This window comes from Gorilla gorilla, chromosome 8, assembly GCF_029281585.2.
Source record: "Gorilla gorilla gorilla isolate KB3781 chromosome 8, NHGRI_mGorGor1-v2.1_pri, whole genome shotgun sequence".
Lineage (NCBI taxonomy): Eukaryota > Metazoa > Chordata > Mammalia > Primates > Hominidae > Gorilla > Gorilla gorilla.
Genome location: NC_073232.2, coordinates 33,973,404 through 34,100,086, shown reverse-complemented (window position 1 = coordinate 34,100,086; position 126,683 = coordinate 33,973,404). Strand labels below are relative to the sequence as shown.

General features: G+C 39.2%; 2 protein-coding genes across 8 annotated transcripts; one reads left to right on the top strand and one right to left on the bottom strand.

The window, feature by feature from the left end:
- Window positions 1–69,216: 69,216 nt before the first annotated feature.
- THNSL1 (threonine synthase like 1) lies at window positions 69,217–86,952 on the bottom strand. Of its 5 annotated transcripts, none has more exons than XR_010135161.1 (4): window positions 86,468–86,685; window positions 81,278–81,444; window positions 77,219–80,016; window positions 69,217–74,904 (listed from the first exon to the last, which is right to left on the bottom strand). XR_010135161.1 is itself a non-coding variant. In XM_004049178.5 (3 exons), the coding sequence occupies exon 3, from the start codon at window positions 79,966–79,968 to the stop codon at window positions 77,737–77,739; it is 2,232 nt and encodes a 743-aa protein (XP_004049226.2). In that variant the 5' UTR covers window positions 79,969–80,016; window positions 81,278–81,444; window positions 86,468–86,952; the 3' UTR covers window positions 75,900–77,736. The 5 variants fall into 5 exon arrangements, 3 of the variants coding, with proteins under 3 accessions (XP_004049226.2, XP_004049227.2, XP_063566027.1); XR_010135162.1 differs by having other exon boundaries at window positions 86,371–86,535; XM_004049178.5 differs by lacking the exon at window positions 69,217–74,904 and having other exon boundaries at window positions 75,900–80,016; window positions 86,468–86,952.
- Window positions 86,784–121,826, top strand: ENKUR (enkurin, TRPC channel interacting protein). Of its 3 annotated transcripts, none has more exons than XR_010135163.1 (6): window positions 86,784–87,300; window positions 103,625–103,770; window positions 107,295–107,518; window positions 112,563–112,709; window positions 119,353–119,910; window positions 121,484–121,826. XR_010135163.1 is itself a non-coding variant. In XM_019035313.4 (6 exons), the coding sequence occupies exons 1-6, from the start codon at window positions 87,224–87,226 to the stop codon at window positions 121,527–121,529; spliced, it is 810 nt and encodes a 269-aa protein (XP_018890858.2). In that variant the 5' UTR covers window positions 86,784–87,223; the 3' UTR covers window positions 121,530–121,826. The 3 variants fall into 3 exon arrangements, 2 of the variants coding, with proteins under 2 accessions (XP_018890858.2, XP_055207994.1); XM_019035313.4 differs by having other exon boundaries at window positions 119,353–119,522; XM_055352019.2 differs by lacking the exons at window positions 119,353–119,910; window positions 121,484–121,826 and adding an exon at window positions 114,127–114,274.
- Window positions 121,827–126,683: the final 4,857 nt, after the last annotated feature.

The following is a 126,683-nucleotide window of genomic DNA, read 5'->3' as shown; positions in this document are numbered from 1 at the left end:
CCCTCCCCCAGGCTCGTACAGAGCAGTGGGGTCTCTGGACATCCAACCAGGCACCCGTCCTTACCATGCCAGAGGTCAATTGCTGTCAATTGCTGCTCCATGTGCCTGTTTCTCCCACAAGACTATACATTCCCTTAGGACACAACCCTGCCACATTCATTGGCCTATATTATGGGATTGTTAAACATGTTTGATAAATCAATGGAAGAATGAATGGCTAAACTCTCAGGATAAACTATTATGAACTCTTTCAGATTAAAGTGAAAATTATCACTAGGGCCAAGCGATATGACTCCAGGGTATGTGCATTCTAAAAGCCTTTCACCTAAATGGTGAAAACAGGAGAATTTTAGGCACCAGGTAGTTGGGAAGGAGAGTTTAGGGGAAATCCAGTAGCCTCTCAAGGGCAGAAGAGCAACTGAAGCCCTCAGACCCAGATGATAAAAGGGAACATTGTCTGCAGAGAATTTCAAAGCAATGACATCTGACCAAAACCAGTTTGCATTTTATTATCATCTTTGTAAGTAATTTTAAACAATGTCAATGACAAAGTATCCCTCCCCACTAAAAAAATCTTTAGCTGGTTTAAATTCTGAGCAATTGCTGCACTTTATTGTTCAATATTAATAATATATGCAAATGTCAAATGACTTCATTTTAATAACTTATTCTTGAATACACATTGTATTCTATATGGAATTTAATTTGGAGAAATCCCAGTTACACAATTGGCCTCCAACACAGACACAGCTATACATGTTCCTTTGAAGAGTAAGTTTTTCCCTATTCAGAATCTTTCAAGCTTGTTTAGGATGAAGTTCATGTCGGCAATCCCTATGGCACCATATGTCTTTGCATTTAAACAGCAGATTCTAAATAAACAACAATAGCTCAATGATTATAAAGATGGATTTGAGTCTCAATTTTGGCGTTCAGTGTGACCACTAATAAAGTTGTTTTGTTTTTGTTTTTTTGGTTTTTTTAGGGACAGGGTCTCGCTCTGTCTCCCTGGCTAGAGTAAAGTCGAGCCATAATAGCTCACTGCAGCTTCCGATTCTGGGGCTCCAGCAATTCTTCTGCCTCGGCCTCCTGGGTAGCTGGGACTACAGGTGTGTGCCACCACACCTGGGTAATTTTTTAAATTTTCTATGGAGACGGGGATCTTGCTTTGGTGCCCAGGCTGGTCTCAGACTCCTTGCTTCAAGTGATCCTCCCACCTCAGCCTCCCAAAAGTGCTGAGATTATGGGAATGACTACCAGTTTTTTGTTATTTAATATTTAAATGTTAAAACACAAAGGACTAATATCCAGAATCTACAAGGAACTCAAATAAATCAGCAAGAAAAAGCAAACAAACAAATAATCCCATTAAAAAGTGGGCAAATGACATGAAAAGGTATTTCTCAAAAGAAGATAAACAAATGGCCAAAAAACGTGCTCCTCATCACTAATCATCAGGGAAATGCATATTAAAACCACCGTGAGATACCACCTTACCCCAGCCGGAATGGCCGTTACTAAAAAGTCAAAAAACAACAGATGCTGGTGCCAGTGCAGTGAAAAGGGAACACTTACATGCTGTTGCTAGGAATGTAAATTAGTGCAACTTTTATGGAGAACGGTATGAGATTTCTCAGAGAACTAAAAGTAGATCTACCCTTTGATCCAGCAATCCCACTACTGGGTATCTACCCAAAGGAAAATAAGTCATCATACAAAAAAGACAGCTGCTTGTGTGTGTGTATCACAGCACAATTCACAATTGCAAAGCTATGGAATCGACCTACTTGCCCATCAACCAATGAGCTAATAAAGAGAATGTGGTATTATATATACCATGAAATACTACTCAGCCATAAAAAAGAATAAAATCACGTCTTTTGCAGCAACTGGACAGGAGGCCATTATCCAATGTGAAATAACTCAGGAATGGAAACCCAAATACCACATGTTCTCACTTATGAGAGAGCTAAGCTATGGGTATGCAGGGGCATACAGAGCAGTGTAATGGACATTGGAGACTCAGAAGAGGGGAGAAAAGGAGTGGGGTGAGGGAGGGATGAAAAAGTACCTATTGGGTACAACATACACTGCTCAGGTGAGGGATACACTAAAAGCCCTGACTTCACCACTATATAGTTCATCTATGTAAACAGAAACCATTTGTACCCCTAAAGCTATTGAAATAAATTTTAAAAAATAAAATGAAAATAAATTTTAAAACAGTGAAGTACTGAGAACTGTAAGGTGAGTTGTAATTTATTTATTTTGGGGGGGGTTAGGTACAAACTTTATTTCATATATTATTTTACGGAATTTTCATAATATCTTTAACTTGAAATGTATTTATTTTATTTTATTTTATTTTATTTTTTTTTTGAGAGGGAGTCTCACTCTGTCACCAGGCTGGAGTGAAGTGGTGTGATCTCGGCTCACTGCAACCTCCACCTGCCAGGTTCAAGCGATTCTCCTGCCTCAGCCTCCCGAGTAGCTGGCACTACAGATAATTGTTTTAAAAGTAGAGAATGAGTTGAGAAAAAAATATTTGTGGTATGATTTCGTAGTTACCTAAATTATAATTTTTGCAGATCTTTCCACTTTATTAATATTTATCTAACAATTACTAAAAATTATTCATGAGATATTATATCAGACTAATTATATATTAGTTCAAATTGCTGTGTAGATATAAGATCTGTTGAAGTGCTGTACATTTTCTCTTTTATGTGTTGTAATGCTTATCTTAGGCTTTATTTTTAAAAACAATTTTTATTGGCCTAAATGTGTAAACAAAGTTCAAGAAAAGAAAAATCTTACTGCTTCTTTTCTGGTCTTTCTTTCTTTCTTTTTTTTTTTTTTTTTTTTGACAAGGTCTCACTCTATTGCCCAGGCTGGAGTGCAGTGGCACAATCATGACTCACTACAGCCTCAACCTCCCGGGCTTAATTGATCCTCCTGCCTTGGCCTCCCAAGTAGCTGGGACTACAGGCATGCACTACCATGCCCAGCTAATTTTTTAAACATATTTTTGTAGAAGTAGAATCTCCCTATATTGCCCAGACTGGTCTCGAACTTCTGGGCTCAAGCTATCCTCCTGCCTCAGCCTCCCAAAGTGCTGGGATCACAAGAATGAGCCACCACGCCCAGCCGTTTCCTGGTCATTCTTCTTTTACTATTATAATTCTTATTGAAAATACTTTTGCTGTGTACAGGAGGTGGTTGTTAAACTATGATTCATTCACTTCAGGTGTCAAATATGGCACTAATGACAATGGAAAATCTGGGGCACTCATATCTTACTGTATGACCTATGCCCCTACTCCAGGCCACCCCTGCCCCTATTGGTCACTGTCTACTTCTTTACTCTGTTTTACTTTCTACATAGCATATCTTAACTGTCTGAAATTCTCTCTCCTCCCGCTCCTCCTTTTCCTCCTTCTCTCTCTCTTCTCCAGAAGACAGTGTGTTTGTCTTTGTACTGTCCACAGAAGGTGCTTAAAGAACATTCATTGAATAAATTAAGCCACCCATACCGAAAACAAATTTTGATTCCAATCTGGAGATGTCGGCCCCCTGTATGGTACTTGGAGCCAGGGTGGGTTGACTTTCCCCTGAAGGCTGGCAAAGTTCCACAGAGCCATATCCTTTAATTAAGTTGCTATTTTTGCTTAGTGGTGCTATGATAGCTCAAGTCAAGTTGCTAAGGGCAACATACCTTTGCTTTTTCCATTTCTTCCACTCCCTTCAGAAAAAAAGTACAAAAAGATTTTTTTAAAGCCTCAGGTGAGAAAAGTCCCCAGAGGAAGAAAAATGCCCCCAAACTATACACTTACGTAATCCAGTCATAACCATGAACATCTTAGTTCAACAGTTTAAACAATTCTTTCAGCTAACACCATCACAGATTTTAAAGGTATTTGCTTCTTAGTAACTTTTACATTTTATGATAGTGTTTGGGGGGAAAAAAGAGGAAGAATCTTCAGGACATGAAGAAATTAAAAAGACAGAATTCCAAGGATGTGGAGAAGGAGGCAGAGCAAGATGGCAGAATAGAAGGCTCCACTGAATTGTCCCCCCGGCAAGGACATCGATATAACAGCTATCCACACACAGAAAGAACCAAAAATCAGGTAAGCACTCACAGTACCTGGTTTTAACTTCATATAACCTAAAGAGGAACTGAAGTGGTAGGAAAAACAGTCTTGAATTGCTGACACCACCCCTCCCCTAACCCCTGGCAGGGGCAGCATGGTACAGAGAATCTTTCAGTGCACTGGGGAGAGGGAGAGCACAGCAATTGTGAGGCACTGAACTCCGTGTTGCCCTATTATAACAGAAAACAAAACAGGACCAAACTCAGTTGACACCAGTGCATGGAGGGAGCATTTAAATCAGCCCTGGCCAGAGGGGAGTTGCGGATCCTTGTGATCAAAACTTGAGTTCCCACAGTCCTCGCCACCATAGGCTAAAGTGCTCTGGGGCCATAAATAAACTTGAAAGACAGTCTAGGCTACAAGGACTACAACTCCTAGGCTAGTCCTAGTGCTGAACTAGGCCCAAATACAGTAGACTGGGGCTGGCGGTGAGTTAGTGGGGTGGCGGGCAAATGACTAACTGAGACATCAGCTGGCATGGCTTTGGGAGTGGTGGTATCACCCCTCCCCTAAACCCAGACTGCACAGCTTGTGACTCCAAAAAAGACCCTTTCCTTCCACTTGAGGAGAGGACAGGGAAGAGTGGGAAGGACTTTGTCTTGTACCCTGAATACCAATTGGTAGGATAAGGCACTGGTTAAAGGCATGAGGCCCCCTTTCTAGACCCCAGCCCCTGAAGGACATTTCTAGACACACCCTGAGCCAAAAGAGACCCTGCTGCCTTGAAGGGAAGACCTGGTCCTGGCAGGATTTATTACTTGCTAACTGAAGACCCACTCTTGGGCCCTGAATAACCAGTAGCAATACTCAGATACTACATCAAAGGCCTTGGATGAGCCTCTGAGACTTGCTGGCTTTAGGTGACACTAGCACATTCCCAGCTATGGTGGCTATAGGGTGAGACTCTTTCAACTTGAGAAAAGCAGAGGGAAAAGTCTTTACTTTTCCTGGCACTTTAGGTACCAGCTTGGCCACAGAGGGGTAGAGCACCAAGCAGGCACTTGGAGTCCCTAGTTCCAAGACTTGGCTCCTAGATGGCATTCCTGTACCTGCCCTGGGCCAGAGGGGAACCCACTGCCCCAAAGGGTGAGTCCCAGGCCAGGGAGCATTCACCACAATTTGACTGAAGAGACCTTGGGTTTTAAGAGAACATCAGTGGTAGTCTGGCAGCACACCCATGGGCCTGTGGTGGTGGTGGCCATCAGGTGAGGCTCCTCTTCCTTTGGAAAGGGGAGGGAAGAGTGGAATGGACTGCATCTTGTGGTTTGAGCACCAGCCTAGCCACGGTATGATAGAACACCAGGTGGATTTCTAAGGTTTTTAACTCTAGTCCCTGGCTTCTCGAGGGCACCTCTGGAATCACTGGGGGCCTGGGGGAATGCATCACCTGTGTCCTGGGGAACACAGGCCTGGCTGGCTTTTCCATCTGTTGATTGTAGAGCCCCAGGGCCTTGAGCAAACACAAGCCATAGCCAGGGAGTAGTTACAGCATGCCTGGAGTGAAATCCAATGCTGTGCTAGCTTCAGGTCTGACCCAGCACAGTCCTAGTGGTGGTGGCCACAGAGGTGCTTGTATCACTCCACCCCAAGTTCCAGGAGGCTCAGAACAGAGAAAGAGACTCCAAATTTCAGGGATAAAGTAAGGGAAGAGGCAAGAGTCTCTGCCTAGTCATTCAGAGAATTCTCCTGGATCTTGACCAAGACCATCAAGGTGATACCTCTATGAGTCTGCAAGAACCACAGCATTACTGGACTTGGGGTGCCCCCTAAAGCAGACACAGCTTAGATCACAACACCCTAATCCTTTCAAATATATGGAAAGTCTTCCCAAGAAGAATGGCTAGAAACAAGTCCAGGCTTCAAATACTATGATAAATAGCTGACTCTTTAATGCTCAGATACAGATGAGCATCTACAAGTATCAAGATGATCCAGGAAAACATGACCTAAATAAGGTGCCAGGGACCAATGTTGGAGAAACTGAGATATGTGACCTTTCAGATAGAGAATTCAAAATAGTTGCTTTGAGGAAACCCAAAGAAATTCAAGATAACACAGAGAAGGAATTCAGAATTCTATCAGATAAACTTAACTTAGAGATTAAAACAGTAAAAAAGAGTCAAGCAGAAATTCTGGAGTTGAAAAATGCAATTGGCATACTGAAAAATGCATCAGAGTCTTTTAACAGCAGAAATGATCAAGGAGAAGAATTAGGGAGCTTGATTACAGACCATTTGAGAATACACAGTCAGAGGAGACAAAAGAAAAAGAAAAAGAATAAAAAATGACAAAGCACACCTATGGGATCTAGAAAATAGTCTCAAAAGGGAAAATCTAAAAGTTATTGACCTTAAGGAGAATGTATAGAAAGAGATAGGAGTAGAAAATTTATTCACAGAGATAATAACAATGAACAGCCCCAACCTAGAGAAAGGCATCAATATTTAAGTACAAGAAGGTTATAGAACACCACGCAGATTTAATCCAAAGAAGACTACCTGAAGGCATTCAATAATTAAACTTCCAAATGTCAAGGATAAAGAAAGGATTCTAAAAGCAGCAAGAGACAAAAAACAAATAACATGCAATGGAGCTTCAATACATCTGACAGCAGACCTTTCAGTGGAAACCTTACAGGTCAAGAGAGAGTAGCATGACATATTTAGAGTGCTGGAGAAAAAAAAATTTACCCTAGAATAGCATATCTAGAAAAAATATCCTTTAAACATGAAGGAGAAATAAAGACTTTCCAGACAAACAAAAGCTGAGGGATTTCATCAACACCAGATCCGTCCTGCAAGAAATGCTAAAGGGAGTTGAGTTATTCAATCTGAAAGAAGACAAGGATGCTAATGAGCAATAAGAAATTACCTGAAGATACAAAACTCACTAGTAATAGTAAGTACACAGAAAACCACAGGATATTATAACACTGTAATTGTGGTGTGTAAACTACTCTTATCTTAGGTAGAAAGACTAAACAATAAAGCAATAAAAAATAATAACTAAAACTTTTTAAGACAGCAGTACAATAAGATATCAATAGAAACAACAAAAAGTTTAAAAGCAGAGAACAAAGTTAAGTCAGAGAATCTTTATTAGTTTTCTTTTTTTGCTTGTTTGTTTGTTTATGCAAACAGTGTTAACTTGTTATCAGCTTAAAATAATGGGCTATAAGATAGTATTTGCAAGCCTCATGGATACAATGGACACACAGAAAATCAAAAGCAAGAAACTAAATCATATCACCAGAAAAAATCACCTTCACTAAAAGGAAAACAGGAAGAAAAGAAAGAAATAAGAGAAGATCACAAAATAACCAAAAAACACATAACAAAATGACAGGAGTAAGTTCTTACTTATCAATAATAACACTCAATATAAATGGACTAAACTTTCCAATCAAAAGACATAGAGTGGCCAACTGGATAAAACAAGAGCCGTTGATCAATTGCCTACAAGAAACACACTTCACCTATGAGGACACATATAGATTGAAAATAAATGGATAGAAAAAGATGTTCCATGCCAAATGAAGCCAAAAAAAAAAGAGCAGGAATAGCTATAAGAAGAGACAATGGGCTGGGTGCAGTAGCTTATGCGTGTAATCTCAGCAGTTTAGGAGGCTGAGACAGGTGGATTTCTTGAGCCCAGGGGTTTGAGACTAGCCTAAGCAACACGGTAAAACCTCATTTCTACACAAAATACAAACATTAGCCAAGCACAGTGGTGCATGTCTGTAGTTCCAGCTACTCAGGAGGCTGAGGAGGAAGGATACCTTGAGCCCAGGAGGTTGATGTTGCAGTGAGCCGAGATCATGTCACTGCCCTCCAGCCTGGGTGACAGAGAAAGATCCTGGCTTGAAAAAAAAAAAAAAAGAGAGACAAAGAAGGTCACTATATAATGATAAAGGGGTCAATTCAGCAAGAGGATATAACAATTTTAAATATATATGCACCCAACACCGTAGCACCCCAACATATAAAGCAAATATTATTAGAGGTAAATAGAGAAATAGGCCCCAATACAATAACACCTGGAGACTTCAACACCCCATTTTCAGCATTGGACATATTTTCCAGACAGAAAGTCAACAAAGAAACATCAAACTTCATTTACATTATAGGCCAAATGAACCTAATAGATATTTACAGAACATTTCATCCAATGGCTGCAGAATACACATTCCTTTCCTCAGTACATGGACCATTTCCAAAGATAGACCATATGTTAGGTCACAAAACAAGTCTCAAAATATTCAGAAAAGTTAAAATAATATCAAGCATCTTCTCTGATCATAATGGAATAAAACTAGAAATCAATAAAAAAGAAATTTGGAAACTATACAAATACATGGAAATTAAACAATATGTTCCTGAATGACCAGTGGGTTAACAAAAAAATCAAGAAGAAAATTGAAAAATTTCTTGAAACAAATGGTAATAGAAACACAACATAATAAAACCTATGGGATACAGCAAATGCACTACTAAGAGGGAATTTTATAGCTATAAACGCCTACATCAAAAAAGTAGAAAAACTTCAAATAAACAACCTGATGATACATCTTAAAGAACTAAAAAAGCAAGAGCAAAGCAAAACTAAAATTAATAGAAGAAAATAAATAATAAAGATCAGAGCAGAGATAAATGAAATTGAAATAAACAATACAAAGGATCAATGGAACAAAAAGCTGGTTTTATGAAAAGTTAAACAAAATTGATAAAACATTAGACAGACTAAGAAAAAAGAGAAAATATCCAAATAAATAAAATCAGAGATGAAAATGGAGACATATCTGATACTACAGAAATTCAAAGTACCATTAGTGGCTACTATGAGCAACTATATGTCAATAAACTGGAAAATCTAGAAGAAATGGAAAAATCCATAGACACAACCTACCAAGATTGAACCATGAAGAAATCCAAAATCTGTACAGACCAATAACAAATAATGAGAGCAAAGCTGTAATAAAAAGTCTCCCAGGAAAGAACACCTGGGGCCCTACAGTTTCACTGCTGAATCCTACATTTAAAGAACTCATACCAATCCTCTTCAAACTATTCCAAAAAATAGAGGAGGAGGGAATACCTCCAGCTCATTCTATGAGGCCAGTATTACCCTGATATCAAAACCAGAAAAAAAGACACATTGAAAAAAGAAAACTACAGACCAATATCTCTGATAAATATTAATGCAAAAATCATCAAAAAATACCATTATAGTAAACCAAATCCAACAGTATATTAAAAAGACCATCAGCTGGGTGCAGTAGCTCACACCTGTAATCCCAGCACTTTGGAAGGTTCATGTGGGAGGATCATTTGAGCTTAAGAGTTTGAGACCAGCCTGGGCAATATGAGGAAATCCCATCTCTACAAAAAATACAAAAATTAGCTGGGCATAGTGGCCCGCTCCTGTAGTCCCAGCTACTCAGCAGACTGAGGTGGCAGGGTCGCTTGAGCCCGGGAGGTTGAGGCTGCAGTGAGCTGTGATCACACCACTGCACTCCAGCCTGGGTGACAGAGCAAGACCTTGTGTCTCTCTCTCCATATAAATACATATATGTATATAAATGTTATATATTTAAGTATTTATTATATATTGTATAATATAATCATAATATATATATATATATATATATATATATTTCATCATGATCAAGTGGGATTTATCCCAGGGATTAGGGATGCAAGGATGGTTCAACATATGCAAATCAATCAACATGATACATCATATCAATAAAATGAAGGACAAAAAACATATGATCATTTTAATTGGTGCTGAAAAATTATTTGATAAAATTTAACATCCCTTCACAACAAAAACCTTCAAAACACTGGGTTAGAAGGAACATACCTCAACATAAAAAAGCCACATATGGCAGACCCACAGCTCATATCATACTGAATGGGGAAACACAGTATGATTTGGAACACAACAAGGATGTTCACTTTCACCACTGTTATTCACCACAGTACTGGAAGTCCTAGTTAGAACAATCAAACAAGATAAAGAAAGAAAGGGCATCCAAATTGGAAAGGAAGAATTCAAATTATGCTTATTTGTAGATGACATGATCTTATATTTGATAAAACCTAACGGCTCCACAATAAAACTATGAGAACTGATAAACAAATTCAGTAAAGTTTCAGGATAGAAAATTCCATCTACAATAGCTACAAATAAGATACCTAGGAATTAAACAAAGAAGTGAAAGATCTCTGTAATGAAAACTATAAAACACCGATGAAGGAAATGGAATAAGATCCCCCAAAATGGAAAAATAGTCCATCTTCATGGATTGGAAAAATCAATGTTGTTAAAATGTCCATACTACTACAGATTCAATGCAATCGCACCAAATGCCAACGACATTCTTCACAGAAATACAAAAAACAATTCTAAAATGTATTTGGAACCACAAAATACAAATAGAACAAAACTGGAGGAATCACATTACCTTACTTACAATTATACTGCAGAGCTATAGTATCTAAAACAGCATGGTACTCACATAAAAACAGACACATAGACCAATGGAACTCAATAGGGAACCCAGAAACAATCCACACACCTACAGTGAACTCATTTTCAATAAAGGCGCCAAGAAGATACATTGAGGAACAGATAGTTTCTTCAATAAATGATGCTGGAAAAACTGCATATCCACACGCAAAAAAAATGAAACTAGACCCCTCTCCCCCACCATATACCAAAATCAAACTAAAATAGATCAAAGAATGAAATCTATGACCTCAATCTATATATCTACTATAAGAAAGCATCAAAGAAACTCTCCAGAACATTGGTCTAGGCAAAAATTTTTTTAGTAATACCCCACAAGCACAGGCAACCAAAGCAAAAATGGATAAATGAGATCACATCAAGCTAAAATGCTTCTGCACTGCAAAGGAAACAATCAACAAAATTAAGACACAACCCACAGAATGGGAGAAAATATTTTCAAACTACTCATCCATCAAGGGGTTAGTAACCAGAATACATAAATAGCTCAAACAACTCTACAGGAAAAAATTTAATAACCTGATTAAAAATGGGCAAAATATTTGAACACACTTTTCTCAAAAGAAGACATACAAATGACAAACAGGCATTTGAAAAGATGTTCAACATCATTGATCATCAGAGAAATGCAAATCAAAACTACAATGAAATATCCTCTCACTTCAATCAAAATGGCTTATATCCAAAGACAGGCAATAACAAATGCTAGCAAGAATGTGAAGCAAAGGAAATTCTCATACACTGTTGGTGGGAATGTAAATTAGTACAACCACCATGGAGAACAGTTGGAGGTTCCTCAAAAAGCTAAAAATAGAGCTACTATGTGATCCAGCAATTCCCCTGCTGGTATATACCCAAAAGAAAGTAAATCAGTATATCGAGAAGATATATGCACTCCCATGTTTATTGCAGCACTGTTCACAATAGCCAAAATTTCAAAACAACCTAAGTGTCCATTAACAGATGAATGGATAAAGAAAATGAGGTACTTGGCTGGGCGTGGTGGCTCACGCCTGTAATCCCTGCACTTTGGGAGGCCGAGGTGGACGGACCACGAGGTCAAGGGGTTCGAGACCAGCCTGGCCAACATGGTGAAACCCCATCTGTACTAAAAATACAAAAATTAGCTGGGCATGGTGGTGGGTGCCTGTAATCCCAGCTACTCGGGAGGCTGAGGCAGAGAACTGCTTGAACCCAGGAGGTGGAGTTTGCAGTGAGCTGAGATCACGCCACTGCCCTCCAGCCTGGGCGACAGAGCAAGACCCTGTCTCAAAAAAAGAAAAAAAAAAGAAAAGAAAATGTGGCACTTATACACAATGAGGTACTATTCAGCCATAAAAAAAGAATGAGATCATGTCACTCACAACAACATGGATGAAACTGGAGGTCATTATGCTAAGTGAAACAAGCCAGGCACAGAAAGACAAACATTGCATGTTCTCACTTATTTGTGGGATCTAAAACTCAAAGCAATTGAAATGCAGATAAAGAGTTGAAGAATGGTTACTGGAGGCTGGAAAGGGTAGTGGGGCAGCGGGAGATGGAGATGGTTAATGGGTACAAAAAAACTGTTAGAAAGAATGAATAAGTCCTAGTATTTGATAGTACAACAAGATGACTTAAGTCAATAATAATTTATTTGCACATTTTAAAATAACAAAAAGAGTATAAGTGGATTGTTTATAACACAAAGGATAAATGCTTGAAGGGATGGATATCACATTTTACATTATGTGATTATTACTCTTTGCATGACTATATCAAAACACCTCATGAACTCCATAGATGTATATATATACATAGTAGATTATATATATATATACATCTACTATGTAACCACAAAAATTAAAAATAATAAAAAAAAGAATTCTGAGCATGTGATTTGCAATCCAAAGTACTTGGGGTGAAACGGGGTTTTGTTCTGTTGCCCAGGCTGGAGTGCAGTGGCACAATCATAGCTCACTGCAGCCTGGAACTCCCGGGCTCTAGCAATGCTCCTGCCTCAGCTTTCTGAGTAGCTGGGATTACAGGTGTGCACCACCACAACCAGCTGGTTTATTCTTAAGGTGAGGTTGGCCGTGGTATGTGGGGTTTGACAATCATCCAGTACTCCCTCTGCCTTATCCCTACATTCAATCAACCTCCAGTCCTTCCAGATAATAACTCTCAACTATTTCTCAAATCTAACCCTCCCTTTCCAAGTATCAATCAACAGCCTTCTGGTTTCCCTGCCTCCAGTATTATCCCCAATCCACTTTACCCAATTCCAACAGCCTAACCATGCCTCCTCACTGTATAACACATTTTAATAACTGCTCTTTGCCTAGAAAGGAAAGTCCAAGCTCCTTAATGAGCCGCAAAAGACTCTCTGGAAGAGTACCACCATTTCTCACCCCTCACCTTCCAATGAATGATTTACCGAACCAAGCTCTTGCACTTTTCCAAACATGCCCATGAGGTTTCTCAGTTTCTCACCTCAGTGTCTGTGTATAGGCTCACATTATGCCCAGATTCTTATGGCCATCCCTCTAGGCTCTGGCTGATTCCTACTCATCTTTGAAGACTCAGTGTAAGTGTCCTTTCCTCCAAGAAGCCTCCTCTGAAACACCCATCCACCCAATCAGAATTAGGTTCTTCTCTTTTATATTCCCAAAGAGCCCTCTATCACTCTGTGAATGTTGCCAAATTATAATTATGTGCCTACAGATCGATTAACCCTATTGGACTGTGGACTTCCTGAGGTCGATGACTGTATCTTATATCTACATTTACATCTTTTTTTTTTTTTTTAGATGGAGTCTCTCTCTGTTGCCCAGGCTGGAGTGCAGTGGCGCAATCTTGGCTCACTGCAAGTTCCGCCCCCACCAAGTTCAAGCGATTCTCCTGCCTCAGCCTCCCAAGTAGCTGAGACCACAGGCACATGCCACCACACTCGGCTAATTTTTGTATTTTTAGTAGAGACGGGGTTTCACCATGTTGGCCAAGCTTGTCTTGAACTCCTCACCTCAAGAGATCCACCTGCCTCGGCCTCCCAAAGTGCCTGGATGACAGGTGTGAGCCACCACGCCCAGCTGTATCTTACATCTTTATCTTAGTGCCTGGAACACTGTCTGGCATATAATTAACACATAAGTGCTGGCTGTATGGATGAAGTAAATGAATGAACATATGAATGATAAGGGTTTTTTTTATCTTAAGCATATGAAAATTCTTAGGAAATCCTAAAAGTAAAATACATTTAATTATATATTTGAAGAACTGCTTTTATGTAAGAAAAAAAAAAATTCCCCACCTCGCAATCCAGAGAAGTTTACCAACCAGCCAGTCCAATTCCTTCTTGCCTGGCTTTCTTAAGTCCCAGGAAGAGGACTCTTGCTTCATTTTGTGCATGGAGGGTGCTATTCTCCAGGGTTGCTAATTTAGCACTTCTCCTGGTTATTAAAATAACATGTTTATCACTGGGTCTAGATGTACCTTAGTTCAGGGCACAAACAGACATAATGAGCTGGAGGCAGGACATGTTTATTTGGAGATTTACTGAAACTATAGTCTTGATCTGCAAGCTTCCGGAGGTACCCAATTAGTTCTCCAAAATTAAATCTGTATTTTGGGGGAGAGATTTTTCAGCCTACACCCATCTTGTTTACTCCTTGAATCCCTTAAGTACCCAACCCCACTGCTACACTCACTTCGGACTCTGACAAGCTTTTATGGGTAGGAACATGTCTCTTCTTTTTGTTGTTATTGTTATTGTTGAGAGAGAGTCTCGCTCTGTCACCCAGGCTGGAGTGCAGTGGCATGATCTCGGCTCGTTGCAACCTCCACCTCCTGGGTTCAAGCGAAGCTCGTGATCCTCCTGCCTCAGCCTCCCGAGTAGCTGGGATTACAGATGTGCATGACATGCCAGGCTAATTTTTGTATTTTTATTAGAGACCCGGTTTCGCCATATTGGCTGGGCTGGTCTCGAACTCCTGGCCTCATGTGATTCACCCACCTTGGCCTCCCAAAGTGCTGGGATTACAGGCATCAGCCACCATACCCAGCCAGAATATATCTATTCTGATAAACCTTTCCAGTTACTCTAATATGTCCTCAGACCCATCTGGCCAAATACCACCCACCTGCACAACTGCTCCAACTTTTCCTTCACCAATGAAGTGCTTGGGTCAGAGCAAGAGCAGCAAGGTTTTTCTGGGACTAGACACCTCATTTTTCCTCTTATCAGAGTTCAGCTCCAGCATTTCTGTAGTGCCTTCCTAAAAGAACAATAAGAATCAGGAAGAAATCACATTCTAGGTCATTGGAAAGGACATATCAGATTCTAGATGAAAATGTAAATTAGAGAACTCCAGGGAGATGAGTACAAACAGATCTTCTGAAATTGCACAACCCAAAATAAGGTTTTTCTGGCCAAGACCATGCCAAGAGTGTGTTCTAGCAGTCACCAAACCTGCAGCCTTCTGATAAGAGCACACTTTTAACCCTTAATGAAGGTCCCCAAAGGCAGAAAGAAAAAATTAATAGGAAATAATGATAGTAACTGCCACCTTTACTCTTTTGAAACAGTTGGGATTAGAAGAAGATTGTGCAAATATCGTGATAGAACAAGATTATTGTAAGAAGATATTGTCCTCATAGCACTCCTAGTGCCTCTAGATATCTGGAAACTCAGCTATCAAGATATTCTAGGAATTTCTCAGACCTCTTGTGAAAAAAAATGTAAACACTTATTTATTAGTCATTTATTTATTTGATATTTATTGAGTTCCCCACATATGCCAAACACATGGCTAGGTCACAAACTAAAAGACTGTGTTCCTTTTGTTCACCACTGTGCTCCCAACACTTAGTATAGCACCTGACATATAGTAGATGCTCAATATAATGTTTGTTTGTTGGTTGGTTGGTTTGTTTGCTTTGAGACAGAGTCTAGCTCTGTCACCCAGACTGGAGCACAGTGGTGCAATCTTGGCTCACCGCAACCTCTGCTTCCCAGGTTCAAACAAATCTCCTGCCTCAGTCTCCCAAGTAGCTGGGAGTACAGGTGTCCACCACCACGCCCAGCTGATTTTTGTATTTTTAGTAGAGACAAGGTTTCACCATGTTGGCCAGGCTGGTCTTGAACTCCTAACCTCAGGTGATCCACCCGCCTCAGCTTCCCAAAATGCTGAGATTACAGGCGTGAGCCACCGTGCCCAGCCAGAATGTTTAAATATAATAAATTAATACAAAGATCAACGTCTGGCAGCACAATATGGGGAGCTCTGCAGGCCTGCTTCCCAGTGAAATCGGTGAAAATTATTTTTAAAACAACCACATAAAGCCTAAAGACATACAGCAAAAGAAGATACACCTATTCAAGAATATCTATGAAAATTTAGTAAGAAAAAGAAGAGTATGGTATTTGAGCCAAGACTATTCTCTTTCTGCCCCTTCCTAGCTCAGTGAGGCAGATGATACCAGTGGGCTGGGGACAGGGGAACACTTAACTAATATAGGCAGTCACTAAACAAATAAACAAGCAAAGAACAATAACAAGTTCTGGGGCAGGGCAGAGGAGAATCAGTACTCAGAGTTTACTACAATACGTCCAGTTTCCAAAAAAAATATTACAAGACATGCAAAGAAACAGATAAGTATGACCCATACACCAGACCGGTGATACAAACTGCCTGAGAGAACAAATCGATTATGGGATTAACAGAAAATGGCTTCAAAAAGGCCATTATAAATCTATTCAGAGAACTAAAGGAAGCCATGATTAAAGAATTAAAGAAAGGTGTGATGATGATGTCACATTAAATAGACACTATCAATGAAGAGATAGACATCAAATAAATGAATAAATAAATGAGTGGGTGAATGAATGAATGAATGAATGAATGAATATAGACTTTTAGCAGCATGCCCATCTCTAATATTTGCAAAGGCCAGGACAAGAGTAAAAATGGAGGCCTGTATTCCATATGTCTAAACAGGTGTGAAATCAAGCGAACAAACTTAAATAAATCATGTTCTGTCCTCATACTTTAAAAATGTACTTTAATAATGACTTAGATATAGAAGGTATAATTGTGAACAACCTACCTACCAGTTCAAGCTCTGTCTAGCTCTCAACTTTCCTGGGAGAGCTGCTTTTGGCCACTGGAAGCACATCTCTTCCAAGACCCAGGAAGGAGGCTGGTGCCAGCCCTCAAGGTGGGCAGAGCCCTTTGAATAGAGAATTCCTGGGTCTCAGGCATCCCAGAGCATGGTTTAGCTCAGAACAGTTCTGAAACTTGAGCAAGCATCAAAATCACCAACAGGGGTGTTAAAAAACTGACTACAGGAGCCATCCTTCAGAATTTTTGATTCAGGAGTTCTGAGTTGGGAGAAAAGAATGTGCATTTCTAGCAAATTCCTAGGTGATGTGATGCTACTGTTTGGAAGACCACATTCTGAGAACTACTGATCTAGAAAGAAGGGCTGCAGGCTCTGAGTGGGCAGTTTCATTGCCCTCTGGGGAGGGGATCAGCTGAAGGAGAGTCAGGGCAGGGTCTTCCAAAACACGCGGCCCAGCGCAGGGTTCTCACGTCCAGCCTGACTTGGCCGTGGCAGAATATATACCAGGTGGCCTGGGAGACAGCAGGGTCTGATGTACAGTGAGGTGTCTGCGCCTTTCAGTGTAGCCATTCTTCAACACTGGAGTCCAGTCATTTGATCAGGAGACACATACTCTCTAGCAACAGACCAGCAACTTTCCTCTGACCAAGTCCAAGTGCCAGGGGGCACAAGGATGCTCTCATTTCTTCTATCGCCAGTCATGGGATGACACAGCGGCAGGGTCAGCTGAGGTTCCAGAGAGAACAGGGATTACTTTGTTCCCTTTGAGAAATACTAAATTCATTAGAGCACAGAACCTTTTTTTCTGGGGTATCGTTTATTAACTTGCATCACATGCAAATATTTTGGGAACCGTATTACCGCCCTACTCTAACAGGGGTTCAGCCACCTCCCTCATCAAATTTTTAAAAAGGTAACCAGTGGTCAAATGAAAGATTTATTTTCTTACTTTCTCTAATTCAAGCTCAAAGATGTTAAATAAGTACACTGTAAACAGAACAGACTAAAACCAAAATGACATGGTTACATCACAGTGTTTATTGTCTGCACCTAAGCAGGCAGAAAGGTGATTCTGCAGGCGTTCCAATAAACTGAGCCTTGACTAATTGCAGTTTTGTCCAACAAACAAATTGTTTTTATTTTAAAATCTACTATAGTTATATTTTACAATGGGCATGCCAATGCAGTAGTAGTCTACTTTATTTCAAAAAAAATTCATGCATTCTTCCACTATGACTGAATGAAAATATCAAGTTTTTAAAAAAATACCAAGTCTTGAATGACGTGCAAATAAACTAGTCAGCGTCAACGCACCCTCATCCCTACTCAAAAAGACTTCCTCTTCTTCAACTGCTTTTTCTTCCCAATTCCACAGGTCCCCATCAGCCAGAGCAAGAGCCGTCACACTGAGGAAGTGACTTTCTCAAGACCATGCAAGTGAATCCTGCCCTCCCCACCCACTACCTAATCACCCATTTCTCCCAGGCCTCTGGAAGAGCAGCGTGTAGGTGGTATGTGCCAGGAAGTGAAGGGTTAATGCACAGTTTGGTCTTTTGAAATAAAACCCCCTGAATTCGCTCAAGGACGTCCTTTAAATTCCTTTCCTCCAGCACTTTGTTTGCAAGCCCACAAATAGCTCCTCTTCAAATACATACTGAAAGCCCAACCTAATAAAAGAGGTAAAACTGTTTCTGGGCTGAAGTGCTTATTGTATTTGCACAGGTCAGAGCTATAGTGTTCACTGTTATCTCAGTTTAAATAAAAGACAAAGGATTCATGTACAGCCATCCCATTCTTGAGATTCCCATAAAATGGGGGCATTTTTCTTCACCCATTGCAGCTGCACGTTAAGTACTAGAGGCTGTCTGTTCTTCAACAAGTACAGATTTGAAATGCTCGAATGCCCTGGTCAGAACAGCAATGGCACATTTAGAGGACACTTGAGCCAGGAATGAGAAAAAGGAAATGTTTCCTGCTCTGTTGACGGAACTTGCCTTAGGTCACAGGCAAACAGTGATGGTGGCAGGCAACAGTGGAAAGAAATCTTCCCTTAGGTGTCCTCTAAGAAGAGACTACATGTTATTTTTCATATGGACTTAGAACTAGAAGAGCTGTTTACATCTCATCTAATTCAACCCTGTAATTTTACAAATAAGAAAATCTAGACCCAGCGTTTCCAAGCAGTTTGCCCTAGGTAGGTAGATACGTAGGAGGTATAGGTCCACTGCCAGGAACCAGGTTGTATTATCTGGATTACCAAGACTTCGTTATAAGCACATGTAGAGACCAATAAACGATTTAGACAATTCATACATAGAAGCTTCCGAATTCCTTCTTAAAATGTCAGGATGGTTATCTGAGGTGATTGGATGAACTGTGAGAAAAACATATTATAGACCCTTTCGACATAGCATATGGCTTTCCAGTAATCCTTGTGCTGTGGCTTGAATGTGTCCCCAAAAAAAACATGTGTTGGAAACATAATCCCCAATGCAATAGTGTTGGGATGTGGGCCCTAATAGGAGATATTTAGGTCATGGTTCCAACTATAAAAGGACTTTGGGCTTCAAGTCTTCAAGTTGGCTCTTTTTCTCTGTCTCTCTCTCTCTCTCTCTCTCTCTCGTGCTCTTTTGTTCTTCCACCATGGGATGACAGAGCAAGAACAGCAAGAAGGCCCTCACCAGGTGCTGTCACCTTGATAGTGGACTTCCCAGCCTCCAGAACTGTAAGAAGTTAACCTCTGTTCTTTATAAATTACCCAGTCTATGGTACTCTATTATAGCAGCACAAAACAGATTAAGACAGCTTGTAACAGTCTCTTCTGTTTTTCTCTACATTCCTAATGAATTTTTTTAAAGCAAAAGAATGATTTTATGACTTTTTTCCAGTCCTTTATATGAGCATTCTCAGATTCATAGCTCGTTTCTTTTGGGTTCTGTTCATATTAGTAATGCCTCTTGCCTGTGGCATAAAGTAAATCTGGACATAACAAGTCTCTAACGCTAGTGAAAAAGAAACACAACTCTGTAGATTATTGAATTAATTGCTGCCCTGAAGGAAAAAAAAATCCCCTGATGTCTTGTGGCAGCAGTCGACACAGATGGCCCGCTAAAGACAAAAACTTCTGTGGACTGGGAAGAGTCTCCTTCAGAAACACAGCTTCCATTATTTCAAGAGGGCATTTAAGGACACTTACTCCTGGCTTCTGGACTTTGCCGGGCGGAATTATTGTTTGCCTAGTGGCGCTGTCCACTAGAGGGAGTCAGGGTCCTTCCACGGAACTCTACAGGGAAGAACTTCAAAAGAATGCAGCCATCTGAAATACAATGATGGGAGCAAGGAGGGGATAAGGGTTTCACTTCTACCTGGGACACATCTCACTTTGGAGAACACTTTATTCATGGATGTGTTTCTTCCTTTGACAGATCATCATTGAGGGGAGATACAGTGTATTAGACAATAGGGAACACTACATCAACACTCACAGAAGGGCCAGCCTTACTCTCATTCTGGAATAATGCATGGAAGATAGAAACTAGGAAGCCTGCAAACTCGGTTTACTAGTTGAAAACTGGTCAACTTTCATCTGACTTACCTAAGTGATAACCTAAGCAGGTGTCAACAGCAGTTGCTTGATATCTCTGGCTTCAAACATCCTCAAAAATAGCTAACATTTTCAACAAGCAAGCAAAGCAAGAGCCCCTTATCTCTTCAAAAGTATAACTGCTGCCTGTGGCCAATTCCTGCAGTTCAGTGTCAAAGAGACCCTTCTTTTTTCTCTTTTCCTCTAAGAAGAAAAGGATCTCACTATGTTGCCCAAACTGGACTCTGGACTTGAGCTCCTGGACTCACACAATCCTCGAGGCCTAATCTCATTCCCAAGTAGCTGGGACTATAGGCTCAATCCACTGTACCTAGCCACAAAGAGACATTTCTTGTGGTCTTCAAGAATCCCCTATTATGATAAAATGCCCTAGAGGTCCAGCATGGTGGCTTACGCCTGTAGTTCCAGCAATTTGTGAGCCTGAGGTGGGTGGATCACTTGAGCCCAGGAGCTCAAGACAAGCCTGAGCAACATGAAAAAACCCTATCTGTGGAAAAAATACAAAAATTAGCTGGGTGTGTTGGCATGTGCTTGTAGTCACAGCTACTCAGGAGGCTGAGGTGGGAGGACTGCGTGAGCCTGGGACGTAGAGGTTGTAGTGAGCTAAGATCACACCACTGTACTCCAGCCTGGGCAACAGAGCAAAACTCTATCTCAATAAAATAAAATAAAATGCCCCAGACATGTGGGGGAAAGTATTTGTTATAGTGTTATTTACAATAGCAAAATTGGAAAGGTCTATATCAAAGGAATGGTAGAGTAAATTATGATGAAGCCACATAATACAATATGATGAATCCTTTAAAATTGTGCTTCAATAATAACTTTAGTGACTTGGGAAATAATTATAAATTAGTGTCAAGTGAAAAATAGCATATTAAAGAACTGATGTACAAAATGATCTCAATTATTGTAATTTTTTTAAAGCAAAGGTACCAAAAGTCTAAGACAAATATCTCTGAAAGGTAGGATTACAGATGAATTTACATCATGCCTCCAATGTTTTTGTATTTAAAAACGCTATGAAAATAAATGTTTTTAAAATTTATAACTGGAAAGAAGTAATTTTGGATTTATATACCAATACTCCTGAAAAAATGGCAACAGACTTTTTTTGGTTCTCTATAAAGAAATTCCAATCCCTAACCAAGAACAAGGGATGGTTGATAGGAAAATGCACAGGCAGGCATGTGAAGAGGGGGTATGGAGTGAATAGAGGAAAGGGAAAAAAAGATTGAGGAAAGGGTGGTAAGAGGATACCAAGAACTCATTTCCCCTGCTTCCCTGGTAAGAAGGCAGCATTGGGCCCAGCCAGTCATCATTCTCCAGGATCAAAAATCACGAAACAAACAAACAAACAAAAATGATGACATTATTGAAGACATTACCCAGTGAAAACAAACACTTTCAGTAAGAGACCAATTGATATATGAACTTTTGAGATCTTTGCTTTGATGGCTTTGCAAGGCAGAAAATATAGAAAAATTGGTTACCATTTTGTCAAATTGTATTTTTATTCATGATTATATGTCATAACCAATTGACATTGATTAGGAATGACTCAAATAATCTTTTGTGTGTGTGTGTGTGTGTGTGTGTGTGTGTGTATTTTTAGTAGAGACAGGGTTTCACCATGTTGGCCAGGCTGGTCTCGAACTCCTAACCTTGCGATCCGCCTGCCTCGGCCTCCCAAAGTGCTGGGATTACAGGCATGAGCCACCATGCCCGGCCTCAAATAATGAGTTGTAAATGGTGTTTTCTACTTCGTATAATTAATTTGGTCATGTGCGAGTGTCTATGGATGTGTTTTGCATATAGAAAAATATTCTCATTAAATGCCATGGAGCAAATATTTGCCATGTGAGGAAAGGAACATTACTTGGTAAAGTGGTGTTAGCAGGAAATTACTACCTGGATGAATACATTATGATTCAAAAGAAGCTTAGAGGTGTCTACTCCAGGTACAGAACAAGTCCTTCTTTAATCTTAGACTCTTTCCAATACTCTTGCTAGGCTATAGCTGACCCACAGAGGCAGTGTCTGGGAGGAGAATGCTCTGGAAAGGAGGAGGCAAGAAAGCTAGAATGGTTGACTTAAATAATCATGCAAAGGAGCGCCCAGAATTTTGCTAGTGAGCTACAGGATTATACCAACTGCATTGTAACAGTCATTCTGGAACTCACCTAGAGATAGGCTGTACAGAAAGGGAAAAACTGCAGGTTACCAGGATCTGGAATAAGTTGAATCAGAAAGGAAAGGTTATAAAAATTTGGGGACGGGAGATGGGATTCATCAATAGGCAGATGTGTGTAAAGAAATTAAGTAAATCAAGATTACAAGAAATGGGCATAAAACCACTTGGACATAGGGAAAGTTGTAGAGGTGAAGACAGAGTGCTCTGTCTTAAGTAAATGTCAGGAGGGCCCACAGCTGAGTAAGAGCTTAGTGCCATGGAGAAATCCTGAAACCATTCTTGCTGTCATCCTCACATTGCCCTGAAGACACGACCCACACTGTGCACCGTGGGGGGAAATGGAAACCATGAAACTGACCACATCAGCCACGTAGACTAATCGCTAGACTTTGAACTTGTAAATGTTCCTATGATGCTCTCCAACTTTCTTATCTTTTTGTCATGGACCTTGTTTGCCTGCCTAGACTTAAAAATTGTAAATGATTAACTGGTGGAAATGAAATTCCTAGTCCTTTTGGTAGTTTCCCCAAACAGATACTTTCCCTTAACAGCCAATAGTGGGTTTTTGTGTGTGGTTTTTTTTTTGTTTGTTTTGTTTTGTTTTGTTTTGTTTTGTTTTTGAGAAACTTATCTTCCAAATTGCTAAAATTGATCCTTTTGGAAAAAGTATATATATTTATTTAGCTCAAGGAATTGTTGTTATTGCTTCAGGGCAACACAGAACGGCATAGTCACAGTTCCTCAGTGCAATTACCACAGTCTTATTTGGAGCCTGATTTAGCAACCAGCGTGGGAGCCAAGGCAAACAGAAAACCATGAGAAGATGCTTCCCCTTGGGGAAGAAAAAAAGGACACATTTTAGACGTTATGAGAGGGAGAGAGACACTGTCCTTCATATGCCCGGAAACCCTGGAGAACTGGAGCTATCACAATCATAGTGCACCAAGTGGGAACTGTCTGTATGACAGATTCTCTGAGGAGATAGCACAATGTTTTTGTAAATGTATGACAAGAAGCAGCAGCCCAAATAGAAGGGACATGTTGAATGTCCCTAATCTGAAAGTCCAAAATCTGAACTGCTCTAAAATTTGAAACTTTTTGAGCACCAATGTGACTCTACAAGTGGAAAATTATGCACCTGACATCATGTGATGAATTCTAGTCAAAAGTCAGTACTTTGTTTCATGCACAAATTGTTTAAAATATTGTATAAAACTACCTCCAGGTTATGATATAAGGTGAATATAAAACATAAATAAATGTTGTGTTTAGATTTGGGTCCCACCCTATTCCAAAATTTAAAAAAATCCAAAATCTGAAACACTTCAGCATTTCAAATAAGGGATTCTCAATCTGTGTTAAGCCATTTACTATGTCTCAATTAGGCTTAGTAAATTAGCCAAAACAGCCTCTTTGAAGCCACTGTTTAGAATATTACACCTTCCATAACTTGGAATTATTTGAATTCCAAGCCTTTAAATGTTGGGTTTTTTTTTTAATTAAGTACTTAATTAAGTACTTTGAATTAAGTACTGTAAGTACTTAATTTTTTACTTAAGTACTATACTATAATATACTTAATTCAAAAAAATTAAGTACCATAAGTACTTTGAATTAAGTATTAGAGCATAGAAAAACTTTCAACCATGCCCACTGTCTTAGCTCAGATTTCCTAGAAGCAGATCCTAAAATGAGGATTCTTATTCAGTGACTTATTGGCTTGTACCCTCAGAAAAGGCCGGGCACAGTGGCTCACGCCTATAATCCCAACAGTTTGGGAGGCCAAGGTGGGCAGATCACCTGAAGTCAGGACTTGAGACCAGCCTGGCCAACATGGTGAAACCCCATCTCTACTAAAAATACAAAAATTAGCCAGGCGTGGTGGCACACACCTGTAATCCCAGCTACTCGTGAGGCTGAAGTAGGAGATTCACTTGAACCCAGGAAGCAGAGGTTTTAGTGAACCGAGATCGCACCACTGCACTCCAGTCTGTGCGAAAGAGCAAGACTACATCTCAAAAAAGAAACAAAGAAAGGAGAATAAGAGAAAAGGGGAGGTTTGGGGTTGGGGAAGCTAAGCGAGAATGTAGTCTCCGATGGAGACCGCATGGGGACACCCTGGAGTACATTGCACCAGAGCTGCATCCTACCTTGAGGTGAAGGGGCTGGTTTGGACTTGTCCAACGTCGGCCAAGGCCTGTTAGGGTGGGTGGGTGGGTTATGCAAGGCTCCTAGGTCTGACAGGGGGAATGGGGGATTCTTTAGAATGGAGGCAGCTGTGAGTTGTTAGAAGATACAGGCTGATGAGCTGGCACGTGGAGAGAATGAAATTGGGGCAGCAACGGCCTCTATCCTATCAAGCAGCCATCACTACAAAAGCATCAGGCTGTAAACCAAAAAGTGTCTGAGACAGGTCTCAATCAGTTTACAAGTTTATTTTGCCAAAGTTAAGGATGCACTGGGGAGACAGGTCTGTCCCTTTCTCCAAAGATGATGTTGAGGGTTTTAGTTTTAAAGGGGAAAAGCAGGCTAGAGGAAAAGCGGGAGGCCGTGGTAATCTACAGGTTGCAAGAGAAAAGGAGCAGGTAGGGGAAGAGTCAGTGACACATCGCTCCTGCGCTCAGTAAATCGGCACTTCTCACAAGATAAGATGAACATAGAGTTGCTCCCTGTGGAGATAGTTAACCTTTTATCTGTAGCTGTCTACTTAGGAACAAAAGGGAAAGTAGCTTCTTGCATGACTCAGCTTTCAGCTTACTTTTTTTTCTTTTGGGAGCATGAATTGGGGTCCTGGGTTTTTATTTTTCTTTTATAAGGCTGTGCCCTGGTAGTAGCTTGGCAGAGCAGCAGCTGAACACGATAGGAAGCTACTGTAGACATTTGCTAAAACCCATTCCTATCTTACCAGAAAGTCCTTCCTGTCCTGGCAGTTTAGAAAATGAAGTTAAAGCCACAGGAAGATTCTCAGGGAGCGTGAGTCAGACAGCGGTAGAGAGGTGCTTGCTAGGCTCTTCCAAGCTTGGTAACATCAAAACAAGTTACTCACTTTCTCTTAGCCTCGATTTCTCATTTATAGATTAATAAATAGAAATACCTGTATTAGTAGAGATAATAACACTACCTTAGTATGTGGTAAGTATTAAGCAAGACCTTATATGTTAACGAGCTCAGCCCAGTACCTAGCACATAGTAAAGGCTCTATAATTAGGAGTTATTATTAATTTGGAAAGCAACATTTCCAATAATATTGGAATTATTGATTGATAATTGACCCAGGCCGGGCGTGGTAGCATGAGCCTGTAATCCCAGCTACTCAGGAGGCTGAGGCAGGAGAATTGCTTGAACCTGGGAGGTGGAGGCTGCAGTGAGCGGAGGTTGGAGGCGCCACTGCACTCCAGCCTGGACAACAGAGTGAGACTCTGTCTCAAAATAAATAAATAAAAAAGATAATTGATCCAAATTGAAAAGTGATGTCACATCAACAGGAACTCTAACAATGATACCAATACCTCCCATAGGTATCTCTGGTATGATTCAGATTAGCATGTGTTTTCGCATGCATAGTCCCATTGTCCCCATTTTACAGCTGAGAAAACAAAGACTCAACTGAGAAAGCCCATCAGGAAAAGCCTCTGGCACCACAACCACGTGGTAGAAGTCTCTTGAAGATCTCTCTTTCTTGCTGCTCACAAAGTTCCATCAACTCCAAGGTGACAGATTTATCAGTTTTTCCAAAAGGTTGAGTGACATCTAAATTTCTTGTTGGAAAGTACTACCCATACTTGGTATTTTATCCATCCTGAAATGAATGAATCACTGAATCACAAGGGAATGGCAATGTGTGATCATCACACATTGAATGGCTTCCCTGGGGTTGAAATATTGATTTATCTGTGTAGCGAGGGAGCCCAAGCTCATCTCCCATCCTTACTCACGTAAGCTTTGCACACGGACTGGAGAGAATTGTGTCTGTTAGTCTGAAAACCAGAACCCAAAAGCAGCAAGAAGCAGGAGGAGATTCAACCCAAATAACCTCTGCCTACTCTTTCAGCTCAGAAATTGGCCAACAAGTGCAAAAAAAAAAAAAAAAAAAAAAAAAACCTAAAAATGTGAGCACGCATTGCTTTGCAATGTGCCATCGAAGTCACAGCACAACCATTTGGAAAAAGTGAAATGGGTCCTCATTTTCTCTTTGTATGGCTAGTTCAAAAGCAAAAAAGTTTTCTTTTAATTTTTTTCTTTCTAAGACTACGTGAGAGTAAACAACAAATTTAGCTAACTTTTTTCCCCTACTGAAGTTTTGTGAGTGTCACATAATCATTTGTGTAGTCAAAGCACCCATTAGTCCACATAGGTGGGTAATTTTCTGGAAGTCACAACTTTCCTTTGCAATGTGTTCCTAAGCTCTACAGTTTTCTCTTCCAGGAATTTGTTCCTCATATTGGACCTAGACCATTTCTCTCAAAATACTCTCTATTTTGTTCTTAATAAAAGAAAGAACACTACATTACTAGATACAATAAAATAATATAATATACCTTCACCTGTGTGGAACATGCTGGTCTACTTCCTCAAACTTCTCCCATGTCATTCAAATAACCTCCAGTTCTGAACTTTCTCATCTCTTCCCTATACATTACATATAGGTCACCCTCCCTTTGCTTCCAAAGTTCCATATAGTTCTGAAATTGTGTGCTCCAGGACTGGTGTGGTCTTTCCAGGTTCTTTGTCAAAGATCCCCCACAGAGAGCCGGATTCAAGGCCACCTGGATAGGGCCATTCAAGATATTTGGGAGACACCAATCTCCTCTGAGTACAGTGGTTAAGATTGTGGTGAGGTGGGCGAACAGATCTGGGTTTAAATCTCATTGCCATTTACTAGTTGTTCCTACTTGGAACGTCTCCATGCTCATGAAATTGGGATAATAGTTGTGTCTATTTTATAAAATTGTTATGAAGGTGGAATGAGACAAAACTGTGAAATAATAGGCATTCAAGGCCGGGCGCGGTGGCTCACGTCTGTAATCTCAGCACTTAGGGATGTCGAGGCAGGCAGATCACCTGAGGTCAGGAGATCGAGACCAGCCTGGCCAACATGGTGAAATCCCATCTCTACTAAAAATGCAAAAATTAACCAGGCATGGTGGCAGGCACCTGTAGTCCCAGTTCTCAGGAGGCTGAGGCAGGAGAATCACTTGAACCCAGGAGACAGAGGTTGCAGTGAACCGAGATCGTGCCACTGCACTCCAGCCTGGGTGACAGAGCGAGACTGTTTCCAAAAAAAAAAAAAAAAAAGGCATTCAAACACTAATATTACTGATAAAGTAGTAAAGGTTAGTTATTTCTATTGCTATGACGTCATCTGCTGTTTGCCTGACTTCTATTGATGAATGAAATATTATAATATTTTGAGTTCATATATATTCCTTCCTAATCTTTCAATTTTCCCTCTTGAATGTGTTAATGTAATGAATGTCATTGACATTCTTGGGCTGAAAATATATGCTGTCTCCCCTGAGTCATTCAAAGAACCTTCTGGCTAGATCACACCCAGTCCGGAGCATCTGAGCAGCACACTGAGGCTTTAGGACAGGTAGGAGACAAAGTCAGTCTTTTGAGGAAGCCACTCTTCTAATAGCCTTGTAATTGATCCCTGGCTCATGCTCTGAAAGAAATCAAGAGTTCAGAGGGAAATTCAGCACAGAGCAGGTATTATTTCGATTTAGAATAATACAGTTCCCCAACGTTACTGGTAGAAGAAGTCTTAGAGTCCGTCTTTCAACCCAATGCACAAATTGACTTCACAGTGCCCTTGAAAAGTGATCATTCAGTTCAGCCAATTTTAGGTAGAATTTAGAAAGTTCTTCCATATTTTGAGCAAAATCATTCTTTACCATGACTTCTACTCATCAGTTCTCACTCCATCTTTAACATCATACATCTGCCTCACATCATCTCTCAGGATTAAATCCCTCTGCTATGAGATAAATCTTTCACACTGAAAGTATCCATCAGGTCCATTCTACACCCTCCTCATCACTCTCCAGATGACCATTTTTTCGAAGTAAATATCCCCAATTCTTGTGTTAAAATTAAAAAAAAAAAAACGCTTGCACTTAAAGTAATTGCTGTGAGTACATTGTCAGCAGAAAAGGGTTATTAAAAATCTAATTCTCTATACATAATACACACAAATACTTATTTATACATGATCATATATATGTACACACACAATTACACACACACACATGATTACACACACACACTTTTGGACCTGACCCCAACTACCATTTTGCAGCAAAGAGCCTATAGTTGTTTCCTTCCATAGTCCTTTTGCTTTCTTGCTTTCTTACCCAGAAATTTACTTATTGAAAGAGAACTCAGATATTTGAGGATGAGAAATATAACAGAATGCACCAAATATTGCCATTCTGTAGGTAACTTCCCATGAGTTGTGTCTCACATGGACAATAGCTTGTTTGGATATGCCCAAAATTTCCAGGGTCAATGGAAGTCACCATGCCATTGTCAAAGATCTCCCCTTCCCCACTCCAACCCCCTCCCCCAAACCCTGTTTAAAGCAAATAATCAAACAGGTAATTTAGGAGGCTAGTATGGTTTTCTACAATTACAGGAAGACATTTGGCTGTGTGCCTTCCTTAGCTTGACACATATTACTGGTTTCAGGGAGGAAATTATTCCATGGAAAGAAATGACTAATGTATCTACTTTAGATATTAGGATATCACATTAATATAGATAAGTATACTTCAGAAAAAAATAAAGAAAAAAGAATCTATTATAGCCATAGTGGGCATTAGTAACAGGACACAGACGGCAACAACAGAATGAAGTGTTTCTCAGTTGCAGTGCAGAGTTTCTTATGTAGCATTTACCTTAAAATATCTTTAAGGAAGAATAAATTAACTGGAAGGAACTAGGTGGCATGTATGGTCATTATCCTAGTATCTTGAATGGGCAGAGCATGTAATTCATACCCTGTAGAATAGAATGGTGATCAAACAGACCTAATTCGTTTTGGATATTTACACTGATCCATTTGGATCGTGTAAAGATACACTGATGTATTTCCCCCTAAAAGGTTGCACCATGTAGAATACCTACTTAAAGCTCAAGGCTAATTTGATTTCAGGGTTTAGGATAAGTGGTAAGTAATTCACATATTTGACTTTCTCATAGCTGCCACTATTTTATTCTCCTAAGATTGCTTAATTTAAGAAAATTCTAGACTCTTGAGCATTACCTCCAGGGAAGTTGTTATAAATTCAAAACTCTAACCTCAAAAAGAATTATAGGATCTTAAGGCAAATTTTCAGCCAGACCTTGACTATTAGGGTTTTCCTTCTTCTTCCTCCTTTTTTTTTTTTTTTTTTTATTTGACGGAGTCTTGCTGTGTCACCCAGGCTGGAGTGCAGGGGCACCGTCTCAGCTCACTACTACAGCCTCTGCCTCCCAGGTTCAAGCAATTCTCCTATCTTAGCCTCCTGAGTAGCTGGGATTACAGGCGTGCTCCACCACACCTGGCTAATGTTTGTATTTTTAGTAGAGACAAGGTTTCACCATGTTGGTTGGCCAGGCTGGTCTCAAACTCCTAACCTCAAGTGATCTGCCCACCTCGGCCTCCCAAAGTGCTGGGATGACCGACGTGAGCCACTGCGCCCTGCTTCCTCCTTCTTTATAAATAAGGAATTTTTTAAACAAGTCTATCCAATGCCAGAAAGGCAAGAATTGATACAATACAGTTTTTTTTTAAGCACATGCTGTTTCTCTGGTTAAAAACATTGTAAGCCTGACATCCCCCCAGGATTTCTTAAAATTATTTCATTAAAAAATCACAGTGACATAGAGTTGTGAGTGAGGCACCCTTGTAAGATTAATTTCAGTATCCAGCTGCTCAGATGCTTGATGTCATTTTATTCACTCTATTGTTGACACCACATATTAGAAAGGAAAAGAAAAATGGAATTTCAGTGTAACGAGATTGAGAATATTATTACCTTATCAACACTATACAACATGAAATATTTTAAGGAACCTAATGGAGTTTATTGTGAGCTTGTCCTAAGCACCATGCGGTGCATATTTTTCAAATAATAAAAGACCTGCAGAAACCCCATAATGGCTTGTTTTTGTCAGTGGGCCATGAAGCCGCTTAGTTATACATAGGCTTTTGCCAGGAATTTTAATCTCCTTAATGTGATCCACAAGATGTGACCAGTTGTCACATTCATCATGAAGAACAATAGCATACTTACAGTTTGTTAAAGCCAAGGAAAATTCTTAGGGTTAAATGTCAATAAACCCTGTCTCTAAATGGCCTCAAGTGAAGTCAAGATATAGCCAATGTTCTGTTCTTATGTCCAAGACAGAGAGCCAAATCAGATCATTATCAAATCAATTCAAATCTATCTTGCTTGGAAGTATCACATTTTAGCTGCCTATCTTGGTCTTCGTTCTACCTGGTGCTGAAAAGAGGCATCCATATTCTTAAAGCATAGCTTCCATTCTATCTCAGATCCTTACTCAACTGATACAGAGAAAAATCCATAAAGGGATGAAGAAAAAGTGTGTATAGGATATAAATACTTGGAGTTATCTGGTTATTTCCTAAGGTAATAGAAGCCTCTCTGTATTTCCAAAAAAGCCTCAGAAAAAAAATATATATTGCTAAATGTTTATTACAGTGCTGCCATTCTCTGATTTTTATAATAAAAATGGCAAGATCATTCTAGATGAGTAGATTAGATCTATTTTTTACCTACTCACAAAATAAAAAGTCTGTCTGCTTAGTGTAAAGGCCCCCTCTGTGTCCTGCACTGAGTGGAAAGGCTTGTTCCAGAGACAACATGGCTAGTTTCCTGGTTACATGGTCTAAAGACAGTTATGGCTTGCAAATATTCCCATTCAATCATCAATTGGCTACTGCAATTGGAAAAAGTAGTGTGGGCCTTGGATTTATTGGGGGTTTGACTATTCTCTGGAGGCTTTATAAAATTTTCTTAGCATTCAATGAATAACACTGTGAAGTTAGAGGTTTAGTTCAGCAGAAGATTTACCTGACTTTTGGTCTTAAAGCCGTTTTTTGTTTAAAGCCATTCTGGTTTTAAAACCAAAATGACCTCCTTGGCCATCCCTGTGTTTTCAGCAAGTAGACCTAAAATCCAACAATTTGATATGAATAATTTACAATTATCTCCATTTCCCAACAGCCAAGCAAAAGCCTCACAGATTATGTCATCTTATCAATAAAACTGCCTATAAGTACATATATAAGTAAGGGAACTGATCAAAAAGAGATACAGATCATTTGAAAACTAAAAAGCACATTTAGGAGAAGAGATAAGGATATTAAGACATAGAATCAACATGCAATAAAGCCCAAATGTTTATGGGAGACTGTTTCATAGCCCTTTATTTCTCATATGGAATTGTCACGCAATGTTAGAAATAGACAACACCTCCTAGGCAAATCTCTCATGGAGTGAGTGAATAAAATTCACCACGCTACTAACCTCTGCTGAAATAACTTTGGAGAAATACCGCTGAAGTATTCCTTTCCATTTTTTGGTAATCACAGAAGTGCTTCTATATATTAAGCAAAATTCTATCTGTAATTTCCAAATCGAACTCAGTTTTCTCCTCTTCCCCCCAACTACCATTCAACCATTGGGTAGGATGGTAACTCTCAAAGACCCCTCCCAGGGGGTCTCTGCATAAAGCTGTATATCCCCATCTAATTTATGCATTTATTCATTCATTCAATATTTCTTGAATATCTATTATATAGTAGGTACTGGGAACATAAAACAAACAAGGCATAATTCCTGCCCTCAAGGAGCTAACAGGTGGAGATTAACACATAAAAAGAAATTAGCCATAGAGTATGGTACATGCTTCCATAGAGGTTGGTCAGGCTTTGTGACAACACAGAGTAGGGACTTAAGGAGGTGACTAGAGAAACCTCTAAGAAAGGAAGACAGTTGAGATGAATTTTAATGATCAAGTGGAAGTTAACTAGGTGATTAATAATAAGAGCAAAAATGATCACATTTTTCCTGTGCAGGCACTAAGCTCCTTATAGACATAATCTCACTGCAGCCTCCACCTCCCAGGCTCAAGTGATCCTCCCACCTCAGCCTCCTGGGTAGCTGGGACCACAGGTGTGTGCCACCACAGCCAGGTAATTTTTCATTTTTTTGTAAAGACAGGATCTCCCTATGTTGCCCAGGCTGGTCTCAAACTCCTGGGCTCAAGCAATCCTCCTGCCTCGGCCTCTCAAAGTGCCGGGATTACAGGCCACTGTGCCTGGCCTTCTTGAAAGATCTTAAATTGTACAGGAGAAACTTGAGGATATTTATATGCTAAGGCTCTAGTTTATTTATCTTTGATTTTCTTTGAGACCTGGTGTTGCCAGTTTGACCATTCCATTGAACAGGGGACTAAACAGCAGTTAGTGACAGGTAGTCACTACTCACTAGGTTTCACCACTCATTAGCTGGTGAAAGCAAGACTTAATGAGCAGGCACAGAAACTCTCATTCACCTGTTGATGTCTAGTCCTGCTCTCTGATCCTGGACACTCTGGTAAGCACCTTGCACTGAAAATGCACATAAAAATGTACACTGCAATGGAATGCCACCATATTTTAAAGACAGGACAACAGAGTCCTACATACAGTATGAAAGGGGGGATGTAGGGGCCTCAGGAAGCATGGGGCTTTGTACCTGTAGTTTGTCTATGGGAGTATTGTCTTTGGCTTGCTGCATTCTTAAACCTTGTTCCAGCTGGGGTGGTGGGAAGCACACTCTTTCCAGTCAAAATCATCCCTTGAAAGCTACCATTCCACCAGGGAAATTTTTACTTCCACCATCTCTTATGCTAATGAACACACCCTTTGTGGGGTAGATTTCAATAACAATATTTGAAGTGCTAAGTAACCCCCTCCTAAGTGTGGATCCCTAATTAGGATGTTTCAAATGCTAACTAACAACTCTTGGAATGTGGATGTCTGATTAGGGTACTTCAAATACCTCCCCCTTCCTCCCTCCTCCTAGGGTGTCGATTGCAGCAAAGTATTTTAAAGTAAATCAGCACAGAGATGATGTCATCCCTACATAGGACTTGCTAGTGAAAACAAGAGAAAAAAGTGTCCGTTTGTGTGTGTGAGATACTCGTCACAAGGACAAGTAGAGACAAGCTTGGAGTGATGTGGCCCCAGTCATTTCCTCTTCCCGAATGGGTATGCAGATGATGAGTTAGTAAAGCATGAGTCTCTGTATCCCTTTGTCTGAAAACCCACATGACACATGCTGGCTCTACAAACACCACCATTATCCCTCATGACTTTTCCATAGCTGAGCAGTGCTGACGTAGAGGAGTCAAGGCGCAGACAGGCTGCCACCCTGAAAAATAAGAGCACTACCCGAAACAAAGGCCCCGGGTAGCATCATGATTTTATGTGGCTGGGCTTGAGACAGATGGCACATTCACTGGGCTCTTACTGGGAAAGGGTACTTATTCTGGGCTAAAGAGAAGACCCTGTCACCCTGGGCAAGCTGATGGAGCCGGGATGCCTCCCCCTGAGTGAGATGTGGCCTGTCTGTATTTTGTTTAAGTGTGACACTTTCAACTCAACATCACACTTCTGGGATAGCACAGAATCACTGAGGACCCTTAGGTGTCCCATGAAAGCTCTGGACCCAATATGCAGAAAAAAGAAAAAACGAAGAGCACATATGCATATACATACTTTTGTACATAATTTCAGGAGGATTACGAACTCCCTCATCCCTTTCTAAAATATGTGTTTTTGGAAATAGAGTCTCCCTCTCTTGCCCAGGCCGGAGTGCAATGACACAATCTTGGCTCATTGCAACCTCCGCCGATGGGTTCAAGTGATTCTCCTGCCTTAACCTCCAGAATAGCTGGAACTACAGGCGCTCGCCACCATGCCCGGCTAATTTTTGTATTTTTGTTAGTAGAGACAGGGTTTTACCATGTTGGCTAGGGTGGTCTTGAACTCCCGACCTCAAGTGATCTGCTTGCTTCAGCCTCCAAAAGTGCTGGGATTACAGGCATGAGCCACCATGCCTGGAGCTTTCTAAAATATTATGTGCCTTTCAGTGCAATCTAAAATTATTTTTTAGGGCAAAATATTGCAATAAAATAAATAAATTTTTCATAATGTCAATTCATTTCAAATTGGATTTTAGCTTAAAATAAAGAATTTTCTGGTCTTGGGAATGTCCAACAGTGGCCTAAATGGTCCTGATTTCCTTTGTTACTGAACCAACCTTGGGTCCACGCACTGGGCTCTGCAAAGCCAGTACTCACACCAGGATTGCAGCAAGAGAAAGTGGGAGATTTATTGCAGGATGCCCAGGAAGGAGAATTGACAGCATGTGGTTAAGATGTGAATTCCCTGACAGCTTACAGGTAAGGGACTTCAAAGGTGGGGAGCCAGAGGTGACAAGCAAAGCCATAAATCAATACATGAAGGCGACATATTGGTTTGACCTAAAAAGGGGGAACATCTCGAAGCAGGTATGCTGGGGTAATAGGTAGATTAGAAGATATTTTATTTTATTTTGAGACGAGTTTCACTCTTTTTGCCCAGACTGGAGTACAATGATGCGATCTTGGCTCACTGCAACCTCTGCCTCCTGGGTTCAAGTGAGTCTCCTACCTCAGCCTCCCAAGTAGCTGGGATAACAGAAGCACACCACCACGCCTGGCCACTTTTGTATTTTTAGTAGAAACGGGGTTTCACCATGTTGGCCAGGCTGGTCTCGAACTCCTGACCTCAGGTGATCCACCACCTTGGCCTCCCAAAGTGCTGGGATTACAGGCATGAGCCACCACGCCTGGCCAGATTAGAAGATTTTCTGATTTGAGATTGGTTAAGGAGCTGAAGCTTTCTCTAAAAATTTGGGGCCAGCAGAAAAGAATGTTAGCTCTGGCTCGTGGGTGTGACCTCCTCCAGGACCCCAGGAAGAAATTTAGATAAAGAATGGTGGTCAGAGTTCAGTCCTCAGCTTCCCCTTCTCTGAGGTCTACGTTCTACCAGATGGTATTTTCCATTCGGTGGCGTCTGGGTTTCTGAAAAACAGCTCAGGGACACATGTTAAGATGTCGTCTTTAGTTTCCATAGTTTCTATAGTCACAAAACATTTTGTGACTCTAACTTCCTTGGTGATTGTTTTAAGCTATTACCTTTTTAAATGTTTTGTATTGTTTTTTTCATGATGTTTTCTGACAGAGGGTTGATATAATCTTTTTTTTAAATTTTGAGTTCCCAGGTACACGTGCAGGATGTTCAGGTTTACATACTCAGCAAATCTTCTCGATTATAAAGTTCCTCATCTACTTCTCAAGGCTAGCTAGGTTCCTGGAACTTCCCTTGAATGAACTCTAAATTTTTCTTTCTTTCCATGCTTGGGAAGATTGTTGGGGTGACTGGCAGGCCCCTATGGGGGGTCCCTGCTCTGTCTAACCTTTTTCCTGGTAATGTTTGGCCGAGGTTGTTGCTGCCTGGCAGGGATGTTAAGGAAGAGATTCCTATACAGGGTGGGGACTGAAGAAGATGCCCTGCACATGGGCCTTTCAACTCTAAGAATCTATGAGCTTCCACTTTCAGGCACCCTTACAACCCCAGGGAAGGAGCGTGCTGGGTTCTGGAGTCATGACTCCATCTCCCCACGGGTGGGTCAAACTTTCTCTAAGGGTTAGGTCTGTACATTAGGATCAATTCCAACATCAAGTTCAGTAGCCTCTTCCTGTGGAGAGTACAGTAGGGACTTGTGGATGGAACTCAAGGGCAGAGAGAGCAGAACAAGGGCCTAGGGATCAAATTTCTTCCAGGACTAAGAAGACACAGATGCAAAACAAGGGGCAGTTGAGATTTCAAGCAGAAATACAGTTTTCCTGTGGAATTTGTTTCCTCCTTACTACCTGTATTAGTCTGTTTCTGTGTTACTATGAAGAAATATCTGAGATGGGGTAATTTATAAAGAAAAGAGGTTTAATTGGCTCACAGTCCTGCAGGCTGCACAGGAAGCATAACAGCTTCTGCTTCTGGGAAGGCCTCAGGAAGCTTCCAATAATGGTGGAAGGCAAAGGAGGAGTAAGTGTCCTACATGGAGGGAGCAGGAGTGAGAGAGGTGGGAGGGGCCACACACTTTAAGATCACCAAATCTCACGAGAACTCACTCACTGTTGCAAGGACAGTACCAAGGAGGATGGTGCTAAAGCATTCATGAGAAATTCACCCCATGAGCCAGTCACCTCCCACCAGGCCCAAACTTCAACACTGGGGATTACAATTCAACATGAGATTTGGGTGGGGACACAGATGCAAACCACATCACCGCCTCCTATACAAATCCCCAGCCCCAGACAGAGAGGAAGTCAGTGTAAAATGATTCTTACTTGAAGAATGAAAGGGCCAGGCACGGTGGCTAATGGCTGTAATCCCAGCACTTTCGGAGGCCGATGCGGATGGATCACCTGAGGTCAGGAGTTCAAGGCCAAATGGTAAAACCCCATCTCTACTAAAAATACAAAAATTAGCCAGGTGTGGTGACAGCTGCCAGTAATCCCAGCTACTTGGGAGGCTGAGTCACGAGAATTGCTTGAACTCGGGAGGCAGAGGTTGCAGTGAGCCATGATTGCACCACTGCACTCCAGCCTGGGTGACAGAGTGAGACACTGTCTCAAAAAGTAAAATAAAATAAAAATAAATCAAATATAATGGTAGCCTTCAGTGATTTAAAAAAAAAAAAGTCCCTTCTTTGCTTGGAGCTCTGTTTCTTTGGTCACCCTCTCTTTATCCTGGCAAAATTTTACCCTTCCCTCCTTCTTTGGGAGTTAGGAGAGGTTGCAACCAGTTATCTGGGCCACTCCTTCTATTTCTCTCCCTATGACAGCCTAGTCTAGTCCCCGTAGCCTGGTCTAGTCCCTGTAGCCTCCTGGCTGAACTACAACAAGAATCTCTTAACCATTCTCTGTCTCTGTTTCATCCTTCCCGCTGAGTTTCCATCATGCCACTCCATCTTGCCCCGTGAATCAACACCTCAATCTGAATCAAGAGCAATGATGGGTGCAGTGGCTCATACCTGTCATCCCAGCACTTTGGGAGGCTGTGGTGGGAGGATCTCTTGAGCCCAGGAGTTCAAGACCAGCCTAGGCAACACAGGGAGACCCCTTATCTCTACAAAAATAAAAAATAAAGTTCAAAAACACTTAAAGTGTTCTTAACTGCAAGTACTGATTTTCAGTCAAGCTGTTTCGAACATGAGCAAGTTCCTACAGAAAGAGCCAGGGAAATGACAAGCAGGAATTTCTTTATTTGAAAACATTGAGTGATTCTCCCCTTGCCACCACAGGTCTGCCATTGGTGATTCACATGTTCTCATTTCAGCCACGTTCTCTTTTGGACGAGGCTTTGTAGTCTACAGGAGTGGAGTCTATGTCTTCTACCCCTTTTGAGTCCTCCACTTCATTTCTTATAAAGCTGAGCACTGAGACAGGTACTTTATAAAATCTTATTGACACACGCACGGTGGCTGAGGAAATCAGCTACTCTTTCAATGGCGGTGTACCCTTCAAACAATAATCAGTGTTCTTGAAGGCCGGTGACAAGACCACTCCAATCACCAAATACATGGCAAGAATCTTTCTGGGAAGAGCAAATAGATTTTGAGGGGGCTTGAAGATGGAAAACACTCCAGAGTTACAGACTTTGCTCTCAAACCATCTGCGCACGTCCGACCTATTGAGCCGGTGTCACTTGTCCCTTGCAGAGTGTGTCTGCCTCATTCCACAATCTGCCCATGAAAATTTAGTGAGTGTCTGTTATTGGCAGCTCCTGGTTAGGTAAAGTGGGAACAAAGATGGACACGGGAGAGCCCCGGTCCTCAAGTAGTCCAAATCTGCTGGCAACTGAGACACATCAGAGCAACTATGACACAATTTAATAATTGTCTACAGAGTGTGGTTTTGCACAAAGGGCTTCTCAATTGCAAGGGGGAACAGGAGAAAGTCTCAAAGGGGAGAAAATATTTGAATGGGGCTTTGATGCACAAGGAAGACTAAACCAATACAGATTTGAGGGAGGAGCATTATAAGCACAGGGAATGACACGTAAAAACACAGGAGCCACGCATGCTGGCTCACACCTGTGATCCCATTGCTGTGGGAGGCTGAGATGGGAGGATGGCTTGAAGTCAGGAGTTTGAGACCAGCCTAGGCAACATAGTGAGACCCCATCTGTACAAAAATTTTTTTAAACACTTAGGCATGGTGAACACACCTGTAGTTCCAGCTATTCAGGAGGCTGAGGCAAGAGGATTTCTTGAGTCCAGGAGTTTGAGACTGCAGTGAGCTATGATGATGCCACTACACTCCAGCCTGGGCAGCAGAGTGAGACTCCTAAAAAAAAAAAAAAAAAGAACAGACACAGTGGCTCATGCCTGTAATCCCAGCACTTTGGGAGGCTGAGGCAGGAAGATCACAAGGTCAGGAGATCGAGACCATTCTGGCCAACGTGGTGAAACCCATCTCTACTAAAATACAAAAAAAATTAGCCACGTGTGGTGGTGCACATCTGTAGTCCCAGCTCCTTGGGAGGCTGAGCCAGGAGAATAGCTTGAACCCGGGAAGCGGAGGTTGCAGTGAGCCAAGATTGTGCCACTGCATTCCAGCCTGGGCAACAGAGCAAGACTCCATCTCAAAAAAAAAAAAACAAAAAACACAAAGGAGTGAGAAGCAAGTGCCTGTGGTGCAGGGGTGGAGCATGCAGTGGGAAGGGGAGGGAGGTGATGTGCAGGGGGATTTCCTTTCCTGGCCCTGCCTTTCCTGTCATTTTCGGGCAGCCCAGGTGACCAGGCCCTCTTCCACCACTGTGTGAGTCACCACCTGTCTCCTCCACCCAGGCCTGAGTGTGGCTGATCAAGGTACGTGCTGTTACTAACACGTTCCTCCGAACACAGCGTCAACAATTAGTAATGAATGAGGCCAGACCCGCTGTGTCACCAGCTGCCGGAAAGCCAGCTCCAGAGGTGCCATCAGCCCAGCTCATGGCCAGGGCTTCCTTCCCAGCCATGCCTGCAGACAGGCTCCTGCTCCAGGAAATAGGACCACATTCTTAGGAGGGACACACAGAGGGGAAAAACAGAAAGAAAAACTGCAGGAGGAGGCTGACCCGAGGCTGCCCAGACAGGGAGTGGCTGTGAAAAAGTCCAAGGTTTTCCTCAAACATTCCACAATCGTCTATAGACATTGAAAAGCAGGCATGTTTAACTTTTTCTCTCCCTTAAGAGAGAAACACTGGTGGAAAAGTGACAAGAGAGCAACAAGTCCTACTTGCTCAAGAAGAGAATGACTCAATAACGCAGGATTAGGCTTATAGGTAAGCAAGGAAGGAGTCGCTCCAAACAATGTCATGTGTGGGGTTCCAGGGAAATTTCTGTATAAAACCACGTTAAATATGAGGTCATCAAGCTGTTAGAAATGTCGAGATCCTGCTTTTAGACTGTGTAAAGTGACTAGTAAATGGCAGTTAGCTAGTAGTCGTTATCGTTACGTTATTTCTCTGTGCAAATACCCTCAAGAGTCTCGGCCAGTTGCACACTTTTGCAGTCTGACTCAGCAAATACGTATTGGGTGCCTTCCATGTGCCAGTAACTATCCTACATATAAAGAACATAGCAGTGAATCGCTGGGGTTTCTAACGCAGTCATTGATGATGCAGCAGTCACGCCTCAGACTAACTTCTCAGACTGAAGAGACAGAGATGAAGGGAGAGAAGAATGTGCAGGCCTAGGTCTGGGGAAGGTGGGAAGTGCCTCCAGCTGCTGGAAGTCACCCACTACTGGGATGTCAGGTGGAGAAGGGCAGCTTGCAGGTTGGAGAGAGATGAAGAAAGGGGTTGTTGGAAAATCTGAAGAGAAACATGTTGATTTTCCGATTTTGTTTGAGACTGGGTTTAGCCATAGCCAGCATTTGGAAAACCACCTAGCTGCTCTGGTTATCCTGCTCAAAGGAAAAGTCACCCAAAGCTTGTAGATCACCAAAGTTTTTTCCTTTTTTTCCTGAAAATAGAAATGGTGGTGGCGGGGGAGAACAGTAGGCTCAGGCAATGAGGAGCAGAAGGAAGAAGAGATTCAGTTTGTGTTGGGAGGTTCCACCTTGCCATCTGTGCACTGTTACTCCTCCTTCCAGAGCCCATGAAGCAAAATGGAACAGAAGGAGCTACACCCAACAGAGCAGGCAGCTGGAGGAGTGGCACAAGAAAGCCTGGGATAAAGTTGATTTTCCATATCTGGATGTGTCTGGCAGCATCAACCATATAGCTGCAAACCAGGGTCGATTTCAGAGCCCAGGGCCTGGCCACACGTGTCCGACACCTATGAACTTCTTATGGAGATTGTTCACCAAGGAGCATGAAGACAGAATGGGTGACTGGAGGTGGCTCCCCAGGTAATACTGACATTCTTGTGTTCACAGGTTTTGCATCTGGGCAGCCAGCCTAATAGGGGGCCTTAGAGATATCTTTGTCTCATCTAAAAAAACGTAAGGGCCAGGCCCAGTGGCTCTTGCCTGTAGTCCCAACACTTTGGGAGGCTGAGGTGGGAGGATCACTTAAGATCAGAAGTTCAAGACCAGCCTGGGAAACATGGTGAGATCTTGTCTCTAAAAAAAAAAAAACTTTTTAAATTAGCTGAACATAGTGGCACACACCTGTAGTCCTAGCTACTCAGGAGGCTGCGGCAGGAGGATCGCTTGAGCCTAGGAGTTCGAGGCTGCAGTGAGCTATGATTGTGCCACTGCACTCAAGCCTGGGCAACAGAGTAAGACCCTGCCTCTAAAAAAACAAAAACACGTGGGTTTTACATCATCTTTCCCTAGCACTGCTTGGGTGGGGTCTACCCTGCCAACAGAGTGAAGTCTCTAGCATTCAATTTAGGTTCAAGCCCCATTCAAACTTTATAATTGAAGATGACAGAAACTGGAAAAGTTCCCTCTTAGAAAATGGCATCGTATTTTCGGTGTATTTATGCTTATGTGGAGAGTATGTGGGGAGAGGATAATGTACTTCTTCAGTTTATTTGTAACTAAGGGACTTTCAAGTATTATTTTTCTTCAATAGACTTTACTTGTTGAGGATGAGAACTGTGTTTTCTGCTGCGGATCTATTTGAGAAATTAGAGCAGTGTGGACCAATTTCTGGTTGTGGTATTCTTTGGCTCCCTGTTGGAGTGTGTGTTATGAGAATGGAGACCAGCATTCCTCGTCCGGAGCCTGTTCCAGCCCAGCCAAATTACCCAGGAGCCTGGCACCCGGTCTGCTTGCACAACACATTTTTAGAGTCTGAGTCACTCTCGGGTTTTCTTCTTGTTATCACATTGAATTCGACTCCACAGCATCCTATTACCTTGGCCTCTCCTTGTACAGACAGGTCGGCTTCACAGACTTCCTAAGCACCCCGCCTTCAGGAAGCAGAGAAGCCCAGGCAGATAAAAGGGTTGCATATATTAGACACCCACTCACCTGGGACAACCAGGGATTAGGAACAGGGATTATCACTCATTATCACTCCCAACCCCACAGAACGCACACAAGGCTGCCCGAGGCAAAATGGTGAACCAACTCCAATTCATCCAGGACTTTTTAGCCTCTCCTTATGTCAATACCAGCTGGCATAGCCTCCTTCCATCCCCACTAAAATGTAATTTCTTTCCTTCTTTTTTTTTTTTTAAGAGACTGGTCTTGCACTGTCACCCAGGCTGGAATGCAGTGGCACTATCATAGCTCACTGCAGTTTCAAACTCCTGGGTTGTTCAAGCAATTTTCTCACCTTGGCCTCCCAAAGCTCCAGGATTACAGGCGTGAGCCACCATGCCTGGCCCTAAAATGTAATTTCATGCAACAAGTGCTTGTTAGCATTTTTTGGGGGGTGCCCAGTGGGGGTACCAGGCACTGGTCTGTGTGCTGGAGCTATGGTAATGAATGAAATAGATGGGTGGGTCTGCTCCCTCATGGAGGTGTTGAAAGCTGCCTTGATGTTTGTTATTTTTACCATATGAATTTTTTTATGTTATATACAGATCCCCATACATAGTATAATACTATACTAAGAAAATTAGGACAAGGCTGGGTGCAGTGGCTCACGCCTGTAATCCCAGCACTTTGGGAGGCTGAGGCGGGCAGATCACCTGAGGTCAGGAGTTGGAGACTAGCATGGAAGATATGGCGAAACCCTGTCTCTACTAAAAATGCAAAAATTAGATGGGTGTGGTGGCAGGCACCTGTAATCCCAGCTACTTGGAGGCTGAGGCAAGAGAATCGCTTGAACCTGGGAGGCAGAGGTTGCAGTGACCAGAGATTGCGCCATTGCACTCCAGCCTGGGTGACTAAGCGAGACTCCTTCTCAAAAAAAAAAAAAAAAGAAAGAAAAAGAATATTAGGGCAAAACAAACATCAGTGAAGTGCCCTCTTAGATAGAAAATTAGACTACAAAGGGGAAAACTACAATCTGAAGGTTGGGTGGGTGGGGAGGGAAGTGAGCACCTGCTTCTTGGAGCAATGGGTTTGTATCTGAGTTTCAGGTGGGCCCTGGGTCTCCCCCTCCTTACTTTTTTTTTTTTTTAAGATGGAATCTCACTCCGTCACCCAGGTTGGAGTGCAGTGGCACAATGTCAGCTCACTGCAACCTCTACCTCCTGTGTTCAAGCGATTCTCCTGCCTCAGCCTCCCGAGTAGCTGGGACTACAGGCATGAGCCACTACACCCGGCTAATTTTTGTATTGTTAGTAGAGACAGGGTTTCACCATGTTGGCCAGGCTGAGGTCAGGTCTCAAACTCCTGACCTCAGGTGATCAGCTCGCCTCCGCCTCCCAAAATGCTGGGATTACAGGCATGAGCCACTGCACCTGGCCTCCCCCTCCTTACTAATTGGCCAGCTATAGGTCTCTCTCTTGTTGGCTATCTCTGTGTCATGAATAAGCACTCTCATTTCTAATCAGTATGGGATAGATCAAGCGTGAGAACCAATTTTTGCTCTATTTAAAATTGAATGAGGCTGGACCCAAAGACTCATGCCTGTAATTCCAGTGCTTTGACAGTCCAAGGCAGAAGGATCACTTGAGGCCAGGAATTTCACACCAGTCTGAAAATCATAGTGAGATCCCCATATCTACAGAAAATAGAAAATTTAGTGAGCACAGTGGTGCATGCCTGTAGTCCCAGCTACTCGGGTGGCTGAGGCAGGAGGATGACTTGAACCCAGGAGTTCAAAGCTGCAGTGAGCTGTGATCATACCACTGTACTCCAGCATGGGTGACAGAGTGAGACTCTGTCTCAAACCAAGCCAAAACAACAACAACAAAAACACCAAAAATTGAGTGATAGAGGACAAGCAGAGGGAGGAAGGTGACAATAGCCATAAGACCTTCCTGAACCAGGAAGGAACAGATTACTCGTGGACTCTGGGCACGAAGTGTTTCAGCTGACAGGGGCTTTCTTCCTATCACCCTCACCTCCGTCCACTCTTGGGGTTTGGCATTACTGAGGATGAGATAACAGAAGAGAGGCTTTTGTGATGTAACCTAAGACACTGTTTTATCATGATGTTATTATATATATATATATATATATATATATATAAAATTACTTTTGCACCACCATGCCTACATACTTATATATGTAAACACTAGGTAAAGTTTGCGTTCTGAGATTTCCAGTGACCTGAAATAAATACCTAACTGCCCCTTCTCCAAGATTCCCTGGGCAGGATCACTCAAACACAGGTGCAGGCTGCCTCTTAAACAAAAATGCTGGTCAAAAGGGCAAGAGGAAGGGGGCACTAAAATTCAGCTACCAACACTATTGGGAGGCAATGCCCTTTTCTGTATGTGCTTGATTGTTGAGTAAGACCATTTCCTTATCCCACAGAGGTAGTGGTACAAGGGTGATAATTTTGATATGGCAGACTTAGCAGCAGCAGCCTGATACTGACTTTTCCGGAATCTAGGAGTCTGGAAACATTATGGAGCCAATTCATTCATTGAATAAAATGTTATTGCTTTTCAATAATGGGTCACCAAGCTAATACTAGTGTCCTTAATCTTCCCAGTATTCATAGACAAGAACTGAAGAGTGATTTAAGGACATTGTGTGTGTGTGTGTGTGTGTGTGTGTGTGTGTGTGTGTGTGTGTGTGTGTGTGTATGTACCAAAGTGCAGAGGGTTAAGCTGATTACATATCTTAGTCCCTCACAGAGTGTTAGCTGTAAACTATACAAGGCGTCACTGTTTTTTGATTCCTTCTATCTCATTACTTCACTCCCATTCCCCTTCCCTTTCCAGGCAGCCATTCTGATGACTGTAGTTTGTATCTTTGTGGATGTATACCATCTTGCAGAAATATGTATTACTTTGGACAAATCGATTCTAAATTTACATACATTTTGTATTATATAGCTCATTTTCTTTTTACTTTTTCTCACCAACTATTATTACTTGAGTCTTTAGAGGAGGAGGGATTTATTTCCAAGTAAAATGTGTCTTTCTGATCTTGGAGAAGAATGCTTTGACAGCGACTTTGGTCTGGAGAGCGATGAGACCAGTCCTGCTCTAGCTATGACATCTGTCTGCAGACATGTGCTCAGTAGGTTTTGATTCCAGAACCTACCTGGATCACTTCCATAATGGCCACTCTTGGCAACGTCCTAGCTGCAGGTGCCTGTCTCATTTAGACCAGGTCCTAGTGTTAAGTTTTGAGTTTTCAGCACTTTGCCATTAATACACAGAACAAATAGCCCCTCTATATTGACACCCCAATGATACGACACAGGCCACTAGCCTCTGGGGATGCCAGTCACTTCCTAAAAGTACATTAGGCACTAACGTTTCAGTATGTCTTGCAGTCTTTTGCTCTTGTTTTTATTAGAAGTCTAGCCCTTCCAAAAATTGACTGCTGGCTTTCCAGGTATATTTCCCTTGAAATAACACCCATCAATCACCTTATCTTCATACCTACTTACAATTTCTAAACGCTAAGTACGTTCTCCCAACTCAAGACTTAACAACTGTATGTTCTCTTTACCAAACGACTCCATAGTGATACCTGATGAAGTTCTACCTTTTTAAAGCCTTCTCAAATCCCTAATTTTCCCAAAATATGAATGCATCTTCCCCCATTCTCATAAGAGATGTTCCTAGTCCCTCTATAGAAATTTGCATGACTGACCTGCATTGGAATTGATTCTGCGTGTGCTGTTTCCTTCCCATTGAGCTGAGAACTTCTGGGGTATGAGGCAGGTATTGTCATCTCTGTATACAGCCTATAGTTCATGGCATATGAGTGACATAAGTGCTTCACAAAGGCACTGCTCATTGCAGAGCATGGGCTTTGATTTCCAACAGACCTGGATTCAAATTCCGACTCTATCACTAACGGGGTGAACTCAGGCTAGCTGATTAACCTTCCTGAGCCTCAGTTTTCTCATTTGTAAAGTGGAGATAACAATATCTTGAAGGAGATAAAGACAGTCAGGAATACAGTAGATACTCCAAATGGCCCTTATAATGACAATGATGGTGATGATCATGACAATGATAATGGTGCAACATTCTTACCAGCTTCTAAGTATAAGCAATACAGTGCAACCCATGCCAGCAGAAAACAACGACTGCAGAAGAATTTCATAGCCTTCTTCATACCTGGCAGGCTGGAGTTGCATCAGTTGCTGGCTTGAATTCCTCTAATGGAAAAGTAGATATTTGGTTGATGCTGCAGGGATAAACAGATGCATCATACCGTTTTGAGGGTCTTCAGTAAAAGTGTAAAGAGCAGCTGAAAAGATACACAACGGAGCTTCACCATGTCCTTCAGCCATCACTCATAAAGGAATAGAAGGTATCCCAAATTTTAAAAATCGAAGATAATTTTTTGATCATTGCCATTTCTGTAGAATCTTCTGACTGTTGAAGTTATCATTCCAACTTAGACCAAATTTAGAGAGTCATCTGATGGGCAGTCCCTTTTTTTTTTTTTTTTTTTTTTTGCCAATTTGTTTCATCCCTGAATGATGTATGAGAATTTCATGTCTGTGGAGAGAGATTATACTACAGGGAAGCAACTTGGCATGTTTGGGAAGTGTAGGCCTTTCACAGACCATTGAGTTAAGGCTATGCCTATGCCCAGAATGCAGGCCTTTAGCCAGGAGGGAAGGTGCGTAATACCAGTGAAGGCTGAAAACTAGGACCTTTTTTTTTTTTTAGAAGTGGCCTGTATGGTAAATCACCCTTTATTTCTTCTCCCTGCTCAACTTTTGCATGCAAGCAAAATCAATGTAAAATAAACTTGATACTTCGCATTTAAATTGAAATGAAGTCACAAGAGGGCAAGGAGAGAGGAGTGAGAAGGAAGGGCCATCCCTGATTCTTGGTGATCTTAATGGGGGGAAATGGTGGCATCATTGTAGGATATTTTAACAGAATGACCACAGAACTTGGAATTAAAAGATTTAGATGTGAGTTCTGGCTCCTTCACTTAATAGCCAAGGAACTTGAGATATTTACTCATCAATCAGAACCTCTCTTCCTCATCTCAAAAATGGGGAAAAAGAATAACCCAGCCAGGTGCAGTGGCTCACGCCTGTAATCTCAACACTTGGGGAAACCAAGGCAGGCAGATCTCTTGAGCTCAGGAGTTCGAGATCTGTTTGGCAATATGGCAAGACCCTGTCTCTACAAAAACACAAAAACTAGCCAGGCTTTGTGGCATGCACCTATGGTCCCAGCTATGAGGGGGGCTGAGGTGGGACCTGAGTCTAGTAGGTCAAGGCTGCAGTGAGCCATGATTGCACCACTGCACTCCAGCCTGGGTGACACAGTGAGACCCTGTGTCAGAAAAAAAAAAAAATTAATCACCCACATCATAGAAATGCTATGGAATTAAATGAGGTGAGAAATAAGAGAGCACCTTCTGTATGAAAAAGCACAAAAAGAAGAAAGAAAGGAAGAAAGAAAAGAAAGAAAGAAGAAAGAAAGAAAGGAAAGAAAGAAAGAAAGAGAAAGGAAGGAAGAAAGAAAGAAAGAAAGAAAGAAAGAAAGAAAGAAAGAAAGAAAGAAAGAAAGGAAAGAGAAAAAACACCATTCTATTTATTTGTTTATTTGAGACGGAGTTTCACTCTTGTTGCCCAAGCTGGAATGCAATGGCGTGATCTCCGCTCACTGCAACCTCCGCCTCATGGGTTCAAGTGATTCTCCTGCCTCAGCCTCCTAAATAGCTGAGATTACAGGCATCCACCAGCACGCCCAGGTAATTTTTTGTATTTTTAGTAGAGATGGGGTTTTACCATGTTGGCCAGGCTGGTCTCAAACTCCTGACCTCAAGTGATCCGCCCACCTCAGCCTCCCAAAGTGTTGGGATTATAGGCGTGCACCACCATGCCCGGCCAGCACCATTCAGTTTAAAGCAAGTTTTTATCCCCAACCTTTCTACAATGAGCATGCATTACGTTTGCAGTCAGGAAAAGTTATAGTCAGAAGTTGATATATGTGTGGCTTGGAGTTACCCAACCAGTAGTGACAATATAAAGGAATGCAGAATGATAAACACCGATGTCAGGAGATGACCACTGGTGTAAGAAAGCGGCTGAGATTGAGAAGGATGCTGGGGGGCTCCAACCATATTAGTGAAGTTTACTTTCTTAAGCTGGGTGGTAGGTGCATGAGTATTTTTAAAAAAATATTTTTTATGCCTTTTCATGTATCTTAAATATTTTATCATAAATTTAAAAAAAATCAGTGCTGGGTAAAAAGATGTATGTATAAGAATGCTCATTGCAGGGTTATTTACAGCATTCGAAATATTTCAAACTACCTGAGTGACCAAGAACAGAAAATTAATTGAATAAATTATGGTGCAGTAAAAAACCCGAAGGTAATATTGTTAATATTACTATTATTGTCCTATGAACCTGAAGTCACCTGCTTTCATTGAGCTAGCTGCTGCATCTAACTATTTATGATAGAAAATTAGTGCCCACAGAAAGACAAATAGGGCAGGGCCTGACTTATATGCAGAATCTAAAACAGTGAACTCCTAGGAGCAGAGTAGAATAATGATTACCGGAGGCTGGGAAGTGGGGGAAATGGGGAGATATTAGTCAAACGGTGCAGTTTCAGTTAGACAGGAGGAATACGTTTTTTGAGATCGATTGCATAGCTTGGAGACTATAGTTAATAACAATGTATTATATATTTCATTTGCTAAGAGAGTAAATTTCAAATGTTCTCACCACAAAAAGGGATAAGTATTTGGAGTGATGGATATGTTAATTAGCTTGATTTTACCATTCCACCTTGTATACATATATTGTAATGTCACTTTCTGCTGCATAAATATATACAATTATAATGTTGGTTTACAATAAAATTTAAAAAACGAAAAAAGGTGCCTAACTGAAAATTAGTTTCCTCCCATTTTATTTCCTCCAGTCCTTTTTTTTTTTTTTTTTTTTAAAGAGACAAGATGGGTGTGGTGGCTCACACCTGTAATCCCAGCACTTTGGGAGGCCGAGGTGGATGGATCACCTGAGGTCAGGAGTTCAAGACCAGCCCAACCAACATGGTGAAATCCTGTCTCTAGTAAAAATATAAAATTAGCCAGGCATGGTGGCGCATGCCTATAATCCTAGCTACTCGGGAGGCTGAGGCAGGAAAATCAGTTGAACCCAGGAGGCGGAGCTTGCAGTGAACTGAGATTGCATTCCAGCTTGGGTAACAAGAACGAAATTCCGTCTTAAAAAAAAAGAAAAAAGAAAAAAAAGAGAGAGAGTCTCACTCTGTAACTCAGGCTGGAGTGCAGTGGCGTGATCATAGCTCACTGCAGCCTCGAACTCCTGAGCTCAAAGCAATCCTCCTGCCTCAGCCTCCTGAGTAGCTGAGACTACAGGTTCTCAGAACCACACCCAGCTAAATTTTTAAAAAAAAAAATCTGTAGAGATGATGTCTCACTGTGTTTCCCAGGCTGGTCTCAAACTGCTGGCTTCAAGCGATTCTCCCACCTTGGCCTGCGATTACAGGCATGAGCCACTGAGCCCCGCCTCTAGTACTTTCTTAAATCCATGATTAGTGTAAATGTACTTACTAGGTGACTATTCCTGAGGATTTAGAAATGTCAGTCAACATTATATATCTTACCATAATATATAATAATATTTAATACTTAAACAAGAGTATGTTAATGAAGGAAAAATTTGAAAGGCCCGAATAAGGCCACCTCTTATCATGATCCATAAAATGCAGCCTTTAGCATACTGACCTCTTTACTTGCCAGACAGCCAGGGCTAGATTTAGGTTTATTTTTGTTTGCTTTGTCTTATCAAATTGCTCAAGTAAGGTAATCATTTCTCACTTATTAGACTCTCCCACAGATATTATACAGTGAGAGACCCAGCCTGTCCCTCCTCTTGGTACATTCTACCCAAGAATTCTAAGGAACATAACTTTCTAGTTAATGATAAATGACAACGGACTTTCTGCTCTATTCTTTGGTGCTTAAATTGTTATTTTTGCTGCCTAATGTGAATTTTTTTCTATTAAAACAATTGAAAAGAACATTATTTTATAAATGTATATGTTGCTGATGCAGATATGGCTACAAGCCACTAGGTATCCTAGCTACGAATTGCAGAATCATTTCACAGGAACAGGGGACAGGCTCTAAGCAGAATGGCGACCTAGTAGGGACAATGGATTTGTGGTCATTAGCCTCTGTACTCCTCGTTCTGCCTTGATTGCTTCCATGGCTTGGTGACTTCTCTCTCGAACCTTCAGAGAAAGGACCTGATATAGTTTGGACATTTGTCCCTGCCCAAATCTCCTCTTGAACTGTAATCCCCAGTACTGGAGGCGGAGCCTTGTGAGAGGTAATTGGGTCATGTGGGTGGATTGCTCATAAATGGTTTAGCACCATCTGCTTGGTGCTGTCCTTGTGATAGGGAGGTCTTGTAAGATCTGGTAGTTTAAAAGTGCGTGGCACCTCTCCTGTCCCTTGCTCCTGCCTTCACAGTGACATGCCTGCTCCCCCTTCACCCTCTGCTATGATTATAAGCTTCCAGAGGCCTTCCCACAAGCTGAGCAGATGCCAGCATCATGCTTCCTGTACAGCCTGCAGAACCATGAGCCAATTAAACCTCTCTTCTTATAAATTACCCAGTCTCAGGTATTTCTTTATAACAATGCAAGAACAGCCCAATAGGGACCCAACACAGCTTTGCAGGAATAGGAACATATGTACTGCTTCTCCAAGGAGGGTTTGCATTTCAAATGTTATCTCAAACTGTAGAAATGCTTATTCTCCATTAATAAACTGGTAGCAAGAAGAGGAGCTATATTTCAGGAGTGGGAAGAACTATAAAACCCTTAAATCATTCATCCTTTGGACAAGACTTGCAACTGCATTCAGTTTTATACAGTCGTTTATGTAGCTTTTGTGTACTGTTTTAAGTGTAGAAACTTGTAAGTTCCAAGGATACATAAAACACATAATTTTCAAAGTCTGTACCTATAAGGCATGCACGGGAAAATAAATCATCAGTAAAAAGTAAGTATGAAGTTTGGAATGAATTAGAAACAAATTTTTTATACCACATTTCATCAGCACAAACGTGACCCATGTTAATTTTAATAAGACAGCCCCCCTTTATCATAAAATGCCTTCACCTTTTTTGAAACTTAAGTAGGGTACGTATATATTGTTTGATAATCTGACTTAACTCCACTTATTAGTAGGTCTCATAGGCATTCCCTTGTTCTTTTTGACAGCATTACCACCTTTTAAGAAATTCTCCACAAACCGCAGCATCTAATCCTGGGTTTCACTGTCTCCTCTGCACATTTCTGTCACCCCAGCTCCTTGTCATTACAATAACATGTTTCTCAGGATGAAACATGATATGGTTTGGCCGAATCCCCACCCAAATCTCAAATTGTAGCTCCCATAGTTCCCACGAGTCGTAGAAGGGACCAGTGGGAGGTAACTGAATCATGGGGCAGGTCTTTCTCATGCTGTTCTCATGGTAGTGAATACGTCTCACGAAATCTAATGGTTTTATAAAGGGCAGTTCCCCTGCACATGCTTTCTTGCCTGCCACCATGCAAGGCGTGACTTTGCCCCTCCTTTGGCTTCTGCATGATTGTGAGGCCTCCCTAGCCATGTGGAACTGTGAGTCAATTAAATTTCTTTCCTTTATAAATTACCCAGTCTTGCGTATGTCTTTATTAGCAGCGTGAGAACAGACTAATACAAAATGGTTTCTCTTACTACTTGATATGGTTTGGATGCTTGTCCCCTCCAAATTTCATGTTGAAATTTGAAATATGATCCCCAGTGGTGGGAGGTGACTGGATCATAAGGGCAGATCCCTCCTGAGTGGTTTGGCACCATCCCCTTGGTGATGAGTGAGTTCTTGCTCAGTTAGTTCACACCAGATCTGGTTGTTTAAAAGCCTGGGACATCCCCCTGCCCTCTTGCTCCTGCTCTCATCATGTGACATGCCTCCTCCCCCTTCACCTTCCACCTTGATTGGAAGCTTCCTGAGGCCCTCACCCCATGCAGATGCTGACACCATGCTGCTTGTACAGCCTGCAGAACCATGAGCCAATTAAACCTCTTTTCTTTATAAATTACCCAGCCTCAGGTATTCCTATATAGCAATGCAAAAATGGTCTAATACACTACTGTCTCCCAGAAACTCTTACTCTTTTTTAAAAAAAATTTAATTCTTGAAGTCTTTTTTTTTTTGAGATGGAGTCTCACTCTGTCAGGCTGGAGTGCAGTGGCATGATCTCGACTCACTGCAACATCCGCTTCCCAGGTTCAAGTGATTCTCCTGCCTTGGCCTCCCAAGTAGCTGAGATTACAGGCATGTGCCACCACATCTGGCTAATTTTTGTATTTTTAGTAGAGATGAGGGTTCACCATGTTGGCCAGGCTGGTCTCGAACCCCTGACCTCAGGTTATCCGCCTGCTTCAGCCTCCCAAAGTGCTGGGATTATAGGCATGAGCCACCATGCCCGGCCAAAGTCTTGTTTTGATACAAACATTACTTTTTCTATTTCCCCAACTTAACTAGTAGAATGATGATCTCCTGACTTCTGTAACTCAAGTTGACTTTTTTTACCTTCCATAAGTTTTTATTTACATACCCTTATTGAGATTTCCAAATTCTGTTCACTTATTACCTCCTGCAATTGGGCATTTTGTTTATCACAGTTTCCCCAGTACCTAGCAAAGTGCCTAGCACGTTGTAGGAGAGTAATACTTATCTGAGAGAATGTACCCCTAGAGAACGAAGTAGCACCTAAAATATATTGAGCACCTACTTTGCGCAAAGTACTCTAAGTAATTTACAGTTAACCCTCCCAACAACTTTAGAAGGAAGGATATGTTATCATCTTCAGTTTACAGATGAAAAGTGAAGAGGTTCAATAACATGCTGCCCTGGTCACTCAGCTAGCAAATAGTAGTGATGCGGTTAAAATAAAGGCATCACGACTTCAAAGCCAGCCTTCTTAATCACTATTCTTTATATACGGCCTCCTAGAAGGCACTGAACGCCTTCTCCTTCCTCTTTCTTTCTGATTTCCATGTCCGTTCCCTCCCTTTTCCCCATAACATTGGACATTTCCAAGTTGATCTGTATCTATCTTCAAGAAAAAAAAAATGAAGTTTTATTCTTACCCCAAATCGCTGGGGTAAAGATATAAAAAGACCTCAACTGCAAGAGATTCCAACATCTGAGAATGACTTTGGAAGAATCCCTTGCCTCTCTGGACTCCCAGCATGCCCTGAAACCCTAGCCTGAGCACACCCTTTGCAAAGTCATAAAAGCAGGGCTGAGAACAGCTATCTGAGACCTTGGCTCACGGACTGCATCTCATTTGCTTTGGCTGTTGATTTGGGCCATTGCCTGTGTGGGACTTTGTTTCTCATCAGCAGCTTCTGCTTGGTGTGAACTCCATGACTGGGGCTTGGTTTTCTTTCTGCTGGACTGTGCTTCCCCATGGAGACCTTGATGCGCTAACCCATTACCCGTCCCTTTATAACTCAGAATGCTCAGATTCAGAACTTGGCTTTGCTTTCTATACCTAATGAGACTTACCTGCCCCTTTTATGTTTGTGAACATCTTGGACTTGAACCCATATATCACCTCCAGGCTTCACGGATATAGACCCCTAGTTCTGATCATCTATCATTCCTCTCTTGGCTGCCCCTATAACCCAAGGCTAACATTTTTACCCTAGGTTTTCTTGTTTTCCCACTTATCAATTAGAAGTCCTCAGTGTATTCTCTCGGCTCCTCCCTTGCTTCCACTTCTTACTAATACTCCTTGGCTTACTTCCACCCCATGACCTGCGGTTTTGTGAGAGAACCACATGCAGACTTGGGATTTTCCAAATTTTTCCCACAGACACTCTCCAGAGGAGCCTGGTGAAGCCCTTTTTGATAACAGTATGATCCACTTTTCTCTGTGGTGTAGAGATTAGGGTAAGGAAGGAACAGGACTTGACCTTGAAGAATGCTTCAGAAACTGTATGTGAGGAACGAGGAACCACAAAGATAAAAGGCAGAAACAATGACAATAAAAAAATTGTGACCAAGTGACCATTCTGTGGGAAAGAAGACAAATTAAAATAGATCTAACCAACTCCATTTATGCTTTCTTTTTGTGCTACGTATGTATTTTAGGAAAACTGCCAAGACCATCTGTTAAATGTTTATTTCCTTTGTTACTTCTGAGGTGCTAAAAAAGACTATAAAAAGCCTATAATGAGAAGAAAGGGGAAAAGTCGCCTTTAAAATTGTTGGAAAGTGATCAAGAAAAGGAAAAGCCAAACTCAAGCTCAAGATCTGGCTTCCTTTTTATAACCACAATGTTCTAGAACAGGCAAGTCTACCTTATTCATAAAATTATTACCTAGACTTCTGCTTTGTTTCTAATTGTTGATACTGCTTTGTTAAGGCAGAAGAAATGGGGCACTTGGGAGGGAGATGTATTTGTCAATACTTTTCTGAAAGGACGGAGGAAATTGAGCAAACCCAGGAAACACTATTCTACTTTACTTGTTAGCTCTTCTGAAAAATAGAAAAAGTTTGAGAAGCACGGTGAAGGAAGTCTTCAGCCAAAATAAGGTACAAGAGCTTGTCTGTACAATTCAATTATTCATGCTTTCCCTGCCCACAGTTAGTCTGGATAATCAAATACTGAGTGACCTAGAAAGAAAGAGAGACAGTGGAACATTTTCCAGTGGCCTCACACGCTCCTGATGTTGAATCCTGCTTGCTGACATTCAGTAATAGCCTCATCATGGAAAAATTGAAGGGAGTAATTAGCATCCCTGAACAAATCTTGAGAGTTTGAATTAAATTTATAAGAGGAAAAATTGGGTTTTTCTGTTCTCTGGACTATAAGAATTTGGATAGACAATGCCCAAATGGCCAGCAGCCTCAGAGTCAATTACTCTGAAGTTTGTTGCCAAACACTAATTTTACTCTGTGAAAAGCAAAGTAAGAATCCACAGGTTTGGCCCAGACCACAAATTAGCTTGCAAATGACAAATTCTCACTTTTTCCACCTAAATAAAATAAAATAGCTTCTACTGAAACATCCTGAATTTCTAGAGGATGGAAATTAACACAGAGGGCTTACTTTCAAGTACAGCCACCATTCAACAAAGCCCTTGTGCTGCTTTAGTAAATAAACTCTGGCTAGGATACAACAGCAGAGGTTGGTTAAAAAAAGGCAATCTGTTCATGAAAAGTTATAGTGAGATTTTAATATTTTATGAAACAAGATTATTTTAGGCTCATTCTATGAAAGGGCCATGATTTTGTAGAAAGTGAAAAATTATAGAGCTTTATATGCACTATCTCCCGTCATCCTCACAAACCAGCAAAGCAGGTATTTTTATCCTTATGTTCTAGATGAAGAAACAAAGGCACAGAGAGATTAAGTCACTTGCCCAAGGTCTTGACGCTGGTGATAAAGCCAGGACGCAGATGCACACAGGTGATCTGGGTGTAGAGCTGCTTCTTTAAAGCGTATGGAAAGTTTTTCATCTCTAGGGTATTGTAGAGATTATCAGATGCAAGAAAAAAATTAAACTATGGAATTAGGGCTTACTACCCCCAGGAGAAAATGAAGGCAATAGTTCTAATGATTGACATAATGCGTTCATCAAAAGGCTGAAGGTACTACTGGTTGTGAACTTTTTTTAATCCATGAGATTAATTCTGAACTTGATAGAATGTAGCATTTAATAGCTCATTTTGGCCTTGCAAAGACAGAATTTCTAGTATCATTCTGATTGTTCCTCCAGGAGATATTCCATCTCCTCAGTGAAGAAAACAGCCAGATTGAGTTATAATAATTAATAAACCTCTCATAGCATTTGCTAAGCTTGGCTCTATATATCCTCTTGCAGTTTGGTTTTTCTTTCAATCCTGTTACCATTGACAAAAAGGATAATGAGAACATTTTGATTTTAATCAATGTTAAACCAAAGAATGACTTAAATAATTTCTGGAAATTATATTTGAATTATGAAATCAGGTTCATTGATCAGAATTCTATCAGTCATGTTTATGTCTTTATATCTCTATATATATCCTTTTATTTTTGCTCTGAAGACACCTTTGGTAGAATTGCTGCATAGAGTTACTTCAACTTGATAGGACAACTGGTTCTGCCCTTAAGTGTCACCATAAGCTTGCATTTCAGGATGCTTGAACAGTTTTTTGTTTTATAAACAAGTTTATAATCTTGTTTCATAAAATATTAAAATCTCACTATAACTTTTCATGGCTTTTAACTTTTTTTGTATTGTCTTATTATAAGCAGAAGAGAAGTAGGATTCTTTTGTCTCTTATTTATTAGTCAACAATGTCTCAGTTTCAAATTTAAAAGTCAGAAAATAGCTTCTGAAATACAGAGAACTACTTTTCAGGGGATGGTTAGCCTGCAGATCTTATGTGACTAAAACTTAGATGTTTATATTTTTATGCTAATGTATTTCATGTATATTTGAAGCTGTTTCATTTCTTGGAGAATTCCTCTTTTTTACAGAAAGAAACTCATTATTTTTCTCAATACTACAGCTTATATTTTTAAAATCATTTGTTAATATCATATTATCCTCTTACTTTTTCATAACTTGGCAAGGAATAGAAATCTGACCCTCAAAAGAAAAGCATAGGGCAGGATGGGTCATATAATAAGAATACACTGGAAGAAATTAACTGGTTCTGGTCTCATCTTGCCCATTCTACCAGCTTCAGATAAGGTAAAGCAACTTTTATCAGACTAACCCACTTAAAAATATAAATTATGAACTCTAGACAAAATAAAAATAAATCAAACAGCCTCTTAAAGGTAATGGACCATGAATAAAAGTCGGCAAAAATGAAAAGGATTTCAACCCTTGAAATAGGGCAACTACATTGGATGAGGTCCATATGTATTCATCTTTTCCCTGAGAGCATTCCTCAGATGGTAAGGCATAAATGGATAAAGTTTAAGTGAAAAGCAGCTACTTTGCTGGGCTGAGGCATCAGAGAGGGAGTCAGGAGCTGCCAAAGTGGTCAGAAATTGAGGAGAGAAATTCCATAAAGGGAGAAATCCACAGTAGAGATAAGCCCCAAAAATCTGGGCATAAATTACCTTTAAATACTTGGCTGATTCTTGAATGGAGCATGTACAAGGCAAGACTCCAAGGATACTCAAGGGAAAACAATAACTAGAAACTGGAAAGAACAAACTGAGCAGAGCTTTTAGCATCTGCATATTGCAGGAAAGACAAAGGGAGTTTAAGACCTGACCCAACAGAGCATGGTGGCTCATGCCTGTAATCCCAGCACTTTGGGAGGCCAAGGCAGAAGGATTGCTTGAGGCCAGGAATTCAAGACCAGCCTGGGCAACATAGCGAGACTATGTCTCTACAAAAAATGAAAAAATTAGCCAGGCATGGTGACATGTGCCTGTAATCCCAGCTGCTTGGGAGGCTGAGGCAGGAGGATCACTTGAACTCAGGAGGTTGAGGTTGCAGTGAGCTGAGACTGTGCCATTGCACTCCAGCCTGGGTGACCGAGTGAAACGCTATCTCTAAGAAAAAACAAACAAACAAAGAAACACCTACCCTAAGAAGGGTCATGCTTTAGGACTGAAATCTACATCCCAGTTCTAAAGTATTTGCCTTAGAACTCAGAGAAAAACTGAAATATACCTACCCTAATAAAGCCTAAAACCAAACATTCACAAATTCAAAGTTATATGCAAGAAATTTAACAGCCTGCTAGAATGGAACTTAACATTCTTTTAGAGAAGATAATAGAATTCAGAATCTTTACAATGATTTATCCATGATGTGAGCTATACAATAAAAACTTAGTACGTCTGAAAAGAAACAGAAGAATGTGACCCACAGTTAAGAGAATAATCAATCAATAGGAACAGTCTTACAGATGATCCAGACATTGAAATTAGTAGACCAAGACTTTAAAATAACTCTAATAAATATGTTTTTAAATCTATAGGGAAATGGGGCTGCAATGGGTATGGATATTCAAGGAACGTGGGAAGTATAAAAAAGAATCAAACAGAAATCCTAGAACTAAAAAAAAAACAAAAAAAGAATATCTGAAATTAAAATTTCGTCAGATGTGATTAATAACAGATTGGACACAACAGAAGAAAGCATCAGTTAATTAAGACTAGTCAATGAAAGTAATCTAAATTGGAGCTCAAAGGAAAAAGACTGGAGAAAAAGAACAGAGCCTTGAGGACCTTAGAACAATGCCAAATGGTCTGATGCACATGTAACTGAAGTCCCAGTAGAACAGAAGAGAATCGAAAAGAAAAATTATTTGAAAAAATAGTGTCTGAAAAACCTCCAAATTTGATCCAAAACATTAGCCTGTAGATCCAGGAAGCTCAGCTAACCCAAATCAGGATACACTTAAAAAAAAAATTCATAGGCATATTATGGCCACACTTCTAAAATGCAAAGACAAAGAGAGACTCTTGAAAGCAGCCAATATAAAAAGATATTATATACTGGGGGAAAGATATTATATACACAGGAACAAGGATGGGAAAAGGTACAAATGATGACTAATTTTTAATTAGAGATTGAACAATTAAAAATTATAATTAGAACATAAAAAGCTTTCACACAATTCTATTGATATAAAAACATGCATAACTAACAATATTTTAAATTTATTCCATTACATCTTCTCATAATTTTATTTCAGTGGCTTTGAGAAATCCCAGAGTAGAAAACTTTCAGAGTGGTTTTATTGTTAACTAAAACTAAAAGCACTTCCTTTTATTCTGTATAGAAAGGGGAGTAAAGATGGTAATGGCAATTACATTAATGTGGTGGAATTATATTCCTTTTCTCCATATTTCATCTCAAATTTTCAAACCTAATTTTGGTGCCTTGTTCTCCCTTAATACTTCAATGTTTATTTCTGAAACATAATGCCGCTCTCACATATAACAGTAACATAATCTTTAAAATCAGTAAATTAACAGTGATCTATTATTACCACCTAATCCAAATATTTCTCTCAAATTTTGCTGATTGTCCTAATATTGTCCCAAATAGGTTTAGGATTAAGTTCAGATCATGCACTGCATTTACATTTCTTCCACCTTTTCATTTTTCATTTTTTTTTTTTTTGAGACAGTCTCACTCTGTCACCCACACTAGAGTAGTGTGCTCATAAGTCACTGCAGCCTTGAACTCCTGGGCTCAAGCAATCCTCCCACCCCAACTTCCCAAAACGCTGGGATTATGGGCATGAGCCACCACACCTGGCCCAGGTGCTCTTCCATTTTGTATAGTTTTCAGGTCATTTCTTAATTTTCATGATCTTGAGGATTTTTTTAACTTTATATTTTGAACTAATTTCTGACTTAAAAATTTTTTCAGGGCCAGGCATGGTGGCTCACATCTGTAATCTCAGCAATTTGGGAGGCCAAGGCAGGTGGATCACCTGAGGTCAGAAGTTTGAGACCAGCCTGGCCGACATGGCAAAACCCCGTCTCTACTAAAAATACAAAATTTAGCCGGATGTGGTGGTGGGTGCCTGTAATCCCAGCTACTCGGGAGGCTGAGGCAGGAGAATTGCTTGAACCCGGGAGGCGGAGGTTGCAGTGAGCTGATGCTGAGATCGTGCCATTGTACTCCAGCCTGGGTGACATACTATCTTTCAAAAGATTTTTTTTTTTTTTTGAGACTCTGACTCAAAAAAAAAAAAAACCTTTCCAAAGATAGTACAGAAAATTTCTATATGCTGTTCTTCTAGCTTTAATCTTTCTCTCTTTCTCCCTATAAATGTACACAATTTTTTTCAGAAACATTTCAGAGTAAGTTGCAGATACAATGCCTCTTTACTTTCAAAAATTTCAGTGTGAGTTTCCTAATAACCAGGGCTTTCTCTTACATAACTGTATCACAGTTATCAAACTTAGAAAAATTAACCTTGTATAATACTCCTATCTAAACTACAGACATTCAATTTTGTCAATCACCTTACTAATTTTCTTTTTATCAAAAGAAAACTAATGTCTGGTCCAGGGTTCAATTCGGGATCACAAGTTTCATTTAGTTTGTCATGCATTTTTTGTTTCCTTTAATCTGAAATAGTTCCATAGTCTTTTGTGTCTTTCATGACCCTGGCATTTTTTAATAATACAAGCCAGTTATCTTATAGACTGTCCCTCAAAAAATGGAAAATCTCAGCAGACAAATAAAAACAATGAAAGGAACCAAATGGGAGATTTAGAACTGAAAAAGGTAATAACTGACATAAGAAAATCACTGGGTGAGCTCATAAGAATGGGGATGACAGAGGAATAAGTCAGTAAACTTGACAATAGATCCATCAAAATTATCTAATGTGAAGAACACAGAGAAAAAGACTGTAAAACAAAATAACAGAGAAAAAATTAACAAAGTCTCAGGACCTGTTTGACAACATGAAAACATCCAGTATATATGTAACTAGAATTCTAGAAAGATAAGAGAAAGAGATTGAGACAGAAAAAATATTTGAAGACATATTGGCCAAAAGCTTTCCAATATTTGGTGAAAGACATAAATGTGTAGATTCAAGAAGCTTAGCAAACTCCAAACAGGATAAATTCAAAGAAAGGCATGGCTAGACATATGCAAATTTAACTGCTGAAAAGAAGGCACAGAAAACAGCCCTTGAAAACAGCTAGGAAAAAAAGACACAGGACATACAAGGAAACAATGATCTGAATCACTGCAGTTTCTCATCCAAATCATAGAAACCAGAAGACAGTGGAACAAATTATTTTCAGAAGGGCAGCATGAAAAATTTTAAATATTCACACCCTTTATCTTAGAATTCCACTTCTAGGAATTGGTCGTGAATAAATGAAAAAAAAGTGACTAAAATGTACACATAGGATGCTATTTACAGTGTTGTCTAAAACAGCAAAAACTGTAAATAATAAACATTTTTTGGAGGAAGGGTTCAATATATTATTGTGTACCTATATAAATACTAGGCAGCCATTACAAATCTTACTCATATATTTATTGACATATAAAGATGTCCACAATCTTGTTAAGTGTTAACAGCAGACTATTAAAAGGATGCACTTATGTATGTTTCTGAATTTACACAGCAAGTTCTCATTAAGGTAAGAAAGACAAAAGCCCAACTTGGTCTAAGTAGGAAAACCAAATGGTCAAACTACTTTTAGGTTCAGAAATTAGTATTCTTTTCAACATTATTTCATCTTAGTGTTAAAATTCTCAAATCGTGACCAAAAAGCCATGTCTTCTTGATTGAAGTGAGTTCTTCTTGAAAAGCCCATTTAGGGCCAGGCGCGGTGGCTCACGCCTGTAATCCCAGCACTTTGGGAGGCCGAGGTGGGTGGATCACGCGGTCAGGAGATCGAGACCATCCTGGCCAACACGGTGAAACCCCGTCTCTACTGAAAATACAAAAAAAAGTTAGCCGGGCGTGGTGGCGGGCGCCTGTAGTCCCAGCTACTAGGGAGGCTGAGGCAGGAGAATGGCGTGAACCCGGGAGGCGGAGCTTGCAGTGAGCCAAGATCACGCCACTGCACTCCAGCCTGGGAGAGAGCGAGACCCGGTCTCAAAAAAAAAAAAATCCCATTTCATATACCTGTGGTAGAGTGTTTAAAGTGGCATCAATGAATCATACCTCCCTAGTCCACACACCTTTGTCATGTGACTTCACCACTCCTTCTGTCAAGGAGTGAAATCTGTTTCCCCACACCTTGAATCTAGCTGGCCTTGCAGCTTGCTTTGACCACTAGAATGCAGCAGAAATGATGTTCTGGGATTTTTGAGCCTATACCTTAAGCAGCCTTGTAGCTTCTGCTTCTGCTTTTGGGACCCAGCAATTATGTAAAAGCTATTCTACTGGAAAGAGAAGCCAAGTGAGGAGAGAGGCCCCTGAGGATGGGAGACCATAAAAGAGAGAGGACACACAGAGAAGAACAGAGTACGTACCACGGCCAGCAGCCAGCACCAAGGCCCAGACTCCAGAGTGAAGCTACTTTGTTTTCTTTCTTTTTTTTTTTTTTTAATACTTTAAGTTCTAGGGTACATGTGCAGGTTTGTTACATATGTATACATGTGCCATGTTGGTGTGCTGCACCCATGCTATTTTGGATCCTCCAGCTCCAGTTGAGCTTTCCTGGCTGAAACCATGTGGAACAAAAAGATAAGCCTTCTACACTGAGTTCTGCCTAGATTCCTGATCCGCAGGGTCATCAACAAATGGTGGTTGCTTTAAGCCACTGTTTTGTGATAGTCATGCAGCAGTAGATGACTGAAATAGTACTTTCAGTTGAAAATCTTAACAACAAGGTATGCACTGCACATAGCTAGATAATAAGCAATGCCAGAATAAGCAATGACCACTTAGTGACCTTTGTTTTTTTTGAAAAAAGGGTCTCACTCTGTCCCCCAGGTTGGAACGCAGTGGCACAATCTCTGCTCACTGCAACCTCCACCTCTCGGGCTCAAGTGATTCTCTCTCCTCAGTCTCCAGAGTAGCTAGGAGTACAGGCATGCACCACCACACCCTGCTAATTTTTGCATTTTTTGTAGAGATGGGGTATTGCCATGTTGCCCAGGCTGCTCTCAAACTCCTGGGCTCAAGCGATCCTCCTTCCTCAGTCTCCCAAGCTGCTGTGATTACAGGTGTGAGCCACTGTGCCTGGCCCAGCAATCATTTTGAATGACAGTACAACAGCAAAACTGTCCCTACTGAAAAGACTGAATTGAGGTATTCAAACAAAGCTTAAAGAATTTGATTTCCAAGTGGATATCAGTCACCAAGATCCTATTATAAGAAAAAAAATGTTTAAAGCTTTGTGATTCTGACACTTAAAATTGTAATGTAGACTTAAATTCATTTTACAAAGGTATATTTGAAAATCCACAGTAACAGGGCAAATAATTTAAAACAACGTTCTGCTAAAATGACTCTAATAATTCATGGCAGTAAAAATTTTGAGTTCAATATAGAGACATCTACCATACAACAAATTATCAAGGTGATCTCAGTAATTCTCACTGTACACATTTTTATTTAAATAACTCACACAACCTTTGACAACTATTGAATCTTTCTCATTCCAAGTCCTAAATAAGCAACTTCAGGTCATTTCACATAGTTAACATTATGAGAAACAGATACCTTTTACCATTCATTTAAAAACATAGTATGCATTTAAAATCATATTCTCCCATTCGGTTCAGGTGCTGATAACCAGCGTTCATTTCAGATATCAACCTAAAACGGGGTTGTAGGGATTCTTCCTGGTTACATTAAAATCATTGCCAGAAAAGGAAGCTGCCATTATTAAAGAGACAACAGATTTCCTAAGATGAGTTCTCTCCAAATTTGACAGTAATAGCAACAGCACTCATAAGAATAATATGATGTATCCTTTAAATCCCTCCTTGCACACGTTATTTTATTAGATCCTCATAAAGGGCATATATCAATTTTATAGAGTTATAAACAGATGTCTGTATAGACAAGAAGGATGCTCGCTGTCACTATAATGAAGTTAAATTGTAAGCCTAAGCCTCCTAAAAGTAAAACAAATGTCTAATGCTTAGTTCATGTATTATCATAAGTGGAGACACAACAGACAGGCACACTCAGCCCTGTAACACAGGTAGGAAAGTGAGGACATAACACAGTTCCATGTCTACTTAAAGTGTAAATTTCACGGAAATCTTTCAGACAGTTATCAGACTTCGGTCACTCTTCTTGATTACCAAAAGAGTCAAACAACAGTTCCTTTTAAAAGGAAACCATCATTTCCTATGATACTCTATCTTATAATAAACAAAACAATTCACAAAACAATTGAGAGTAGATATTGAAGAAAAATGGTACCTAGAGAGAATTGGAAGTATCGTATTATAGTATGTAATTTAGAAAGCGACTGCAAATTAAAATGTTCCATTAAGGCTGCCCAATAAGCTTAAAATTCAGTGGTTTATTGTGGGATCTATTTTACTGCTAGTTATCAGAATGAAGCATAACAAGAAGTCAATTAACTGAGAATTTACCCTTTTAAAGAAATTTATGATTAAATTGTGAAAATGATAACGATGAGAAAGAAATTCAGGATCTTAGCAAGTTAACCAGAGAGGAGTCATAAATGGCATATAAATGCTAAAGCTGAAATGAACAGGGATGGCGGCTGCTCAGGGAACAATGAAGTGAAGTCAATCCTGAATTCCAACTTGAAAATGTTTAAAGTAAACGAGCAGGATCTAGGAGGTCATCTAGGAGGTCATTTTAAGGAAATGATAAGGAAAGACAAAAGGAAAGAAGAGCAAAACAGCTTTAGAAGTTAGTTAGGGGCAGAAATAGAAATTCATGTTTGGAGGTAAAAGTTCTCCAAATTTCCAGATGCTTTCATTAGTAATTGAGTCATTTTACTTTCTCTTCCTGGAAGAGGGTTTGGAAATCATTTATTTTAAGATGCAATGGGAAATAAAAGTGAAAATTAAATGTTTGATGAGCTAGACGTGCCAAACAGTCAACATCTCCTCCCTACTCTGTTCTTCATTTTCCAAGCCAGAATTTCTCTGCATGCCTTTCTCATCTAATTTGTCACCAAATCCTATAAAGCTACTTTTTAAATATTTCTTGAAACTGCCAACTGCTTTCTGGTTCCACCTCTTAAGTCCATGCTATGTCCTCCTAATTGGTCTCAGGCCTATGAGTCTAATTTCTCCATCACTACTAAGTTGCCAAAATGATCTTTCTAAAATAAAGAGGATTATGGCGTTCTACTTAAAATCCTTCAGTGACACCTCATAGCTTTCAGAAAAGTGTACACTCATGGATCCTGCTTGATTTTCTAGCTTCATCTTCACAACTCCATACAGGCACTCTTTGTTCCAGGCAAAGTGAACAGCACATGCCCCATGCCATGCTCTCTCCTCCAGCCACCAATTTGCCTGTGTAACTGTCACTTGGCTTTAAATTTTGGCTTGCACGGGATTGTTTCCTCAGAATGCCTGCCTTCTTTAATCTCGCAGTGTGATTTTGATGTTTCTTTTCTTGGCTCCCCTCCCATAGCCTCAGGTGTAAAACACCATCATAGCCTGAAGGGGATTAGGAAAGGACCAGCAGGCAATTGTCCAGGGCTCCAATCCTCAAGAAAATGTAAACATCATTAGGAATGTTGCAGATCAATACTCTATGTGGTTGGGAGATTACTTTGACAAGCTTCTAGGAATGAGAAGGCTAAAATGACCCAGGAATATGCTTGAATAGTAATAAATCACTTTTAAAATACCTTTCAAAGAGGGTAAGTTTGGTTAGTTTCTGTTTTTGTTCTGCTAGTTAGGTGTGCAAGCTTGAAGTCAAAGCTGAGCTGCTTAGAACAATACTCTGCTAGCAGACATCCTTCCTCATCCTTCACTGCACCGTGCTTGTGGTGCAGTAGTCTGTGCAAAACTGTGATCTTTCCCCAAAGAAAAGTGGAACAAATACTTTAAAAACATCTGTTTGAAAGGGAACTGTATTAGTCCATTTTCACGCTGCTGATAAAGACATACCCAAGACTGGGTAATTTTTAAAGAAAATTAGGTTTAATGGACTCACAGTTCCACGTGGCTTGGGAAGCCTCATAATTCTGGCAGAAGGTGAAAGGCACGTCTTACATGACAGCAGATGAGAGAATGAGGACCAAGCAAAATGGGTTTCCCCTTATAAAACCATCAGATCTCGTGAGACTTATTACTACCATGAGAACAGTATGCAGAAAACCACCCCCATGATTCAATTATCTCCCACCAGGTCCCTCCTACAACATGTGGGAACTATGTGAGCCAAAATTCAAGATGAGATTTGGGTGGGGACACAGCCAAATCATATCAGAAACCAAATACCTAATTAGCTTTCTCAGGCCATGCTATGTTTCCATCTGGTCCTGATTATAGTATTTATCACACAATATTCTAATAAGTTGAATTACTTATCTAAGGTCTCCATAAGCTTCATAACGACCAAGGCTATAACTTTTTTGTTTTGTAACAAATATGAAAAAGGAACTTGTTCACCCAAAGTGTGTGATCTTTAAGTGCAGTGAACTGACGCCCAAAGATCAAGATTTAGCAGTGTTATGTTCAACGCTGTCCAGAGAAGAACGACCTTGAGTCAAACAGATAAGAATATTCTGTTCATTAAAGAGGCATTCTTTATTGTGAGGCAGATACCAATCATTGTGAGTGAAATGTCCCTTAAAATTATTTTTTTCTTTTTGGTTTATCTTCGTATTCATCAGATAAATTACTGACTGATCATTCCATTTCCTAAATACCATCATAGAAAAAATGAAGAATATTGGAGGGAGAAGACCAAATCTCTGGTCACTGGAAAAATAGAGGAACCATTATAAATCAATAAATTTACACTCTTTTTTTTTCCTTGAGACAGAGTTTAGCTCTTGTTGCCCAGGCTGGAGTGCAATGGTGCAATCTCAGCTCACTGCAACCTCCACCACCCGGATTCAAGCGATTCTCCTGCCTCAGCCTCCCAAGTAGCTGGGACTACAGGCGTGCACCACCACGCCCAGCTAATTTTTGTAGTTTTAGTAGAGACAGGGTTTTTCCATGTTGGTCATGCTGGTCTTGAACTCCTGACCTCAGGTGATCCACTCGCCTCGGTCTCCCCAAGTGCTGGGATTACAGGCATGAGCCACTGTGCCCGATTGATAAACTTACATCTTATCTTGTGCATTATTCTCTTACAAGCATGATTAGCAGGAGAGGAGGTCTTAAGTTTGACCAACTGAGTTCATGGACAAAAAGTTACTTCTAGACCGTTCACTTGGCACTGTCACCTTTCTGAGGTCTTGGGAAAATAAAATCCAATAATATATGTGTAACCGTTTTCAAAGTTATAAAGCTCCTATTTTTTTTTCTTTGACAAGAATGACGTTTATATTTCAAAGGATATTTTAGCTTTGATTGTTTTCTCCCTAAAATAAAATTTTATCTTGGTACTGCTTTTGGCCAGCCAAATAAATTTTATGCTCTTGACCTGATTTAAACTAATATTTTTCTTCTTTCTGCTGCCAGTAAAATATTGTTATACTCAACTTTTCTCAAGAGAAAGATGTTCTGTGTTTCTTCATAGTAGGCAACAACATTTAAGGGAAAAGGGGGTATTCTCTTGAACTGATGACTCTTTTTCTGGAAAATATACAGAATACTGTGAAAAAATAAGCTGTAATGATCTGTTAGGATTACATTACATTACTTTAATAGAGAAGAATCCTACACATATGTGGAATTTACAAGAAATGGTGTTATTTTCTGGTAATGACCCATGTTGACTTGGCAGTTGTTTAAATATAATGTCAACCAATTACGTTTAAAATCTCAAGCAAATTGGAAAGATGGTTCCAGAAAAAAGGTAATATCAAGGGCAAGTAAAATTATTTCCTGAAAATTTCTGCGACTTGAGCTTTATAACATTTAAAGCAAATATAGATAATCTTAAATTTTGTCAAATTAGGAAACGGAATCATTCAGATTAGGCCACTCAACCCAGTAGAAATACTATTTTTTTCACATCTTTTTTGTTAGACTAGAAAACTATGTTATGCTAAAATGAATAGGTTCACAATTGCTTTTCTAAAACCCATAGGGTAATTGGGTTGTGGAATTCAAATATTTTCAGATTTTAGAAAGGCGATACCATGTGTTTGCTACATAGTGCAGTGGTAGAAAGTGGCTCTCTGAAAAAGTTTGCATGTGTACATATAAGTTTATTATAAATTTTACTGATATAAACAATCTGTAACACAAAATTACAAATAAAAATAAATACGTTTTACTGTAAATTTTTGATTTCACAGAATGCTTTCATTATTTTTTGCATAATTTTCACATTCATAGTTAACCTATGGTTGTGACTGATGTAGAAATGTACTTTAGTCATGAATGTTTGTTGGTATTTTCCTTTATTCTTAAATCCGTATTTGGGTTTACTAGTTCTCTTTTTAGTTTCTTTAACTGAACACTTGTTCATTTATTTTAATACATATATATATAGAGAGAGAGACAGATGTACGTCCACATCCAGATAGACAGACAATAGATGGTTGATAGATAGATAGATAGATAGACACACACACATACATACATACATACTAAATGAACACAGTTCAGGCCATACATTTCTAAATTCCACTATGGCTGCATCTCTACAAATTTTATGTTGTACTTTCACTGTTTTTTCTTGATTTTTAAAAAACCAAACATACATGGTTTAGAAGCACTATTTTAGGACCCATGAAACTGCTCTAAATTCTCCAGCTTATATTCACCTATTCCAATATTCTTGAACTGTTTCCTGCAAAATATTTACAAGTTTTCCTTTCCTTGATAAATAAGTTTGGGAAGAAAGGGTTAAGCAAAGTTGAAATGAGTTTCCCTAATGTAGGATTAATTGGCTAATATGCATTATAAATCTATAAAAAGGAAATATGGAAGGCACATTTACTATAAGTATTGGACCACAGATTTTTTTTTTTTTTTTTTTTTTTGACGAGGTCTTGCTCTGTCACCCAGGCTGGAGACCTGTGGCACAATCATAGCTCACAGCAACCTCAAATTCCTGAGCCCAAGCAATATTCCTGCCTCAGCCTCACAAATAGCTGGGACTACTGACATGCACCACCATGCCTTGCTAATATTTTAAATTTTTGTAGAGAGGTCTCACTATGTTAACCAGGCTGGTCTTGAACTCTTGGCCTCAAGCTCTCCTCCCAAAGCGCTGGGATTACAAGCATGAGCCACCATGCCCTGCTGAACAAAGATTTTTGTTTTTGCTAAAACTATTTAAGTTTAATGAACCAACTTAGAAATGTTTACCTACTCTATAGTAGTTGACGTGAGTATCACTACTTTTACCTGTAACCATCATTTAGTACTATATTAATCAGGATTGTTAATTGCAAATAATAAAAGTAACTCTCAACAAGTTTAAGCATAAAATAAGTTTATTAAGAGATAATAAATGGACAAAATATTCTGCAGGAAAGCCAGGGATCAACTTTAGAGGCTAGCACCAGAAACAATTCCCAGGTCACACCACTGGATTGCTGTTTTGGCACCACTAAAATGGCAGTAAATCCATGAAAAAGAAAAGTCATAAGCTGACAAATACAGCAGGGGAAGAGACCAGCAGTAGCAGTTTGGAGGCCAGAAAACACATAAATTACTATTTTAATAGACTAGGGAAAGTTGAGATCTATGTCTCTGGCATGAAAACTTCAAAATTAGGCTGATTAGCACGTCAAGACCCTAAAATAGTTCAAGAATTAGAGATAACATTTACTTCTGAACCAGGAGGTGGGTTTGGGGGAAAGGAGTATAGAACTAAGAACAAGAGAATTCATCGAAAATCTGTATAAAAAGCAGTTACAGCCTTGGAAACTGTTCCCCACCCCATGTAGCAGGGTGACTGCTGATTAGGATTAAGTGCTTATTCTACGGAGAGACTTCAAATTCTGGGATATTAGGCATAGGTGAGAGCAGAAATAGTACACGCCAACACCACAAAATAGTGAGAGGTTCCATACTGAAAAATCTACATGTTGAATGGTAACAATCATAGCCCCCCCTTTCTTTACTCTGATTCTAATTCCCTGGAGGATTTCTTTCCGGGAAGCCTAAAGAGGCTAAAAGAAAAGTACTACAGATAGAATTGACGGTACCCACTGAAATAGCCCAGTTTCATAATCATACAGTGAAGTCCAGCAATTGATAAGGCCCATCCAGGATATGGTTTCCAATCAATTTCTTGCTACTTGAAAATTAAATGGGAATAAGAGAGGAAGATCACTAAACACTTGAGGAATGTCTCAATAGGAAAGACAGAGACCAAAACAAGCAAACAAAAAGTGGACTTCAGAAGAAACAGAAACAAATTTCAAATGAATTTTCTAACTATAATTAAATTCCTTAGCTGGCCACAGTGGCTCAAGCCTTTAATCCCAATACTTTGGGAGGCTGAGGTGGGAGGATCACTTGAGGCCATGAGCTCGAGGCCATGAGCTCAAGACCAGTCTAGGCAACATAGCAAAATCCCATCTCTACAGGAAAAGAAAAAAGCTTAAAAAATTCCTTAAAGAGTTTAAAAAAAAAGAAAGACTTTTGTATCCATGAAACAAGAACATAAAGCAATTTAAAAATTTTAAAGGCAAAAAAAAAAAAGAACTAAAAACATGACAATGGTAACCTATAACAGAAAAGTTAACAAGGAGAAATAAACCCAGAAAGTGGAATCCCTCCCAGAAAGGATAAATGGATGAATTCAAAGAAAGAAAAAAAAATAGGACATGGGAAAGAAAAATTCTAGAGAATTAGAGGGTGTTTCAGTTATTTAATATTTTATAACAAACTATCCCAAAACTTAGTGAATTAAAACAATTTATTATTTCTCAATGTTCTGTGGGTTGACTGGGTTCAGTTTAGCATGTCTTCTGCTCTTTTGCTACACTCACCTGGTAACTTGGCCAGGGCTCAATAGTCCAAGATGTCCTTTCACCCTCTAAGGCCTCTTTCCACATGACCTTTCATTATGAGGTAATCCGCGCCAAGTATCTTTACATAAAAAACTGAAGGAAGTAGAAGTGTCTAGCACCCTTATGGCCTGGCCTTGAAATCCCATATACCTTTTGCCACTTTCTATTGATTAAAGCAAGTCACAAGCTCAGCCCAGATTCAAGGAAAGGGAATATGGACTTCATTTGTTGATGTGAGGAATAGCATGCACATAAGGTTTGGGAGGTATCACTGAGCATTGTCTTTATTTATTTATTATTTTTTACTTTTGAGACGGAGTCTCACTCTATCACTCAGGCTGGAGTGCAATGGTGTGATCTTGGCTACTGCAATCTCTGCCTCCCGGATTCAAGCAATTCTCTTGCCTCAGCCTCCTGAGTAGCTGGGATTACAGGTGCCCACCAACATGCCCAGCTAATTTTTGTATTATTAGTAGAGACGGGGTTTCACCATGTTGGTCAGACTGGTCTCAATCTCCTGACCTCAGGTGATCCACCTGCCTCCACCTCAAAAATGCTGGGATTACAGGCATGAGCCACCTCACCTGGCCAAGCACTATCTTTAGATAATCAATCTTCCACACCACACAAGATCACTTTAAGGTGTCCAAAATCCCTAAAATAGGAGTTTGAGAAAGAAAGAACAGACAATATAAGATAGGAAAAAGAAATTCAAAAATAAGTTTTATCATAATTATCAGAACTGAAGGACATAAATTTCCATATTTAGAAAGCCCATCAAAGTGCTCCAGCAGCAAAACAAACAAGCACAAAGACTTGTACCAATAAATACTGCCATGAAATTTTAGAACCCTGACCATAAAGATCCTAAAAGCTTCTACAGGAAAGGAAAAAAACATATTACATTTTAAAAATCAAGAATCAGAATAACATTAGACTTATCAAAAACAATAAGAGAACCTAGAAGTTGGTGGTGGAGCAATATCTTCAAATTTCTGAGGAAAAAAATTACTTCCAACCTAGGATTCTATACACAGCAAAATATTAATCTAGTCTATACACAGCAAAATATTAATCTAGTCTGCAATGGAATAAAGACATTGTTAGACAAGCAATTTCTCAAATAATTAAAAGCACATGCTAAAATCACAACATTATCAGAGGAAGCTACTGGAGAGTGAGTTCTACTAAAATTATGGAATAAACCAAGTAAAAGGAAGAAACTGGATCCACTCAGGAGAAAGGACAATGTGAACAGAAAGGAAAGGTGACTAGAGAGACCCTATAGGGTAGTCTCCCTATAAATCAACCAGCCTGCCTTAAAACAGGAAAGGCACTCAAGAGGGGAAGTCTTCAAGAAAAAGATAAAATCGTTGGATTACCTAATGAACAGTTGTAAGTACCAATTAAATGAGAACCCTAACTCAGAACTAAGAAACAAAGAGTTCTGATTTTAAAAAGAAAAGCAGCTAATGTGACTACAGCATCCTTCTACAAGGCAATCCCAACTTCTGATGTAGGACTATGATCAAAATATTGCCAGCTGATCAAAGTATTGCCAGATATCAGTTATGCTGATTTAGTTGCTTGCACTTGACATGTCCCTTTTCCATGACATTGGCAACTTTCTTGGCTTGGCTTTTTTGAGTCAGAAAAGCATATTTGTTTTTGAAGGAGACTGTTTTGAAAGCAAAAGTTTCAAAATGATAAAAAGTTGAAGATTTGAGTGGCTGGAGTGCACAGATGAGGCCTACACAAACTACTTTTTCATATGTAGATTGTATTCATTTTCCTGGATAGGGACAAAAACAGTATTATGTTTCCATGGATTTGAAAACAGTTACTTCATGATTTTTTTTTTAACTAACACTATGTAGTCTGAATTACAAAAGGTTTATAAACGATTTAATGGATTGAGAGAAACAATATTTGCCATCCATGATTATTTTTGAAAGTGAATTGCTATTAAAATCTAACTAAAACTTCATACAAAACAATTTATTGTCTTCTAAACTCTATTTTGATGAAAACATTTTATAATTTCCATAAATATGTAACTTAAAAATCTCATTTTTCTCAAATATCTTACAAATTCCCTACATTTAGGCTACTTAAATTAATTTCAGTGAAAGCTAGAAATTATAACCATAGCCTGAAAATTAATCAATTTTCATTTCATAAACTCATAGATTTTTAATAATGTTGACATAAAAAATGGTTTTACATGCTATTAAGAAGAGTCACAAATGTTAAGAAGTTTACAGTCACTAACCTTCAACATAAATTTTAAAAAACAGTATATCTATTGGATACAAGAACAGATAAAAATTAGACAAATGTCCAGTAGTGGGTAAGTGGATGGTGGTGTTCATACAATAGAATACTATTTAGTAATACAATTCAATGAATTGTGGCTTCATTCATCTGAATGGATGAATTTGGAAGTCTCTGAGCAAAAGAAATAGGTCATGGGATAACACATAAAGTATGACTCCATTTATATAAAATTCAAAGAGTCAGAACTAAACAATGCAGAACTATGAGAAAGGGAATGAATAACAGAAAATGTATGATGTAGTTATAGCTGGGGGAAGAAAGCGAATCTAATCAATCAAAGAAGAACCAAAGGTGAGTTGTGTTCCATTGGGTGAGGTGGTGAATACTTAGGTATTTAATGCTTATCCTTAAATTGTACATATATTTTACACTCTGGAGAAAAAGAGAGGCAGGAAAGTGGAGACCATGTATGTAGATAACTCTGTGAAGAGCTTTATCTTGATTGGAGAATAAAGAAGCACAGATGGGAAAAAGGTGGATGTTCACAGAGATTTTGTTCCTATGCCAAAGTACAGAAAGACTCTAAATGCCATAAGAAGAAAGGTTACACAGAAGGGGAGAAGTTGAAGAAACAAGAGGAAGGTACCTGATGACACACACCATTTAAGTAGGTTGAAGTGAATAGGATCCAAGGCACATCTAAAGAGACTGGCCTTTAAAAAGAGAAGGAATGTCACCCAATTCAATCAAAGGGGTGGGGAAAGGGACAGAAATGGATGCAGCAAACATATACACTTGATGATGGGAAGCCTGAGATGTGTTATGTATGGTCACTTGTTCCTCTAGAATGAAGCAAAGCTATTAGCTGAGAGTGAAGGGCCAGAGTTGGTTTTGAGAAAAAGTGAAGACATGAAATAAAATTTTGGCCAGTAAGAGAATGTGCTGTCCACAAATAAATACATACGAACCCTTGGGCATTTCATCTTCCCTGTTTCTCCTGCCTCTGCTAGAATGTTTTCCCCCTTCCTTTTCACCTAGAAAATCTTCCCATCCTTCAAGATTCATCTTAGATACTATGTCCTTTATGAGACCTTTTCTGACTATCCCATAGTAATCCTTTCCTCTTAAATCTTACAGCACCTAGCTACTTAGCTGTTATCATTCATTTTTCACTTATTGACACACCATCTTGCAATAACTCTTCTGCTTGTACGATTGAATTTTTGCGTTGTCTCGTTAACTACAGTTCTTGAAGGCAGAAATCATGTCTTTTTTATTTTTATTTATTTTTTTGAGACAGAGTCTTGCTCTGTTGCCTAGGCTGGAGTGCACGGTGTGATCTCAGCTCACTGCAACCTCTGCCTCGTGGGTAGCTGGGACTACAGGTGTGCACCACCATATCCAGCTAATTTTTTGTATTTTTTGTAGAGATGGGGTTTCACCAGGCTGATCTTGAACTCCTGGCCTCAGGTGATCCACCCTCCTCGGCCTCCCAAAGTGCTGGGATTACAGGCGTGAGCCACTGCGCCCAGCCAGAAATCATGTCTTTTAAAACACTGTTCCTCTCACTTTCAGAAAAATAATGCTTTTTTTTTTTTTGGAGACGGAGTTTTGCTCTTGTTGCCCAGGCTGGAGTGCAATGGCGCAATCTCTGCTCAACCGCAACCTGCGTCTCCAAGGTTCAAGTGATTCTCCAGCCTCAGCCTCCCAAGTAGCTGGGACTACAGGCATGCGCCACCATGCCTGGCTAATTTTTTTTTTTTTTCTTTTTTGAGACGGGAGTCTCGCTCTGTCGCCCAGGCTGGAGTGGCAGTGGCGCGATCTCGGCTCACTGCAAACTCCGCCTCCCAGGTTCATGCCATTCTCCTGCCTCAGCCTCCTGAGTAGCTGGGACTACAGGTGCCTGCCACCACGCCCAGCTATTTTTTTGTATTTTTAGTAGAGACAGGGTCTCTCCATGTTGGTCAGGCTGGTCTCGAACTCCTGACTTCAGGTGATCCGCCTGCCTCAGCCTCCCAAAGTGCTGGGATTACAAGTGTGAGCCACGACGCCAAGCAAAATAATGCATTCTTATGTATAGTGAATATTTAGATGCAGTTTCTAAATATATCATCTACTGAAATATCCTTAAAAGTAAATGATAAAATAATAAAGACATACATGAACAAACGGAACTTTGAATCTTCCATTTTTTTCCTATAACTGCTCCTGATTTTCAATTTTTGGTTTTAGAACCTCCTTTTTAGAAGCTAAGCCAGAGATCTGGTGTTAATATATAATTAGTTTAATTAAAAAAAAATTAAAACAAATTTCTCTTGCTTATTAAACTATTAAAATGTTTTCATTACAACTTTCAATATATTTCTTCATGGAGGTTGTTCTCCCAGAAAATGAAACTGAATGTTATCAAAGACAAATTATGTTAGGAATGCCATCTTGTGGTTGACAGTAGTCCATTACACTAATTGGTCTTGACAATCTTTAATTCAGAAAGAAAACATCCAGTAAATTCACAAACATAAACCATGGTTAAAATGTATTACTACAAAGGAATACAAATTAAATATGTGTATCAGTTGTGTGTAGTTTCAGCTGCCAGAAAAAGACAATGTTCACTGAAGAAATAAACAACAAATTATGTAAGAATTGACTCCAAATAATATAGGGAAACTGCTGTTTACAAAGACACTCCTATTGAGACTACTCAAGTACTCTTAATTTTGGAAAACTTTCCTCTTGAAATAGATCATTTTATTTCTGTATTCACTTCTAAGTAGTTCTGCTTACTGTTTCATCCCGAATTTCAGTTATGTGTTGATTTTCAAACATCATCACCCTAACCGTACACATCCAAAGGAGAGTGAAGGACAGAGTACATCTTTAATTTGGACAGTGTGAGATACACATTAGTTGTAGTCCAAAATGGAATTTGAAGAGGGTTAAAAACACTAGCCCAGGCAACCTACAAAATGGGAGAAAATTTTCACAACCTACTCATCTGACAAAGGGCTAATATCCAGAATCTACAATGAACTCAAATTTACAAGAAAAAAACAAACAACCCCATCAAAAAGTGGGCAAAGGACATGAACAGACACTTCTCAAAAGAAGACATTTATGCAGCCAAAAAACACATGAAAAAATGCTCATCATCACTGGCCATCAGAGAAATGCAAATCAAAACCACAATGAGATATCATCTCACACCAGTTAGAATGGCAATCATTAAAAAGTCAGGAAACAACAGGTGCTGGAGAGGATGTGGAGAAATAGGAACAATTTTACACTGTTGGTGGGACTGTAAACTAGTTCAACCATTGTGGAAGACAGTGTGGCGATTCCTCAGGGATCTAGAACTGGAAATACCATTTAACCCAGCCATCCCATTACTGGGTATATACCCAAAGGACTGTAAATCACGCTGCTATAAAGACACATGCACACGTATGTTTATTGCAGCATTATTCACAATAGCAAAGACTTGGAACCAACCCAAATGTCCAACAATGATAGACTGGATTAAGAAAATGTGGCACTATACACCATGGAATACTATGCAGCCATAAAAAATGATGAGTTCATGTCCTTTGTAGGGACATGGATGAAACTGGAAAACATCATTCTCAGTAAACTATCGCAAGAACAAAAAACCAAACACTGCATATTCTCACTCATAGGTGGGAATTGAACAATGAGATCACATGGACACAGGAAGGGGAACATCACACTCTGGGGACTGTTGTGGGGTGGGGGGAGGGGGGAGGGATAGCACTGGGAGATATACCTAATGCTAGATGACGAGTTAGTGGGTGCAGTGCACCAGCATGGCACATGTATACATATGTAACTAACCTGCACAATGTGCACATGTACCCTAAAACTTAATGTACAATAAAAATAAATAAATAAATGAAAATTATGTTTATGCAAAAACAAAAGCAATACAAACCAAAAAAAAAAAAAAACACTGGCCCTAGCCAGGTGCAGAGGCTCACGCCTGTAATCCTAGCACTTTGGGAGGCCGAGGTGGGTGGATCACCTGAGGTCAGAGGTTCAAGATCAGCCTGGAAAACATGGCGAAACCTCATCTCTACTAAAAATAAAAAAATTAGTCATGTGTGGTGGTGCATGCCTGTAATCCCAGCTACTTGGGAGGCTGAGGCAGGAGAATCACTTGAACCTGGGAGGCAGAGGTTGCAGTGAGCTGAAACTGCACCAAAAAACAAACAAAAAACACTGGCCCGAATCCTAATAGAAGAGTTTACTACTTCCTCCATTCAAGTTAGCCATTTTGAGTGGTAAATTAACTTTCTAATCAACAGAGTATTCACTAGTTACAGATGTAGTACCTGAAAACTGGGCTTATATATTTTGATTGCCAAATAGTATACCAGACATTTTGGTCCACATAACAGTGAGGGTGTGGGAGTGGAAATTGATACACCCCTCATGATCAGAAGGCAAAAATATGATAGCTCAAAGGTCCGTGCACTGTGTTACCTTTTGTCACTTCCAGATTAAAGATCTGAAGAGGTGACATGGAGGTCTCATGTCAGCCCTAGAGATCAGACTATTGAAATTTCAAACAGATACAGAGATATTTACATAAAAGACAAAACGCTACTATACTCCAAATCAGTGTTTGAGATTCATTACTGCATGCTTATAGCTAGAAAAAAAATTTTACTCTGAAAGCTTTCATATGAATTGATTTTGGACAAGTTTTTCCACATGACTCTTCAAGACATTCATATCAGCTGCACAGACCTGGTACTCCATCTTCTCTTGCTGTTTTGTTCTCTCTAATAAAGCCTCATGCAGTGGAGGTAATGCATTGTATGAACCCAGCAAATAGAGCTGACTTGATGAAGTCTCATTGATTTCTTTAATCTTTAAAGCCTGCATGATAGCAGGTGCAAACTTTGAGTAATGGGCTGTAGATGAGATAATCACAGGGCAAGTTTTGTCTTGCACCCTATCTGCAACCACTTTTGCAACAGCAGTGTGTGGATCCAAAATATACCCTGAAGTATTATAAGTGGAGTTAATAGCTGCTAGGCACTCTCCCTCAGAGCACCAGTCAGCTACAAAATCCTGCTGAAGTTTCTCAACTAGAGCCTTTTCTATCTGGAAATGATGCTGACTTTCTAATCGATTAAATAATTCTGTCATTAGTTGCCCATCTTTGTTAGCCATCAAGTGTAAATGTCGTTCTAGGTTTGAAGATTTGAGAATATCTATTGACGGTGAAAAGGTTTGTGCTAATTTTCTTTCCCTTAGATCATAATGTCCTGTTTTTATAAAATCAGTCAAAACATGGTTCTGATTAGAGGCACAGATAAATTTTCGAATCGGGATTCCCATCATTTTGGCATACACTGCTGCTAAAATGTTACCAAAGTTTCCTGTGGGAATACAGACATCGACTGGGCTTCCAAAAGAAATAAATCCTTGACTAACAAGATCAAGATATGCGGAAGCATGATAAACTACCTGCGGAAGTAGTCGGCCCCAATTTATGGAGTTAGCCGAACTTAAGATTGTTCCATATTCCACAGTAAGAAAGCCAGTAAAATCAGAATCGTTAAAAATTCTTTTTATAGCTGTCTGGCAAAAATCAAAATCTGACTCAACACCCACTGCCCATCCATTTTCTCTCTGACTGCCAATTATTTGTGCTTTCTGAAAATCACTTACTCCATTCTCAGGAAAAAATGCGACCACAGCTATCCTTTGCTTATCATTCTTATTTAGACGACTAAAACCATTGAAGACTGCACTCCCTGTGTCTCCTGAAGTAGCTACAAGTATCATATAATTGCAACTTGGTGGGATACAGTGTGCAAAAATATGAGGCATAAGCTGTAAAGACAAATCTTTAAATGATCCTGTTGGTCCATGAAACAACTCCAGAATGAACTGGTTGCCTGAAAGGTGCCTGACAGGAGCAATTTTTGAGCAGGCAAAGTTTTCCCCATAAGCAGTTTCAATCATTTCTCCCAACCTGGCAGCAGGTATGTCTGCAGGATGGATACATCTTTCCAACAGTATCTGTGCTCTTTCTATGTAGGTTGCTCCTACTAGGCTTTTCCACTCCCCACAGCTTAATTTTGGAAACTCCTTCGCAGGAACAAAGAGGCCACCATCAGAAGCCAACCCCTCAATTACAGCTTCACTAAAGAATTTTGCTGAAACCTTCTGTTCACAGTCTTCAGGCCAAACGTGTCTTGTTGAAATGAATGTTTCCGAGTCCACATCTTGGTATCTTTTAACTGCATTCAGCACTTTGTCAGCTACCTCCTCTGGGGAAGCCCCACTTTCACAGAAAACACGAGCATCATACCACTTCTTATAATACTGTCTTCTAAATTTAAATAAGTCTTTCATAGATGTTCCAGAATTCTGACCTACAATCCTATCTGTCTTCAGTAATTTTAGACGACGAATTAGATCTAGTAGAGGTACATCCAGGTATACAATTATTCCATTTTTCTTCAGATGCCACATGCTAGCATCATGCATTGGATTGGACCCAGTAAGGGAAATCACACTTCCAGATGCAGAGAAGTTTAACACAGCTTTTCCTTCCTCTTCTAAAAATTGCTCATTACCAACATCCTGTAATTTTTCAGACACACTCATATTCCAGGTTTTTTCAAGGATATCATCATCCACATCTATGACACAACAACCTAGTTTCTGACCTATTATTCTGCCTACTGTTGTTTTCCCAGCACCAGGAGGTCCCATCAGGATAATATTTTTGTCTCCAACAAGAGAGTGGGTTGAATACCATGACTTCCTCAATTCCGCAAGTGCAAAGGTTCTTGAAAGAAATCGCTGTGCATGTTTATCCGTTTTAACATGTATACTAGAAAAACATTTCTGTGTTATCTTTTTCAGATGATGACATCGGTTAAAGTGGAGCATTCTCTTTTCACTTTTCTGCCCAAGCCAACCTAAAAATTGGCTTTAGCCCTTTTCAAAACACAAAACAAAAAACAACAAAAGATAATTTGGTTACTAATTACAGTAGATTGTTAAAATCCCAATAGGACTGAATATAACCATGCCCACGGTACATAAACTGTTTAAAAATCTTCCAAACTTATGGAATTAAAAAAAGTATTCCAACCCAAATTCTTATATATTGCATATTATCCTTTTAATGATATCTTTTAAAATCTCGAGACACTGAAAAATCAAAACTTTGACAAAATTTGTAACTATAAAAAACAGAAACCTGTATTCACAAAGTGCCAGATTGTAGATGCTTTTAAAAGTATATATATACTAAATCAAATTACTATTTCTTTTCATATTGAGATATTTTAATGAAAATTATTTCATGGTTTATCGGTTTATATCACATATAAAGATGATTTGGAGTTGGAGTGCTATCTACTTGCAATTCACAAAAGTTGAACAATATTCTTTATATTTAATTTCTCTTCAGTTATATGAACATTGTGATAGACTATATTACTCATAAATTTCTTATAGAAGTCGTAACAGGAAACCGGAATAAAAGAACATATTTGCTTATAAAATGCTTAGTTTTCCAAACTACAGGATAAAGGTATGACATTTTCTTTCTTATGTGCCTTTTACACGCATATTAAGAATCATTGTTACATATTATTCATATTGAAGGCTTTAAAAAGAGCCAAGGTGAAAGGTATAATATTATACAAACAGTTAAGAAAAATTAATAATCAGCAATGAGGTCAAAGGCTACATATAACCTTATCTGCACAGAACCATCGCTTTTGTTTCCAACCCTATAATCATCAGTGGAGAGATTTAACTCAATTTCCAGACCCCAGGGCGACAGCCAAGAAGCTCAGGAATGTTTCCAATGATGAGAGAAAACAATTATTCTGGCATCCAAAGAAGCTCTATAATTTCCCATATTGACCAAGTCCTTGTCTTTGGAAATATACTCACCATTAAAACAAAAATGTATGCCAGACAAGTTTTTAGTTACGTAAAATGCAATATAATACCTGTGCAATGTTCATGTAAATTGCCTGAAGTAATGTCACAGACACATAGTGGGGCTTATCACGTGTTCTCTGGTAGAAGCAATATGCAACTAAACCATATTAAATACTAAATCATATGTTAAAATATGTTCTGAAAACTTTTAATCATGTAATACTGACTTTCTATGCTACTTAAATTCTGTTCTGTAATTAAACATTTAAATGATTTTAAGCTAACTCTGAATTTAACTTACAAGTAAAATTAGAGCCGTCAGGGGAAGTAATTCATTTCCTTATTTGACTTTTCAATTTGTATGTGTTGTGCTTAATTTCCACTGACTTGTAAACATAGGACACACCGGAACCCATCTGAAGAGTTTGCTGACTCTGAGGCAAAATCGATCTTTGCAAAACGTGGAGTCTATAATGGAAAAAAATTTAAGTTAATCATAACTGTATACAGTGTCATAAAATTCTACACATAGACTAGTCTATTATTTGAAAAGCTCATCTGAAATTTTAAAAATACAGAAAAATTGACCCTTTTCATGTTTCCCCAAATCTGTTATTAGATTAAAATACTGTTTTTAAACATGTGTATCTCATTATAAAAAGAATTTCACTAAACAGTACTGAAGGAATTTCTACCATCAAGCAATAAAAAACCAAATAATAACAAATATAAAACTTTTCAGAAGGATACCTGGAATTTTAATGATTTGGCTGTATAATGATCAGAGGGGAAAAAATCAGCAGACTAAAGCTATGAAATTAGTGTCTGAGTTGCTTTTTAGGCTGTATTATCTATCAAAATCACTATATATTCATATGTAATAATATCCACTATAAAAAGCCCAAATAAAACTCTTGCCACAAAAAGATACCTCTTAGCTATATAAGTGTCTATAATAAAATCAAAGCACATATCATAGTGGTTAGCACAAAATATTTACAGTAAGATTAATCATTGTCACTCACTGACAGTGGGCTAGGAATATATAAATTGAACCCAAATATGTAGGTACAAGGCAGGGTGCATTTTTTTCATGGTTTGGTTTATAAACCTTCAGAGAATACAGTGGTGTTCACCCATGAATCAAGAACTGTTTTGCCATGCAGTCTAATCCTTTCCCTGAAGTAAACCAGAGACCAGAAAGAATTATATACTTGAACCATAACATCAATTTATTTTATTAAACCATATTCTGGTACTGGACTTTAAAAGCATAAACTGCTTTTAGGGCACTTATATAAAACAGTCTGATTAACCTCCTATTCAGGAAGCTTTTGCTTGTAACATTACAGTCTCTCCTTTTTGAGTTTGCAATACATAACTTTCTGATACCTGTATCAGTAATAATTGTATATAATCTGAGTAGATGGTTTTCATGAGCAGTTATTTTTTTTTTTTTTTTTTTTGAGAAAGGGTCTTCCACTGTCACCCAGGCTGGAGTGCAGTGGCATGATCTCAGCTCACTGCAGCCTCAACCTCCTGGGCTCAGGTGATCCTCCAACCAGGTGTGCATCACCACACCCAGCTAATTTTTGTAGGTTTTCTAGAGACAGGGTTTCACCATGTTGCCCAGACTGATCTTGAACTCCTGAACTCAAGCAATCCTCCCACTTTGGCCTCCCAAAGTGCTGGGATTAGAGGCATGAACCACTATACTGGCCCAGTAAATCTTTCATCTTTTCTTCCGCTTTATATTGCTTGCTACCATGCTTAACATCAACTTCATTAAAAGTAGATTGTAAGGAAACATTATGTTACCTTCACCTTATGTTTTGCAATCTTACTTTTCCTATATGTTAGTTCCCCTCTACCCTCTTGTTTTTAAATTTTACTTCACTTCCCTTTTTCAAGACTTTGGGGTAGCTATATATATATATATTTTTTTTTTTAAAGAAAATTATGACAGTTCAATTTGTAAATTCTGTATCAATATTATTTCCCACAAACATGTTCCTTAGACTAGCAGAAGGCAGTTAAGTGCTATAACATATATTATTTCTAAAGAACAATAAAGATATATTCTATTTCAAGCTACATACTAAATTTTATTTTGTAACATTTAACCACAAATTGATTTTAGGGCCTCAACATTTTTTAACCAACCAAATGAGGAAAAGACAACCTCATTTCTTTTTTGAGAACGTCTGCTGCAATGGCCACTCAGGAATATACATAGAAGGCATATATATGGACTTCACCAAAGCATTATCCATGGTTCATTTAAAATTTTTTTAATTCACGGAGAAATGGAAAAAAAAGATTTGAGGATATTGTTCAATGATCATAAAAATGGTTCTGTTGAATAGAGGGAAATTTCTGGTAGTGCACTCCAAGGCTTTTGGTCTTGACACTCTTCTCTTTCATGTGTTTAACAATTATTTGGATTAAGCATTGAGAGGGATATTGGATAATTAGCAGTTAATAGGACTGACTTTAGAGTGAGAAAAATCTGCAGATGTGCAAGTCCTTTATATAAAATGGTGTAGTATTTGCATATAACCTGTGCACATCCTCCTGTATACCTTAATCTCTGAATAACTTATAATACATAATACAATGCAAATGCTAGGTACAGAGCTGTTGTACTAATTTGCTTTTTTGTTTGTGGTATTTTTACTGTTCCATTATTTTCGTGTTTTTGTTTGTTTTTCAGACAGGCTCTCACTCTGTTGCCCAGGCAGGAGTGCAGTGGCACAATCTTGGCTCACTACAGCCTTGACTTCCTAGGCTCAAGCAATCCTCCCACCTCAGCCTCCCAAGTAGCTGGGACTAAAGGCACGCACCACCACACCCAGCTAATTTTAGTATTTTTAGTAGAGAGGGGGTTTCGCCATATTGCCCAGGCTGGTCTCCAACTCCTGGGCTCAAGCAATCTTCCTGCCTTGGCCTTCGAAAAGTGCTAGGATTGCAGGTATGAGCCACTGTGCCCAACTAAAATTTTAAAATATTTTCAATCTGTAATTAGTTGAATCTGAGAATGGGAAATTCACAGATATGGAGAACCAACTGTGTATCAGGACACAAACTAGCCAAAAGGAGGTTAAGCTCTACTGCTTCTGACTTCTGACCAAAAATTCTGTCAAACTTTTCAGAGGGCCTCCCACTTGCCATGAAATAGAGGTGAGGGTGGAAGGACCACACAATCCAGTATAGTTCTGTAATCACAAGGATCACACAACTAAAACAATTAATTTTGCAAGTTCATCACTTAGTCTTTATAATACTATCAAAGCTGACTAAGCTTTTTCTGCCGTTAGACTTCTGCTGTTAGACATGTTCTTAATGATCTCGAATATTTAACTGAAAAAACTTTAGTATCCACAATTCTATAACTTTGAGAATTATAAGGAACCTGTCTTTATAAAGGGTTTATTTACCTTCCAGTTCTTATATCCTCATCTACACCCATTTTATTCATTTAAATAGATTAAAATAATCCTTCGCAAAAAAAAACAAACCCTCATTTGTTTATGTACATCACAGGCATACCATTATATACGGGGATCTAGGATCTGTGCAAACTACAATCCACAGGCTAAATCTGGCCCACCATCATTTTCATAAATCAAGTTTCTTTGAAGCACAACTTCAGTCATTCATGTGCTCACTATTTGTTCAGTACCGTCTTTCGCTGCTTTTGAGCCACAATGGCAAAACCGAGTAGTTGCAACATAACCACTTGGCCTAAAAAGGCCTGAAATATTTACTGTCTACCTCTTTACAGACAGTTTGTTCATCCCTGCAGGTATATACCAGTTAATTCCCTGTGGACATGCGGTGGACACAGGCATTTTTTTGAACTGTCATTTCAAGAGCATTATAAAAACTAGAAATAATTTTGCTTAAACACACTTTCAAAAGGCAAGGAGAATTGCAGATCAAATGTCTAAGAAAAAAGAAAAGTTTTTTTCCAAATGATTTAACAACCTGCTCATGACTGTAAACTAACTATACCACAGTGAGGTCTTGCACAAATTGTTTAGCATTTTTTAAAGCATAATAAATATACAGACATCAGTGAAATTATTTTATTTCAGTAGCCCCAGAACATCAAGGCTACCAAAGGCCAGTTGGTGCTAACTGCAGAAATCATGTTTTGCCCTTACTTGCTATTTCAGGAACTGATTAACACAAATAGTCTCAAGGTGTTCCTTCTAATTAGAAAATTCATAAGCTTTAGCCAGTGACTATCCACTTGGCTAATGGCGTTATCATTCCATGAGTCCTTGGTTCGAATCTTCGTACATACAGGAGGTTTGCCGCCAAATTTTTTCTCTATACTTGCTAAACAGAAATCCCAAACATAAAATACTCAAGGGCAAAAAGAAACGGGCAAAGTGATATAGATTTGGATCTAGATCTAAATATAGATCTACAGATCTATCTATCTAAAATGTTTTGGAAGACAATCTGATGTGAAGAAATCTGGAGAATTTTCCCTAAGGGTCTGGGACAAAAAATAAAATCAACTGTATACCAAAAAAAAAAAAAAAAAGAAAAAGAAAAACTTAACGTATTCTTATGTAGTGAAATTCAGTAAGAGCCCAAAGTAAGGATCTACACATTCAGTAAAGCCTTTTTATACAGGAACTAAAAGGTTCACCAGGCCATTGTGTTGTTTTAATCACTCCGCCAGCCAACCAGGCAGTGAGAAACCCAGACTCAAGTGTGTTTTCTCTCCTCTCCGGGAAGCTTTATTTCCTTCGGGCAGAGTGGCCTCTGTACCGGTGGTTCAGAGGCATCCATCTTCCTCCCCAAATCCTATTACCAAAATGTCTTTTAAACACTCGGGTAAAAGCGTCTAAATGACTTTCCTACGGCAGGCCCATGTGCATAGATTTACGGGTGACCAGGTGGAACAAAAAGGAATAAAACCGCTTCTCAGAAGACAATTTTCCAACAAGGGACGCCAAAAACTGGACAAAAACGTAAAAGCCCACTTAAAAGGCTTCTCTTCTTAGTTTAGGCTGCTCATTTACGAAGAGCAGATCCACTGGTTCCTGGAGAACGACCTAGAGGAAGAGTCCCGACCCGGGGAAGAGCAGGCGCAGAGCCGACCCCGAGGACCGCCCAAGGGGCGGTCCCGGGGCGCAGGGGCGGGAGGGCGAGCGCAGCAGGCGGAGGAGGCCGCGGGCCCCGGGCGCGCACTCACACACGTGGCGGGCAGGGCTACGCGGAGTTCCGAAGAGCCTCGACCAGAAGCAGCAGGAAAAATGCGCGCAGAGTTGAGATGACCAGCGAGTAGCGGAAAGGGGAAGGGACGGTGCGGGGAAAGGCATGCGATGGGAGCGGGCTGGCTTCTAGTTTTCCTTCCTTTCTCCTTCAATAACTCACCAAGGAAATCTCACTGAGAAGACAGGGGAAATGAAAGGAAATGGGGGAGCAGTGTCCAGGAGCCGCTAAAGCCTCCACAGGAGACGGAGCACCCTACCTGCAGCTAGCTCCCCGGTCCCGCCCCCGCGCAGTGGACTCTGCGCCTGTGCCTGCGGCGGCCACCGTGCCTCCGCTCCACGCCCACGCCCCGAGCGGCCTCGCGCGGGGCACGTGACTCTCCTCTCTCACTGTAGCCAATCCGAGCACTCCGAGCTCCTCAGGCTCCTCCCCTCCCTCGTCTCCTTGGCGGCGTTGGCCTTGCGTCCTCGTGGTCTCAGCTGCTCGCTCCGCCCACACCGCGATTGGGGCCTGCTCACAAAAACCTTATTGTGTGACGCCTGCGCACCAGCTGCGCTTTGCCGTCTCTAGTAGGATTTTTCTTTTTCCCCAGATACACAGAAATAGAAAAGAGCACAATTTTTAAGGGGACATCATTTTCACCCCGTTAACTTTCAAAGGCACGTAAAAACAGTGGCTTCCAAATGAGCTTCTCTAGCAGAAAGCGCTGCAGAAAGAGGGAAGAGGGGAGACCTAGTTTGCAGTGCTGCCTGCCAGTTCCTCGTTGCCTAGTAACGGTTTCCACGGCAACCACACAGTCAACGACGCTCAGCAATCCGGAGAGAAACAGGGTGTTTTCTTCCCGAGAGAGGACTGCTAAGAGGGGGTTAAAGGGGGACGATGTGAAGGAGAGAACCTGTGGTCCTTGAGAAGGCTAAGAAGTAAAAAAGGGGAAGCAGTGAAGAAAGGGACGGAGATACTGGGACAGGGAGAAAAAAGTTGTGGAGAGTAGCTTTTAAGGAGTCATTTGGTGGACATGGATCCAACGTGCCCTTCTGAGTGCATTTATAACCTCATACCCAGTGACTTGAAGGAGCCTCCCCAGCCTCCTAGGTATGTGGATAAGCAAAGACTATCACTTGAAACAAGAATGGGGAATACTCAGTATTAATTAAGCATACATATACTGGAACTTTTAATAATAAATAAAATGTATTTTTGCCTCGATGAAGTAGCCTTGGAGGATAACTTGTTAGAGAAAAGGTCGAAATATCTAGGTATTCAGCATCTCACAGTTTTACAGAGAGGGCAGTCTGGCGCTGTGAGATGACCATTTTATTATATTACACTTAACCTCTTATTAATACGGTATGTGATTATTGTGTAATTTAATTATATGTGATATACAGCATAGTATGAAGTTTCATGTTGTTGAAAAGAGAAAAATAACAATTGTATTATCTTGTTTAAGGATACTTGATGTTTGGTTTCAGGAGTTCAGTGTTGTATTTCTAACTGCACTACTCCCTCTCTAATGGGATAGGGCTTTCCCCCAAGATTTTTATGAAATATAAATTTACATTTGCTTTTGAGCCTCAGGTTTTTGATCAGTGAAACGAAATATCTACCACTATTTGGCAGTTTCTAAGGACTTTTTCAGATCTAATGGTGTTTAATGGCAGGAACAATTGGTGGATAGATAATGAACCAAAAAATATGTAATTGAGTTGAAATTTTACATAGGTCTTAGAACCTCTTAAATTCTCCAAATCTCAAAAACGTGCAAAGGAAGCACTTCAGTTACTCCCATCTGTAGGGACTTCTTAGAACTTACTTAAATCTGTGGGGAGCAAAGAAAGTAGTGGAGAAAATCTCATTTCTCCTAGGACTTGAAATGTTTCCTGTCTTTTACCATGATCCTTGTCCGTATGCAAGTCAAAACCACATTTGAAAAGGACTGGACTAAAAATCGGGCCTAGCAATTAATTGTCTTTGTGATCTTTAGAATAAAGTTTCATTTGTTTACTGCTCTGTGAGATAAATGTACTAGATAATATCCAAGGCCCCTTTTAGATCTAATGGTCAATTATTTTTACTAGTATTAGGGTAATAGCTTCAACAAGTAGGCAGCTTCTTCAATTTTAAGTATCTGGTTTAAATTAGAGCAGTAACTATATTACATCTCCATTAGCATATCAACATCTAGAGATTGGAAAGAGGAATGTAAAGTAAGTTATGGCACAGTTGCGGAATTTATTTTCAAATTTTCTATTGTTGCACCAACTTTTGGTTTCAAATTCCTGCATATTACATGAGGTAAAACTCCTCTATAACACATTGGTAGATTGTATTTCTATAGAATATTGAATTTGAGAGTTATTTTATTAGGTAGGTATTCTGTTCTTTGGCAAATTAAAAAGCTTTACTGCATCTAGACGATTTTTTTTTCAAAAAACATTTATAGGAACAGTCTTTATTCATTTGGCAAGCATTAATGGAGCCCGTATTATGTGTGTAATATTGCACTAGTATATCTGTTCTTGGTGCCGTTGGAGTGATAGCACAGACTTCTTGGTTTTACTATGAAGAAATGAGCAGAAGAAAGATTTATGATTAGAGGAAATAGAGGCACCCAAATGTGATGCCAAAAGAATCATTTCTGTTAGGTTAAAGTCAATTTACACTGGCAAGATTCTGACAACTGCCTGGCTTTTGATCTCCCACGCCTCAGAGTTTACCGTCTTTTTGGGGAACTGAAATATGAACACTAAAATTTATCATAGAAAACCATAATGAGAGATGAAGATACTAAATGAGAACTTAGAAGATGAAAGTATGTGACCAAAATCAGATGAAAGGCACTTTTCTACAGTTGAACTGTTGGCTGAGACTTAAGTTATGAAAGCCTCAGAGTCAATGGGAAATCATGATTCAGTTTTCAAAATTTGAGTTACTCATGATGCATAAGATGGTTTCCAAGATTTTCACCAAATCTGTCACCCTTTTTATTTTTAATTACTTTTTTTTTGAGATGGAGTTTCACTCTTTTTGCCCAGGCTGGAGTGCAATGGCGCCATCTTGGCTCACTGCAGCCTCTGCCTCCTGGGTTCAAGTGATTCTCCTGCCTCAGCCTCCTGAGTAGCTGGGATTACAGGCCCCTGCTACCATGCCCGGCTAATTTTGTATTTTTAGTAGAGATGGGGTTTCACCATGGTGGCCAGGCTGGTCTTGAACTCCTGACCTCCAGTAATCCACCCACCTCTGCCTCCCAAAGTGCTGTGATTATAGGCGTGAGCCACCATGCCTGGCCTATCACCCTTTATTGATGTCTGCAGTTATTGAATATCTCCAGTCATCCTCTCTTTCCATTTTGTTTAAAGCAATATTCCAGTTATGGTCTGAACAGTCCATGAAACCATTATCTCCTTTCCATAATTCTTGGCACAATATTTTCATCCATTCAGCCTAAGCTTCCATAAGCATTTTGACAGTCATGTCCAACTATCGGCTCACACTGAAATACCCTGTATGGATTTTGACTAAGGTTGGTCTCTCCCATCCTCTAATTATGTAGCTGATTCTTTTTTATCTCAACTCATTAATCTATGGAGATAGTTTTGCATTTGAATCTTTTATACATTCTGTCAACCATTCTTCCCAGCTTTGTGTCATTTGCAAATTTAATAAATATGTCTTTTATATCTCTTATCTATCATAGAACATAGTATATTAGTCTGTTCTCACACTGCTAATAAAGACATACTCGAGACTGGGTAATTTATATTTCAAAAGAGGTTTAATTGACTCACAGTTTCACATGGCTGAGGAAGCCTTACAATCATGGCAGAAGGCAAAGGCGGAGCAAAGTCACATCTTACATGGTGGCAGGCAAGAGAGTGTGTGCAGGGGAACTGTCCTTTATAAAACCATCAGATCTCATGAGACTTATTCACTATCATGAGAGCAGCACAGGAAAGACCCACTCCCATGATTCAATTACCTATCACCAGATCCCTGCCATGACATATGGGAATTATGGGATCTCATCAATTTAATATGAGATTTGGGTGGGGATGCAGCCAAACAATATCATTCTACCCCAGCTCCTCCCAGATCTCATGTCCTCACATTTCAAAACCAATCATACCTTCCCAACAGTCCCCCAAAGTCTTAACTCATTTCAGCATTAACTCAGAAGTCCACAGTTCAAAGTCTCATTTGAGACCAGGCAAGTCCCTTCTGCCTACAAGCATGTAAAATCAAAAGCAAGTTAGGTACTTCCCAGATACAGTGGGGGTCCAGGCATTGGGTAAATATAACCATTCGAAATGGCAGAAATTGGCCAAAACAAAGGGGCTATAGGCCCCTTGCAAGTCCAGATTCTAATAGGGCAGTCATTAAACCTTAAAGTTCCAAAATGATCTCCTTTGACTCCATGTCTCACATCCAGGTCACGCTCATGCAAGAGGTGGGGTCCTATGGTCTTGGGCAGCTCTGTCCCTGTGACCTTGCACGGTACAGCCCCCATTCTGGCTGCTTTCATGGGCGGGCGTTGAGTGTCTGCAGCTTTTCTGGGTGCATGGTGCATGCTCTCAGTGGATTTACCATTCTGAGGTCTGGAGAACAGTGGCCCTCTTCTCACAGCTCCACTAGGCGGTGCCCCAGTGGGAATTCTGTGTGGGGGGCTCCCACCCCATATTTCCCTTCCACACTGCCCTAGCAGAGGTTCTCCATGAGGGCTCTGCCCCTGAAGCACATCTTTGCCTAGACATCCAGACATTTTGATACATCCTTTGAAATCTAGGTGGAGGTTCCCAAACCTCAATTCTTGACTTCTGTGCACCCGTAGTCCCAACACCATGTGGAAGCCACCAAGGCTTGGGGCTCGCACCCTCTGAAGCAATGGCCTGAGCTCTACGTTGTCCCCTTTTAGCCATGGCTGGGACTCAGGGCACCAAGTCCCAAGATTGCACAAAGCAGCAAGGCCCTGGGCCCAGCCCATGAAACCATTTTTTCTCCTAGGTCTCTAGGCCTGTGATGCGAGGGGCTGCTGTGGAGACCTCTGACAGGGTCTGGAGACATTTTCCCCATTGTTTTGGCTATTAACATTTGGCTTCTCCTTATGCAAATTTCTGCAGCTGGCTTGAATTTCTCCTCAGAAAACTGGTTTTTCTTTTCTATTGCATCATCAGGCTGCAAATTTTTGGAACTTTTATGCTCTGCTTCCTTTTAAACATAAGTTGCCATTTGTCAATTTTGGCTTTTGTTGCCATTGCTTTTGGTGTTTTAGACATGAAGTCCTTGCCCATGCCTATATCCTGAATGGTAATGCCTAGGTTTTCTTCTAGGGTCTTTATGGTTTTAGGTCTAACGTTTAAGTCTTTAATCCATCTTGAATTAATTTTTGTATAAGGTGTAAGGAAGGGTTCCAGTTTCAGCTTTCTACATATGGCTAGCCAGTTTTCCCAGCAACATTTATTAAATAGGGAATCCTTTCCCTATTGCTTGTTTTTCTCAGGTTTGTATCTAATTAAACTAAAGAGCTTCTGCACAGCAAAAGAAACTACCATCAGAGTGAACAGGCAACCTACAGAATGGGAGAAAATTTTTGCAACCTACTCATCTGACAAAGGGCTAATATCCAGAATCTACAATGAACTCAAACAAATGTACAAGAAAAAAACAACCCCATCAAAAAGTGGGCGAAGGACATGAGCAGACACTTCTCAAAAGAAAACATTTATGCAGCCAAAGACAGATGAAAAAATGCTCATCATCACTGGCCATCAGAGAAATGCAAATCAAAACCACAATGAGATACCACCTCATACCAGTTAGAATGGCAATGATTAAAAAGTCAGGAAACAACAGGTGCTGGAGAGGATGTGGAGAAATAGGAACACTTTTACACTGTTGGTGGGACTGTAAACTAGTTCAACCATTGTGGAAGTCAGTGTGGCAATTCCTCAGGGATCTAGAACTAGAAATACCATTTGACCCAGCCATCCCATTACTGGGTATATACCCAAAGGACTATAAATCATGCTGCTATAAAGACACATGCACACGTATGTTTATTGCGGCACTATTCACAATAGCAAAGACTTGGAACCAACCCAAATGTTCAACAATGATAGAGTGGATTAAGAAAATGTGGCACATATATACCATGGAATACTATGCAGCCATAAAAAACGATGAGTTCATGTCCTTTGTAGGGACATGGATGAAATTGGAAATCATCATTCTCAGTAAACTATCGCAAGGACAAAAAACCAAACACCGCATGTTCTCACTCATAGATGGGAATTGAACAGTGAGAACACGTGGACACAGGAAGGGGAACATCACACTCTGGGGACTGTTGTGGGGTGGGGGGAGGGGGGAGGGATAGCATTAGGAGATATACCTAATGTAAATGACGAGTTAATGGGTGCAACACACCAACATGGCACATGTATACATATGTAACTAACCTGCACATTGTGCACATGTACCCTAGAACTTAAAGTATAATAATAATAATAATAAAAACCATGAGTTCCAATTCCAAACGGCATATCTTTGTGAATACATAAAACTGAATGCTTTTAACACTACTCAAGTTACCTCTTGAATGTTTTGCCGCTTAGAAATTTCTTCCATCAGATGCCCTGAATCATCTCTCTCAAATTCGAAGTTCCACAAATCTTTAGGGCAGGGGCAAAATGCCACCAGTCTCTTTGCTAAAACATAGCAAGAGTCACCTTTATTCCAGTTCTCAACAAGTTCCTCATCTCCGTCTGAGACCACCTCAACCTGGACTTTATTGTCTTTATTGCTATCAACATTCTGGTCAAACCCATTCAACAAGTCTCTAGGAAGCTCCAAACTTTCCCACATCTTTCTGTCCCCTTCTGAGCCCTCCAAACTGTTCCAACCTCTGCCTGTTACCCAGTTCCAAAGTCGCTTTCACATTTTTGGGTATCTTTATAGCAGCATCCCACTCTACTGGTACCAGTTTACTCTATTAGTCTGTTCTCATACCACTGATAAGTACATACCCAAGAGTAGGTAATTTATAAAGGAAAGAGGTTTGACTCGCAGTTCCACATGGCTGGGGAGGCCTCACAATCATGGCAGAAGGTGAAGGAGGAACAAAGTCACATCTTACATAGTGGCAAACAAGAGAGTGTGTGCAGGGGAACGCCTCTTTATAAAATCATCAGATCTTATGTGACTTATTCACTATCGCAAGAACAGCATGGGAAAGACCTACCCCCATGATTCACTTACCTCCCACTGGGTCCCTCCCACAACATATAGGAATTATGGGAGCTACAATTCAAGATGAGGTTTGGATGGGGACACAGCAAAACCATATCACATGGCAAGTACTTTACTAGGCTACTAGACACCTCTCTCTAGGCTGATAGCAATACTTTTGAGTGTTCAGTCACCAAAGTAAACCTATTAACTCATATTTCTCTACCTTATCAACAAGGATTTAACAAGATTCTCTGCTAACATCAACATGCAAATTATTATGTCTAAAATATTTCCCTAATCTATTAATCACATAATCTTATTTTTTAATTGATTTTCATTTGTGGTGACTGAAACTCCAAATGGCCTTATGCAATCATTGCTTCTCTATGAATGTAATAAAAATTCTCTCTACAGCTCTTACAGAAATTGTCCTCAGGCTCACCAGTGTAGAATTTCTGCATGCATACTTTTTTTTTTTATTATACTCTAAGGTTTAGGGTACATGTGCACAATGTGCAGGTTTGTTACATATGTGTACATGTGCCATGTTGGTGTGCTGTACCCATTAACTCATTTAGCATTAGGTATATCTCCTAATGCTATCCCTCCCCGCTCCCCCTACCCCACAACAGTCCCCAGTGTGTGATGTTCCCCTTCCTGTGTCCATGTGTTCTCATTGTTCAATTCCCACCTATGAGTGAGAACATGCGGTGTTTGGTTTTTTGTCCTTGTGATAGTTTGCTGAGAATGATGGTTTCCAGCTTCATCCATGTCCCTACAAAGGACATGAACTCATCGTTTTTTATGGCTGCATAGTATTCCATGGTGTATATGTGCCACATTTTCTTAATCCAGTCTATCATTGTTGGACATTTGGGTTGGTTCCAAGTCTTTGCTATTGTGAGTAGTGCCGCAATAAACATACGTGTGCATGTGTCTTTATAGCAGCATGATTTATAATCCTTTGGGTATATACCCAGTAATGGGATGGCTGGGTCAAATGGTATTTCTAGTTTAGATCCCTGAGGAATCGCCACACTGACTTCCACAATGGTTGAACTAGTTTACAGTCCCACCAACAGTGTATTTAATGCAGTGAACACCATTAGTTTTTGTTTAATGTGGCTCTGTTTTTCATTGTGATTAATTGTAACACATAATCAGTGTTTCATTTTTGGAGCTTCCCATCTTCTTGGACTACTTTCTGCTTTATTATTGTCAATACTGTTAACACATGTTCTGAAGTCTTTATAACATCTCTTTGTTTAAAGTATTGTTATGTATCTGACTTTGCTGAGAAATCTGTTCCTTGACTATTAGGAACTCTTAGGTGACATGGTCATTTTCTCCTGATCCAGAGTTTCTTGTCTTACCCACTTTGCTAACTAATTACAGCCAAGAATTTAATCAAGGAAAGCAGTAACCCTTTTAATTAACTTATATTCAAAGAAAGTCTAGACTATTCCAAAGTCTCTTTTTGTTTGGCATGATGACATTTTATGCTAAAATTCCCATTGCTGCAATATATGGTCTCTTAGTATTATGATTAGTGTTAGAAGCTATTTTAGTGTTTTAAGTGTTTAGTGTTAGAATTTAAGTATTAGAATGTATTTTTCATCTGGCTAGGCAGTCTCTACAGACCCACAATAATACTTCTCTTCATCTCTTACATTTTGTCCAACTGCCCTTCTCATGCTTATATATCTCATGTATTTATATTTATTCATATTATATATTATATATACATATATATAATATATCACAGGCACACAAATGAAGATGTGTTATAATTAATAGAATTACCTGAAGAACGTAGAGGAATTGAAGGCCTGGAAAACTATGTGGTTGACAGGATAATTCAAAAGGCACCTTTCCCTTCAGGCGTATGGATGAGGGGAGAGACAACCAGATACAGGATTTTTTTCAGCAAGGAACATTGTGGCTTCCATATGCATTTACTGGCTTAATGTTTATTTTGAGTTACTGCCTATAATTCAGAAACCTATACGTGGCCGGGCGCAGTGGCTCAAGCCTGTAATCCCAGCACTTTGGGAGGCCGAGGCAGGCGGATCATGAGGTCAGGAGATCAAGACCATCCTGGCTAACATGGTGAAACCCCGTCTCTACTAAAAACACAAAAAATTAGCCGGGTGTGGTGGTGGGCGCCCGTAGTCCCAGCTACTCTGGAGGCTGAGGCAGGAGAATGGTGTGAACCCAGGAGGCGGAGCTTGCAGTGAGCCGAGATGGCGCCCCTGCACTCCAGCCTGGGCGAAAGTGCGAGACTCCGTCTCAAGAAATAAATAAACAAATAAATAAATAAATAAATAAATAAATAAGAAACCTATACATAATATAACATGTGGTAAAAGGCATTAGCACACCTCTCTGGCATTTCATATATACATAAAAATGTTGAGAGAAGAAAATATGACAACAATACTCCTTAAAATCAGTTGCCAGGGAAATGTGTAAGTGAGCTTTTGTGAATGTTAGACTCATTTTTTAGATTATTCGGTTACAGAACAAGGTTTAATATCTTAAGCAATACTAACAATATATTGTATATGAGAATTCATTTTTACAGATCAGGGAAATATGTCAGTCTGTTATAATCACTGTCTAGACATCATGACTCAGATTTTTACAGAATAAGACTGTGTCTGCCAGGACACAGGTAAAATCAAGTAAAGGGTTAAACAGTTTCAATTTTTAAACATTTTATCAGGATGGATATCCAATATTCATAACCACAAGAATACTATTAATAGCAATATGTTCAATGTATTAGAATTTAAAACGTGCCAGTTATTGCTCTTTTTCACAAGAATCCTATGGGATAAGTAGTATTATCCCATTGTTACAGAAGAAAAATCCCAGGCCCAGAAGTTGAGGCAATGAGGAAAAACAAGGGCTGAGATTGAGACACAAATCTAATACCAAAGCTCATAAGTTACTTGGTTTGCACAGTTCTTTTAGCCTGAGACAGTAAAACAAACTGAGTCCTTTTTGCTTCAGTAACATCTATAATTGTTTAGTTTTTGATCATTTATTATATATCAGATACTATTTGGTGTTTATACACAACCTTGTTCTAATGCAGTGAGGTTTTTTTTGATGAGGCTATCAAAGCAAATGGGAAATTATGATAGAAAAGTAAGGTAGAGCTACAAATGAGGACCTACATGAAATGTATGCTTCAAAATCATGCACGTTTGCTTAAAGTCTGAAACAAATTTGACTCTATTAGTTAAGCAGCCAGCCCATCAAGGAAGAAAGATCCTTCCAATGCTTCTTTAAAAATCAATTACACTCTAAGTCATATTGTCCAGACAAAAGCAAAGCAGTAGTCACAGAGGAGCACAGATGTTCTCGGTGTGCTGCCACAAATACACTTCCTCCAGGATTCACGGAGAGAGGAGACCATGTGTGTAATACAATAAAGATTTCAGCCGCACTTCTACATTAAATCTGCTGAGTTTCATAAGTCTACTGTTGCCCTCATTATAGACCAGTGTTCCAGTACGATAACATAACTAAACAAAAGCAGTTTTGGAGACAGCAATGTGTTGTGCTCTGGGTGTGCAGCTATCTGACTGCATAGTTTAATTCAAGGATAGATTTTCCTGCTATCTAGATCAGCACAGTCTAATAGAAATGTAATGAGAGTCATGTATGTAATTTAAATTTTTCTAATCACTTTTAAAAAGTAGAAATAACAAAAAATTTACTTTATGTAGTTTATTTAATGCAATTTATCTAAAATACTATGATTTCAGCATGTGGCACCAGCCACATTTCAAGTGCTCAATATCCACATGTGGCTATATTACACAGCACAGATGTAGATGAATACATTAACTACATGCTGTTTTGATATTCCACATATTATTTCACTCAACAGCTTGTGAGAGGTACTGAGCAGCACTAAGATCATCATTATACTCAATGACATATGCCTGTGTTGTCAAGTAAGTGCAGAGCAGAGCTATGACAGACAACCAGGCTGGGGGAAGAATTGGCATCCATTTTTGAAAATTTAGTTACTTGATATAGACATGAGCCTGAATTGAACACTCTCATTTCAAGTCTGTAGGTGGACTTAAGGGATATCTGTGTACATGTAAAAATTCTCCTCAAGAAATAATTTGGATAGCTTTCTAACACAGCCTAGGCTCCAGAGTTCAGAGTTCCACATGATAGTGTAATGCTGCAGTAATACTGGGAAAAATTGAAAAAGAAAAGTTGTTAATCCCTGATGCCCATTTTGCCCATTAGAGGAAAAAAAATCTCAATTAAGCACTTTCAAACTATCCCAATTTTTTGAGTAATGTCATTTCCTTGTGTGCCCTTTGAAATAAATGGTTTTTAAAATGTAAATTTACTGTCTTAATGATGGGACTTACTATATGGTGATTAGTAAGTCTAATCTTAACTGTATGGTAAAATACAGTTTTGGTATGTTTTCTGAAGATGACAATTTTAGTTTGAGAATAACTTATCTTTAGCCCATATCTCATAATTCTAATAATAAATAGAAAATAGAGCCAATTATCCATTACACTGCCTGACTTCAAACTATACTACAGGGCTGCAATAACCAAAACAGCATGGTACTGGTACAAGAACAGACACAGAGATCAATAGAACAGAATAGAGAACCCAGAAATAAGACTGCCCACTTACAAGTATCTGTTCCTTGACAAACCCGACAAAAACAAGCAATGGGAAGGACTCCATATTCAATAAATGGTGCTGGGAGAACTGGCTAGCCATATGCAGAAGAATGAAACTGGACCCATTCCTCTCACCATATACAAAAAGTAACTCAAGATGGATTAAAGACTTAAACGTAAAACCCAAAACTATAAAAATCCTGGAAGACAACCTAGGCAATACCATTCAGGACATAGGCACGGGCAAAGATTTAATGATGAAGATGCCAAAAGCAGTGGCAACAAAAGCAAAAATTGACATATGGGATCTAATTAAACTAAAGAGCTTCTGCACAGGAAAAGAAACCATCAACAGAGTAAACAACCTACAGAAGGGGAGAAAATTTTTGCAAACTATGCATCTGACAAAGGTCTAATATCCAGCATCTATAAGAAACTTAAACAAATTTACAAGAAAAAACAAATAATGCTATTAAAAAGTGGGCAAAGGAAATGAACAGATACTTCTCAAAAGAAGACATACATGTGACCAACAAGCATATGAAGAAAAGCTTAACATCACTGATCATTAGAGAAATGCAAATCAAAACTACAATGAGATACCATCTCACACCAATCAGAATGGCCATTATTCAAAAGATACTGGTGAGGTTGTGGAGAAAAAGGAACACTTACTGCTGATGGGAGTGTAAATTAGTTCAACCATTGTGGAAGACAGTGTGGCAATTCCTCAAAGACCTAAAGATGGGAATACCATTCAACCCAGCAATCCCATAACTGGATATATACCCAAAGGAATAGAAATCGTTCTATTATAAAGACACATGCATGCCTAGGTTCATCGCAGCACTATTCACAGTAGCAAAGACATGGAATCAACCTAAATGCCCATCAGTGATAGACTGGATAAAGAAAAGGTGATATATATACACCATGGGATACTATTCAGCCATAAAACAAGAATGAGATCGTATCCTTTGCAGGGACATGGATGTGTACATGTAAAAATTATCCAATAAATAATTTGGATAACTTTCTAACACAGCCTAGGCTCCAGAGTTCAGAGTCCCACACCATAGTGCTGCAGTAATACTGGCTGGAGGCCATTATCCTTAGCAAACTAACACAGGAACATGAAACCAAATACTGCTAAATTCTCACTTAAAGTGAGAGCTAAATGGTGATAACACATGAACACATGGAGGGGAACAACACACCCTGGGGCCTATCGGAGGCTGGGGGGTGGAAGGAGGGAGAGGATCAGGAAAAACAAGTAATGAGTACTAGGTTTAATACCTGGGTGATGAAATAATCTGTACAACAAACCCCCATAATGCATGTTTACCTATATCACAAATCTGCACATGTATCCCTGAATTTAAAAGAAAATAGAGCCAATTATCTAATAAAGTCACCACTAGATCTTTGTAATAAAATCACACCATTCAGAAAATGGAGTAAAATGCAGCTATTTAACAGAAAGAATAAGATTTATGTGTATTAAGATATCACACTATATTAAGTTTTAAAAATCTAGTTGCAATTCATACAGAAATAGAAACACAGGCTTGGCGCAGTGGCTCACATCTGTTATCCCAGCACTTTGGAAGGCCAAGGCAGGTGGATCACTTGAGGCCAGGATTTCCAGACCAGCCTGGCCAACGTGGTAAAACCCTGTCTCTACTAAAAATACAAAAATTAGCCAGGCATGGCGGTGCGTGCCTGTAGTCCCAGCTACTCAGGAGGCTGAGGCACGAGAATCATTTGAACCCAGGAGGCAGAGGTTACAGTGAGCTAAGATCACACCACTGCACTCCAGCCTGGGCAACACCACTGCACTCCAGCCTGGGCAACAGAGTGGGCAAAAAATAAATAAATAAATAAATAAATAAAAGAAACACTGAAATTGAAATTATTCTGGAAAATTTATTGGAGAGATGGAGGAGACATAGATTTTAATTTACTTATTAATGTTATTTTTGTAATTTGGAAAATATCATTTATATAAAATAGAGTATCTTATTTTCTATAACAGATGGACAGGCTTTCAGTTCATATACCTACACAAAAATATATTGAATCATGGGTTTACAAATTTAAGAGAGGTGGAAATAAAGACACCTTTTTTTTTTTTACCCCAAATGAAATTATCTTATTAATCATGAGACCATATCTGCCAGCCCCAACTTCTGTGGGCATTTTAAGGCACAGATTTGGCTTGAACATTATTTCTTGAAACTATCTAATGAGCTCATTCAGTTTGGACTATAATTGATTCCCAGCCTTTAAGTTCAGGATTGAGGCAAGGCTCCTAAAAGGGAAAAAACAATAATGTTTCTTCAAACAAATTTATCTACATAAGGAAGAAGATAATACAAGTTATTACAAAAGCAGTATAGCTGAACTGCTTTCAACCAAAAATGGGATTTATCTTCTTGACTTAAACAACTAGAACACCAGAAAAAAATATATGAAACAACAGTTATCAGACACTGAACAATAGACAACATAGAGCGGTCATCTATAAAAGAAGAGAAACATATGAGGCAAGCCCTATGACTGCCTCAGCATACTCTCTGGAGAGAATTTCCAGGCCAAGATCCAGAAGAAAAAATTAAAACAAAGCCTAGGAGTCTCCCTGAGTTAAGGAGACAGAATTCAGAGTTTGTGAAGGCCAAAGCTGCTAGAATTCACAGCACAGAGTACCAGAGAGGAGAGGTGCATAGAGAGAGGACTGTGGAAATATGAACAAGGAGTTCCCTAAAGTCTTTCGTTGATAGCACATGTATGTAATGAAACAACCAAGGCCAAGGAAATAACCAACAGAAAGCGGTAGTGCCAGGTAAAGTTCGTGTTCCCACCAGCCCAGGTGGAGACACCTCCTAATACACAGGGCATTGAGTAGTGCACTCAGAAGTATATTGCCTCAGTAGTGGGGCCAAATTAGAAATAGACTAAAAGCACTTGTGGAATTACCCTAACACTTAAAGCAAGCCTTAAAATGATCACACTGTTTCCAACTATCATAACTGAATCCCAGAAAAAAGCTAAGGAAGAAATTTAAAGAACATCAGAAAGAGAAAAAGAAGAGAAAAATTCAGCAACAAACAATGTAAAATTCTCAATGTTTGGCATCCAATCAAAAATTACCAGGCATGCAAAGAAGCAGGAAAATATAATGCATAACCAAGAGAAAACATAGTAAAGACAGACACAGAAATGACACAGATTAGAGAATCAGTAGACAAGACCTTAAAACAGTTATTTTAAATATTCATCATGTATTCAAAAGGTAGAAGAAAGCATGAACCAAGATGGGGAAAGAAATGGAAGGAGAGATCCAAATCTAACTTCTAACCATAAAGAGTACCATGTACAAAATGTAGCTATATGTAATAGATTGGATTAACAGCAGCTAAGACACTGAAAAAGAAAATTTAGATGAATTTGAAGACACAGTAATAGAACAATGCAAAATGAAATACAGAGAAAAAATAGACTGAAAAGGAAAGCAGAGAATCAATGAGGCTTGAACAATATCAAGCAGTCAAAGAATCATGGAAGAGGAGAAAACGGATGAGGAAACAGAAGAAATATTTGAATAAAGGTAAAAAAATTGTCAAATTTGATGAAATCTCAAAATCCAAAAATCCAAGAATCACAGTTAACCCCAAGTAGAAAAAAAAATACCAAGAGACATTACCATCAAATTTATTAAAACTATTAATAAAGAGAAAAAAAGTTTAAAACAGCCAGAGGAAAAAAAGAAAAATTATATAGAAGAAGAAGAAAAAAGGACAGTAAATTTATCTTTAGAAACGATGGAAGCCAGAAGTTTAAAAATGTCCTTTATGGAGAAGGAATGGTACCAGTTAGAAATTTGGACTTATACAGCAGAATGAAGATCACTGGAAATGGCAAATATATGGGTAAATATTCAAGATTTTTTCAAATGTATTTAAAATACAATTATATAAAGGGAACATAATCACAATCATTTATGGATTTTATACCACACAGAAAAGTAAAATATATTACAACACTAAGACAAGAGTGGGGTTGGATGCAAGTATTCTTTTGAAAGGTTCTCATACCACATGTTAAATGCTATAATATTGCTTGAAAGTAGGCTCTGATAAGTTAAACCTGTATACTGTAAAGCTACAGTTTCCACAAAACCAAACCAAACAAAACAAAATGAAAAGCACGATAGAATGAGCAAGGGGATATGTAAAAAAACAGCAAGCTGGAAACTTTAAGCAGAAACAAATTTTTATAATCACATTAAAAGTGAAAGGTATAAACATACCAAACAAAAGTGATTGGTGGCTGGATAAAATTTCTATGCAGTCTATAGGAAAACTCCAACAAGTAGAAAGTCCAAGAATGGAAAAACATATACTATTACAAATCAAAGGGATGCTTAAGTAGCTACCATAATGTCAGACAGAGTAGATTCTAGAGCACAGAATTTTAAAAGGAATAGAGTGTTATTTTATAGTGATGAAGTGATCTGTTTTTCAAGAAGATATAACAATCCTAAATGCTATGCACCTACAAACAGAGCTTCAAAATACATAAAGCAAAAACTATTTTAATTGAAAGAAGAAATAGCCAAATCCACAATTACAGTCAGAGACCTTAACATCTCTCTTTCAATAATTAGTAGAATAGACAAAATCAGGAAGGATACAGAACATTGGAAGATACTTTCAGTTTGACCTAGTTGTCATTTATAGAACACTCTAGCCAACAGCGGCACAACATACTTTCTTTTCAAGTGTATACAGAACATTTACTAAAATAGAACATACTTTGTGCCATAAAACAAATGGCAGAAAATTCAAAGGAATTGAAATCATACAAAGTATATTCTCTAACCACAATAGAAATATATCTGAAATCAATTAGATATCTGGAAAATCCCAAATCTATGAAAACTAAGCATGTCTCAACAAACTTCTAAATCAAAGAAGACATCAAAAGTATTAAAGTTCAAAATAAAAAACCTAAACTTGTATCTTAAGAAAGTAAAACAAGAAAAACAAGTTAAAACCAAAGTAAGAAGAAATAATAAAGATAAGCACAGATATCATTGAAATGGAAAACATGAACATTGGAGAAAATCAATGAAATTCTGGTTCTATAAGAAGATTCATAAAATTAATAGACCCCTAGCCAGACTGATCAGCAGAGAGAGAAAGACAGAGAACACAAATTACTAACGTCAAGAATGAGAGGGGTGACATCACTATCGATGCTACAGATGTTCAAAGGATAATAAGGAAATACTATGAACACTTTTGCCCTAGCACCTCTTTCTTAGGGCAGAGCTTCCATCTAGTTTATCTAAGTCTGATGGACAGGGCTCAGGTAAGTATGTTTTATGATTATGCTTTTCCATATGAATATAGACTTAAATAAATTAAAAATGTAAGATTTAAACAACTTTAAGTAAACTTTAGGTAATTTTTACTAGAAATATAAATGCTACAACTTTTTAAATTTAATTTTAGGTACATATCCATTTTTAAGGCAACTGTAAAAGATGACATGCAAAAAGCTAAAACTGCAATGAAAACTATGGGACCGGCAAAAGTTGAAGTACCTTCTCCAAAGGATTTCCTAAAGAAACATTCGAAGGAAAAAACTCTACCACCCAGTAGGTTTTATCATGCTTTCTTTTTAATATTAAAAGCATTAGCAGGTGATTTAACTATTATTTTATTGTTGATGAATATTAAACGTGCACAGGTGATAGCAGCTTTACCTCATATTAAACAGAATTTGACTAGGAGAAAGTGGAAGTAGAGAATTGGGTAGAAAAATAGAATGGAGAGTGATAAATTGCCCCCAAAATAGACTTTAGATTGGGTTTGGACTATCCGATGAAGCCCACATGCATCACCATCTTAGTCCCTAGCTGTGGGGCTTCAATTATAAACAACAATTATAGGAAGAGTCAAGACCCCAGGGACAGTATCTGACTAATGGGCAAGATTGCCCAGCATCTAAACCCTGTCTGGCCTTTTCTCCAAGAGATGAAAATTACAACCATTACTACCAGTTGTTGAAGCAACTACTGGGCTCATTTTGAGTATGGGCTTTTACTCTCCCAGACCTTTAAGACCAACTGGACTGCAGTGAGTTAGATGTAATGGAGGAGGCTTCATGAATAGGTGGTAGAACCAGCTTAGGGGGCCCCATGCTTATTTTAATGCTGTGCTCTTGCTGTACTAAAATTTTTAATTTTTGATCAAGTAGCCTTGTGTTTTTATTTTTTACTGGGCCTCAAAAATTATATAGTTGATCCCAGTTATGGAGTCTTTTGAATGATTTCAGGAAAGAAAGCTATCAGGGAAAGGGAGAGTAGATGAAAAGTGATCTGTGACAGGTATGTATGGAAGCAATTTCTTCATAGCCCAAGTATGTCTTCCCAGATGTCTTAGGGCAATAAAGAAAAGAGAGCACCTGGGCAACAAAGCAAGACCCCGTCCGTACAAAAAAAATTAAAATAAAAAAATTAGCTAGGTGTGATGGCATGCACCTGTAGTCTTCACTACTCTGGAGGCTGATGTGGAAGGATCGCTTGAGCCCAAGAGTTTGAAACTGCAGTGAGCTATGATCAAGCCACAGCCTTCCAGCCTGGACAACAAAGTGAGACCCCATCTCAAAAAAAAGAAAGAAAGAGAGAGAGAGAGAGAGGAAGGAAGGAAGGGAGGGAGAGAGGGAAGGGAGGGGAGGGGAGAAGAGGAGGGGAGGGGAGGGAAGAGGAGAAGAGAAGAGAAGAAAAGAAAAGAAAAAAGAAACGAGTCTGTCTCTTCAAAATGTTGGCTTTTTATGTCTGCTGGCATTGAAGAAATAATGCAACATCTCAAGCCCGGCTAGCGATGTACATTTTAACAAAAGTGAAACTACTTCTCTTTATGGCAGTATTTAATGTCCCCAAATCCTCTCTCAACCCACATCTCATGAAAAAAGGTGAGGGCACTATCAGGCAAGATGGCAAGATGGAAGAAGCAAGTGTGAAAATACAACATTCATGCTTAATTCGTGACTTCAGAAGTCTGTTTTGTATCTTCCTCTAGTCTTGGCCTGTTGTGACCCAGCATTGTATGACCAACAATACCATTTGAGAATATAGGAAAATGTTAAAATGGAATTTGATGCTTTCAATGCCTTAGGACCACTGGTATCCCTTGGGTCCTCATATACCCTCTCTAGGGTTAAACATATGATATAACACAAATATATTTATAAATCCTTTGTGTCAAATAAGAAAAAAGGAAGAAGCCTATCATTTTGTAAACATTGTAAGGCAAAAGCAAACCCAAAATTTCATTGGCCTTTAGAATAATTCATCAATTCAGGGTATTAGGGCTGGGCACAGTGGCTCATGACTGCAATCCCAGTACTTTGGGAGGCCAAGACAGGAGGACTGCTTTCGCCCAGGAGTACGAGACCAGCCTGTGCAACAAAGTGAGACCCTATCGCTATAAAAAAATTTTTTTAATTAGCTAGGTGTGCTGACACACATCTGTGGTCCCAGCTATATGGGAGGCTCAGGTGGGAGGATCACCTGAGCCCAGGAAGTTGAGGCTGCAGTGAGCTATGATTGCATCACTGCACTCCAGCCTGGGTGGCAGAGGGAGACCCTGTCTCAAAAAAAGAGGAAAAAAAAAAAAAAAGGAATGCAGGGTTTTGCAAAAGCTTTAAAAACTCGGTCCAGTGAGGGTTCTGGAGGACAGTTCTGGAGAGCTAGAAGTCCAACATCAAGATGTCAGAGGATTAGTTGATTTTTGCTTTTCTTTTTTAGGAGTATTTTTGTTTGTTTTTATTTTTGGAGATAGGGTCTATGTTGCACGGGCTGGAGTGTGTAGTGGCTATTCACAGGCATGATGAAAGCACACTGCAGCCTCACACTCCTGGCTTCAAGCAATCCTCCTGCCTCAGCCTCCCAAGTAGCTGGGACTGCAGGCATGCAACACCACACCCAGCAGGGTTGGTTTCTTCTAAAGCATCTCTCATTGGCTTGTAGATGGTTATCTTTTCTCTGTATCTTTATGTGTTCTTCCTTATATGTATGTCTGTGTTCAAATTTCCTCTTCTAAGGACACCAGTCATATTGGATCAGCGCCTTCTCTAATGACCTCATCTTGACTTAATTACCTCTTTAAAGACCTTTCTACAAATACAGTTATATTCTGAGATACTGGGGGTTAGGGCTCCAACATATGAATTCTGGGAGGACATAACTCAGCCCCTAACAAGAGGCTAATCCAGTTCATAGACTTTTAACTGTAAGTATTGGCTTTGCTGAAAATAAAAGTTATATAAACTAATAAAAAAGGTCAAATGATGCAGAAATGAATAAAGTCAGTCCTTAGCAATTGTGATGGGGTTAAAATTGGAAAAGGCATTTTCAAGATAGTTGTTGCTTTCAGTTCTTAAAAATAAATTATTTCACATTTTTGCATTGTGGCAAAACATTTGGCTATATTAAAATAGATCAATGGGAATGATCAAACTGAAGAGGCTGTGTAAAAATGGCCAATAAGCAAGAAATACTTGTTCCTTGTATTTATATACTGTTCATATATATATATACACACACACACATATATGATCTTTCTTGAGACAGAGTCTCACTCCGTCACCCAGCCTGGAGTACAATGGCATGATCTCGGTTCACTGCAACCTCCACCTCCCAGGCTGAAGCAATCCTCCCACCTCAGCCTCCTGAGTAGCTGGGACTAAGGGTGCACACTATCATGCTTGGCTAACTTTGCATTTTTTGCAGAGATGGGGTTTCACTGTGTTGCCGAGACTGGTCTCAGACTCCTGAGCTCAAGCGATCTGCCCATGTCACCGTGGGCTACCGTGCCTGGCCTCCTCAACATATTAATTGATTATGTTGCCCTTAATTTATTTCCGTTTTAATTACTGACTTTTTTTCTTTTTAAAAAATTATTTTATTGAGGCCTGATTGACAGGTAAAAAGCTGTGCATATTTAATGTCTACAAGTCAATGAGTTTGGGGATAAGCATAAACTTCTATCTTAAATATTTAAATATATTATGACTGAAACTTCAATATACAAGTGGTGAAATATCTGGATATTATAAATAGCACTGAGTAGCAGTGTTTGTAGTTTAATATTAACAAAGAAATGTTATATTTAACAGAAAAAAAGTTTGATCGGAACATGCCCAAAAAGCCTGCTGTGCCATTGAAGACTGATCATCCTGTCATGGGAATACAGAGTGGAAAAAATTTTATAAATACAAATGCAGCCGATGTCATCATGGGAGTGGCTAAAAAGCCTAAACCAATTTATGTTGATAAAATAACTGGAGACAAGCATGATCTTGAGCCTTCAGGACTAGTTCCAAAGTACATCAATAAAAAGGTAGCCTTGTGGTATATTAATAAGAGGGCTGAAATTCAAATAATTTAAATATGGTGTTCATGATGATCATCTATGTTATCATTATTAGTGCTCTCATTGGACACATTGTCTACTTTGCTGATTCTCATTCTTCTGCAATCTGTGTTTGGTCCAAATCTAATGTGATGAAGTTACAAAGAACTCATAGTAAACAATTCCATATAGTTCAGTAGATGAAAGTTATTGTTTTCCTTAATTTTGATTATTAACATATTTAACAATTTTAATAAACATTCTCTGAAAGATATTTTTGGTTAGTTGGAAATGTCACTAAAAGCAGTCATTACTGTAAATCTAGAAGGAATAAGCTGTCAGATGGTCTTAAGATTTAGTCATTAATTGCAGTAACTTGGCAGCTGAATAAGAAAAATGAAGCAGAATGCAGCTTTAGAGCCATCCATCTCATCAGTGTAGTATAAATAATTCACATTCCTATTTTAACATGAATATATTTATTTGGTTTTGGTTTTGGGTAAAGACTTGAAAGTACTGTACAATAATCTATTCCTTTTGGGTCCTTCATTTTCATGAAAAGGTGTGTAATTTCATTGGTGAACATTATAGTTTAAATATAGATTTTTTTTTGAGACATATTCTGATGCTGTTTCCCAGGCTGGAGTACAATGGTGCAATCTCAGCTCACTGCAACTTCCAACTTCCGGCTCGAGTGATTCTCCTCACTCAGCCTCCCAAGTAGCTGGAATTACAGGCATGCATCACCAGGCCTGGTTTTTTTTTTTTGTATTTTTAGTAGACAGGGGGTTTCACCATGTTGGCCAGGCTGGTCTTGACTCCTGACCTCAAGTGATCCACCCACCTCAGCCTCCCAAAGTGCTGGGATTGCAGACATAAGCCACTGCACCCAGCCAAATACAGATCTTTAAAATAAAAAAGCTTACAAAAAATCTTATTTAATGCTACTTTATTTTGCACACTTATGAAGCTTAAAAGTGCTTGAAACACAAAAAATATGAATGCAGGCTGGGCACAGTGGCTCACACCTGTAATCCGAGGACTTTAGAAGGCCAGGCGGATTGCTTGAGGTCAGGAGTTCAAGTCCATCTTGGCCAACATGGTGACACCCCATCTCTACTAAAAATACAAAAATTAGCCAGGCGTGGTGGTGTGTGCCTGTAATCCCAGCTACTCAGGTGGCTAAGGTACGAGAATCGCTTGATCCCAGGAGGCGGGGGTTGCAGTGAGCCAAGGTCGCGTCACTGCACTCCAGCCTGGGTGACAGAGCGAGACTCGGTGTCAAAAAAAAAAAAAAAAAAAGAGTGCGGAATTCTAAAGAATAATAAGTTGCATCAAGAAGAAATGAAGGAAGGGAGGGAGAAAGGAAAGGAAGGAAGGAAAAAGGAAGAGAGAGATAAAGAAAAAGGAAGAGAGATAAAGAAAAAAAGAAAAGAAATTGCAATAGTGATGTACAGGGACCTAAAATTGAAGAGTCCAGTGATCTACCATGATAAATCCAATGCCAGTGGAAAATCAAAACAGGACCCTCAAGGCTGTTTTCAGAGGACACTGTCTTCTCAGGAATCTAGGAGTTCCCAGGATAAGCCAATAAAGTTACTTCAGGCTTCTCCAGGTACTTCCTCCTTCCGTGGCCCCTGGAAACTGTTTTATAGTCCTTATCCCACAGGATAGGGAAAAGTGGAAAACTCACTCTCATGGCTCTTAAAGCCACTTCCAGTCCATTATTTCTCCATGATCATATGAAAAGTCTTTGATGGTCATGCCACCACCTGTCACACACTCTGCCCCTCCTTCTGGCTGCTCTCTAAGCTGTCCACTTGAATGCATTTTCTACCTTCAACAGGAAATTTGGAGTATCCATCATGGAAACAGAAAAATACCAGAGTTTACCAAACCATGAAAGCACTGTGCACCTAATGCCCTTTTGGTGTTGCTGACTAAGCAATCAATGCTCATGAAAGACTTATTCAATTTACTTTTCCCTTATCAGAGTTAAGTTTTAAAGATCTATCATTGGTAGGTGAGATAGTAAATAAATTCTTTTAAAGTCAATGTCATATTTTTATAAAATGAGTGAACTCCCGTTTCAGCTCCAAGTGAATTATATGCCATTCACACCATGAGAAACAATTTCTGAAAACAAGCAAGGATAGATGATCACATGAGGTATTTAGCAATACCAGTAAAGACATTCTTTCAAAGTCTAACTCTGCCACTTAGTAACTGTGATTTCCAACAATCCATTGGATTTATCACAGGGTTGTAGTGAGGATTAAATTATATAAAGTATATTGAGCACTTGACACAAAATGTGACACCTAATAAAAGAACAAAGAGTGAATAGTATAATATATGCAATTTTATTAACAGTATGCATTAGCCTCCAGTGATTCAGCCCATAGGAATATTTCAGATCATTGAAGCTTTTGCTCATTTGTGAGTTTTTTTTCTGAACTGTATCACGCCATTCCCTTTCTTTTTAAAAACATTTAATTTAATTTTTTTTAGAGATGGAGTCTCACTATGTTGCCCAGGCTGGTCTTGAACTTTTGGGCTCAAGCAGTTCTCCTGCCTAGCTGTCCCAAAGTGCTGGGGTTACAGGCTTGAGCCACTGCGCCCAGTCATTCTCTTTCTTAAACAGAGTGTGCCAAATATAATTTAATCTTTCTGTGATCCTGCAGAATCATCATGATGAAGCTCCGTTATTGTACTAAGCTGTAATGAGGTGTTTCCCGAAGTGGATTGGCCTGTCTCACTGCACCAGCTGATCAGAATAGTGGCCTCCCAGAGTCTATTTATATTGTCCTCTGCAGCTTCCAGAACACATTTATATCTAGGATTTCTATCCCTTGTTCAGTCAGGATGGGTTAAGTTACACTGTGATGACAAACAATCCCCAAATTTCAGTAACTTAAAGCAACAAAGTGTTATTGTTTGCTTTCGCCACATGCCCTTTGAGGGTTGTTACAGGCTCTGCTTCTTGTCCTTCTTCCAGGACCCAGAAAAATCTAAACATTGCTTGTCACTAGACCAGACAGGAAAAGACACAGCAAGTCATCCACTAATTCTTAAGACTCCTATCGAGAAGTGGCAGAGGTCACCTCCACTGACACTGAGCAATTCGGGGCATATGGCTACATCTTACTTTATGAGGACAACACAGGAAAGTGTTGTCCTACCAAGTGTCTAGAAGGAGAACAGAATATTTGTCAGAATTTTAATGACTACCGTACCTCCCAACTGCTGCTTCTTCGGAGAGTTCCTCCCCGACCTCCTTATTTATCTAAAATAGCCCCTATTATTTTCTTTTCCCCCACTATCCTTCTTTATTTTACTTCAGAACACATACATATTATTTCATTCTCTATTTTTGGTGAGTCTCTGTCACCACAGAATGCAAATTCCCTGAAGACAGAAACTTTGCCTTTTTTATTCACTAGTATTCCTAGCACCAAGTACATTCTCAAACATCTTTTGAAGAAGGAATACATAGTAATTCTGTTTCTATAGATGGTGAAATCAAACGCATTTACTAAGCTGAAAGAATCACAGCTGATGGCTTCACTGTCAGTCGTCGTGACATGGGAAGATTCCCTTATTCCCCTCGCAGAGTGTACCATAGGGCTGTGGCTCACTTCTTCAGTGCCCCACGGCTCACACTTCTAGGGGGAGCATGCCGAAGGGCAGGTTGTGGGGCTCTGACTCCACAGCAGGGTCTATGGGTCAACGTTCACAGCTCCTGAAGCCCCAGTGGGCGTGTGTTACAGGGTGCTCTTTTAGTTTAGCTGTCCATAGGTGGCTTGTGTTTGCTCAATTAGACTCCCTGCCTTATGACAAGGACAGAGGGCTTCCAAAGGACTTTCTGTATCCCAGGAGTCTTGCCTTGGTATACTTGAAGAATTGGATCACACGTGGGCTTGGAGAATGAGTGCAAGGTTTTATTGAGTGGAAGTAGCTTCAGCAGATGGGAGAGCCAGAAGGGAGATGGTTTTTCCCTGGAGCCGGGCAGCTCTGTGGCCCGGGCTCTCCTCCCACCACCCCGGCCAAACTCTGCGTTGTTCCACTGGTCGATGGCCTGCCAGCATGCCGGTGCCCATCGGTGTGCTCTTATGTTGGCATGCCCCTCTCAACAGCCTCCACTTGTATGTTCTTCCATTGATGTGTTCCTCTCGACATCCAGCCATTTGTGTGCCTGCCTGCTAGGGTCTCGGGGGGTTTTATAGGCACAGGATGGAGGCATGTTTTTATAATGTTTTCGAAGACTTTGTCTTTTCTTTAACGAGACCACGAAAAACAGACTTCAAAATATTCAAGATATTTCAGGTAGAAACTGAAGCATGTAGAAGGTAGAAGGTAGAAAAGCCAACTCTTGAATATCTTATTCAAGATATTTCAGGTAAAAACTGAAGAACGTAGAAGGTAGAAAAGTCAACTCTTAGGAGTAAAGTATCAGCCAAGAACAGGCATGGGAAACATTCAGAAAAGGGAAAACAAGCAACTGCAATAACAACTCCATTTATTTATTTATGTATTTAGAGATGGAGTCACACTCTGACACCCAGGCTGGAGTGCAGTGGCACCTTGGCTCACTGTAACCTCTGCCTCCCAGATTCAAGAGATTTTTGTGCCTCAGCCACCCGAATAGCTGGGACTACTGGCACATGCCACGATGCCTGGCTAATTTCTGTATTTTTAGTAGAGATGGGGTTTCACCATGTTGGCCAGGCTGGTCTCGAACTCCTGACCTCAAGTGATCCACCGCCCCCCCCCAACCCCTCAGCCTCCCAAAGTGCTGGGATTACAGGCGTGAGCCACCATGCCTGGCCAATAACAACTCCATTTTAAAAGGCAGGAATCTACTAGCTCTCAATGGAGGGAAAAAAGTCACTGAATTTTGTCAATTCACAGGGTTTTGAACAAAGGATTTAAGTCTGTACCATTTCTTTTTCTTCCATCATCAGTTGATACGTAGCCATATGTAAGATTGCATACAAAATATTGATTACTTTTTTCTGCAAAATCTTTTTAGGATTATGGTGTCACACCTGAATACATATGTAAGCGAAACGAGGAAATAAAGAAAGCCCAAGAAGACTATGATCGTTATATCCAGGAAAACCTTAAGAAAGCAGCTATGAAAAGGCTCTCCGATGAAGAAAGGGAGGCAGTTTTGCAGGTGTGTGTTCTGCCATTTACATTCATCTGTAACTCTTTGGATCATCTCTGAAAGAAAGGTGTACCATCACTTTGATGATTAAAGTCAGCACTTGGATTTTGAAATCAGAACAATCTCTGTGGGTTACAGTTAAAAACTACATACAGCAAAGCTGACTCTTTGGAGAGAGCAAAAAGTTGTGATATAGGGATTCATTTAATAATATTTTATTTCCAATTTGGTGAACTGTTTTTTTCCTGAACTAGTGTTGTAAGGAAGCCTACCTTCCTCTACAACGAACATGCATGAAATGAAGCAAATAAAGCATTTTTATTTTCATTTTTATGCCCCTGAGTTAGTGAAAAATAATATTCATAAATTAGATATTTTTCACTAGATGGAGCTCTAGAATAATTGAAACTGTCCTTAAAACAACTTTTTTTCCTTTCCTATAAGGCAAATGTCCAAAATTTTAAATAAACAGGTGCTAGGTTTCACAAATGTTTTTCTTGTTTTTAATTACATAGACTTAAAGATATATTTATATTGGATTTTTTAATGCAGGACTTTTATCTGAAGCATTTAAAATATTAGGGGGTGTAAGAGTTTCTGCTTCATCATTTGCATGAGCGTTTAATTAAACACCTCTTTGTACTTTTTATAGTCATACTGTCTCTTATAGAGGCAGAAATAATACTTAATTCTTTGTTTTTTTTTTCATTTTGAAAGCATCCCACGAAGCCATTTCTAGTTGATTATTAATCTCTGTTGAAAAATGGATTCATATGCTGTTACAACTTCTGAACATTTTATCAATGTCATCATAATCATCAATAAACATTTCTTAGATGCTAAACCCTGAGGATATTTTAAAAGGCATAAGATTTTTTAAAATGTCTGCAGTGGAGTATTGTGCAATTTAATTAGTGAGAGGTACTATGGATCTATGTACATGTATAGATGTGAATATGTGTATGTGTACAGCTCTTAAGTTTCATAAGGTTCCAAGGCCCTAGTCACCCCTGGAGGATTGTAGATCGTTAGCTGGGCCTGAAAATGTAGAGTGACGGCATGTCCCAGACAGTAGGAGTGGCTCAAAGGCAAGGACGGTGTCTCTTTGCTGACAGCAGCGTCCCCAGTGCCTAGCACAGTGCCCAGTGAAAACGCAGATGTTCAGAAATGGTCTGCTGCAAAGGAGGAAGGCAGACAGGCAGGAAGGAAGGCTGGCAGACATGGAAGTGAGAATTGGCATGTCATTTTCAGGGAGAGTTCTCATCTGTGGCCCATTCTGTCTCTCTCATTTGGATTTTCCCATTTTCAGAAAGTACGTGCCTTTGTGAAAGCCAGGTTTTTACACCTAAATGATGCTGAAAAATAAGAATATGACGAAGAACTTAGAAGTGACAGGTCCTTCCCTTCTGTGTCTTTTTGGCTGTAGGAGATAAGCAGCCCTCAGCTTCCCATTACGGTCGCTACAGAGTTACCCTTTGATGTGACGATAGCAAATCATCCACTGGACGCCTTATGAGCCAGGGAGCAGAGCTGCCATAGTAACAAAGCCACCGGCTGGCCTCCTGACGAGCCCTGAGCCACACTTCCTTCCCTAGGCAAGAGTTGCATGTAGTTTGATGACAATCTGGTTGTATGCCCCTGAGTAAGCCACATTCTGCTCATTCTTCATAAAATAACAGTCTCATTATACCTGGACAGGATCATCTGGTCTAGTGATTCCAAACTTCTCATTTTTAAAATGATGACTATATACATATATATATATATATGCTGTGTCACTCTACATTTTCAGGCCAGCTAAAGATCTATAATCCTCCAGTGGTGACTAGTGCATTGGAACCTTATGAAACGGAGGAGCTGCACACATACACACATTCATATCTCTACATGTACATAGATCCGTAGTTCCTCTCACCAATTAAATTGCAAAATTCTCTATTTATACTTATTTTATATATAAATAAATTATATATAACATATGTACAATATAAAAAATAAATTTTACTTATATATAAATATATATACATATATAAATATATATAAATATATATACATATATAAATATATAAATATATATACGTATATAAATATATATATAAATATATATACGTATATAAATATATATATAAATATATATACGTATATAAATATATATACAAATATATATACGTATATAAATATATATACAAATATAAATATATATATAAATATATATACGTATATAAATATATATAAATATATATACGTATATAAATATATATATAAATATATATACGTATATAAATATATATAAATATAAATATATATATAAATATATACATATATAAATATAAATATATATATAAATATATACATATATAAATATAAATATATATATAAATATATACATATATAAATATAAATATATATATAAATATATACATATATAAATATAAATATATATATACATATATAAATAAATATAAATTTATAAATATATATACATATATAAATATATATAAATATATATACATATATATAAATATATATACATATATATATAAATATATATACATATATAAATATATATAAATATATATACATATATAAATATATAAAAATATATACATATATAAATATATATAAATATATACACATATATAAATATATATAAATATATACACATATATAAATATATATAAATATATACACATATATAAATATATATAAATATATACATATATAAATATATATAAATATATACATATATAAATATATATACATATATAAATATATATAAATATATACATATATAAATATAAATATATATAAATATATACATATATAAATATAAATATATATATAAATATATACATATATAAATATAAATATATATAAATATATACATATATAAATATATACATATATAAATATAAATATATATATAAATATATACATATATAAATATATATAAATATATACATATATAAATATATACATATATAAATATATATAAATATATACATATATAAATATATATAAATATATATACATATATAAATATATATAAATATATATACATATACAAATATATATAAATATATACATATATACATATATACATATACACATATATAAATATATATACACATTTATAAATATATATACACATATATAAATATATATACATATATAAATATATATACACATATATAAATATATATACATATATAAATATATATACACATATATATAAATATATATACACATATATGTAAATATATATACACACACACATATATATATATATATATATATATATATATATATATATATATATAAATTTTTTTTTGAGATGAAGTCTTGCTCTGTCGCCCAGGCTGAAGTGCAGTGGCATGATCTTGGCTCATTGCAACCTCCACCTCTCAAGTTCAAATGATTCTCATGCCTCAGCCTCCCGAGTAGCTGAAACTACAGGCATGCACCACCACGCCCACCTAATTTTTTTGTATTTTTTAGTAAAGATGGGGTTTTGCTGTGTTGCCCAGGCTGGTCTTAAACTCCTGGCCTCAGGTGATCCACCCACCTTGGCTTCCCAAAGTGCTAGGATTACAGGCGTGAGCCAATCTGCCCAGCCGTTAATACAAATACATTAAGTGGGCCCCTTTGTTCATTCATTTATTTATTGAATATCTAGTGTGTTCCAGCCAGAGGGATACTGTACAGAGCAAAATAAACACAGTCCTCAGTGTCAGTGAACTTAGAGTTTGATTTTCATTTGTCTTTGGTCACAAAACTATCAAGTACATCAATAGGGACTAAAACTCATTTACCAATTGCCAGGCTGGTGTTTCCCCCACTACAGAACACATACTTGCAGAGGAGGTAACAAAGGGAGGCTACATCGGTCAGGGCTCCAGCAGGAAATCGAAGGCACACTCAGCTAGGACTTAGAAGAGAATTTATGTTTGTTTATTTTATTTATTTATTTGAGACAGTCTTGCTCTGTTGCCTAGGCTGGAGTGCAGTGGCACAATCACGGCTCACTGCTAGCTGGGATACCACCATGCCTGGCTGATTTTTTTTTTATTTCATTTTTTTATTTTTAGAGAGGGAGTCTGACTATGTTGCCCAGGCTGGTCTCAAATTCCTGGCCTCAAGCAATCCTCCTCCCTCAGCCTCTCAAAGTGTTGGGATTACAGGCATGAGCAGTGGCCACTGAAGAGAATTTATGAAGGAATTATTGACAGAAGTGAAGTAGGGTTAAGGGAACCAACAAGAAGCACTGAGGCACCCCAGGAGCAGGGACAGTAGGAATTTACCACCACCTACGCTTGAAAGGCAGCAGGCACAAGAAGCAGTGTTGTCAGAATCCAGTGAGAGCTGGAGCTGGGCTGAGGGTCATAGTCACAGATGAATGCAGCTAGAACCCATGTCTAGACTGTCCTAGGAGAGGAGGAGAAATGCCCCAACCTCACTCTCCACCCTCCAGGGCCTTCTGTGGCTGAACTCAGGCCAGAGGGCGAAAGAGCTGGGAGCACCCCACAAGGTGGAGAATGTTTGGGGGTGGGTGAGGGTGCAAAAGGAGCATGAAACTGAAAACTTCTTATTATAAGATCACTTCTCCCTATCTGAATTTTTTCCAGAAGGAACGATATTATTTCAGCTTTAAAATAGAAGAGAGGAAAATTAAGAATTAACAATAAGGGAAAATCACTATTGCTGCAACACATGAAATATCTTTTTAGAAGAAATAATGAAAAAACCTCTTAAAGTCAGCAAGTAGCGTATTTCAATATAATATGAAATATTAGCTACATTTAGTTTCCATCCCCGGCTGTTGACTTTGATCCAAACGTTATTGTACACACTGGAAGATAAAAGCAAACTATCCTTTAAAAGAAAATACAGAGAAAAACTGTAGCTGCTGTGACTGCAGGTAATATGGGAACATCACCCAACTAGCTATGAAAAACCTTTGATATCTGCAAGTGTACAAATACATAGACTTCCTCTCTGCAATAGCCACTCCTGTGGAGCACTGTGGGAACCTCTTTCACATTTCATAATGAAAGGCTGTGGAGAAATAGAATTCTTTTGAGGGCTTCTTTTTGGAATACATCGCATACACTGTCAAGAACTGTGTAGCCTCCTCTTTTTAAAATTTAACCTGGATACTTTTTCTTCTATCCTTTCCCTTTCCCAGATCCTTAGCTCACTCAAGAAGGCCTCATAATTTGTTGCCCTTTTCCCCAACCAACCTCTTCTATACAGTGTGCCCTGACCTGTCATCATCCCTTTTATCTAAGCATGGAAATAAGTCAGTGAAATTGTATTGTCCCTGAAAGTTTCTACAAGATTAAATTTGTACAAGAGCTTACGATGACGGCATAATTATATAAGACACTTGTAATCCTCTTTTACACCTAAATGTATGGCCATAGTTTTCAAAGACCATGTTTTCAAGGCAGTATTTTAAGTTTTGGAGTTTTGGTTTTGGTTTTGTTTTCAGGCAGGGTCTCTGCTCTGTTGTTTCAGGCTGGAGTGCAGTGGCGCAATCATCGCTCACTGCAGCCTCAACCTCCTGAGCTCAGGTGATCCTCCCACCTCAGCCTCGCAGGTAGCTGGGACTACAGGCCCATGCTACCACACCTGGCTATTTTTTGTATTTTTTGTAGCAACAGGGTTTTGCCATGTTGCCCACACTGGTCTCGAACTCCTGGGCTCCAGCAATTCACCTGTCAAGGCAGTATCTTAAATTGCACTTTCTGTTTTGCTTTTGTGTAAATAAAATAATCTATGTGCCCATAATGAATAATTAAAAAGAGTTGACTTATAAAATTTCACTGAATTAATTTAATTACTAGTTTAAGACCATTTTGTCTGTGGAGCCCATAGGGCACTGTGATAAAAAAATGATAATTATGCAGAAACAGAAATAACTTTTACTGTTCCTAAGAGATCGCTAATTTTGAATTTGTTGATTTCTGAGAATAGAAAATGTTAGCTACATTATTGAATTAGCATGTGTGTTACATTTAATGACCTTTCAATCATTTATAGAATACATTAATGGGAACTGTAGATCCCTTGACTATATGGAGGGCAATTGGTTCTTTCTAATATATTGAAAGGACACTTAGAAGATCATCTTTTATACAAGTGAATTTTGGCAATTTTACAATCCCATTTGTTAGATATAAGAAAATATAGCCATGCACATCAGAATTAGGTCTTTTATGTGATTTGTCTGTTGAAGAATGAGGATAAAAAATAAAATTTTATAAAACAATTTCCTGTTCAAAAATGTTTTTGACTCGAGGATATCATTCTAAGTTGTTTTTTACCCATGCACTTGCTGTGAGCTTTAGCTTCACACTACTCATAACTCTGCGTGTACATTTTTGGTGGTAAAAACAAGTACAGTAACAACAAAAGCAGAGCAAACAAATACTCCCAGTGGGAACTGAGCACACAGTCAAGGATGGGATTTGGCCTCTGTACAGTATTTTTGGTTACTGTGTCCAAGTACTTGATAAATACATTTCATTTTAGAAGTTATTTTTGTCAGTTTCTTTTACTTATTGACATTTTTCATTACCAATTAGCTTTTCCAATTTCCTTTACTTTTGCAGTTTGCTTTGGTATTTACAAGTTTCTTGACCATTTGCAGGGGCTGAAAAAGAACTGGGAAGAGGTGCATAAAGAATTCCAGTCCCTCTCGGTCTTTATAGATTCTATACCAAAGAAGATCCGCAAGCAGAGACTGGAAGAAGAAATGAAACAACTAGAACACGACATTGGCATAATTGAAAAGCACAAGATTATTTATATTGCCAATAAGTAAGAATGGATCTTTAAAGTATAACAATTTCAATGTAGGGGAAAAAAACATGGAAAATATAAAAAACTCCAAGTTGTTCAAAAAGGAAGATACTATGAAGAGAATAAAAATAGTCTTAATCAGAATCCTTAGGCAATATGCAAAGAATAATTGAGTTATTCACTTACACAAGAAGAAATTTTGTTTTTACTAGTGTCACGTTTTCCACATATAAACTATTAAATTTGAGAATATGTGTTCCAGTTCCACAATGTAACTCATTATTATTATGTACTTGTTTCACATAAACATTAATTTCTAGGTCCTGAAAAATAAAGTCAGCACTCAGAACTTCACTTTTTTTTTTTTTCTGCACCGCATGATACCAACAGCACAACTTTGAAAACTGTTAAGTATTTTGAACTGGAAATAGTAACACGTGCCTTTTTGCTACTCTAAACTGTCTCCAACACATTGTTTCTGAGCTCCACAAATGCAAAAGATGTATTTTCCTGTGGCCCATGACATTTGCAGTTATTCCCAGTGAGAAATATTTTCAGTATTCATAAGACTGTATATGATGAAAGGCTTCTATTTGGAGGAAGAAAAATTAAGAAGACAACTTACAAAATCAAGATGACAACTTATAAAGGCATCATTGAGGATGATTAAGGAGAATAGCCTCCTTTCTAGCATACCAACTTCGATACTCTTATTTTATTCCACAACTCACTATGCATATCTTATTTAAATGTTTTTTTCTTTTGGTCCTTTCTACTTATCTATTTTGTGAATTCTAAAGTTACTTTTGTAAGATTACATAATCTATTAAGCAATAAGTTTATGTTAGTAGAGCTGTTTTCAACCCAAAAATAAGAAAAAATAGCTCTAAATATCTAAAAGGAAAAGGTTATTTTATGAAATTTTAAATTAGAAAAATTTGGTAAAATATATGCAACTATAAAATATCAGAGAAATAACAATTTCTACTGCTTACACTGGTTTTTATCCTCTGGACAACATAAAAAACAAAATATGGGAGTCTTTCAAGCTTTTTTCACAAACACAGAATTTGGAAGCCTTATAGAAAAGCTTATTTTGGTTACTTAAAGAAAAGTAGTTTACATACAATTATTTTTTGAAAATTCACTTGAAACTTGTCCATATGAGTATCTTTATTCCTTTATTAACTTAGGGCAGATATAAAATAAAGGATAATATATGATAAATTCTCACTTACCAAGAATGGTTGGTTGCTATTTAGGGTAGGCTAACAGCTGTGACAGTACACTCCAAAATGTATAATTACGTAAACACATATTCAATTCTTGCTAACATAGCAGTACTTTGCTGTGAGCAGGTCAGCAGGAACCCTTTTCTGCAGTCACTCAGGGACCCAGACTTACAGAGTGGGTAGGATGCATCTGATCCAGAGTTAGGGAGAGGCACGTACAGGCCAGGCCTAGAAATGATGCATATCATTCCCGTTTGCATCGCTAAGTAAGCAACTTAAGTTGCTTTAACAAACTAACTCCAAATCTCAGTTGCCTGATAAAGATACATTTTTCATTTACATCACTGTGCAATGTGACTAAGGGTAGGGGTATAAGTCTGTTCCGTGCAGTCATTCAGGGACCCAGTCTCCTTTTGTCTGGTGACTCTGTTGATCCAGGCAGTCTTTCTCTGCCAATTCAGGATGAGATGTTTAGGTAAGTATTTTATTTGTGAAATGATTGCTATACATACTCATTTTTAAATAATTCAAAATCAGTAGCAATGCAAAAATATTCTGATTACTTTAGCCTTATGGATATTATGCTTTGAAGTCATGAGTGGGAGTTGCCTTAAATGTTAAAATGAAAACTTTGTGGTTTTAACAGCTAATTCTTTTGCTTTCTGTAAATGTCTACTAAAGAATCTAGACTTTTCTCTGTGGTCTACAGTGTTGTCCTAGATGAACATTGTTGCGTTTCTTTCACAGAGCCTTGAGAGGGAAGCATTCCCATCCATTGTTCCTGGAAAGGTGATCCCTACCATGGGATCCCAACCTTGGATAGAGCCAGTTCAACCTCCCCCAATCCATACACATACATACCTAGGTCATCCTATCACCCAAAAGAGGGACAAACATCTGACTTGGACAGCTGGCCAGTGACTGATCAGATTCTCTCTCTCTTGAGAGCATGAATTAAGAGACATGGAGACTGCAGTCACTTGGGAGTAGACACCTGAAACTAAAAAGTCAAACTTCGTTATGCAGCTAGTTTGACTTGGTTTCTCTTCCTGTTCAAAGGAAGAATGGGTAGAATAAAGATTTGATGTGGTCTGGCCCCTTGTCTATGATCTTTTTAGCTTGATTTCTTGAAATGCTGCTTCTTCCCTACCCACTGTAACTGGCATTCCCATAGTACTGAGGTACTAGAGACCTCTGAGATCTGCACACATGGTTCCCTCCACCCAGAAAACTGCCCTTTTCTTTCTCTCATCCTACATAGCTGCCTGGCAAATCCCTAGTCTTCATCAGCTCACATCACATTTCCATGACAATCCCCTTTGATTCCTCAGAATCTGGCCTTCCTTTATAGCACTGGTCATATTGTATTGTGCATATCTGGTTATTTGCCTGTTTTCCATGAAAATTTCAAGCTTATGGGGGAGAAGACACTGTATACATTTTCATCTGCATTCCTTAGAATCTGCGTAACGGCTGGTATAGAGAAGGTACTCAAAAAATCCTTCATGAATAAAGTAATGGATCATACCCAAACATATATTTTAATGATCTCTTGACATTATTATCATGACATAAGTCAGACTTGGAGGATAGAGAATTTGACTGCTAAACAAACCAGTTGATTCCATACCAATCAGTTAGTACAAAATCAAGGTAGGAGGAGGCAATTTCACGTGGTGCTTAAGATCTCAAGTACTAAAGTCAGGTAGCCTCTGGTTTGCATTCCAGCTCAGCTGCTTACTAAGTATGCTACATAACCTTTCTAAGCCATGTTTTCCTTTTCTGTAAATGGGGTTGCTAACCCATTCCATGATCTGTAGAGTTATGAGAATGAATGGAACAATATGTGCTTAACAGCATAGTTCCTGGCGTGTAGAAAGACAACTTAATACTATGACTTATTATTAAGAACTCTCAATTCCGTAGTCCTTTTGTCCAGTTGGTGCTAGGCCCATTAACATACCATCAATAGAATTTCCCACACCTATAAAATCTGGTTGCAGGAGAGGACTTGTTTGAACCACTTAGAAGTTCCAGACTGAGATTAGCCTAGCCTGGTTAATCTCTTCAGTGGCCCACACAGATGATAACTATATTTGGTAACTTTTATCTCTAGTAACTGGCAAAAATTTGGCAATACTTCCTAAGTTACTCGGCACAGGCATTCAAAAAAGAAAGATAAGCTTAAATCAGTAATGATGCCAGAGAGTCACCGAGGAGAAAGGTCTGCAAGGTTGTGTCCAACAAAGCCTCATGGGTGATATTTATTAGTGAATTAATGTGGTCCAGGACCTGACCTGAGGGCCCATGCGTCACTGTTCTCAGGAACTCAGAGTCAGATGCACATGAATTAAAGTCTATATGAGCCTGAGTTATTGCCTGGACATCGATTTTTAAATTAAGAAATACCTCCCAGCTAAATAAATCCCCATAATCAGTGCATTCTGTCCCAGTTGTCAAACTATGTGGGAAGATAAATCATAATCAAAAGGTACTTTGGGCCAGGTGCGGTGGCTCATGCCTGTAATCCCAGACTTTGGGAGGCTGAGGTGGGTGGATCACTTGAGGTCAGGAGTTCGAGACCAGCCTGGCCAACATGGTGAAACACTGTTTCTACTAAAAATACACAACTTAGCTGGGCATGGTGGCATGCATCTGTAGTCCCAGCTACTCAGGAGGCTGAGGCAGGAGAATTGCTTGAACTTGGGGGGCAAAGGTTGCAGTGAACCAAGATGGCGCCACTGCACTCCAGCCTGGGTGACAGAGGGAGACTCTATCTTGAACAAACAAACAAACAAAAAACACCCAACAGGTACTTTGGCTAAAACAGAGTCAAGAGAAAAAAAAATTATTTTATCAAAAGCCTGTCAGCTGACATAGCTCTCTCATTGTCATTCAACCCATATTGACTGTCTGCCATGTGCCAAGAACTGTTCTAGTTGCTGGGCATATAATAGTGAACAAAATAGCTATGTTGGGAAGACAGAAATAATCACACAAATATAATGCATTTATAATTAGAAACTGAAATTAGTGTTTTGGAAGAAAAAAAACAGGATGCTATGCAAGAGAATACCAAGGGAATCCTAAATCGGATTTTGTAGGATCTGACATTTTAAATGAGACTGAAGAATTAGTGGAAGTTGGAAAAAGTTGAGAAGAAAAGGGTTGCAGAGGGGAAAGAACTCCAAGCAGAGAGAGAAGAATGTGTGAAGGATCTGGGGCAGGAAACCCTTGACGGATAGGCAAGGCAGCCATGGGCCTGGGGTGAACTTAGAAAAGGGCAGAAAGGTGCAAGCTGAAGATGAGGAGGAAAGCAGGCACCACTGATGCGTTTTAAGCAGAGAGGTGGCACGAGGCAATCAGTATTTGTAAATTATCATTCGCTACGTGGACTGAAGTGGAAGATCAGATGAGCATGGGGAGATTAGTTAGTGGACTAGCTGGTAAAGAAGATAGTGGCACAGATCAAGGTTGTAGCAGTGCAGACAAAGAGTAGCTGTTGGCTTCAAGAAATATTTAAGAGGTAAAAATATAACTTGGTGATGGATTGAACGGGGGAAGAGGGAGGTTTCAAAATTTACAACCAAATTCTGATTTGAGCAGCCAGGCAGTGGGGAGGCGGGGGCGGGGACGCCATTTTCTGAACTGGGGAAACCTAGGGCAGGAGCAGTTTAAGAGAAGATATGGTGAAGAGATCAAGAATATGATTTTAAACATGTTAGGCTTATGAAAATTGTGGCATCTAGTTGGAAATTTAGATCAAGAGATGGAAAGATAGATTGAAAGAGTGAGAGATTTGGATCAAAGGAGATGTGGGGTAGACCTTTATGTTTGGAGATTCATCAGCGTGAATGAGATCACCTTGGGACAAAGTGAGAAGGCAATGAATGAGCTCTCAACAACTGCCATTTAAAGGTAAGGTGGGAGAGGAGTCAGTAAATGAAAGGCCAAAACAATGAAAGCTTAGTGTCCAGAGAGGTCAAAAGAAAACCAGGAAGCCAAGAAAATTCAAGAAAGGAGCACCTTTTCCCTAAAGTAGATCCTTGACAATGGGAATGACATTCTCAACACCCTGGCCAAGACTTTCTCCTGACTCTGAGTAGGACACAGGTCAACATCTACACTGGCACCCTGGCCTCTGTTTCATTGTTTGTAGTCTAAACTCTTCCATTGAATCCTTTTCTCTTTCTAGATATGTCAATGCCATTAATACCAGCCACAACATTAGCATTGGACCCACTATGCTTATTAACACAGTCCACAGTAATACAGTTTGAATACCAAATTGAAGGAAACTTTTCAAAAGGTCAAGGAAATTTTTTGGCAGTTAAGGAGGCCAATGCTGGTGAATATCATATGTAACTCTCAAGAGAACAATCTAATTTCGCTCCTTTCCAAGTTCTTAGTAAACCTCAGGTGATTTATTCGTAAACACTGGTTACTCCAAGTAAGAGACAAACACAGATCGGGGGAAGAAAAGAGCAAGATAATTTTTCTGGAGGATTAGTTTCTTTCTGCTGAAATGTGCTATGGTTTAAAAAAATCAGCAGGTCTGACTGACAGCAAGTTATGTAACTTTTGGAAAATCACTTAGTGAGCCTCAGCCTTATTTTCCTTATCTGTAATACAAAGAAACAGAACCAGATTTTGTCCAACCCTCCTTCCAGTCCTAACGGTCTATAACTATAAAACTCTATTTCAAGTTAGTGCAAACAAGAGTTTGGTCTCCAAACTGATCGGAATGCAGGAAAGCTCTGGCGGATACAGAACCAATGATTTGCACCAACACATATCAACCCAAGAACATCATTTGACAAACTAGAAAGAATGTTAAGTAAAACAAAAATTGTCACTAATTTTTCAATCTTTTCAAATGAAAACTTCCTTAACAACAGTCCTTTGAGGTTTTCAACCACAGAGTGTTCCTCTTCTAAGGACTTTACATACATGGTCTTTCTAGGAAGCCAGTGCTATTATTTATAGAGAGAGAGAGAGAGAGAAGGAGAAGAAAAGAAGATGAGAAAGAGAGGGAAAGAGAGAGAGAGGAGAGAGAGAGAGAGAGGACAGGAGAGAGAGGAGAGAGGACAGGAGAGAGAGGAGAGAGGGAGAAGGATGGGAGAAGAAAAGTAAAAAAAAAGGAATGACGTGTTCTTTTATCTAGAATGAGAGTTTCCAATGATAGAAGAACATTCTATACTCTTAGGACAATGTCTGAGGCCACCAACAAAAAACAACTATGTGTTCATAATTTTAAAAATTGTGGAGCGAAGCCAAAGGGAATAGCATTTTTTTGTCTTTCTACATAATGTGCTTGATGAAAAAGAACTGAAGTTAGCAACAGAGTAAGTGAATACCAATTATACCTGCAAACTGAAAGATAGTGTTTCACAGGACTGGTGTAAAAAGGCCATGCACATACTAATTTTTAAAACTGCACACGCAGATATAGCCTTTAGATGTAGATTTTTTATTCTAAACGAGGTGCCTATATAGGAAACAAGAATAGATGGGTAGTATATTTTTTGTTAAAACTGCCTTACCTTAGGCACTCAAGTCAGTGATGTCTGTGAAGCAAGAACATAAACTTATCTAAATGATATTGCTGATGTGAAAAACATCTGTGGAATTCTTTTGGAATAAAAAATATCCATCCCATTCCTGAACTTCTGCTACCAAGTTCTCCTTTCCTGAGACAACTAATGTTATCAATTTTTAATGTAACTTTTCTATAAATATTGTATAAAAACAAATGCATATATATACACACATACATAATAATTACATACACACATATGTATATTCCTCTCACTTTTTAAAATTTAAATGAGAGCATGCAATAACATTTGCCTTTTTCAGTTAGTAACGCTGTAAAGCTCAGTTTTTATTAATACATATTCTTCATTCCTTTTTGTGGATACATGGTGTTGAATTGTGTAGGCGTATA

What these genes read in the sequence shown, in the direction of transcription:
- THNSL1 (XM_004049178.5), bottom strand. Translation starts at nt 79,968, where the DNA reads ATGCTCCACTTTAACCGATGTCATCATCTGAAAAAGATAACACAGAAA.
- ENKUR (XM_019035313.4), top strand. Translation starts at nt 87,224, where the DNA reads ATGGATCCAACGTGCCCTTCTGAGTGCATTTATAACCTCATACCCAGT. An exon ending in GAGCCTCCCCAGCCTCCTAG is followed by an intron (nt 87,301 to 103,624) that starts GTATGTGGATAA and finishes ATTTAATTTTAG; the next exon opens with GTACATATCCATTTTTAAGG. An exon ending in CAAAGTACATCAATAAAAAG is followed by an intron (nt 107,519 to 112,562) that starts GTAGCCTTGTGG and finishes AAATCTTTTTAG; the next exon opens with GATTATGGTGTCACACCTGA.